This window comes from Lithobates pipiens, unplaced genomic scaffold (genome assembly GCF_037356315.1).
Source record: "Lithobates pipiens isolate NorthernLeopardFrog02 unplaced genomic scaffold, aLitPip1_a1.2 Scaffold_10, whole genome shotgun sequence".
Classification (NCBI taxonomy): Eukaryota; Metazoa; Chordata; class Amphibia; order Anura; family Ranidae; genus Lithobates; species Lithobates pipiens.
In genome coordinates, this window is record NW_027507686.1 from 58665273 (window position 1) to 58809451 (window position 144179).

At 44.2% G+C, this 144179-nt stretch overlaps 1 protein-coding gene across 3 annotated transcripts; it reads left to right on the forward strand.

Moving 5' to 3' along the window:
• Positions 1-12413: 12413 nt before the first annotated feature.
• Positions 12414-101334, forward strand: LOC143930892 (5-hydroxytryptamine receptor 3A-like). Of its 3 annotated transcripts, XM_077455585.1 has the most exons (10): positions 12415-12574; positions 31905-32041; positions 35261-35305; positions 39127-39233; positions 62125-62297; positions 69712-69872; positions 80596-80803; positions 83829-84032; positions 92625-92704; positions 100979-101143. In XM_077455585.1, the coding sequence occupies exons 1-10, from the start codon at positions 12526-12528 to the stop codon at positions 101009-101011; spliced, it is 1197 nt and encodes a 398-aa protein (XP_077311711.1). In that variant the 5' UTR covers positions 12415-12525; the 3' UTR covers positions 101012-101143. The 3 variants fall into 3 exon arrangements, with proteins under 3 accessions (XP_077311694.1, XP_077311711.1, XP_077311702.1); XM_077455568.1 differs by lacking the exon at positions 100979-101143 and having other exon boundaries at positions 12414-12574; positions 92625-92982; XM_077455576.1 differs by lacking the exon at positions 92625-92704 and having other exon boundaries at positions 12416-12574; positions 100979-101334.
• The last annotated feature ends 42845 nt before the right edge of the window (positions 101335-144179 follow it).

Consider the following 144179-nt stretch of genomic DNA (forward strand, 5'->3'; position numbering starts at 1 on the left):
AGCGGCCGTTTACAGCGTGATCGGCGTGTCCAATGGGAGATGATCTCATATGTAAACATATGAGATCATCTCTCAGCGCCGCTCTCCCTCCTCACACAGACAGCGTGTGAGAGGGGAGAGAAGAACGGCTGCAGCAGCCGTCAGTGTAAAAAAGAAAAAAAAAAAAAGTAAAAAAAAAGTTTAATAAAAAGTGCCATCCTCCCCCAGTGCCACCCCCCCCCCCCCAGTGCCATGCCCCCCCCCCCAGTGCCATCCTGCCCCAGTGCCATCCGCCCCAGTGCCATCCGCCCCCGTGCCATCCTGCCCCAGTGCCATCCGCCCCAGTGCCATCCGCCCCAGTGCCATCCACCCCAGTGCAATCCACCCCACCCCAGTGCCACCTGCCCGCAGTGCTATCTGTCCCCAGTGCCACCTGTTGTCAGTGCCATTTGTCCCCAGTGCCATCTGTCATCAGTGCCACGTATAAGTGGCATCTGTCATCAGTGCCACGTGTTATTAGTGCCACATAGTGCCATCTGTCATCAGTGCCACGTATTAGTGCCATCTGTCATCAGTGCCACGTATCAGTGCCATTTGTCATCAGTGCCACCTGTCAGTGTCACGTGCCATCTGTTGTCAGTGTCACGTGTCATCAATGCCACTTATCAGTGCCATCTGTCATCAGTGTCACGTGTCATTGGTGCCACGTATTAGTGCCATCTGTCACCGGTGGCACGTATTAGTGCCACGTATTAGTGCCACATGTCATCAGTGCCACGTATTAGTGCCACGTGTCATCAGTGCCACATATTAGTGCCACGTGTCATCAGTGCCACGTATTAGTGCCACGTGTCATCAGTGCCACGTATTAGTGCCACGTGTCATCAGTGCCACATATTAGTGTCATCTGTCATCAGTGCCACGTGTCATCAGTGCCACGTATAAGTGTCATCATTGCCACGTATCAGTGCCATCTGTCATCAGTGTCACGTGTCATTGTCCTGGTATTTCAAAAGTGTAATAAGTAGTCAACAAGTTAGATGTGTAATTTATGCTTCTAGAACACGTGATGGCGCTCCCTGCATGTTGGGCCTCTCTATGTGGCCAGGCTGCGAAAAAGTCCCACACATGTGGTATTGTAATACTCAGGAGGAGTAGCAGAATTTTTTGGGGGGTGTCATTTGTGGTATACACATGCCACGTGAGAGAAATAACCTATTACAATGACAATTTTGTGGAGAAAAATAAAGAAAATGAAAAATCTTCATTTTGCAAAGAATTGTGGGAAAAAAATGACAACATCAAAAAGCTCACCATGCCTCTTACTAAATACCTTGGAATGTCTACTTTCCAAAAAGGGGTCATTTGGGGGGTATTTGTACTTTCCTGACTTGTTTGGGTCACAAGAAGCGAGATAGGCCACCAGTACATCAGATGTGATCAATTTTGTGCGATTCGCACCACAGCTTGTAGACTCTCTAACTTTCACAAAGACCAAATAATATCCACTAATTTGGGTTATTTTTACCAAAGATATGTAGCAGTATAAATTGTGGCCAAAATTTATGAAGAAAAATTAATAATTTGCATAATTCTGTCACAGAAACAAAGAAATATGCGTTTTTTTTCAAAATTTTCGGTCTTTTTTCATTTATAGCGCAAAAAATAAAAACCCCAGAGGTGATCAAATACCACCAAAAGAAAGCTCTATTTGTGGGAAAAAAAGGACACAAAATTCATTTGGGTACAGTGTTGCATGACTGAGTAATTGTCATTCAAAGTGTGAGAGCACCGAAAGCTGAAAATTGGTCTGGGCAGGAAGGGTGTTTAAGTGCCCAGTAAGCAAGTGGTTAACAGTTGGTTTAAACATTGACATTTTCAATATTTTATCCAGATATATAATCTGTCCTGTGATTCTGGGGCTGTATACTCTGTCCTGTGATCTGAGCTGTATACTCGTGACACTATGGGTGGAAGGAAGTGGAATACAGGGGACGGATTAGGTGGATTACACAAGGGGCGTGGTTTATGAGAAGTGGGATGGGCCAAAAATTATGGGCGGGGTCATGATGGGCGGGGTCTGGCGCCCCCCCATCCAAAAACTTCACCAGCCGCCACTGACTTTGATGAAACATTACCACTCTCTTAACCATTTCAAATGTGTGCCCCTTGGAGTTCCTATGTAATGGATCCATGATTTGTTCTTGCCCTTTGTTCTTTGTTTATTCTTGCCCTTTTCGTCCTCCCCTCCCCTTTTTATTTCTCTGGTCTTATCTCTTTTCCTCCTCCTTTTTTTTATTATTCGTTGGCCCCTTTTAATCACAAACTCTCCTGTGCTAGAGTAGCCCATTTAAAAGACATACTGTTATTTGATAGGACGCCAGTCACACTCAATTATGTGCAAATCCAATGCCCAGTTTCCACATTTTGCCATCCCCTAAAACCCTAGTTCCTCTTTTCATATAATGACTGCTGTCCCTAGCATGTTATATTACAAGATATAATTCATAGGTTTGCCGGTTAAGAGGGATCCTCCTTCTTCTTTCCCTTTACCAGGTTACTTACAGTGGTGTGAAAAAGTGTTTGCCCCCCCCTCCTCATTTCCTGTTCCTTTGCATGTTTGTCACACTTAAGTGTTTCGGAACATCAAACCAATTTAAACAATAGTCAAGGACAACACAAGTAAACACAAAATGCAATTTGTAAATGAAGATGTTTATTATTAAAGGTGAAAAAAAATCCAAACCATCATGGCCCTGTGTGAAAAAGTGATTGCCCCCCGTGTTAAAACATACTATAACTGTGGTTGTCCACACCTGAGTTCAATTTCTCTAGCCACACCCAGGCCTGATTATTGCCACACCTGTTCACAATCAAGGCATCACTTAAATAGGAGCTGCTTGACACAGTAAGGTCCACCAGAAGATCCTTAAAAGCTACACATCATGCCGAGACCCAAAGAAATTCAGGAACAATTGAGAAAGAAAGTAATTGAGATCTATCAGTCTGGAAAGGGTTATAAAGCCATTTCCAAAGCTTTGGGAATCCAGCGAACCACAGTGAGAGCCATTATCCACAAATGGCGAAGACATGGAACAGTGGTGAACCTTCCCAGGAGTGGCCGGCCGCCCAAAATTACCCCAAGAGCGCCGCGACGACTCATCCAAGAGGTCACAAAAGACCCCACAACAACGTCCAAGGAACTGCAGGCCTCACTTGCCTAAGTTAAGGTCAGCGTTCATGCCTCCACCATCAGGAAAAGACTGGGCAAAAATGGCCTGCATGGCAGAGTTCCAAGGAGAAAACCACTGCTGAGCAAAAAGAACATCAAAGCTCGTCTCAATTTCTCCACAACACATCTTGATGATCCCCAAGACTTTTGGGACAACATTCTGTGGACCGATGAGACAAAAGTGGAACTCTTTGGAAGGTGTGTGTCCAAGTATATCTGGCGTAGAAGGAACACTGCATTTCATAAAAAGAACATTATACCAACAGTAAAATATGGTGGTGGTAGTGTGATGGTCTGGGGCTGTTTTGCTGCTTCAGGACCTGGAAGACTTGCCGTGATAAAAGGAACTATGAATTCTGCTGTCTACCAAGAGATCCTGAAGGAGAATGTCCGACCATCTGTTCGTGTAATCAAGCTGAAACGAACTTGGGTTCTGCAACAGGACAATGATCCTAAACACACCAGCAAGTCCACCACTGAATGGCTGAAGAAAAACAAAATGAAGACGTTGGAGTGGCCTAGCCAAAGTCCTGACCTGAATCCTATTGAGATGTTGTGGTATGACCTTAAAAAGGCAGTTCATGCTCGAAAACCCTCTAATGTAACTGAATTAGGACAATTCTGCAAAGATGAGTGGGCCAAAATTCCTCCAGGACGCTGTAAAAGCCTCATTGCACATTATCGCAAACGCTTGGTTGCAGTTGTTGCTGCTAAGGGTGGCCCAACCAGTTATTAGGTTTAGGGGGCAATCACTTTTTCACACAGGGCCATGATGGTTTGGATTTTTTTTCACCTTTAATAATAAACACCTTCATTTACAAATTGCATTTTGTGTTTACTTGTGTTATCCTTGACTATTGTTTAAATTGGTTTGATGTTCCGAAAAACACTTAAGTGTGACAAACATGCAAAGGAACAGGAAATTAGGAAGGGGGCAAACACTTTTTCACACCACTGTATATTTCCACGTATAGTGTAATGCTATACTACATTCATGAAATGTTTAATATCATCGCTTTTGTTGTTTTTCTTAACACGCTTTTTAGGACTGCAGTTAATTAGGTGCCTTATTGTACATTCTGTTTTATCTCCTTTTCCTTGGGGTTAATTTGCAAAAGTTGCTATTCTCTGTATGTTACCCTTTATTGTACTTATAAAAGTATTTGAATATTAAAAAAAGTTTTGCATATCCGTTAACATGTACTGCCTTGATTTCATTCCTGGAAAAAAAAAAAAATCTTATTTCCAAATCTAATATCTCTACTTGCAATCTACTTGCTGCATGCCTGCCAGAAGAGGGTTACACGTTTAACAACAAATGTGTTACATTTTCCTTTATTAAAGATGTGAAAAGTGAAACCGGTTTTGTAGGCGTCAAATGTGTGATGCAAATTGGTTATTTTTTTATTTTCAATTTAACACAAAAATATGAATTTTTGCAGAAAATATCCCCCAGAAAATTCAGATGTAATACGCTCACTTAGTCACTCAGATATTGCAACCGAACCATACAGGTTTAATTTCTAAGCTGCAAACCTGTAATCTTTTTCTATGTTCAGTCTCTGAAATGTGCAATTCTACATGCAAACTGCTTGCTCTCTACCTTAAAAATTGTGGCCTATCCAAAATAAGATATCAAAGGTGTGTTGCAAATTTGTACAATTTGTGTGACATATTTAGGAAAAATGCAAGTGTAGGTAGAAGCTTGTATCATCAAGTCTCATGAGGAGGATAAATTTGCTTTGTTGTGTATGCCTTGTAGACATTGATCTCCATGATCATAAGCAGGAAAAGATTTTAGGCTTCCAACTAGACAGTGGCTGTAGACCATAGGATGATAGTTAAGTTTATTTTTCATATTTATCATGCACAATGCATGAAGATTTAAGAGTTAAGTAAAGTAAAGTGAAACAATACTGGCTATGAATACCAATGGAGTAAAGGAAATTCCTCATATTCCCCATACTCGATAATCTAATCTGCCCGCACAAAGGAGAAATGAGTCATGAGCACCAAGAAGGGCTTGCAGCCTAAACAGGTACTAACACAGGATAACTTTCTATAGAAAAACAGAACAGACAAATTACAGTAAGTACTATCCAAGTAGTAGGAGGCTGCAAGCATCTCCCTGCTTTTCCCAGATGACATTACACAAATTGGGTAGATACAGATAGTGAGGGAACCAATCATTATATAACATTGAGACGTGGAACTGTCTATAGATATTCGGACATAGCAAATAGAGAAAAGCAGCAACCCTGGCTCCAGAAGAAGATGCAAATGAGAAACTTTCAACCAGAAATAACTGACATGCTAATTTATATCGCTGTAGGCTGTGATGGTAATACAAATAGAATGTCAGTGAAAAACAAGCAGGTTGGATTGTTAGAAACATACAATGGCATATAAATATGCATGGGTATCCAGCAACCTGAGGATTGTTAAAAAAAAAATCTTTTAGAAAGTTGCTTATGAATATCTTGAAAACAGTCCATTTAGCGCCCTTTCACTCAGGCATTCAACCTGGATCTGTCTGTCAGTTTCTAAGGCGAATCTAGACTGAAAGGGGTTGTAAAAACTTGTGTTTTTTCACCTTAATGCATTTGTGCCAGTAAATTTCAATCTGGTAGGTTGGTAACACTGGGTACAACCCCAACCCCAACAAGGCAGCCATCATGGAAGAGTAGAGAGCAGCCACCCTATTCCATCAGATTGTGGAGCCGTTATCTCCTGGCCAACTTCCCACAGCTCAGCTGCTGAGCCTTTTTTTAGTATATGTGCACTTTTTTTAAAAGGAAGAGAAGGGTCGAATGGAAGTATCGGGTAGTCGCTCACACCAACCCCATATATAGTTCCATTCAGCCCTATAATAGATTGGACTATACCGGTACTTGGTAATAGAAAAACATCAGTAGAATTTAAAATCGATATAATATTTAATCAAAATATAAAACAAGACAATAATGAAATATCACTTGAAGAAGTACAATGATATGCACATCACAGTTGAGGTATTCCTGACGGGTTCTCCATAGGGAACATTCAACCGTAGAGGATGCACAATAATTTTCCTCGACTAGTTTCGCGGGAAAAGGCCCGCTTCTTCAGGAGGATATCTATACAAAAGTATCACAATCATTAAATAATACACACATATAAAACTATAAGCAATACAATTATCATGATGTTATTGATTTTACATACACAAATTCCCCATATGCAAAAAAGGAGATCCGCTCACCCCACTTCAAGGAACAGGCTGCAGGCAAGGAAGTCCACAAAGTCCCCCCACGGTGAACATGGGGGATTGGTAAGCGCCGGCTCTAGATAAATAATGTTATAATCATTTATCAATTAGGTAGGAGTATATCTTGGATTAAGGAAGGGAAGAGGGGCGGGAGGGGAAAGGAAGGATTGTGTTTTTAAGTTAAGATTGTGTTTCCTAGATGATTCTCTGGTGTACGTGCCTGTCTTAGCTTTCTGGGGGACTAGATCCCCTGGTTATAACATGTATATCTTTGTATATTAAAAATGATGTATAATATGTTATATGTTTTTTGGATAAGTTTTTTGTTTCCCGTGTCATAATATTCCTATGTGTTGGGAGATGTGCTCTGACCCCTAGAATTGAGGGACAGTGCCTTATGGGTAGTATGGAGTGTCCTTGACTTTTTTCCCCTTGGTGGACATGTGTTTCCCCTGGTCTGGACGATTTATTCGCCCGACTTGCAAGGGTTAACCTTTGGATCAAGGATCCATTGGGGTTATTCCCTTGCGCACTAGCGCAGTAACAGTCTAGTACTGCACCTGCGCAGTGTGGGGCAACAGACCACATGACGTTCGGACGCCACCGGGACTTGACGTACGTCCGACGTGGTGATTGCTAGGTAACCCGTTCGGGCGCTCTATTAGACCGCCGAGCGGACGCACCTGCGCAGTAGCGACCGTTTAGTACGCCTGCGCGGTGCGGAGAGGCGCGCCACATGACGTCGGACGGCGCCGACTTCCGGTGGACGCCAGACGCCGTGTGTGTTGGGGAGTCTATTTAACGGTCGAATTGACCGCCGAATGGACAGGTGCGCACGGACTCCATCAGGGCTGCATTAGGATATTGTCCCCGCTGACAGGTAACCACTATATATGATGCTATTTACTCATTTACGAATTTGTGTAAACTCTTTTTTTGACGCATCGGCTTGGTAATGCCTGCGGTCTTTCTACCTTCTTTATATTTAAATGTTTTACATCCCCTTTTGCAGTATTGATGGCCCTTAAGCTATCTAACAGTGGACCTGGTATCTGATACTCAGCGAATGGTACAATATCCTTGCAAGCCTGCTTAACCATTTTGGTGTCTTGTTCTTACACGATCCCCTGATTGGCTCTTTGGTAAGCCGATTCGCTTTTATTTTAACCCCCTTTGGAATTAAGGATTCTTACTTGGGTGAAGGGTTCCTTTCTAATTTTCTCTTTATATTACTTAATCCACATGGACACATTTGACTACTCACGTTTGAATTTTTTACACTTATATCTATATGAGATATTATGGTTTAAATCACTCTTTGATCTTATACCTCTGGAACTATATGTAGCCACTTCAATCTATTCCACCCTCACTTTTTCTCCCCCCCCCCTCTTTCCCCTTTTTTCCCCCTCTCTTCCCCCTTTCCTCTCCCCTCTCCCCCCCCTTTCCCCCCCTCCCCCCCTTCCCCCCTTTCCCCCCCCTTCCCCCCCCCCTTTTTCCCTCTTATTTCCCCCCCCCCTTTCTCTTCCTCTTTCCCTTCCCCCCCCCCCCTCTCCCCCCCCCTCTCCCCAAAATCACGGTTTCACCCATTAAAACACAATCCTTCCTTTCCCCTCCCGCCCCTCTTCCCTTCCTTAATCCAAGATATACTCCTACCTAATTGATAAATGATTATAACATTATTTATCTAGAGCCGGCGCTTACCAATCCCCCATGTTCACCGTGGGGGGACTTTGTGGACTTCCTTGCCTGCAGCCTGTTCCTTGAAGTGGGGTGAGCGGATCTCCTTTTTTGCATATGGGGAATTTGTGTATGTAAAATCAATAACATCATGATAATTGTATTGCTTATAGTTTTATATGTGTGTATTATTTAATGATTGTGATACTTTTGTATAGATATCCTCCTGAAGAAGCGGGCCTTTTCCCGCGAAACTAGTCGAGGAAAATTATTGTGCATCCTCTACGGTTGAATGTTCCCTATGGAGAACCCGTCAGGAATACCTCAACTGTGATGTGCATATCATTGTACTTCTTCAAGTGATATTTCATTATTGTCTTGTTTTATATTTTGATTAAATATTATATTGATTTTAAATTCTACTGATGTTTTTCTATTACCAAGTACCGGTATAGTCCAATCTATTATAGGGCTGAATGGAACTATATATGGGGTTGGTGTGAGCGACTACCCGATACTTCCATTCGACCCTTCTCTTCCTTTTAAAAAAACTACAAATTCTGGATGATGGTACGTTATACAATATTTATAATGATTTAGACCAGAGGCGATACTCATAATATGTGAGTATATGTGCACTGTTGCTATTTGCAAACTTTGTCTCAAGCACATCAAGCATGGCAAAAACACCAACCGTTTGGGTACCACATGCCTGACAAGGCATTTAACCTCCCACCACTCAGCCCATTGGCAAGAGCGCCTAAAAGCCACCAAAAAGGGGCACAAATCTGTCCCTCCTCCTTACTCACCTCAGTCTGTCCCTGCTATACCTCATGATCTCTCAGCAGCCTCCACTGACAGGGATGATGGTATAGCACAGGGTGTGCCAGGTCCTTGCATTAATCTCCCAGCAGCACACCACCAGCTGTATACTATGGCCAGCAAATTTCTCTGCCCCATCTGCTGCAGCGGAACAAAAAATACAGTCCCTGTCAAACAGGTTCAGAAAAATAGTTCTGTGGGTGTTAATTGTGCCCATGAAATCTACACCAAAAACATTCTTCCAAATGGGATCAATACCCACAACTCTAGGCAGCCTAGAAGTCCTGCAGAGATTCCGCATCACACTTTATTGGCGACATCGGCATCAGGGGCATCAGGGGCTTCATAGCTGCTGGTAATCCAGGACTGATTAATCTTGATAAAAGTCAGATGGTCTTTGGAGTCTGTGGACAAACACGTTCTATGATCAGTAACAAAACCTCCAGCAGCACTGAATGCCCGTTTGGAAAGCACGCTGGATGGCATCTCTGTTTTTGTCCCTAGATAATCCACCATGTGATGCAGACACTGCCGTAGGGATGTGGAATCTGACAGCCCTGGGTGGCGAGGACTAAAAAAAATTGAGAAATGCATCACTTAGGCGGCTGCCTTCTCCACTGCTCCTCTCTTGACCAACAGAAGCCTCTAAGCTATGTTTTCCACGACACTGTAACCTTACTAGTCAGTAAAAGCGTTCAATAAACTCCTCTAGAGATTTAATCTTCTGTACTCTCTGTGGGGACAAGATGAGTTCTGAGATTTTCCCCTTATAACAGTGGTCAAGGAGGGTTGCCAACCAATAGTAATCCTTTCCTTTTACGCCACATATTCTTGGCGTCAGTACTAGGATCCCTTTAAGACCCAGCAAAACTCACCTGACACAGCATTTGCCTGGGAAACAACAGTGATTGGCCAGCTCACTTTTAAATCACCTGTATCAGCCCACAATCAGTGCTTGTGATAGAGTTGTTACCTTTGTGTGCCACTATGGCTAGTTTTGACCCTGCTTGCTTGCTTCTGATTCAGTACAGTTTTGACTCTGATCTGTCTGTATATGACCCCGCTTGCCTAGACTATGTTTTGCCTGATTCTACTGTAGCACCAGACTCAGTATTATTACTTGGCTGCCCAGCCAATCCCTACCTTCATCTGCAGCAGTGAACTACAAGCTCCAGCCAACATTTACCTTCATCTGCAGCGCTGAACTACAAGGTCCAGCCAACATCTACCTTCATCTGTAGCGGTGAACTACAATGTCCAGCCAAGATCTACCTTCATCTGCAACGGTGAACTACAAGTCCCAGCTGACCTGCTCTGCTTAGACCTTGCTCATGGTATGTGCTCTTGTTCCTTGAACTCTTTGCATAATCACCACTCCTGAACTGTTACCTATTATCTGCTCCTAGCCTGACATTTGGGTCTTTTGGCAGGCTTTGAATAATGAGAGAGTCCATGCACCACAAATTTGCAGAGGCATGAGAAGCAGACACCTTGGGTTCACTGAGGATTACAGTATCTAGAACTGTCTCCTCCCAGCCACATACTATTCCCAAGGGTTCTGGGGATAGAAAACCATCTCTTACTGTTTGACGTATGTCTTCCTCTGCTTCAATGCCTCCAAAACTGCCAGATTCCTCCTCCTCTCTCTCCTCTTGTGTGTTCTGTGGCATAGGGACAATGGTGTCTGCATAAAGTGGGCCTTGAGAGGAAAGGAAGTCATCCTCTTCCTCCCGCTGCTCTGCCTCAAGTGCCCTGTCCATAATGCCACGCACAGTCTACTCCAGCAAGAACACAACAGGGATTGTGTCACTGATGCATGCATTGTCATGGCTCACCATCCCTATGGCCTCCTCAGATAGTGACAGTACTAATAGTAATACGAGCAGATGGAATTCATGCTGAATTACAGCCAACTGAGCACTGGCTGTGTATGATCGCCTAAAATGGCTACAGACTCTTCTGGCTGGCTTTAGTAGATCTTCCAACCCTGGGTACATCAGAAGATCACCTCCTCTCTCCCCTCCTTCTTCCCCTCCTGCCAGGCCAGTAAGAGAGCGCAGCACACCATTCGTGCATGAGCAATAGAGACCCGGCTGTGAAGCGTCAAGGCATCAGCTTGGGAGCCGACATCGCTGGATTCCAGGACCATTGTGTCCTAATATTAAAAGTCAGCAGCTACAGTATGTAGCTGCCAACTTTAAAAAAAATTTTTGGGGGGGGGGGGGGGGGGGTGGAACTCCACTTTAAGCCACAGTGCTTAATTAAGAAGATGGATGAGTAGCATTCTCACTTGGGATCCAGGTGCAAGGGTGACAAAATTGATCTAATTTCCCTGTTTCAGTACATGGTTTTAATTACCCCATTAAATGGTGGGTGTGGTCAAATTTTACTAAGGCCGCGTACACACGGGCGGACTGTTCGCCCAACTTTGTCCGTCAAACAGTTTCGGCAAACAGTCCGCTCAAAATTAGCATGGACGGACATGGCCACACACGACGAACGAACAGTTTGCTGAAACCGTGCGCGATGACGTGAACGGCACGTACGACGGGACGAAAAATACGACGTCCTATACACTGCATTATAACTTTCGGCGTGTTAAGCCTTTCTGAGCATGCGCGGAACTTAGTTTGTCGAACAAGCCTACACACGGGCGGACTGTTCGCTCAAACAAGGTTTCAGCGGACAGTTTTACGGAATTTCCGAAAAACCTTGTTCGTCAAACTGTCCGCTGAAACTGTCCGCTGAAAGCCCACACACGAGCGGACTGTCCGCCCAAACACTGTTCAGCGGACAAAGTTGGGCGAACAGTCCGCCCGTGTGTACGCGGCCTAACATGGGAAGGGTCTGAAAGGGGTATTAAATACAAGGAGTGCATTACATACTGAGTGCAGTATGGGGGGGGGGGTTACAAACAGAGTTTGAGGGTGCACTACGTACATACTGAAGAGTTTAGGGGTGTACTACACACAGAGTGCAGAGTATAGCCTTTTTCCACAGCTACTTACCTCTTACCCCATCCACATTTCACTTTCACCTGTTTTTAGCTGTGACCTCTGCATTCAACCCCCCCCCCCCCCCCCCCACACTCCACTGTTACCATCTTCCCCCATCAGATGAGGCTCCCAAATCTGTAATCTAATATACAACACTTTGATAAAAAAAAACAAAAAAACAGCCAACATAATTTTTCAAAATATATCAATATACATGCTAGAAATATCTCAAATTCACCCCCAAATTTATAAGGGTTATTAAGATAACAGAGCCAGCGCACGCAAATAGTAAGTAGCAGCCTTTGTGCTGTATGGACTACTTGAGAAACAGGACATACTGGAAATAAGAGATCAATATCTCACTTCTATGACATTTTCTATTCTCATATCCTATTAAGTAACAATGCACAAAATTCAGGTTGCTCTGGGTATTTTTCTGTTAGAAATATTTAGTTCATATGAGATTGAGCAGGTGTCTACAAAACAGGTTCAGTTCCATTCCCACAATCTAATATCTGCCAGACAACTCTTCAAACGCGTCATAGAGAATTGAATTCTTGCTCAGGACCATGTCTCCCTACGGCTGGTGGTTGTATCTCACTGTTCTGCTTTTTTTCGGTAAGTCAAATCTTATATGACTTATAATTCAATTGATTCTTAATAACTAACCATACAAAGTCCATTCAAAGGAATCTCATAGAAATGTACAAATTGCAGTAGACCAAAGCAACAAATCTGCAACTATTTTCAAGTTCTGACTGTTTTAAACTGTTTAATGCTAATTTGTAATCCTTTACACATCATAGCTGCTTTAGATGTTCTAAATCTGAATGAAACTAAAACACATATTTGCATTTCATGAAAATATTGAAGTCGGGGCTATAAAATGAGATAAAGTGCAGAATCCTACATTAACCACTTCAGCTTCAGAAGGTTTAGCTCCCCATACTTTTAGTGACAATTGCTTGGTACCCAAATAAAATGTATGTCCTTTTTTCCCACTAATAGATCTTCCTTTTGTGCTATAAACAAAAAACAAAAAAATGTTTGAAAAACAAACAAATAATATTTTTTAACTTTGCTATAATTAATATCCAAAAAAGGAAAAATGTTTTCTGCTACATATTTTTGGTAAAAAAAGTTCCAATAAGCGTATATTGATTGTTTTGTGCAAAAGTTATAGCATCTACAAGTTATGGGATATATCTATGGAATTTTTATTTATTTTTTACTTTTTACTTGTAATGGCGTCAATCGGCGACTTTTAGCGGGACTGCGATGTTGCGGCTAACAAATCGGACACCTGACACTTTTGACACTTTTTCGGGACCAGTGATACTGTAAGCCCTTGTACACACGGTTGGACATTCTGATGGAAAATGTCTGATCGGACCGTGTTATCAGATAATCCGACCATGTGTGAGCTACATCGGACTGTTTCCGTCGGAATATCCGACTGACAAAGTTTTAGAGCTGGGCTATAAAATTTTCCGACAACATGATCCGATCGGACTTTGTCTGATCATTTGTAGAGAATTCCGATCGGACAAAGTGCCACGCATGCTCAGGTCAAATTCCTATTGGCTACTAGCCTGAACGTAGTCCTGTCGTAATGAAATAACGTCATCATGTTACGAATGACCGGATTTTCTGACAACTTTGTCTGACCGTGTGTATGCAACACCAGTTTCGGACAAAATCCGTCAGACAAAATCTGTGTGTACAAGGGCAAAGATGTGGAATTCCCTTCCACAGGCGGTGGTCTCAGCGGGGAGCATCGATAGTTTCAAAAACTATTAAATAAGCACCACGACATACAATGTAATACTGACATATAAGCACACAGATAGGTTGGACTTGATGGGCTTGTGTCTTTTTTCAATCTCGCCTACTATGTAACTATGTAATATAGTGATCATTCCTTAAAATATGCAATGTCACTGTACTAAGTAAAGGAAAGGGGTTAACATCTAGGGTGATCAAAGGGTTAAAGTGGTTGTAAACCCTTACAACCAACTTTGACCTACAGGTAAGCCTAAATTAAGGCTTACCTGTAGGTCCAAGAAATATCTCCTAAACCTACACGATTTAGGAGATATTTACCGAAAGACAGGCACAGCGCGCCGCTGTCAACGGCGATATGCCGCGAGTGGCGGCTCCCGTGAGCATGCGTGGGAGTGACGTCATCGCGGCTTCGCCAAATGACAGCGACGGAGCAGCGAGACCCACCAAAAAGATGTATGCTCCGGACTACAGGGGACAGCGGTGACTTCGCTGGCTCCTGTGTCAGGTAAGGGACACATAATGGACTACTATGCGATGCATAATAGTCCATTATGCTTTACCTTTGCAGGGAATCAAAGAGGAAGTAAAACCCTGATGGGTTTACTTCTTCTTTAAATGTATGGCCAACATGTGTTACTATGTGTGCTATTTATACTAAGCAATGTCCTGTTTTTTACTTCCTGCTTTGACCTATGTGAAAGGACATACATGACTAAATTCTTTTACTGACTGTGGTAGTTCGGAATCTCCAATCCTGGGACCGGGTTTTGGGACCAGCCAGCAGTCTGGCTGGATGATTGCACAGGTGGGTCTTGGGCTTAAAACAAAGCCAACACCATGGTTCTGGGCTCCACCCTCCCGAGGAGTCCAGGCGTGTAAGGGAGAAGAAGTGTGCATGTCTGCACAGGTCGGTCTGTCAGAGTAGACAGAGGGTCCAAGCTTGTGGGCTGAAAGAGACGCTGTTAAAGAGTGCTGAGGTACTGGGTGTACGGGAACTCTGTTAAAGAGCCAAGAGGGCTGCAGCAGAAGTCTGAGCAGCAGTGCTGCTAAAGAGAGCCAGGTGGCTTGGTATTTTTGGTTCTACATACATTACTGCTGTGGAAAGCTGAAACCCCTGTGTGGGCAACTATTTTGTTATCTGACTTTACTTTCTTTAATAAAAGTGGGCCTACGAGCCCTTAAACGACATCTGGTGTGGATCCAGCTCACTGGTAAGCTCTACCTTTAAGCTAAAATAACCCCCAAATATTACAAGTGGTGTTCGAATGCGGGCAGAAGACGGTGGAATCCGGGTCCTTGCCCTACAGTAAGTTCAAGTCAGGAACTGTTGGCTGTGTGTGGAAGTGCAGCCAGGCAAAAGGCATTGCGTGTTGCAGGTGGTGTACCTGTGAATGAAAAGTCAATTTTTTTTTTTTTTTTTTTCCTTGCTATGAACTGTGTTTGTGTGCATGAGACAGCACAATCAGTGTGTGCAATGTGCAGGTGAGGAAAGCTTGCATGAAGAGAAAAGCAACTTGCTTTAAAAGAGACACTTTCATTTTCCTGGACTGTTTAAAGTTGTTCTGGAGTCTCTAAGTATGGGGCGGTCAAAGCTCTTAAAAGAAGCCAGGTTTGCTGAAATGAGAGACAGAGCTCTGTGGTTGGAGGGGTTGTTACCGCCTGAACGAGCCCCATACATACCTGATCAGAGTTTATCAAGGAGAAAAGGGGCTGGGGTTGTCCCTAGCAACCCTGGTGCAATGAGTGCACAGGTGACTGCTGTTATGGAGAGTCCACCAGCATTTGAATCTGCAGTGGATTGGTGCAAACGGCATTTAGCAGCACTGAACCAAGCTACAGAGGAAAGGAAGCCAACCCTCAGTGCAAGGGGAAAGCCGCTGGATGTCCATAACTGGAAGAGGGCTGTTGTTGCCCCTGGCAAAGCTGATGCAGTTAAAACAGCTAATGTGAAAGATGTGAATGTGTCACAGCATGAGACGGGATCCAGCAGAGAGAAGCCCATGCGATATGCAAGGAGAGAGGCTGATCAAAGGCTTAGGATGAGAGTGGTTGCCCATAGCAACGCAAAGGAAGCCAATCGGGCTGTCTCTGTACCATGGGCTATGTCTAATAAGGATCGTGGAAAGCAGCTTAAGGAGGAGCCAATTTTTCATGTTGGAGAGAGCCAGCAAAGTTCTGCTGGGAGAGTGCGGTCTCCCATGGCAACCGGAGTGAAATTTATGCCTGAAAGGAGCTGCAGTAGAGGTTTGGTTCAGCATCCCCATAAAGAGGCCTGTGCATTCCGGCCAACTGGGAATCACCAAGAGAGAATCGCTTTGGGAAAAAATCGTCCAGTACCATGCCTGGAATGTGGCCAGCTGAGGCATGGCAGGTTTTCTTGCCCTAGGTTGTGGAATACGGCTGGAGATAATGTTACTGAGAAAAAAGTTTTGTCTGTAGGCCCAGATTCCGGTGAAAATATGTTTGCAGTCACCCCTAGCAACAAGAAGTTTCCTGTTGTGCCTGCAGGGGGTGCTAAACGGTGGGAGATGCCTGCTGTAGTTTCATCCCATGGCCACCAGGAGGAGTTGGCCAGTAAAAATGCAGCAGAGGACTGGTGCATAAGACGACGTACTCAAATGAAGATGGTGACCCCAACTACTGCAGTGGGTAAGACTGTCTTTAATGAAATGATGGCTGGAACTGCTGATTTCATGTATAAAAGGACTGGTTACGAGACTGTCCATGACGATGTGAGAGTGACCCCAGTTAGTGGGGCCACTGAATGTGCACTTGAGAATGACTTTTCCCTATATAGTGGAAATGCAAGGGTTAAAATCCAAATAGAACCTGTGTTGATGTCTAAAAGTGTTGTGTCTAATGACTATCAGGCTCAAGTTGACCATGGGCTAGGACAGCCTACAAATGCGAAAAATGCTATAAGTGTTACTGTTAATGAAAAGTTTAATGCTGTTGGGAAAACTTTTGCTCTGAAAGAACCTGGGGTTAGCAAAAATGGGCCGTTGCCTGTAGCAACTGGTGGTAAGACAGCACAGTTGTCCACAGGAATCTCCAGGGAACTTCATATGTTGGAGTCAGAGGTTGCCCTGGACAACTGCGATGTCACTCTGGTGGGACAGAATGGAACTGTACCGTGTAATAGTAATGTGTTGGTGCAAACTGCTAGTACTAAAAATGTGGAGGTAAATGGTGGATTAACACAACCTGTGAAAAATGCAAATGTGTGTGAGGCTTATGAAATGCAAGCAGAGAAAGGTGGTGAATATGGGGTATTGCAACCTGTGCTACCACAGTCTGACATGATTTACAATGACTGGTGTAATGAGTCTGCAACTAAGCCAGTCTGTTCTTATGTGTCTCCTTGGGCAGAAGGATCGGTGCTGAGGAGTACCGCAGAAGGGAGCGCACATACAACAGATTGGGATAGTTGGAGCAAAAATCTTATCTCCCTGATAGATAAGGCTTTTATGCACAAAGATAAGGTGGACACGGTTTCTGCTGTGCCAGTAGGAGGGACTGCAGAACAGCTTGTACCTGAGGGCGCGGTGGCTGCTGCAGGGGTTAACCCTGGTGAGCAGGATGAACCAAATAAGGGCACAGCAGAGACATTGTCCGTGACCCACAAAACTGAGGTTGACATGGAGTGTCAACGTGACGTCACTGGTAATGTTCTGGAGCAGTTCACTGATGCTGAGCCTGAGAAGTTGGGTATGAGTCCAGCAATTGGCAGCGCTCTGATGGAGCACCAGGCTGTGTTTACCTCCAGCTGCGAGAAGGTTCCGTTAACCATTGCAACTTTTCAAGTCTCAGCAAGTGAGTCTCTCTGCATCCCCAGTGTCATGAAAATCCCCAGGAAGGACTTAGGTCTGGAGTCAAGGGCCTGGTTTATAACTGAAGCATTAAAAGAGATGCTTGAACTTTGGGATGTACAGCCAATCTATACTAGTGTGTCTCCTCCACAGTCTGATGGGCTGGTACTGCGCAGTACCACTAGGTGGAGCACTGTATGGCAGGCTGTACAGAGCAAAGTAAAACGGGACAGGAATGGTTTATTCCTAAATTTGCTAATTTTGTTAAAAGTTGCTGCTATGTATGCTGCTGGACTACGTGCAGAAGAAATATTTGAGACAGACTTTGGAGAAGTTGTAAATAAGCCTAAAATGTCTGTGGATTCACCTCCTAACAGCCAGATGGGAAGCATTTCTGCTGCTATGGTTCAGGGTGGTGCTGGTCAGTTATCGATTAAGGGCGCGTTTACTGCACCGGTAGAAAAACCACATGAGATGGAAGGGCCAAGTGTGAACCTGAAAGCAGCAGAGATCCTGACCAGTGCTCAAACAAAGGTGGTTAAAGAGACTGGGGTCCCCAGTCCAGTGGTTGGTTTAGGTGACAAACCTATTAAGGTCCCCAGGACAGGGGAATGGGCAAGGAGCGTGGTAAAAATTGTATGTGGATCAGACGAGAGCTTGCCTGTTCCGGTGGATAAAAATACAGATGGCATCAGAACGGGTCAAGTGGTAGGACAGCTGCCTGCAGAGTGGGTGAACCCAGGGGAGGTGGCATCCTGTGAGGTTCCTGTGGGTGATGGCGGCCCTCCAGTATGTGTGCCCTCTGTGGACTCTACCGTTGGAAAAAAAGGCATTGGTGACATGTGCAACATTGAGAGGTCTAATGTTGGTTTGAATATGTCTGTCAATGATGAACCAAATAATGTGTTAATGGTACATGATAATGTGGTGTCCAAAGGTACAGGTAAACCTGGTAATCAATTAGTGACTGCTGAGTCAGGTACCAGAAATAAGAGGTGGGTTTCCGTTCTAAACACTATAGAAATAGGCCCCCTACAGTCTCAGAACAGTACTGCTGAGAAAGTTTTGGGGAAACCTGGGAACCTGAAGCGTGGAGGCAGAAGGGTTGGTAGGAAGACCAACGGGTACCCATTAAGATTTCAGGAGAGGAAGTGCTTATGGAAATTCACTCGGAAGAAAAGTTGGGAAGGTCGCATCAAAGCTCATAGCAGAGTGACAGTAAGGCTTAGAGGGAGACACCAAAGGAGGCATTGGGTGGAGTTCCCCGTTAGGAGAAGCGAGGTTGGACAGGAGGGTACTTCTGTAAATGGTATCTGGCACAGAGGTGCCAAAAGTAACTTGGGTGTTCCGCCCTCTGGGTCGAAACAAAGGGGGGGGATATGTGGTAGTTCGGAATCTCCAATCCTGGGACCGTGTTTTGGGACCAGCCAGCAGTCTGGCTGGATGATTGCACAGGTGGGTCTTGGGCTTAAAACAAAGCCAACACCATGGTTCTGGGCTCCACCCTCCCGAGGAGTCCAGGCGTGTAAGGGAGAAGAAGTGTGCATGTCTGCACAGGTCGGTCTGTCAGAGTAGACAGAGGGTCCAAGCTTGTGGGCTGAAAGAGACGCTGTTAAAGAGTGCTGAGGTACTGGGTGTACGGGAACTCTGTTAAAGAGCCAAGAGGGCTGCAGCAGAAGTCTGAGCAGCAGTGCTGCTAAAGAGAGCCAGGTGGCTTGGTATTTTTGGTTCTACATACATTACTGCTGTGGAAAGCTGAAACCCCTGTGTGGGCAACTATTTTGTTATCTGACTTTACTTTCTTTAATAAAAGTGGGCCTACGAGCCCTTAAACGACATCTGGTGTGGATCCAGCTCACTGGTAAGCTCTACCTTTAAGCTAAAATAACCCCCAAATATTACATGACTTATAATCACAAACATGGGGGGTTATTTACTAAAGGAAAATCCACGTTGCAGTGCAAGTGCACTTGAAAGTAAAGTCACTGTAGAACCAAGGGGGACATGCACGGAAAATAAAAAACAGCATTTTAGCTTGCATATGATTGGATGATAAAATCAGCAGAGCTTCCCCTGATTTCAGATTTACCCCTTAGATTTAGAGCGACTGCACTTCCAAGTGCACTTTCAAGTGCTCTTGCAGTGCAAAGTGGATTTGCCTTTCATAAATACCCCTGATTGTGTAGAGTGCAACAGTCAGCAGTATGAGTCATAGTTTGGACTTGATGGACTTGTGTCTTTTTTCAACCTCACCTACTATGTAACTATGGGGGTTATTTACCAAAGGAAAATCCACTTTGCACTGAAAGTGCACTTGGAAGTAAAGTCTCTGTAGATCTGAGTTCTCTAGTTCCTCTGTTCTCTAGTTCCTCTGTAATACTTTCCATACTGCAGCCGGAGGTGATGCAAGAATGGGGCTCCACTGCCAGCCTCCAATATGGCGCAGGGTACAGTACTGAGCATGCGTGGGAATGATGCCATTTCCGTTGCAATGTGGGTGAATTTAAAAACCCCTCTGTCTTTTAAAAAAAATGACAGACAGTTCCAGGAACAGCACGGCTTCCTCCTGCTTCTAAGGTCCGTGTTTCCTCATCTGCTCCTTGCTGCTCTGTGGTCCACAGTCTCTATCCTGGTAAGTTACCTTTTAAAAAAGTGTGTGTTTCTTTTACTTTTCTATCTTGATTTCTCCTTATTCTGCAATGCTTTAGGGGGTTCTCTATTTTCTGCTCCACTCATAGAGGCTGCTGTTCAAGATGACCATCACAAGTCCATAAAGTAAGGGGAGTTTGGTAAGCAGTGAAGAGGAGTAAAAGAGTGCATTTCCACTGTAGCGGTACCCTAGTAAGGGCTGCTGAGTTGGTTATAGCAATCCGCTAATTCCCATGCTGCCGACCTCCCATGCACCATGTAAAGACATTAAACAGTCAATGATTTAGTTTCCTTTCTCTTTATTGTTGGGAAATAACTTTGGTTGAAACAAGGGAGGTATGAGATGCCAATAGAAACTTCACTTTGAAAGGGTATCATCCATGGCCTTGGCCTATTAAATGGATTTCCCTGTAGAATTCTCACTGCAGACTATTGCTTCTTCTGTTACTTGGCATATCTGACTGAATATTTACTACTCACTGCTTCCAGTTAAGACGAGAAGAATTACTCTGAATAATTCCCCTCTAGACCTTCTCCTTTGGATCAAAGTCCTGTGTTCCCCGGTCACAGAAAGCCGATCTACTTCCGCCACTTCATTGCTACCTCTTCTACTTGATCCTCTCCAGCATGCGATTCTTGGGTTGCCCGGTCACAGAAACTTCATAGTTTATCATGGAGATGAACATCTTTCCCTAAGACTCCTTTCTAGAGGCTCCTCCATTCCTCCTCCACGCACAGTGCATCCCCGCATGGGGATGCCCGGTACAGCACCTCAGCACTCCATGCTGTCTTTCCTGTGCTCCACAACTCATCCGTGGAAGCATGTGACCCCAGCTTATATGGGAGGCTGGCCCCCTGCCAATACTAAGAGATAATTGGTCAGGACACCTCACATGAGCTGCCTGCCACTCAGGTCTCAAGTCCAGCCTCCCTTCCAGAACAATTCTTCTGCAAGCAGGGGTGGATCTCTGAGCCGGAGTACAGGTAGCCACACACCCCACTATACTGACACTCCCATTCCCAAATCAAAACAATCAGGCCAGAAAAGAAATACAGGCCTGGCTAAATTTACCTGCGACTAGGCCCTTCAACTTGGAAAAATACTAATCTAGCACCTACCTGTAAGTAGAGGGTGCTACACCACTAATACTGGCTTCTCTGCAACAGCCCTGCCAGATCTTCAAGATCTACACCCTTCAAGCACAGAGACCGTTCATCACGTCCTCAGCCGCTTCACATCTAACTCAAAAATCATAGGGTTCCTCTGACAACGAAGGGTTATAATTATCCACAGTCTTCAACTTCGCCGTAATAGACCCCTTCACAAAATCGGTACAAGAAGTGATCGAAATGTTAACCCTCTTATTTCAGCACCAGAAGTGGATGCATCCCTAATGCGCCTCGACAGACACTTGACATTACCTATTGAAGACGCAGTAACCTTTATGCCGCGTACACACGATCGGAATTCCGGCCAGAAAAAGACAGAGAGCTTTTCATCGGAAAAAGCGACCGTGTGTATGCTCCATCGGAATTTAGGTGTCCGAATTTCCACCAGCCAAAAATTGATAGCATGTTCTCAATTTCCCCGACGGAAAAACTTTCTATCGGTAATTTCCATTGTGTGTATGCAATTCCGACATGCCAAAAATCACGCATGCTCAGATTCAACTACAAGACAGAAGCTATTGGCTACTGGCTATTGAACTTCCTTTTTCTAGTCACGTCGTACGTGTTGTATGTCACCGCGTTATAAATGATCTGAATTTGATGTGACCGTGTGTAGGCAAGACAGCTTGAGCCGAATTCCGTCGGAATTCCGTCGGGAAAACCATCAGAGCTTTTTCCGAAGAGAATTCCGATCGTGTGCACTAGAGATTAGAGATGCACTTGATTGCAAGATTGACCTCGACCTTAAAAGATCTTACTCTGCAGCAGGTGGTGCCTGTAGACCAGCTATTGCACCTGCAGCAGTAGGAGAGCAATCGCTAGCTGGGCCTCAAACGCCCAGAAGTTACTCCTGGAAGGAACCGATCAGGAAAAGGTAGTGTCCGCCCTGCGGGAACTCATTCTAGCCAACTCATTCTAGCCAGAGATTTTGTGGCAGAAGCTTTGGTAGACATAATCAGGACATCAGCAAGAGCCATGCTGGCCTCCGTGACATCAAGCAGGGCTCTGTGGTTGAAGTCATGGGTGGCAGACCCAGCCTCTAAAACAAACTGATGTAATATATCTTATGACAGAACAAAGCTGTTTGGCGAAAAGCTAGACTCAGCCATCTCAAAAGTCACCGGTGGTAAATCAGGCCTAATTCCATCTGACAGAAGGCCAAAGCAATAGAAAAATCAGGTGCCATACACATGTAACCTACCGGAAAGTTATAGAGAAGCCAGGTCATACAGACCTGGAAAGGAGTTCAAACGCATTTGGAGTAATACCCAATCTTCCTTTCTGCGACTACAAAAAATAAAACCCGCTAACACCGAAGATCAACAAAAATCATTTTGAAGGCGCGACCGTCCAACCTGCCATGGTAGGGGCCAGACTCAGGCTTATTTTGCAGGTTTGGATGGATTACATAAGAGATCCATGGGCAATATCTACTATCTGCGTAGGCCACAAGTAGAGGTTCAAGGACAATTCTCCCAGGGACCATTTTCAGCCTACCAGACTTCCATCTTTTCTACAAAAGAGGGAGGTGTTGATCAAGTACGTATTCAAATTATTCCAAAAACGTGCAATCGTGCAAGTTCCCATCAATCAGAGAGGAAGAAGTTTCTATTCTCCTCTTTTCCTTGTAAAAAATAAAATGGGAGACCTACATCCAGTCTTGGATCTAAAAAGGCTAAGCAGGAGGATTTGTGTCGAGTCATTCAAAATGGAGAGCCTCCAATCCATCCTGATGGCAGTAAACACTGGAAATTGGATGCTGTCAATCGATTTGTCAGACGCCTACTTGCACGTCCCCATACATCCGACTTTTCAAAAATTCCTTTGCTTTGCGGTGAATCAACAACATTTCCAGTTCCAAAGCCTACAGTTCAGGATATTGACTTCACCCAGAACATTCACAAAAGTCCTTCTACCAGTCATAGTCTACTTGAGAGAGAAGATTGAGGGTTCAGCATTACCTCAACGATATCCTCTTATTGTCCAACAGCCAGCAATCTCTCCTCCTCCACCGAAAAATTCTGTTATCCATACTACATTAGTTCGGATGGCTAATAAATTGGAAGAAGAGCAACCTAGAACCAATCCAAAAGATGGTCTTTTTGAGATCAGAATTAAATACCAGAGCCAACAGTGTGGAACTTCCTCAGGAAAAGATAAAACCTTTAACTCACAAAATTAGAAAACTAATGGCAGCGGTTCACCTTCCAGCCAGGGCATGCATGAGTTTTCTGGGGTCCATGCCAGACACTATCCCTATGATTCATTGGGCACAGTGGCACATGAGAGAATTACAAAATTCATTCTTGAAGCAGTGGGATGGAGTCCCAATGTGTCAGAAGATATATATTCACAAGACAGTGAAACAATCGATATGGTGGTGGGACTCAGACCCACAACCTAAAACGTTATCGCCAAATAATTCCCCCAGAGCCGGACATAATTATGTCGGAAGCCTGTCTAGATGGATGGGGAGCCCACTACTGGGACCAAGTGGTTCAGGGTTGTTGGCACTTCAGACCGATAGGAGTGGTTTTGAATATTTTGGAACTAAGGGCGGCCTTCCAATCTCTCCTAGCATTCAGTCCACTTATCAATAGGGATGAGCCCGATGTTCGAGTCAAACATTGGGTGTTGCCTGTTCACTGAACAGCGAACATTATGCAGTGTAAATTTGAACACAGTTAACCACTTGACAACTGGGGACATAACCACTTCAGCCCCGGACCAATTTTCAGCCTAAGGACCAGAGGTCCGTCTACAAACTAGAGTACATTTTCTGGAATTTACACAGCTTTTAATTTATGACTGCCTATATCATTTCTTGAGGTGCTAAAATGGCAGGGCAGTACAAACCCCCCCCAAATGACCCCATTTTGGAAAGTAGACACCCCAAGGAAATTGCTGAGGGGCATGTTGAGCCCACTGAATTTTTTTTTTTGTCCCAAGTGATTGAATAATGACACAAAAAAAAAAAAAGTTTACAAAAAGTTGTCACTAAATGATATATTGCTCACACATACCATAGTTATATGTGGAATTGCACCCCAAAATATATTCTGCTGCTTCTCTTGAGTACGGGGATACCACACATGTGGGACTTTTTGGGAGTCTAGCCGCGTACGGGACCCCAAAATCCAATCACTGCCTTCAGGATTTCTAAGGGTGCAAATTTTTGATTTCACTCCTCACTACCTATCACAGTTTCGAAGGCCATAAAATGCCAAATTAACACAAACCCCCCCCAAATGAAACCATTTTGGAAAGTAGACACCCCAAGGAAATTGCTGAGGGGCATGTTGAGCCCATTGAATTTTTTTTTTTTTGTCCCAAGTGATTGAATAATGACACAAAAAAAAAAGTTTACAAAAAGTTGTCACTAAATGATATATTGCTCACACATGCCATAGTTATATGTGGAATTGCACCCCAAAATATATTCTGCTGCTTCTCCTGAGTACGGGGGTACCACATATGTGGGACTTTTTGGGAGTCTAGCAGCGTACGGCACCCCAAAAACCAATCACTGCCTTCAGGGTTTCTGAGGGTGCAAATTTTTGATTTCACTCCTCACTACCTATCACAGTTTCGAAGGCCATAAAATGCCAAAATAATATAAAACCCCCCCAAATGACCCCATTTTGGAAAGTAGACACCCCAAGCTATTTACTGAGAGGCATGAAATATTTTATATTTTGCCACAAGTTGCAGGAATATTAAAATTTTTTTTTTTGCACAAAGTTGTCACTAAATGATATATTGCTCACACGTGCTATGGGCATAAGTCAAATTACATCCCAAAATAAATTCTGCTTCTTCTCCCGAGTACGGGTATACCACATGTGGGGAATTTTTGGGAGCCTAGCCACATACGGGACCCCAAAAACCAAGCACTGCCTTCCGGATTTAAATATAAAACGCTACCAAAAAAAAACTGTTAGCGATCGCAGGGATCAGGCCTGACTCTGCGAACGCTGCAGTTATGAGTTTAGTGTTTTGTAAGTGAGTGATCGATCAATACTGCACTTGGGTGGGCTGGGTGGAGGGGCAAAACGCAGGTGCTAGCAGGTATCTGGGCTGATCCCGCTAACACTGCGTTTTTTGGAACCCTAAACTGCTGGGGACGCTAGTATAGATCTGATCAGATATTGATCTGTTCAGATTCTATACCACTACGGGAGGTGTATGCTTTGCGCGTGGGTGTTAGCAGTACTGGCACTCGCCTAGCGCTGCCTGGGGCGACTCAGACCCTGATCCTAAAACCTAATTGATATCACCCGCTGGGTGATCGGGGGGTTAAACCTTTATTGGGTAATAAATGGTGGGTACCCTGATGCTATAAAAAGCAAACTAACTAACCAGAGTCACCAGTGATACTTATACGGTGATCGCTGGTGAAAGGGTTAACTAGGGGCAATCAGGGGGTTAAAACCATTATTGGGTAGTATATGGGGGTACCTAGCGCTATAAAAACCTGGCAGTGAACCTAAAAAAATAACTAGCTACCTAGCGACACTAGCGACACTAATGCAGCGATCAGAAAAATGATCGCTTAGTGACACTGGCAAAAGGGGGAGAAAGGGTTAACTAGGGGCAATCAGGGGGTTAAAACCGTTATTGGGTAGTATATCGGGGTACCTAGCGCTATAAAAACCTGGAGGTGAACCTAAAAAAATAACTAGCTACTTAGCGGCACCAGTGACACTAACGCAGCGATCAGAAAAACGATCGCTTAGTGACACTGGCAAAAGGGGGTGAAAGGGTTAACTCTAAGGGCAATCAGGGGGTTAAATCTTTATTGGGGAGTGGTACTGGTAGGGGGCTACCCTGGACCTAACACTAACTGCCCTGACACTTTTTACTTTTACAACTGACACTGAATGCAGTGATCAGTAAATAAATGATCACTGCAATCAGTGACACTGTGACTGGGGGGGGGGGGGCGATCGAGGGGTGATGGGGGGGTTTGTGTGCCTGTGTGTTAGTTAGTGTCAGTGTAGTGTTTGGTGCACTTACTTTTAGTCTTCTCCTCGTAGTCCGGTCTAAAAGACCGCCCCGAGGAGAATGACATCACTTCCTCCCTGCCTGTGTATACAATACACAGTGGGAGGAAGCTTCTCATTCGCCAGGAGCGATCGAGAGGGGATGGCCAGAAACCAACAGCCATCCGCTCATCCCGGATCGCTCCTGAAGCAAAACAGACCGCCGCATCCAGCGGGAGGGGGTCCGATCGGACCCCCACCCGCGGGAAGGCAAGCACGTACATGTACGTGCTTGTGCCTGTACATGCCATTGTGATGATGTACAATGGCATGCGGCGGTCGTTAAGTGGTTAAACACCCCTCGTGACCAGACCAATTTTCAGCTTTCGGTGCTCTCACACTTTGAATGCCAATTACTCAGTCATGTAACACTGTACCCAAATGAATTTTTTGTCCTTTTTTTCCCCACAAATAGAGCTTTCTTTTGGTGGTATTTGATCACCTCTGGGTTTTTTTATTTTTGCACTATAAATGAAAAAAGACCGAAAATTTTGAAAAAAAACGAATTTTTCTTTGTTTCTGTGATAAAATTTTGCAAATTATTATTTTTTTTCATGAATTTTGGCCACAATTTATACTGCTAGATATCTTTGGTAAAAATAACCCAAATTAGTGGATATTATTTGGTTTTTGTGAAAGTTAGAGAGTCTACAAGCTGTGGTGCGAATCATACAAAATTGATCACATCTAATGTACTGGTGGCCTATCTCATTTCTTGTGACCCGAACAAGCAAGGAAAGTACATTTGGTGTTGTAATTTTTTTCACACAATTCATTGCAAAATTAAGATTTCTATTTTTTTTTCACAAAATTGTCATTGTAATGGGTTATTTCTCTCACATGGCATGTGTATACCACAAATAATGCCCCAAAATAAATTCTTCTACTCCTCCTGAGTATTACAATACCACATGTGTGGGACTTTTCCACAGCCTGGCCACATAGAGAGGCCCAACATGCAGGGAGCGCCGTCACGTGTTCTAGGAGCATAAATTACACATCTAACTTGTTGACTACCTATTACACTTTTGAAGGCCCTGGAGCACCAGGACAGTGACACTGACGTGGCACTGATGACAGATGGCACTAATATGTGGCGCTGATGACGCGTGGCACTAATACGTGGCACTGATGAAAGATGGCACTAATACGTGACACTGATGAAAGATGGCACTAATACGTGACACTGATGAAAGATGGCACTAATACGTGGCACTAATGACACGTGGCACTAATACGTGGCACTGATGACACGTGGCACTAATGCGTGGCACTGACAGATGGCACTAAGATGTGGCACTGACAGATGGCACTAATATGTGGCACTGATGACAGATGGCACTAATATGTGGCACTGACATGTTACACTGATGACAGATGGCACTGATACGTGGCATTGATGACACTGATAACAGATGGCACGTGACACTGACAGGTGGCACTGATGACAGATGGCACTAATATGTGGCACTGATGACACGTGACAGTGATATGGCACTGATGACAGATGACACGTGGCACTGATGACAGATGGCATTATACATGGCACTGATACGTGGCACTGGGGACAGATGGCACTGACAGGTGGCATTGGGGCAAATGGCACTGACAGGTGGCATGGGGCAATTGGAGCTGGGAACAGATGGCACTGCCAGGTGGCACACTGGGGACAGATGGCACTGCCAGGTGGCACACTGGGGACAGATGGCAATGACAGGTGGCACACTGGAGACAGATGGCACTGGCACACTGGGGACAGATGGCACTGCTAGGTGGCACACTGGGGACAGATGGCACTGCCAGGTGGCACACTGGGGACAGATGGCAATGACAAGTGGCACACTGGAGACAGATGGCACTGGCACACTGGGGACAGATGGCAATGACAGGTGGCACACTGGGGACAGATGGCACATTGGGGACAGATGACACATTGGGGACAGATGGCACACTGGGGACATTACTTATGGCTGCTGCAGCCGTTCATCTCTCCCTCCTCACACGCTGTCTGTGTGAGGAGGGAGAGCGGCGCTGACAGATGATCTCATATGTTTACATATGAGATCATCTCTCATTGGGCATACCGATCGCGCTGTAAACGGCCGCTGTGATTGGCTGTTTACAGCGATCTGTGACTGGCTGTGTCAGGGGGACACGGGCTGCACAGAACTTCCCCGATGCGCACTCCCGGGAGCGCGCATTGCGGAAGTAAACAGGAGGGTGTCCAGGGACGGCCTCCTGGCAATTGGCGTCCACTCTTCAGCCGTCTTTCGGCTATAGAGCGGACGCCTAGTGGTTAAAGTCTAAACCCAAAGTGCTAATTTTAAAGGCTCATATGCAAGTTTTTGCAAGGTGACATGTATCAATGCAAAAATAGTCTCCTATCAATATTCCACTGGTCGGTTTGCACTAGAAATAAAACAGGCATTTAATTTCTACATAGATGTGTGCACAGGGCATGCCGGGTGGGCCTGGGCACACCCTAATCACCCTGTACAGCACAGATTCCCCCTGCTACTGACACCATCCACTGCTTTACTGGCATTGTCCACTGCTCTACTGAAACAAACCTCTGCTCATTGACACGTCCACTGCTCTACTGACACCATCCACTGTCCTACTGACGCTGCCCACTTCTCTACTAACACTGTCCATGTTTTAATACATTTTAAAATTTTTGTTTACATTTATTGAGAAATGTATGTGTGCGCATACACACACACACACACACACACACACACACTTGTTTGAGTTTTGGGGTGCACACTCTAATGCAATAGGCTGCGCTCACCAATGAACTGCTATGCAGTTGATCCTCGTACATTTTTACAGGATATTGAATGGTCCATATGGCATACAAGAGCTAGTAAACATTATAATAGTTTAACCCTTTCATGACTAAGCTTATTTTTGGCATTTGGTGTTTACAAGTTAAAATCCATATTTTTTGCTAGAAAATTACTTGGAATCCCCAAACATTATATATATTTTTTTTAGCAGAGACTCTAGAGAATAAAACGGCAGTTGTTGCAATATTTTATGTCACACGGTATTTGCGCAGCGGTGTTTTAAACGCAACTTTTTGGGAAAAGGGACACTTTCATGAATTTAAAAAAGATAATGTTACAGTGAGTAAATAGATACCAAACTTGTCACACTTTATAATTGCACACACTCGTGGAATGAAGACAAACTACGGTACCTAAAAATCTCAATAGGCGACGCTTTAATTTTTTTTCCCGTTACCAGGTTAGAGTTACAGAGGAGGTCTAGTGCTAGAATTATTGCTCTCGCTCGGACGATCCTGTGTGTGATTTGAACACCGTTTACATATGCGTTTCCTCTGTTTCACGAGCTCACAGGGACGGCGGGCGCTTAAAAAAAATTTTTTTTATTTATTTTTTTTGTTATTTTAAAATGAATAAATTGTTTTAAAAAAAAAAAATGTGATCACTTTTATTGCTGTCACAAGGAATGTAAACATCCCTTGTGTCAGTAATAGGTGGTGACAGGTACTCTTTATGGAGGGATCGGGGGTCTAAAAGACTCCCGATCCCTCCTTTACACTTCAAAGTATTCAGATTGCCGTTTTTGCCGATTCTTAATAGTGTATATATTTTTAAATCCGGCGCCATTGGCAGCCGAGTAAACGGGAAGTGACGTTGTGACGTTGATCTGTGTTTACAATTAGGAGACTGGAATGAAGCTGCTTACGGCTTCATTCCAGTCCCTGCCCAGCCGCCGGAGGCATTGGATCATGCATCGGTGCTCCCGATTGAACGGGAGCACCGGTAAGAGCGACGGGAGGGGGGCGTCCCCTCCTGCTCCTACGGCATAACAGCCGAGCGGCTTTTAGCCGCATCGGTTGTTATGGCTGGAAAGCCAATCACCAGCTCTAAAAATCAGTACCGGGATGATGCCTGCAGGTGTGGGCATCATCCCGGTATAACCCCCGGAAGCCGAGTACGCCCATCTGCGTACGCTCGGCAGCAAGGGGTTTATAAACATTGTACAAACATGATATCAAATCAGTTACAAAAATCATGGCCTGTGGCATACCCAAATCCAATACAATCTCTGATATTACAGTCACGTGAACATTTTGCACAACCATTACTTTTGTACATTTTTACTGAAGAGGAAAATCAGCTTAAAGCGGAGCTATACTGAAAAGGGGAAGCATTGCTTTTCCTCCTCCCTCTCCTCTCCTACATTTGGATTGTCTTTGTTTGGTGTGGGGGGTGGTTACCTGATTTTGAGAAGTACCTGCTCCTGGTCAGATTCGAGCAGAAGTTTGTCCTTCCCTCCTTCCCCCACAGCCTCTTGGCACGTGTCACAGGTCCCAGGAGACTGCGGGACCATTCACAGGTCGCAGCACAGCTCCCTAAGACACAGTGGGCACCTGGCTGTAAAACTGTAAGCAGTCACAGTTGGCTGCCCACGGTTAGGATGCCGGCGCCTGGACTTGAAGACCGGTGTTCTGGCATATTGAATCCGTCCATCATATAACGTCCGCCCCGTACTGCGCATGCACATCGCTTGCGCAGTACGGAGCAGAAGAAGCTTCGGAAAATCTCCGAAGATTAACAGCGCCTGCGCCGTGCATCGAGGTAATAACCCCACCATCCAAGGGGACATAGGGCTGGGAAAATGAGAGGGCCCCTCGCGGGCTCACTTCGCTCACCACATTTCGGGCTCGGCTCTTTTATATTCCAACTCTATGTCCACTTGGATGGTGGGGATAGAACCTGGACTCACGGCGCAGGCGCCGTTCATCCTTGGCTATTTTTGGAATCTGTGTGTGCTGTGTACTGCGCATGCGCATTACACAGCGGACACTATCCGATGGGGGACTGTATGTGATAGGACATTGGCAAAAAGCCAGGTCAGATGAGGACATCGCTGGATCCTGGGACAGGTAGGTGTGTGTCTTTTAGAGGTCAGCAGAAGAAAATTTTCTTTAACAGGGTTATCTTCAACTAAAGCTGGGTACACATAGATGGAAATTTGGCTGGTTCATTGGGTTCGGACTGGCTTCTGTCGAACAATCCTTCCGGGAAACCAGCATTCGGTCAGTGCATGCAGCCAATGGCTGCAGCACTACTTAATGCACACTTACAGGGGAGATGTCCCCACTGTCAGAATACAATAGCACAGCAGGGAGGATTCCCCCATCCACATTGCTTGTGTGGATGAAAGAATCTGTACATTTTCTTTTTTTTTAGCCTACTGGTTGAATGAAAAAAAAACACACACAAGTGTACCCAGCATAAGTATTGGCTTATGCATACAAGACAATAAGTTAAGTAAATATTCTATTTTATCCATTGCTGTATATATGTTCTTTCTACCTCTGCACAAAAAAAGGTGTTAGCAGGAAACCAATACTCCCAACAGAATACAGAGCGACTCCAGATAAAATCTTTGTTTACTCAGTTTGTAGATACTATAAAGTCTCTTATGTATTATCTTTGTCTTCTTCTCCTATTTTAGATGTACTCCACTGTGAGAATTGTTCCTACAATGATATTAAACTGAACTATACAAACAAAAATGTGCGCCCGGTGAAAAACTGGACCGTGCCTACTATAGTAACTGTGGATTTTACTCTGGTGTCAGTCGTCAGTTTGGTAAGACATTTTTTATTTATTCGTGGCTTTTAGTTGCAAATCTAAAATATATAAAATAACTCCAGGGCAATGGAAATCGAGGCAACATCTCAACATTCTTAAATAAACCCGGATAAAGAAGCCAGGCAAAACTTCCGGTGACATCACATCTGTTTGTTGGAGCGCACATTGGTTATGCACAATGGCGCTTCCTATTTTATGAGTTCTCTTTGGTTTCTCATATGTAAGTGCATTTGGCCTTTAATTATTTTGTTAATAAAATGTTATTTCACAATGAGAGGCACTTCTCAATTCCTTTTATACAAATACCAAATGTATCTGGCCCAAATGTGAACGATTGAAGCTGTGCATAGGACCACAGTTGCTTGTGATCGGAACGTGGGATATACCCATATTTAGTGCTCAATGGCACATTTTGATTTTCTTGCTAGCACAAGAGTTCAATCTGTTCTGGTGAGTGCGCTGTGGCCTGGGGGTTCAGTTACCTGGAGGATGTGGAGGCACCAATGTGGATGACATCATATGGATGAATCACATATGTTGCACCAATGTTAATGCATTTTGTGTGGCACATTGTTACCATTTAGGACACAAAGGTCATTGGGTTGGACCTTCCCAGCACACTTCCATTACTTTTTGGGGGTTTTATTATTGCACCTGATTGTTATTATATACAGTACTGTATGTAATGTTTAAATATGCTGTTGTTTAATATTTATGTTATTTGTACAGAGCTGTGCCCCGTTTCTTTTTTTTTTTTTTCCTTATTTCATATTCAAGGCATTTAGGGCCTTGTGGCAGCAGTTGACACAAGCTATAGTAGAATCACAGTTGGTAACACGGGTGTTCTTACAGTAAAACCTTGGTTTGAGAGCATTTTGCAAGACAAACAAAATGTTGTAATACATTTTGACTTGATATACAAGCAATGTCTTGATATACAAGTAGCGCCACTTCACAACTGAGTATAAAAAAGAAGAGGCCTCTAAGCGTAGCAATATGGTTACATTTAATGAAGGTACAACATTTAGCAACATATTGCTACACTATAGGAGCATCTCCTTCTCTTTTATACTCTGTAGCTCCTGCTGGATTTTGCTTCTTATCCCCTCGTGGTAGCTTCCATTTGTGGATGGACATTTCATAGTTACACAACCTATCACATTGCTATAATTTTTTTATATGGACTAAAAACTGAAGGACCTATGAATAAATGGTTGTGAAACAAATCATTTGAGTTTCCATGATTTCTTATGGGGAAATTTGCTTTGATATAGTAGTAAGGTTGAATAAAGACACCAGTCCATCCAGTTCAATCTGAGTGAGTGTGGGTGCGCATCTACAATCATCCCTATTTAAGGTTCCCGTATAGCGCCGTCAATTTACACAGCGCTCCACACACACATCACATACTCACATCGGTCTCTACCCTCAAGGTGCCCACAATTCAAGTCCCCAACTCACATGCATATACTAGGGCCAATTTTAGACAGATGCCAATTAACCTACCAGCATGTCTTTGGAGTGTGGAAGGAAACTGGAGTACCCGGAGGAAACCCACGCAGGCACAGGGAGAACATGCAAACTCCAGGCAGATAGTGTTGTTGTTGGGATATACAAGTGCTTTGGATTACAAGAAGTGTAAAAAATATACTGCGCTATCTCTAAAGGTAACAAGCTGCAGCTCAAAATGTTATACAAAACCAACAAGATTAGGCAGAAAAAGGAGCTGCGCTAAAAAAGTGACAACACTCTAATCAAGCCTGGAATGGTAAAGTGCAAATAGTAATATTGAAAGTAATAAGTGAAATCACTTGTGGAATTTTTTTTTTTTAATATTTTTTAAAGTTACGTTTTTTAAAGTTGTTGCTTGTGTTTGTTACCTACTTGCCAACCATCCGCTGCAGTTGTACTGTGGCAGAATGGCACGGCTGGGCGAAACGATGTTATACAACGTCACTTCGCCTTGTGGCCACTAGGAGCGTGTGCGCCTGCTGCTTGCCCCTGGAGCCGATGCGAGTGCTGACACATGGAGAACACACAGTTTCCGATTCTCTGAGTGGAGAAGAGACAGATTGTCTGTTCATACAGAGTATGAACAGCAATCTGTCATCTCCCCTACACAGTCCCCTCCCCCTTCAGTTAGAATCGCCTCCCAGGGAACACAATTAATCCCCTTGATCGCCCCTTAGTGTTAACCCCTTCCCTGCCAGTGACATTTTTACAGTAATCAATGCATTTTTATAGCACTGATCGCTGCATAAATGCCAATTGTCCCAAAAATTTGTCAAAATTGTGTCCGCCATAATGTCGCAGTCCCAATAAAAATCGCAGATCACCGCCATAGTAAGAAAAAAAAGAATAATAATAATGCCATAAAACTATCCCCTATTTTGTAGATGCTATAACTTTTGTGCAAACTAATCAATATACGCTTATTGCAATTTTTTTTACCAAAAATATGTAGAATAATACATATCAGCCTAAACTGAGTTTGGGTGGTCAGGATTTACTTGTGTTTGTTGGCAGAGATAAGGAATCCTGTTTTATGCTGCCAGTAGGGCACAGGAAGGGCAGGCGGCATACTAGTCAACTATTTCTCATTGGATCCGCCAGTTAATCATTCATACCTATGGTTTGAAGGGTAAGGTCCTGTGGGCCTATCTGCCATTGGGTGTCAGTGGCTCAGGTTTGCAAGGTTGCTACATGGTTTTTGGTGTATGCATTCACAAGGTTTTACCAGCACTGTAGAGGATACTGCTTTTTGCTGCAGTGTCTCACAAATGGGGGAGTAGATCCTTTTTGGATTTATATATTGTGGTGTCTTTCACCCCTCAAAGTTTATTGCTTTTTTCTACATGCATACCTATAAAATCAATTTCTTGGAGTACATCACGGAACACAGAGGTCCCTCTCCTCTTTTTGGAATTTCATTGCTTGCTACAAAGCTGAAGTAGTTCCTTTGTAGGAGGGGTTATAAAGGGGAGGACTTCCTGTTTGATTGATTTGCCAGTGTCTATTCACCTATAGGTAGCATATAACCCACATAGTCATTATTATAGCCTGCTCCTGTGTCCTGTGCTGTACCAAGAAATGGATTTTTATGTAGAAAAGGATCGTTTTTTTAAGGGTACTGCTTATTTACAATGAACCTTGTTTGACATTTCCTTATAGAATAGTCAATGTTTACATTTTCTTTTCTTTTTTTTTTTTTTACAGGATATGAGCATGCAAACTATTACTACTGTTGGTTTATTTTCTATGGTAAGTAATGTTCCAAAGTAATTATAATGATAGGATGGTGGCATTATTACGTAGGATCTCTTTGTGGTTAGTGATGTGTGAGCGGTTCGGGCTGAGCATAAATGCAGCCCGAACATTGCCCATTCGGGTGTTCCCCGAACGCCCAAATTTCCTGTGCGCTCGGCGGGATGTTTGCCTGCTGAGTACACAGTCAATGGGTTAAGGAGCGGGGCAGGGAAACCAGCCTTATAATGAATGAGTCATCAGTTGTCAAGGGGTTTCCCTCTGACAGCTGAATGGGAAAAAAATGCCTAATTTGCTGGCAATAGAAGATGTAAAAACAAAAATGGTGTGAGGTGCCCCCAAAATCCATACTAGACTAGGTCTGGTATGGATTTTGAGGGGAATCCCCACACTCTCCAAAAAAATTGAATGGGGTCCCCCCAAGATCAATGCCAGACCCTTATCTGAGAAAGAGGAGATTATTAAGCACCCCCCTTTCTGAACTATACCAGGCATCATGTCCTCAACATGGGGGGGTGCTTTGTAGCAGGAGGGCTCTGCCCCTCCTGCCCCAAATTACCTTGTTCCCATATTGATGGGGACAAGGGCCTCTTACCCACAACCCTGGGCAGTGGTTGTGGGGGTCTGGGGCAGGGGGCTTATCAGAAGCTGGAAACCCCCTTTAACAAGGGGGCCCCCAGATCCCAGCCCCACATGTAAATGAGTATGGGGTTCATAGTACCCCTACCCATTCACCCAAAAAAACACATTGTAGAGTAAAAAAAGCAAGAGCTTGGGGTAAATTTTATAAAGGGGGCTTCCAGATTTCCATAAGGCCCCTGCCCACAGACCCTCACAACCACTCCCCAGGGATGTGGGGAAGAAGTTCTTGTCCCAATCAATATGGCAGGGCCCCCTCTGCCCCAAAGCACCCCCCATGCTCTAGGTACACCCTGTTCGGCCCATCACTATTTGTGGTTATTATTGCTTACTAGCAAGGGGTTTGTGTAAGAAAATCTCTGACAATCATAATGTTTAGTATGTGATGTCTTGGATTACATAGCTCTCTCTTACCACTAGACATGTGCAATTCGTTTCAGTCTGAATACAGATTCAGACAAATTTTTGGTTATTTGGAGATTCGGATGTATGAAATAGTAACAAATAGTAATGGATTTAGTTGAAAGACAGTAAATTTAGTTTATTTGTTTTCTAACAAATTCCAAATTTCAGAACAATTAGAATTAGGATAGGTCGAAAAACTATTGACCAATCTGAATCCTGTGTGAAGAAATAGATGGTTGTTAAGCAGCAGGCTGAGAAGCCCACTGCCCGTGTCCTTAACAACCATAAGTCATCATCTGTCAGCGGGCTTCCTCACTGACAAATGAATGTAAACAATGCAATTAAGCAATCAAAAAAATGTAAAAAAAACCAGGCCGTCCATACTAAGCCCTCTTTCTTGTGATTATTACTTTTTGACACTTTTTCCCGACACCCATTCACATAGGAGGGAGGCAGGATCTGGGAGCTCGCTTGTTAAAGGGGGCTTCCAGATTCCGATAAGCCCCCCACCCACAGACCCTAACAACCACAGCTCAGGGTTGTCGGGAAGAGACCCTTGTTCCCATCAACATGGGGACAAGGTGCTTTGGGGTGGGGGATGGATGAGAGCGTGCCCATGGGTCCTGCGGACTCGATGTATGCCAGTGGCTTGTGATCGTGGCACATAAAGGCAGAACGGTGAGATATGACAAAAAGCATTTACCTGTTCTGCCTAGCAACATGATAGGGATCAACTGCCCCAGTGATTGGGAGCAGTGATCTCTGTCATGTTCTAGTGAGTCCACCCCCCTACAGTTACAACATGCTTAGGGAACACAGTTAACTCCTTAACCGCCCCCTAGTGTTTAACCCCTTCCCTACCAGTGACATTTACACAGTAATCAGTGCATTTTTATAGCACCGATCGCTGTTTAAATGCCAATGGTCCCAAAATAGTGTTAAAAGTGTCCGATCTGTCCGCCACAATGTAGCAGTCATGATAAAAATTGCAGATCACCGCCATTACTAATAAAAAAAAAATTAATAAAAATGCCATAAATCCATCCCCTATTTTGTAGACGCGATAACCCATGTGATTGGGTATTGGGTAAATCGTACCCCTACTCTATCAAAAAGTAATAACCACAAGAAACTGTTTTTGACAAGTCCTTTATTAAAAGAAAAAAAAATTGTGTCCCTCCATGTAAATCCACCATCAATCACGACGCCAGCAGGACCCAAAAAAATTGAAAAAAATAAAAAGGCTCTCGCCTCCTGGGAAGACTCCTGCACACTGCCCGCTCTCACAGTTCTTTTATAGGCAAGGGGCGGGGCCACCAGGCTATGTTACCCAGTGGCACTGCCCCTTCTGACATCATGTGACAACAGAAGGGGCATTGTCAGAGAGTGACGTAGATGGGTCCCCCCCCCTTGCCTATAAAAGAACTGTCAATGCGCAGGGCGGGCAGTCGGCGGAAGGACTCCCAGGAGGCCAGAGCCTTTTCCTTTTTTTCTATTCTTGCCATGGAGTTCCCCTTAAAATCCATACCAGCCATGAAGGGCTTGACATGGGGGGGGGGGAGGCAGACAGTACGCTGTTTTTGTTCTCGCCTTAGTTTAGTATGTCATTAGGAATAATAGCACACCAACACACAGGGCCGTCGTTAATATTGATTGGACCCTGGGCAAAACTTTTCTTGGGGGCCCCCCCTTCCATACAGTTTCACTCTCCACCTGCTCGCAGACATACAATAAATAGCAGCTAGATTCAAAATCAGTTTACTAAATCAGATCAGGCAGTTATTGCAATTGATTTCCAGAGATTACAGTGTATCATTACCGCTCACTGACTGGTTGCTAGAGGTTACAGAACACATTGCAGCTCACTGGTTAGTTGCTAGAGGTTACAGTACATGCTTGTTGATTGGTTGCTAGAGATTGCTGTGGACATGACCTCAGGGGGGCATGATATACATATTAATGCCGCCGGCCGCTTCTATTTACATATGAATGCCGGTAATTCACATGTAAACACAGAGTCTGCAGGTGAGTCATCTGTACACAACAATAGGGCAGAGCTGGGCAGCATTAGTAGCAGCAATTCACACTGAGATATTGGGACACAGCAAAGGACTAAAACCTCAAGGGGCAAGGAAATTTAAACCAGGATAGTTGGCAAGTATGAAGCAGCTGCTTTAAGCCCCACAACAATGACAGGTCCCAGGGCAGGTGCCCCTTTTGCCCTGCCTTAAAAATGGTCCTGCCAACGCATCTGCTAAACAGCAGTGTGTTTTTGCTGTGGGTGCGGAAAGACATGCAATTTACATACATTCCCACACCCACACAGATATGAAAATAGCCTTACACAGAATTGCCAATTCTTCTAAACATTTTCAATATATACTGACAATATGACTGCAGTTAGCCCACCCCTTTAAAGAAAGGGGACTGGGTGCCCATTTTTTCGATCTGTTGGCTCTGGTAACTTGGCTGGCCATGGGCATAGGATATGTGCTGCATTATAGGTTGATTCATATTTCTAGATGAAAACCTGAGATCCTTTTTGGCCAAAAGTTTTCGATATACAAACTTCACAAATCCTGGAGATTCACTGTGAACCCATGCTAGAGCACCGAACCAGAACTCCATTCCTAAACTGAACTAGAAATTGTGTCTATTGTGCAATGTCAATGTAAAATATCATGAAGGATTACAATTAGATAAAGCATACTTTGCAGGTTCTATATTTGCAAATTTATATTTCTGAGTGCATTATTCTCAACTTCTTTCCACAGAAGTGGAAAAATGAATTCATTTCATGGGACCCATATTTGAATTGCGGGATCAAGGAAATGTACATAAAATGTGATTTATGGCAGCCAGACCTCTATATCTATGAAATGTAAGTTTAACAATGTAACCGTATTTTACTAGTTTCTGATGAGAATAAACATTTGTTTTTTTCTTATTAAGATGCACTAACAAATGAGGAATTGTAGAGTAACAGGGGCAGAGGAAAACAGTTTGAAGTAATGAAGCTACAGCTATTTCAGATCTTGAAGGATAACTAAAGTAAAAAAAAAAAAAATTTTATAACTTGCCACTGTGCAGTTGGTTTTGCACAGAGTGGCCCTGAACCTCCTCTTCTGGGTTCCCTCAGGGGCGCTCTTGGCTCCTCCTCTTCTAGAGTGCCCCGTTGGAGAGCCTCTTTCCCCTCAGGGAACTCGTGAGGGCGCACTCCCATGTCCTGCTGCTGCATCCATTGACACAGACCGCGGGACTCGGCCATGCCCCTTGCTTAACTGGATCCGATTGACAGCAGCAGGAGCCAATGGCTGCACTGCTATAAATCTATCCAATTAGGACACGAGACACCAGCTGGAGCTGGTGTGCTCGTCCCAGTCGTTGGAAAGACTGGGTTCAAGTAAGTAAAAGGGGGGCTCTGGGGGGCAGCTGCATCACAGGAGGTTTTGACCTTAATGCATAGAATGCATTAAGGTGAAAAATCTTGAGGGTTTACAGCCCCTTGAGTTTTGAAACAATGTAGCTGTAAGGTTACAATTTAATATTCATTCTGAGGTAGTTAAAGGAAATCTGTTTTGAAAAAATATAGAGAATTAGCTTTTTCATATCTTTCCTGTAATGTTAGTTGCCTGGCTGTTATGCTGATACAGAAACATCAATAATTTTAGAGTCCTTGACTTTGAAAAAGCATACCGATCAGGAGCTCTGAATTCCCTCTGACATTAAGTGAGGATTTTTGTTCCAAGCCACTGTAGAGCTAGCCATATGAGAGCCACTAGAATTTTCCTTTTTCCCAGTAATTGTCCTGCAGCCAAACACACGGCCACAGTCACTCTTATGCCGTGTACACACGATCGGACTTTCCGGCAGACTTGGTTCAGTGGACCGGAATCCGTCGGACAATTCGATCGTATGTGGGCTCCAGCTGACTTTTTTTCCCCCAAAAGTCAGACGGACCTAGAAATAAAACATGTTTCAAATCTATCCGACGGACTAAAAATCAGGAAAAACCATTTGTCTGTGTGCTAGTCCGATGGACCGAATACAACGCAAGGGCAGCTATTGGCTACTGGCTATTGAACTTCCTTGTTTAATCCCATTTACGTCATCACATTCAAAACAAACGGACTTTCGAACGGACTTAGTCCGGTCATGTGTCACCAAGTCAGTTCGTTCAGAAAGTCCGTCGGACCTCCACCGAAAGTCAGACGGAAGACTGTCGGACCTAGTCCGTCGAAAAATCCGGTCGTGTGTACGCGGCATTAGGCTCAATAAGCAGTCCAGGGGTGTTTGGTGTAACTGGATAGGCTTAGAGAATTGAGTGGGATACTCCAAAAAAAAAAAAAACTATGTACAAAGTGGGGAAAACAAACCTCCTTCTGCAGAACAATAAGCAACGTCCTTGTAAAAGCAGTTTGTAGACTTGGCTTTGTAGTAGTAGTAACGAGGAATGGCCGAAGAGTTCGCCCGGCGGTCGTTTCGCAGCGAATTTCGGCTGTTCGCGGTCCGCACGTTCGGCGGACTATTGGCGCCGTTTGCCTGGCGGACTTCCGTGTTTTTACTGTGTAAAAGAACTTTGACCTGATGACACATCCATCATGGGGTACAGGACAGCCAATTGAGACATTACAGCACATGGACACTTGGACGTTCCCCCTAACTTATAAATACACCCGATCCGGTGGCCATTTTACATTCATTCTTCTGTCACTATAGGGAGAGGTTGCTGTGTGGAGCAGGGAGAGATAAATCGCTAGCTATTTGGTACACAAAAGTTCTTTTCAGGACTGGTATAGGTGTTAGGTGTATATAGGTTTGCTGTGCTACTGATTGTTGCAGCAGCCTGAGTGTCTTTTGTCAGTTTAGAGAAAGGGACGGTGTGTGCTGCTGTAGGGACAGCCAGATTAGTCATCATCATTAGCTGTTACTATCAGGTCCACAAAAGTGCTATTCCAGTAACCAGTTAGGCCGCGTACACACGGGCGGACTGTTCGCTCAACTTTGTCCGCTGAACAGTGTTTCAGCGGACAGTCCGCTCGTGTGTGGGGCTTCAGCGGACAGTTTCAGCGGACAGTTTGACGAACAAAGTTTTTCGGAAATTCCGAAAAACTGTCCGCTGAAACTTGGTTTGAGCGGACAGTCCGCCCGTGTGTAGGCCACTTTCGAAATGAGCAAACTGTTCCCGCTCGGAGGAAAGTCTGCTCATTTGGAGCGCGTGTGCAGGTAGGCGGGGCCCGCGAGGGAGACGTCGCGGGCCCCGCCGCCTGGTATGGACTTAAAGGGGAACCCCAACGCCGAAAAAAATCGGCGTGGGGGTTCCCCCAAAGTCCACAACAGACCCTTGTCCGAGCACGCTACCAGGCCGGCCAGGAAAGGGGGGCGAGCGAGCGCGCCCCCCCTCCCTAGCCGTACCAGGCCGCGTGCCCTCAACATGGGGGGTGCCTTGGGGAAGGGGGGGCCGCGCGACACCGCCCCATTGTCACTATATAAGTGGCCGCACAGCGCGGCTCTGGCAATCCGGCCGGAGAGAGCGACGTGTCAACATCTCCTGGAGAAGAAGAAGAAGAACAAGAAGAAGAACGGAAGGCGACCGGAAGGCGACAGCGGCGACAGAAGACCGGGCCACCGCCTGTAAAAGAGCTATAAGAAGGCGCGGTGGCCCGGCAGAAGAACCGAAGAGGGGGACAAGACCCCCGAAGTCGGGAGAAGAGGCCAGCGGCGGCGAGGAAGAAAGCCGGACTCCTCTGCTAGTAAAAGAGCTACAAGAAGATAGCGGAGGAGTCCGGCGAGAAGACCCCCGAAGACGGAAGACCCCCGGAGCTGTGCAATAAAATATTTTATCTCGTGTGTTGTGTTTTTTTTTTTGGGTAATTTTATTTTACAGGTGAATGGGTAGGGGTACATTGTACCCCATACTCATTCACATAGGGTGGGGGGCCGGTATCCGGGGGCCCCCTTATTAAAGGGGGCTCCCGGATTCCGATAAGCCCCCCGCCCGCAGACCCCGACAACCAACGGCCAGGGTTGTCGGGAAGAGGCCCTTGTCCTCATCAACATGGGGACAAGGTGCTTTGGGGTGGGGGGGGCCGCGCGGCCCCCCCTTCCCCAAGGCACCCCCCATGTTGAGGGCACGCGGCCTGGTACGGCTAGGGAGGGGGGGCGCGCTCGCTCGCCCCCCTTTCCTGGCCGGCCGGGTAGCATGCTCGGACAAGGGTCTGTTGTGGACTTTGGGGGAACCCCCACGCCGATTTTTTTCGGCGTTGGGTTCCCCTTTAAGTCCATACCAGGCGGCGGGGCCCGCGACGTCTCCCTCGCGGGCCCCGCCTACCTGCACATGCGCTCCAAATGAGCGGACTGTTGCCTCGAGTGTGGGCGAGTCCGTTCATTTCAAAAGTTGCGCGGACTTAGTACGACGAACAAAGTTTGCCGTATTTGTCCGCTCAAAAAGTGCCGTGTGTGGGCGTGTTCGTTCATTCAAAAGTTTGAGCGGACTGTTTGACGAACTTAGTTTCGGCAGACAGTCCCCGCGTGTGTACGCCGCCTTATTGTTCCAGCAGCCTCTGTTTTGCCAGTTTATATAGGGACAGGCAGGAAGCAGTGTGCCAGGCAGTGAGGGTCAGTTTAAACAGTAGCTGTTACTATTAGTTCCACAAAGGTTCTTTTCAGGACTGGTATCAGAGGTATGGTAATAGGCTTGTACACGTATAATATTCTTTCTTCCAAATATAAAAAGAATATTATACTTGACTGCTGCCCTTCTGCTGCAGTCTGCTAATCATTCACAACTCACTTGTTCCACAAAGCTCTTTATCAGGACTGGTAACTTGGTCTGTCTAGGGTGCTATAGTACATAGGGTTGAGTGAGGTACAGTCTGCTATTCTATACGGACTGGTATCGGTCCACAATACATAGGGTTGAGGTGCACTACTGCTGACCGCTGCCCTATACTGCAGCAGTCCTTCATCGGTATAGGGACTGACGTACAGTCTGCTAATCACTCACACACAACCTACTTGGTCCACAAAAGTCCTTATAAGGACTGGTAACTTGGTCTGTCTAGGGTGCTACAGTACATAGGGTTGAGTGAGGTACAGTCTGCTATTCTATAAGGACTGGTATCGGTCCACAATACATAGGGTTGAGGTGCACTACTGCTGACCGCTGCCCTATACTGCAGCAGTCCTTAATCGGTATAGGGACTGACGTACAGTCTGCTAATCACTCACACACAACCTACTTGGTCCACAAAAGTCCTTATAAGGACTGGTAACTTGGTCTGTCTAGAGTGCTACAGTACATAGGGTTGAGTGAGGTACAGTCTGCTATTCTATAAGGACTGGTATCGGTCCACAATACATAGGGTTGAGGTGCACTACTGCTGACCGCTGCCCTATACTGCAGCAGTCCTTCATCGGTATAGGGACTGACGTACAGTCTGCTAATCACTCACACACAACCTACTTGGTCCACAAAAGTCCTTATAAGGACTGGTAACTTGGTCTGTCTAGAGTGCTACAGTACATAGGGTTGAGTGAGGTACAGTCTGCTATTCTATAAGGACTGGTATCGGTCCACAATACATAGGGTTGAGGTGCACTACTGCTGACCGCTGCCCTATACTGCAGCAGTCCTTCATTGGTATAGGGACTGAGAGCTTTGTCACAGGGTCATTTAAAAAATGACAGGCAGAGGAAGAGGCAGGCCCTTCCGCAGGGGTGGTAGGGGTAGGGCAGGGGCAACAGGCTTGAGCCAAAGTGGGAAGTTGCAGAAGGTGCGTTCAATTACTTTAAAGGACGCACCAGACTTGGTTGAATGGCTCGCTCAGCCTTACTCTTCTACACCCTCCTCATCCTCTCGATCTGCACCCTCTTCTTCACTCTCTGCTATGTGCACCCCCAAAGACACTACCACCAACACCACCACCACCACATACCTTCCGCTTGAGTCACAGGAATTATTTTCCGATCCATATCAAGAGGACATTTCTGATGCACAGCCACTCTTGGTATTGGATCAGGAAGAGGAGGTAGCAACAACCGCTACTCAGCAGTTTGACGACAGTACCCAGATCAGCCCAAGGAGGAGGTTGGTCCCCGGTGTTGCTGCCTACTCCGATATCTCTACTTATAGCGGTAGGGAAGGTGACGTTGATGATGACGTGTCTAGTGATGTCACGTGGGTGCCCACAAGAGAGGAAGAGGAGGGGAGTTCAGAGGGAGATATGGACCAGCAGATAGGGAGGAGAAGCAGGAATAACTTACATTGCACAGGAGGGACAAAGCAGACTGCAAATGTATCAGGAGCGAGTCATCGACCATGTACGGTCACATCTCGCGCTCCCAGGACACCGGCACATGGCTCCGCAGTGTGGGCTTTTTTTAACGTGTCCGCTGCTAACAATAGCGTTGCCATCTGCAATCTTTGCAGTCAACGCATTAGTCGCGGTAAGCCCAACACTCACCTAGGGACGACCGCCTTAAGAAGGCACATGGGCAGCCATCACCGAGCCGAGTGGGAGCAACGGAACACACAAAGCCACACTGCAGGCTCTCACCGTCCAGCCTCGTCTTCTACTTCTCCTCTCTCCTCACAATTGTCCTCCACTCCACCTTCCATCACACTAAGCTCACGTTTTTCTGCAAAAAGGCAGGCTTCCGTGGGCCTAATGTTCGAGCGTAAAAAAATGATGACGCCGGATAACCCTCTTGCCCAACGGTTGACGGCTGGCTTGTCAGAACTCATAGCCCGCCAACTACTGCCATATAAACTGGTGGACTCGGAGGCCTTTCGCAAATTTGTGGTCATTGGAACACCACAATGGAAGGTCCCAGGAAGGAAGTATTTCTCAGAGAAGGGCATCCCAGAGCTATATGGCCATGTTCAGCGGCAAGTGAATGTATCTCTGGCACACAGTGTCGGTGCCAAGATACATCTGACCACAGACACGTGGTCTAGCAAACACAGGCAGGGAAGGTATATCACTTTTACTGCCCACTGGGTGAACCTTCTGACGGCCGTCAAGCATGTAACCCATGGCAAAAACTATTAACCAACAATACTGCGCAAAACGAGCAGAAGAAAAAAAGGTTGATTGTAAACAAAGAAAAAATGTGATAAGCTATAGGCTGCTGACACGCTAAAATTAGGGATCTTTTAGCTAAGAAAACATGTCAAAGGTAAAGTGTAAGCGCTCAACTTATGTGTTTTTAGTAGTCATACATATTCCTGTGTCTCAAAGTACATGTAAAGTGATCCCAAAATAAAGGGAAAAATATTACAGTTTAGTAACAAAGAAAATGACTATAAAATGAATATATATATGTGAAAACCACAAAATAGAAACTATGTGGATAAAACTTATCCCAGTGAAAAAGAAGCCAAACAATGACTATAATTATATACAAACATTGCTGATAATAAATATTAAAAGTCCATAAACAGGCGTGTAGTCCATATGGGAATGTGCAAAGTATCAATCCAAACGTGTTGTGCTGACAACCAAGGTTCAGTGATGTTAAACAGGAGGAGATATTGTTTCACCCTGTGTCGGTCCCACCACCTTATAAGGTACAGGCTTACCGGAACTGGATGACCCTAGCAGACATACGTCTCAGGGGTCAATCAAAGCTTATGGTCCTAGCCAAGGATTGGATGTATCAATCGTGCCGTATACGATCACCACAAACGACTAGATGTAATCACAGTTCTTCATATGTATATGTAAATCCGACAACAACTCAGGCATGGAAGATGAAGAAACAAAGCCAACATGGCATAATAACGTTTTTAAAAAAGACCTTTAATAAAAAATGTTCTAAAACTCACATTTCCAGAGTAGATAATAAAGCATGTCAGAGAGACGAAGGTGGCAGTAGCGGAGTTCTCCCGACGCGTTTCGACCTACAGGTCATCATCTGGGGTGAGCTCCTGCTACCTTCATGCTGCCTTATATAGGTACTTGTACAATAAACCAATGCATTTACCCCAAGTGTCATAATCAAGCCCACTTCCGGTTTTCAAAATGGCGGACGGGCGTGCGTTCCACGCCTCTGTTATGCGTTCCACCCATATAACCAATCTGTTTAAGCCTAAAGGTCATAATTAGATATGGTAATCAGTCAACTTCCGGTTATGGCGGAAATGGCGGTGTGGCGTGCGTTCCACGCCTCAACAGGCATGCGTTCCACCCATTCACAGTGAATTGTGATAAAGAAAAGGAAGAAAGAGTACTTATTTAATAAAGTGATATGGCCACTAACAGGAAAGTAGGGCCATCCCCTTATTTATGCATCCGTTTATTCAGACTGGGATAGGAGGGCATGGGAGTATGTTAAACTTCCGGTTTTCGTGTTGGGATTTATAATGAGTTTAACATACTCCCATGCCCTCCTATCCCAGTCTGAATAAACGGATGCATATATAAAGGGATGGCCCTACTTTCCTGTTAGTGGCCATATCACTCTATTAAATAAGTACTCTTTCTTCCTTTTCTTTATCACAATTCACTGTGAATGGGTGGAACGCATGCCTGTTGAGGCGTGGAACGCACGCCACACCGCCATTTCCGCCATAACCGGAAGTTGACTGATTACCATATCTAATTATGACCTTTAGGCTTAAACAGATTGGTTATATGGGTGGAACGCATAACAACAGAGGCGTGGAACGCACGCCCGTCCGCCATTTTGAAAACCGGAAGTGGGCTTGATTATGACACTTGGGGTAAATGCATTGGTTTATTGTACAAGTACCTATATAAGGCAGCATGACAGTAGCAGGAGCTCACCCCAGATGATGACCTGTAGGTCGAAACGCGTCGGGAGAACTCCGCTACTGCCACCTTCGTCTCTCTGACATGCTTTATTATCTACTCTGGAAATGTGAGTTTTAGAACATTTTTTATTAAAGGTCTTTTTTAAAAACGTTATTATGCCATGTTGGCTTTGTTTCTTCATCTTCCATGCCTGAGTTGTTGTCGGATTTACATATACATATGAAGAACTGTGATTACATCTAGTCGTTTGTGGTGATCGTATACGGCACGATTGATACATCCAATCCTTGGCTAGGACCATAAGCTTTGATTGACCCCTGAGACGTATGTCTGCTAGGGTCATCCAGTTCCGGTAAGCCTGTACCTTATAAGGTGGTGGGACCGACACAGGGTGAAACAATATCTCCTCCTGTTTAACATCACTGAACCTTGGTTGTCAGCACAACACGTTTGGATTGATACTTTGCACATTCCCATATGGACTACACGCCTGTTTATGGACTTTTAATATTTATTATCAGCAATGTTTGTATATAATTATAGTCATTGTTTGGCTTCTTTTTCACTGGGATAAGTTTTATCCACATAGTTTCTATTTTGTGGTTTTCACATATATATATTCATTTTATAGTCATTTTCTTTGTTACTAAACTGTAATATTTTTCCCTTTATTTTGGGATCACTTTACATGTACTTTGAGACACAGGAATATGTATGACTACTAAAAACACATAAGTTGAGCGCTTACACTTTACCTTTGACATGTAACCCATGGCACCCATGTAGATTTGGTTTTACCGCCACGGATTGCATGCAGGCCTGACTCTTCTTCTCCTCCTCCTCCTACTCCATCCTCCTCCCTCTCCACCTCAGCTGACTTCTCCTTTTCCGCTGCTAGCGTCTCTTCCGCTGCACCGCCCAAGCTCCCCAGAACCTATTCCACATGCCAGGTGAGACGTTGCCATGCCGTGCTGCATCTGTTGTGCCTGGAAGCCAAGAGCCACACTGGCCCGCCACTCTTTTCAGCTTTGCGTTCACAGGCAGATCAGTGGCTAACACCGCTCAATTTGACAGTTGGCAAAGTGGTGTGTGACAACGGTGCCAATTTGCTTAGCGCATTGAAACAGGGCAAAATCACGCACATGCCATGCATGGCACGCGTCTTAAACTTGGTCATGCAGCGATTCGTTGTCAAATACCCTGGGGTCCAGGACATCTTGCGGCAGGCAAGGAAAATCTCGGCCCATTTCAGAAGACCTTACACGGCCATGGCTCGCCTTGCTGACATTCAGCGGCGACACAATCTGCCGGTCAGACGTCTTATTTGCTATTGCTCGACGCGATGGAACTCAACCTTCTATATGCTTGATAGGCTGCTCCAGCAGAAACGTGCAGTTAATGTCTACCTGTATGAACTCTGCGGCAGAACCGGTTCTGGGGAGCTGGGGATTTTTTCACCGCGTCAGTGGCTGCTCATGCGTGACGCATGCAGACTTCTGCGGCCATTTGAGGAGATCACCAAAGTGGTCAGTCGCAGCCATGGCGCCATCAGTGACATGGTACCTTATGCCTTCTTTATGGAGTGTGCATTGCGTTGTGTCATTGATCAAGCTGTGGAGGAGCAGGAGCGGGAAGATGAGGAAGTCGCAATGCTGGATGAATTCCCAGGGGGGGCTACTCTATCTGAGACAAGTGAACAACAGGAGTCTGAAGAGGAGTCAGAGGAGGATGGTGCCGGGGCGGATGAGGAGGAGCAAGAAAAGCATGCTTTAAACCTTTCTGGGATCCCTGTTGTGCGTGGATGGGGAGAGGAGAATGAAGAGGACGACATTATCCTGGATGATGAGCAGGAGCCAGGCCACCACACCGCTTCCAGTTTAGTGCAAATGGGGGCCTTCATGCTCCAGTGTTTTAATAGGGACCCCGTATAAAAAGCATAAGGGTCAAGGACCAGTACTGGGTGGCAACGTACTTAGACCCCCGGTACAAACACAAAATGGCGGAAATGTTACCGCCGTCGCAGAGGGCTGTCAGAATGCAGCACTTCCAGGCCTTGCTTCGAGAAATGCTGCATTCTGCTTTTGCGTGCGCTGGCAGAGGAGCAATTCCCACTCCCAGAGAAGGAGTTGCGGGTACCAATCCAACAGCGCCTGCAAGAAGAGGCCGGTTTGAAGATGTGTTGGTGACTTCGGATATGAGGTCATTCTTTCAGCCGACCCATCGACAGGTGTCATCCGGATCCAGCATCAGGGAACGCCTAGACCGTCAGGTGTCCGACTACATCGGGTTAATGGCCGATGTGGACGCTCTGAGGAGTGATGAACCCCTGGATTACTGGGTGGGCAGGCTTGACCTCTGGCCAGAGCTTGCCCAATTTGCAATGGAACTGTTGGCTTGCCCCTCATCCAGTGTCCTGTCCGAAAGGACGTTCAGCGAAGCAGGGGGGATCGTGACCAATAAGCGTACTCGCCTAGCTCACGACAGTGTTAACTACCTCACATTTCTAAAAATGAATGAGGCATGGATCTCGGAGGAATTCAACACATGTGACCAGTAGACCATGTATATGTCTATAAACAATTTTTTTTATCAAGCACACAGACCTTCTTTCTTCATTTGGCTCACTTCCTTGTCCAAAAAAAGCACACCGTACTATATGCCCGTACCCTCCTCTTTGAAGAGGTTGAGCGGTGTCATATTTCTACTGGGGTTGCTTATTATGAGGGGCTCCCACCATCCCTGTGCTGTGCTGACATCCTCCTGGGGCTGTACCTCTGCTGTGCATATTATGAGGGGCTCCCACCATCCCTGTGCTGTGCTGACTTCCTCCTGGGGCTGTACCTCTGCTGTGCATATTTTGAGGTGCTCCCACCATCCCTGTGCTATGCTCATTATGAGGGGCTCCCACCATCCCTGTGCTGTGCTAACTTCCTCCTGGGGCTGTACCTCTGCTGTGCATATTTTGAGGTGCTCCCACCATCCCTGTGCTATGCTCATTATGAGGGGCTCCCACCATCCCTGTGCTGTGCTAACTTCCTCCTGGGGCTGTACCTCTGCTGTGCATATTATGAGGGGCTCCCACCATCCCTGTGCTATGCTCATTATGAGGGGCTCCCGCCATCCCTGTGCTATGCTGACTTCCTCCTGGGGCTGCTTATTATGAGGGGCTCCCACCATCCCTGTGCTGTGCTGACTTCCTCCTGGGGCTGTACCTCTGCTGTGCATATTATGAGGGGCTCCCACCATCCCTGTTCTATGCTCATTATGAGGGGCTCCCACCATCCCTGTGCTATGCTCATTATGAGGGGCTCCCACCATCCCTGTGCTATGCTGACTTCCTCCTGGGGCTGCTTACGGTGCTGGTGTCAGTGCTGTATATCACGGTGCTGGTGTGAGTGCTTTATGTCACGCTGCTGATGTCAATGCTCTCTATCACGGTGCTGTTGTCAGATGACTCTATCGCGGTGCAGGTGTCATTGCTGTATGTCCCGCTGCTGATGTCAGTGCTCTGTATCACGGTGCTGCTGTCAGATGACTCTATCACGGTGCAGGTGTCATTGCTGTATGTCACGCTGCTGGTGATCATCTCCTGCATCCTCTTCTTTGCCTACCCTGACCTTCCCTCTCCTCCATTGCCTTCATGCGCTCCACAGTCCTGAATTGTCACAACAATTTCCCATATAAAAAAAGAATGCTTGTAGTTGTCGATCCCAGATTCACCTCATATATGTGTTATGTCATTGGCCATGTGGTGGGACTATGTTTGCACAGCTAATAATTATTTGTGGCTGCAAATTTGACCTATAGGTTTGCGAAGTTCGCCTCCCATTGAAGTCAATGGGGCCCGCCGCAAACGTTTCGGTTCGCGAACTATCGGCCGCGTTCGCGGTCCGCGTTCGCAAAACGTCCCGTCCATCACTAGTAGTAACTAAAGGCAAGGAAGTCTCTTTGTTTTGAGCCATAAGAGAAGAGTCTCTTCACAAAGAATTAGACTGAGCTCTTCAGGACACCAGTTGATGTCCCCTTTACACACGCACACACAGCTGACTTTCTCGCACCAGAGGGGTGGCAGCTAGACATGTGCAGAACGGAAATGTTTTTCATTTCGGATAGATTAGTTGTGTTACTAATTTTGTTTCGTTATGGAATTCATTCAGCTTGGTTCTTGAATTTGTTTAGTTTCGTTAAAATTGATTTTATTTATACATTTCAACTTTTCAGAATGATTAGAATTCAGATTGGTCAAAAAACATCGACTGACCCAAATTCTGTGTGAAAAAAAAGCTGGTTGTTAAGCAGTGGGCCAAGAAGCCAGCTGCCCGTGTCCTTAACAACTATGAGTCATCATTTGTCAGTAGACTTCCCCACTGACAGTAGAATGTAAAGAAAACAATAGAAAGATTTTTAAAAAGCGGTGTAGGGTCTTCCCCAAAATCCATACCAGACCCTTATCCGAGCATGTAGCCCGGCAGGTCAGGAAAGGCAGGGGGTAGCGCCCCCTCCTGAACCATACCAGGCCACATGTTCTCAACATGGGGGGTGGGTGCTCAAAGCACCTTGTTCCCATGTTGATAGGGACAAGGGCCCCTTTCCGACAACCCTGGGCTGTTGTTGTTGGGGTCTGCGGGCAGGGGGCTTATCGGAATCTGGAAGCCCCTTTAACAAGGGGGCCCCCAGATCCTGCCCCCCCTATGTGAGTGGGTATCGGGTACATCGTACTCCTACCCATTCACCAAAAAATGTCAAAGCAATAACCACAAGAAACTGTTTTTGACAAGTCCTTTATTAAGAAAAAAAAATGGTGTCCCTTGATGTAAATTCATCATCAATAACGATGTTCGCCAGACTCGGAAAAAAAAATGCTCTCGCCTCCTGGGAGGCCTCCTGCCAATTGCCCATTCTGCTCTTTGAAAGTTCTTATGAAGGCAAGGGGCAGGGCCACTCGGCTACATCACTCAATGGCACGGCCCCCTTCTGACATCAAGTGTATTTGTATTCGGACCAAAACAAATTGAACATGTTTATTGGCAGCACCTTACAGTCTCTAACATCTCTCACAGCAGCCTGTACTCACAAAATGTCCTTGGAAAGTTGGTTGCCTCCTTCCAACATCCATGCGACAATTTTCTTCCTGTGATACCAGACTAGATCTTCACACAACAGCTTCAGTCAGCTTCACTCAACCTCAGCAGAGGCCTCAGCATCTCACAAGCACACGCCAAGATAACCTAAGGGGGCAAGCAGCCTCCCGTAGGCTGGGTTCCTCTCCTAGAGGAAAAGACTTGGAAGCTATGTGTCTCAAATTATTTATACAGACTTCCAGCAGCCACCTGGGTAACTCTCCCAGGGATTGGCCAGGGCTGTATAAATATTCAAATAATGCTGCGCTAGTGATAATAAATGTATTCAACCATTAGTGTATCAATTCTCCTGTGCAAATATGTGTGCCAACATAATAACATGTGAATAAACAATAATATTATACATTCATGTGTATTTCTTCTTGTAATAGTATAAATTCCATGCTTGAGTGCAGTCAAATATTTAATTAATGAAAATCTCAGAAAAAAAGTTGTAACTTGTTGAATTTTCACAAATTTTTGAAAATCTGTGCTTTGTATCTATTCACCTCAGTGCAACCCTATAAGAAATGCGCTCACCTCACAAAGTGTGATCTCACAATTACATTTGGTCAAATAAAGCTTTTTAGTCACCCCGGACTAACAGATCATGCTTTCCTCCTCATTGCTCCATTGATGTGCCTCCATAATGACTCAATATATATGAGAGAAAAAGAGCTCCAAATAGTGCTTATATCTTTTTAAACAATATTACATTTCTAAAAAAATGTGCATACAACTCACATTTAAAAGGTGCTCTAGTGCACCAACTGTATACAGCATATATCACATTAAACCATGATGCTGCAGCTTCTTCGTGCCTCTCCGTGAGAGATGCAAAAGCATCTTGCTAAACCAATCTGCTCCTCCCCTACGCGTTACATCAAGGGGTCTCGTGACTCATCAGGGGGTTGGATACATTTATTATCACAGGCACAGCATTATTTGTTTTGAGTTTATTTGCCGCATTTATATTGGGAGTGTGTTACTTGCTGCTTGCATATATTACTCAGATTGTTTTTTAGTTGCTTGCAAGACTACATATTACAGGCAGTCCCGAGTTACGAACACAATAAGGACTGTAGGTTTGTTCGTAAGTGGAATTTGTTCGTAAGTCAGAACACTGCATTTGTAAGTGTAACTTCCGCCTGTGCATGGATGTGGGATGTCCCGGGCGCTTGTTATGTTATCTGGGGCTCGCAGATCATGTACTACTGCAGTGCGGGATGTGTCCGGAGGTATCTAGGACCAGCGTGGAGCACAAGTGGCCGGCATTTGAGGCCGTTCGTAAGTAGGAATCGTTCATAACTCGGGTGTTGGTAACTCAGGGACTGCCTGTATATGTATAAATATTATGCCCATTTGCTTTGCTCCACATCTATGTGAGGTCAGATTAGTCATAGCTCCCAACTGTCCCTGATTTGGAGTAATGTCCCTCTGTCCTTCATTCCACCTCATTTGTCCCTCATTTTGGTCTAATCTATATAGTTGTATATAAAATGCACTTTTTATCTTTCAAAAAGTGTTTACTAGTGCTAAACCTTTCATCCAATTTCTATATTGTTGCATTTGTACATTTTAAAAGCCTATATAAAGGAATAGTATTGGTAAAAAGAAGTCCTTGTGGATTTAGTTAACCTCTTTTTTTGGGCTAATTCTCTTTTAAGGGGTTGTGGCAGGGTGCGTGTCTTATGCCTACATACATTTGTTAGTAGGTGTCCCTCATTCCCATCTCAAATTGTTGGGAAGTATGAGGTTAATTACTAGCATTATTATAAATTCAACAATAACAGTCTTTTATATTTTAATAGCTAGCTACAGGATCAAATGTTTGTCACTAGACCCTTTACCATCTAAAGAAATATCTCTCTGCAAGAAAAATCTATTTCCTGACAGACTCTATGGCAGCCTACGTATGGGTTAATCCCGCCTCTCCTACCTCATAGGACCCCACTCCCATAAATCTTTGCTTCTAGTCAGAGACCACGTTCCTTTTTTGTCCTCCTCCTAGGACCAAGGTGTTTTACTTTATGAAGTTTGGATCCAGGCCGGCTGGTTTGTGCACGAATTTCAGGATGGCGGTTTTTTTTCTGGAAGCCCAAGTTCCCAGCTATTAGCAGGGTGGGCACGGGCGATTTTATTGCGATGCCATGAAGAGCTTACTAACCAGCCATTGGCTGGCAAGCGGCAATTTGGCGTCCTTGCTATTAGCAGGAAGCCCCCCCATTTATGATGTCCCGGGTGCACTAATGAGTACTTCAAGCTCCCAGTACCAGGTCGGATCATTTGTTGTGCGGTGACTGGTAATGTATACACATTTTATCTCTATGGCAGCAGTTTTTGTGTGTTTTGTACCGTTTTCTGTCTGGTGGTCTTCCTGGTCATGGCGCTGGGACGCTCCTGCGTTCCAACTCGCTGCTTCCTGCTTCGATCTGCGCAGCTGCTGAGTCTCGATTGAGATCGAGGCTTGGTTTGCACAGGCGCGGTCGGGGCAAGATGGCGGGGGCCGCGCATGCGCGCGGGCGTTGTACGGCGGGGTCAGTCTCAGCGCAAGTATGCTGTTGGCGCGATGACGTCATCACTCGGTGGCAGATTGAAATAGCTGTCAGAGACAGCTATTTGATTGGGATGCTTTTGAGCTCAGGCTGTTGATCCCGGTGTCTGCTTCTCTGTTTTCTCAAGGTAGGTCTCCTTTTTCCTATGGTCAGTTGTGTCTACCCTGTATGTACTCTGCAAGCACTGTGTTTTGTTTTACTACTTAGCTGTTTGAGTCTGCCGCTATGGAAGTATCGCCGCCCCCTTGTGGCCAACCCTTATGCCGCAGGTAGGAATTAATCTTTTTCCTTTCATTCTGCCTGTATTGCTTGGGTTAGGATCAGGATGACTGTTTTTGCATGTTCTCTTTCCAGCCCTTCTAGGTCTGAACCTCAGTTGTCAGCGCATAAAGATTCGGACCAGTCTAGGTCACAACATCGCCATTCCACGTCAAGTTCTAGACATATTAGGTCACCGTCCAGACACCGTAAAGAAAGGTCTGAGTCTGGTCGCCATTCCCACCGCCATGCCAGAGAAAAGAGCCTGCTGGGGATTTAATGCTCAGGTCCCAGAGGGTAAATCCCTCTGCGAGCTATGTTACGAAAGAGCCATGAAGGAAAGAGGAGCTGGGGACCAGCAAGTGGAAGCTCTGGTCAGGAGAGTAGTTCAGGAGTCACTGAATAAAGCAGATTCTGATCAACCGTTTATCCCTCCCTCTGGTACGGCTCTAGCCACTGAAATTTCGGATACAGAGGTTCCTGGTCCCTCTCCTCATAGTCCCTCATTTACCGGTTCTTCTGACAGTGAGACTAAAGGTTTGAAACCTGGTGCCGGTTTTGATTTTTCCTTAGTTCCGCAGTTGGTCAGAGCGGTTAAGGAGACATTGAGATGGGAAGATCCTGTAGAAGCTCCCTCTAAACAGAGGAAATACTTTAAACATCTCAAGAAGGAGCGCCCAAACTTCCCCTTCTTGGGTGAACTTGGCGAAATTATCATGGACGAATGGAGTAAAGTTGAGAGGAAAAACTCCTTGATTTCAAAAATGTACCCATTCAAGAGTAATGAGGTGAAACATCTGGAGTCGGCCTTTCTCATTGATGCAGCCTTGATGAGGCTAGGGAGACATGTTACACTCCCTCTGGAAGATACTGTGTCCTTCAGGGATGGCCTAGAAAGAAAGATTGATACGGACTTGAAACGTATTTATATAACAGCAGGTATGGCTTGTAAACCAGCCTTAGCCCTGGCAGCGTTGTCAGAAGCTATGGAGGCCTGGACGGATGAGGTTGGTGCAGCCCTGGACAGTATGTCTGAAGATTTGGTCAGGAGATCACCAATACATGAGCTGAGACTTGCTTCGGTTTTCCTGGGGGAGGCGTCCCTTGATATTATTTGCCTAGTAGCACGTGTGATGCTTTCCTCCGTTATGGCCAAGCGTGCCTTGAGGCTTCGTCCCTGGGTTGCTGATCCTGCCTCCAAACAGGCGTGGTGCAGAATTCTCTTTGAGGGATCTTCCCTTTTTGGGAACAAATTGGATTCAGCCATTGCACGTGCTACAGGTGGTAAGTCGGGGTTCTTACCCCAGGATCGCCGTCTCCTGGGCCAGAGAAGATCTCAACATAGGCTGGTTCCAGAACGCGCTAGCGATGCCCGTCGCTACAGACCTGGTCGCAAATTTAGAAAAAACTGGAGGAGAAATAAGCCCTCTGGCCAGAAGTCCTCAAAGTCAGCTACATCTGGGGGACGGGAGCCTTCCAAGTCTTTTTGATATAGAGCCTGTCCAGGCGGAGCGGGTTGGGGCCCGGTTACTCCTTTTCCAGCATGTCTGGGCAGCCTCAGTCAAAGACTATTGGACAATCAAAACAGTGTCAGCGGGCCATTCCTGGGTCTTCAGCAGCCCGCCCATACACCGGTTTGTTCCGACAGTTCTGCCACACTCAGAAGAAAAGAGACAAATTCTCCTGTCTTATACATAATCCCTGTTGGCCCAAGGGGCCGCCATTCGGGTTCCAACCGAGGAAAGGTTCAAAGGGATTTACTCTCCCCTTTTCATGGTCCTCAAAAAGAACGGTTCCTGGAGGCCGGTCAACAATTTGACACACCTGAACACATTTATAAAGAAAGAAAGGTTCAAGATGGAGACATTGCTAACAATACGCCAGACGATCCAACCAGGCGACTGGCTTATTTCCATAGACCTGAAAGATGCTTACTTTCATGTTCCTATCGCAAGGGAGTTTCAGAAGTATCTCCGTTTTGCAGTGGGTCAAACACACCTTCAGTTTACATGTCTCCCATTCGGGCTTACAACATCGCCTCAAGTGTTTTCCAAGCTCTTACTGGCTATCGTGGCTCTAATCCGAGTCAAAGGGATTTGATTGCACCATTACTTGGACGATCTGCTCTTACTCTCTCAAAACAAAGACCATCTCTTGTCACATCGAGATCAGGTCATTTCTACCCTGACGGAATTCGGGTGGCTATTGAACAGGGAGAAAAGTCATCTAATCCCAACTCAGTCCTTAACGTTTCTTGGAGCCCGATTCAACACAGTAAAGAGTACAATCTCCTTACCTCTAGAGAAGATTCCGGTGATTCGCGACAGAATCTATCTCGCATTGTCATCTCCCCTTCTCAGGGCCTCACAGTGTCTGATGATAATAGGTACCATGGTGGCCACAGCTCCAATGGTGAAATGGGCGCAATGGAAAATGCGACCCTTTCAGAAGGGCTTTCTCCAACAGTGGGATCCGGGCTCCCGAGACCATCTAGTTCGGATAACCCCGTCAATGAGGGAGAGTCTCCCCTGGTGGTTACAGCAGAAGAACCTTCTGAATTGCCATTCAATAGCCCCAGTCTCCTGGGTAACAGTGACAATGGACGCCAGCAGCAGAGGTTGGGGTGCTCTCTGTCTGTCGGAAGTAGCCCAAGGCATGTGGGATTTCCCATCCCAGAAAGTAGTCTCAAATGTGTTGGAACTCCGGGCCGCCTTCCGTGCTTTACAGGCCTTTCTCCACCTGACATCAGGATCCTCAGTCCTAAGGATGGACAATACGACGGCTGTTTCTTACATCAAAAGACAAGGGGGCACCCACAGTCTTTCCTTGCTGAGGGAAGTAAGGCCAATCATGTCTTGGGCCCAGTCGAATCTGTTGAATCTAACGGTGGTCTATCTTCCGGGAATTCAAAATGTCCAGGCGGATTTTCTATCAAGGTTTTCCCTGGACAACAATGAATGGTCTCTCCACATCGAGGTGTTCAACTGGATTCTGTCTCTGGGAATTCTACCGGAGGTGGACCTGTTTGCCTCCCCGTGCAATTTCAAGCTGGAGAAGTATTACATGAGGTGTCGTTGTCCCCAGGCCTTCGGAGTGGATGCATTGACGGACCAGTGGAGGTTCCACAAGGCTTATGCTTTTCCCCCGGTTCCGGTCATTCTCCGCTTTCTGTCCAGGCTCAGGTGGGAAGAAGTCGAAGTAGTAGTGGTTGTTCCGTACTGGCCCAACAGGCCATGGTTCCCTCTCTTGTTACAGTTAAGCTACCAGGATCCGGTTCCTCTCCCTCTCAGACCGGACCTCTTGTCACAGTGAACAACCTATCACTCTTGCCCATCTCAGCTCCATCTGATGGCCTGGTTTTTTAAAGGGAAAGGCTGGAAGCATTAGGCTGTCCTGACACAGCCATTTCTACTCTACTAAATGCCAGAAGACCAGGTACCAACAAAGTTTATCAGAGGATTTTAGTCAAAATTTGCAGACTATGTGTCTACATTCAACGGCTCATGTAGAGACCCGAAGATAAGGGATGTTATTGGTTTTCTACAAACAGGTCTAGACTTGTCCCTATCTGTAAGTTCTTTGCGGGATCAGGTCTCTGCGATCTCTGCATTTTCAGGAGTCTCATGGGCCAAGCATCCTCTCACTAGGCAGTTCTTCAAAGGGGCAAGAAGATTCAGACCTCAGAGAAAGCCGAGGTTTCCAAAATGGGATCTTCCGTTTGTTTTGGACTTTATCTCAGAAATGCATATGGAACAAGCATCTATTAAGGATCTCTCTCTTAAAACTGCTTTTCTAGTGGCCATAACATCGGCCAAAAGGGTCTCTGAGATTAGTTCTCTAGGCTGCAAGGAGCCATTTCTCACCTTTTTCCCAGATCGGGCAGTCTTGATTCCGATGTTAGGATCAAATCTGAAAGTAACAACTGTTTTTCACGAAAATCAGGAAATTGTCCTTCCAATTTTCCAGGCAGATGAAGACTCCAATATTCATCCTCTAGATGTTGGGGAAGTCTTAAAGCAATACCTAGAAGCCACAGCTTCTTTCCGGAATTCTGACCACTTATTCATCTACTTTTATGGGAAGAATAGAGGTTTACGTGCTTCTTCAAGAACTATAGCATCTTGGATTGTCCAAGCCATCCAAAGGGCGTATAAGGCTAAGGGTCTGGCTCCCCCAGAAGCGGTTACTGCTCATTCTACCAGGAGCGTTTCTACATCGTGGGCAGCTTCCCGCCATGTTTCCCCGGAAGTGATCTGTAAAGCGGCCTCATGGTCGTCGATTAATACTTTTATGACACACTATTGTGTAGAACCGGCTTCCTTGTCTTCAGTTAATTTTGGTTTGAATGTCTTATCTGTTGACAGTGCCAATTAAACCTTCTTTTCTTTAACCAGCAATTGCCCACCCGGGTGTGTATGGCTAGTCATTTCCCATACGTAGGCTGCCATGGAGTCTGTCAGGAAAACGGAAAATTTATATCAAATATTTACCGTAATTTTCCTTTCCTGACGGACTCCATGGCAGCAGGAGTTCCCTCCCATTTGCTGGAGTAGGCTAAGTTACGGAACGTGGTCTCTGACTAGAAGCAAAGATTTATGGGAGTGGGGTCCTATGAGGTAGGAGAGGCGGGATTAACCCATACGTAGGCTGCCATGGAGTCCATCAGGAAAGGAAAATTACGGTAAGTATTTGATATAAATTTTCAGTTTTTGATGATTTCTGGAGCAGAATGGATTCAGTTATACAGCAGGCATAGTAAAAGTAAAGAAGATCAGTGTCACAGATTGTGAGAAGAGCTGGTAGATCAAAGCAAATATGCCTTGCAAGAGAGTATAAAACACTCAAAGTCAATGCACTCAGTTTGGATTGAAGCTAAGCTACCCCCAATAAGCTGGATATTGGGAGTAAGTCCCCTCAAACTTGGAGAGCACATACAAAGCCCATTAAGTTAATATGCAAGATCTCAGGGTGGCAAGGCAAGAGTGCTTAACAGTAATGCTGCGTACACACGATCGCACATTCCGACAACAAAATCCATGGGATTTTTTCTGTTGGCTCAAACTTGTCTTGCATACACACGGTCACACAATGTTGTCAGAAATTCCGAACATCAAGAACGCTGTGACGTACAACGAGCAGAGAAAATTGAAGTTCAATAGCCAGTGCGGCTCTTCTGCTTGATTCCGAGCATGCGTGGAACTTTGTGCGTCGGAATTTTGTACACACGATCGGAATTTCCCACAACGGATTTTGTTGTCGGAAAATTTAAGATCCAGTTCTCAAATTTTGTTGGAAATTCAGAGGGAAAATGTCCGATGGAGCCTACACACAAAATGTAAAGACCTGCTCTCAAACATTTGTTGGCGGATATTCCGACAGCAAATGTTCGATGGAGCATACACACGGTCGGACTTTCTGACAACAAGCTCCCATCAAACATTTGCCATCGGAAAATCCGACCATGTGTACGCGGCATTAGTCACAATAATGTTCAAAAAGGTTATAATTTGTCTAGTTGTCTACAACATTCTTTGCTATGTGACAAAACGGGACCCAAAAGCTAAAATGACTAAATATGACATTTTTAGCAAATTGTTAATGCCAAACCAATATTTTCTATGGGTTATTTTAAACCAGACTAAAAACAATTATTCCTTCAGCTACTGCAGTAACAGGGTTCTAGTACACATTTTAAAGGGTAACTCCGCTTCTATGGGAGAAAATCTAGTAAATAAAAAAAATATAGCATATACAATTGCTGCACAAGCCACATTGTAATTTTAAAGTGGTTGTAAACCCTTACAAACCACTTTGACCTACAGGTAAGCCTAGATTAAGGCTTACTTGTAGGTCCAAGAAATATCTCCCAAACCTTTACGGTTTAGGAGATATTTGCCCGAAGACGGCGGCGCGCAGGCGCACTGAGCGTGGCATCCTCGATGACGAAGATGCCGCGCGTCTCGGCTCCCGTGCGCATGCGCGGGAGTGACGTCATCGCGGCTTCGCCGACAACGGTGACAGTGGCGGAGCTGCGAGACCCCACCGAGAAGATGGATGCGCCGGACTACAGGGGACAGCGGTGACTTCGCTGGCTCCTGTGTCAGGTAAGTGACACATAATGGGCTACTATGCGATGCATAGTAGTCCATTATGCTTTGCCTTTGCAGGGAATGAAAGAGGAAGTAAACTCATCAGGGTTTACTTCCTCTTTAAAGAGATTGTAAAAAAAAAAGAACCCTGTAGGACAAAAGCATAATGAGCCACTTTGCATCGCATAATAGCTCATTATGAAATACCTACTTTAGAACGAAGCTGTTGCAGCGGCGACCGCACACCGATGAGATGGCTGGCATTTTCACCGGAGTTTCTTCTGGGTTCGCGGGCTCCGGCACTGTGATTGGCTGTAGCCGCGATTATATCACGCCTGCGCATGCGCGTGATAGCTGCTGTTCACGGCACGGGTCTCAGCACCTGTGGCCGTTACTTCATAGCACATGCGCCAATGATGTCACTGGCTGTATTTAATGTAAATATCTCCTAAACGGTACACATTTAGGAGATATTTTCACTACCTATGGGTAAGCCTTATTATAGTTTTACCTATAGGTAAATGTCTGCAGAGGAAATGTACTTCCTCTTTAATGTTATTAAAAGTTGCCTCTACTGTTCAAAAAGCAGCAAATGTAATTTTCTATAAAACTCAATATTATATGGCAATCTGGAAGTGTTCTTTACACAACAACTCTGCAACACAAATCTCCTTTTTGGATGAGATACTCCCTAAGGGTAAATTACTTCTAAAAGGATTAGGACACTGCAAATTTTCTCAGCAAAACCCTGAATTGCATTAGCTGATTATAATGAATTAGTGACTCCCATTCAGAATCACTTTGCAAACCACATGATCTAAAAAAGAGCTATTCCTTCCAAGCGAAAACAGGTGGGAACGTGCAACAAAGTGTGTTAAAACCCTTGCAATGTTACTCTTTAAGCAACACATTGTGATTTAAGTTAGAGATGTATGATTCTAAGGCTTTACAATATAACATGTATTTATACAGGATTGACTATGATGATAAATCTCAAAAAAATCCATTCTACATTATCACTCATGATGGAAATATAACCGATTCTAGAAGCTTACTGACTGTTGCTGCTTGTAAATTAGATATTTTCAATTTTCCCTTCGACACACAAGTCTGTAAAATTTCATTTGGCTCTTATATTTATAACGGTATGTATGTGTTTAAAATTATTCTTTATCTATTAAAAGCTTATCTCCACCTACATCACCTTCCCTTGAGTGAGGGTTGACTCCTACCTTGTCTACTGCCATACATCTCACATTGACTTCAAACTTGTAAAGTATGCTAATGTTATTTATTCACTCTTCTGGATTACTTGTATTGAATAACTAGTGTAATGTAATAAAATTGCTGAAATCTTATGTATCTCCCTATATCTCACTATGTTCACCTGTGGCACCTTTAATGTTGGAGAGTTGCTTAACCAGAGTCACTGGAGTTGTTTTACTAAAGGCAAATAGACTGTTTACTTTGCAAAGGAAGTTGCACTTTGCAAGGACATTTTCAAATTTTTACAAGGAAAAAAAGCTTACTAAATGCGGTGAAGCTCTACTGATTTTTTTTTTATCATCCAATCATGTGCAAGTAAAATTGCATTTTTTTTTTTTTTTTTTTTTTTTTTAATTGTTCCATGACTAGGTATTCTTTGCAAACTGAAACGTCATCATATTTTATAAGGTTTGGGGGAAAATTTCTTTGCAAAGTGAACAGCCCATTTGCCTTTGGTAAATCAACCCCACTGTGTTCCACAGTATGGACTCACCTTCACAAGGAATGGAATCAGTTTTGGATCCAGCTATTCCCACCTACATATTAGGAACTACATAACTGTATCTAAGAAGATTTTTCTCACTTGGAGAGATTTCCTTACTACCTGTATTCCTCATTAACCTCCCTGGCGGTATGATTATTTCTGATTTTGCTGAAAGCGGTACAATTATTTTGCATGGAAATTTTGGCGTTTTATATTGTAGGCCTGCAATTCTTAGGAATAACTCTATTAAATCTGTTCAAACAAGAGTCTAGCAGACATCCCGGGTATGATAAAGTTTCTAAGATAATAAATAGCTATAAATAATGATAACAAATAATAAGAAAAATTATTCAATAATGTAATCAAACCAAAAACACTGACATTTGCTCATTTGCAGAATTGTCGCTGTCATTAGATTAGACATTGGTGTTTGATGACGGATCTCCCCACAAATCGCTATCGCTCAATTCTGCAATTGATTCTAATTCGCTGTTTTGACATAAAGGGACACTTTTTGGTTGCTATGGACAATCACCAAATTCCAGGCAGAAAAAAAACAGTATTTATAATATATTTATAATATAAAAGTGCATGCAGGGCACTGGACAGACCACTAAGGACAAAGGGGATGTGTTTTGTTTTTTTATACAGTCTGAAAGATTACAGTACTGTATGCGCATTGTGTGTTTTTACTTTTTTGAATTTGGTGCCCATCTCCGATCCCGTGCGTTATAACGTTGCAGGGAATGGAGCTCGGCGGCACTCGGGCACTGTGTGAATCGAGCAGAGGACAGCTCGCACACACAGCGTGGAGGACATCGCTGGATCCAGGGGACAAGGTAAGTAAGTCTCCCTGTATCCTGCAATGCGATCCCGAGTCTGGCTCGGGGTTACCGCTCGTGGTACTGAAATTCCACCCCGAGCCAGACTCAGGAATACCGCCAGGGAGGTTAAAACATGGATTAAAGCACTTGTCGAAACTTGAATTTTGACACTTTCACATTTAACCGCTTTCAGACCAGACCATTTTGCAGGCCAATGACCAGACCACTTTTTGTGATTCGGCACTGCTCGCTTTAACTGACAATTAACTGACAAATTGACGTCCTTTTTTTCCCACAAATAGAGCTTTCTTTTGGTGGTATTTGATCAGCCCTGCGGTTTTTATTTTTTGCTCTATAAACAAAAAAAGAGCGACAATTTTGAAAAAAATATTATTTTTTACTTTTTGCTATGATAAATATCCCCCAAAAATATATAAAAAACATTTTTTTTCTCAGTTTAGGCCGAAACGTATTCTTCTACATATTTTTGGTAAAAAAAATGACAATAAGCGATTATTGATTGGTTTGCGCAAAATTTATAGCGTTTACAAAATAGGGGATAGTTTTATGGCATTTTTATTAATAATTTTTTTTTCTAGTAATGGCGGTGATCAGCGATTTTAATTGTGACTGCAACATTATGGCAGACACATCAGACATTTTTAAAACCTTTTTGGGACCATTGTCATTTATACAGCAATCAGTGCTCTATAAATGCAGTGATTCCTGTGTAAATGACACTGCCAGTGAAGGGGTTAACCAGGTGGTGGCAATGTGGGGGTTAAGTGTTCCTAGGGGTGTGTTACTAACTGTGGGGGGGCTGGGCTGTGTGCTAGTGAACACTGATCTCTGCTCCAATCACAGGAAGCAGAGATCAGTGTCACTTGTTGCTAGGCAGAACGGAGAGATGCTGTTTACAATGGCATCTCCCTGTTCTCCTTCCCCGTGAGACGATCGCGGGTATCCCCGCAGTGATCGAGTCTGCGGGACCCACGACCAGACTCATGGGGGTCCCGATCGGCAAGCTGTGGCGCGCAGGTGATGGCAGGGCGGCAAATTCAACTGGACGTACCTGTATGCCAGTTTGCCTGCTCGTGCCATTCTGCCGGCGTACATCGTCGTGCGTCGGTCAGGAACTGGTTAATCAAAAACATTGACAAGAGTGTTAACTATTAGTTTTTATATTAAAAGAACAAGTGTGCTTACCCCTAAAATAAGATAAGGTCAATAATAAATGTCACAAGAACAATATGATAAATAATATACAATCCTTGCCCCAAAATAATATATATAAAAAAATCTGTGCAACACAATCATAAAGAAACAAAGTGCAAAGGATTAGGTACAAGTACAAGTGTACTTTTTTTGGAAAAAATATACTTTTTTAAATTAAAAAATAAGACAACAGTAAAGTTAGCCCACTTTTTTTTTCATATTGTGAAAGATAATGTTACGCAGAGTAAATTGATACCCAACAGGTCACGCTTCAAAATTGCGCCCACTTGTTGAATAGCGAGAAACTTTTACCCTTAAAAATCTCCATAGGCGACATTTAAAAAATTCTACAGGTTGCATGTTTTGAGTTAGAGGAGGATTAGGGCTAGAATTATTGCTCTTGCTTACCAATCGCAGCGATGCCTCACATGTGTGGTTTGAACACTGTTTTCATATGCGGAAACTAGTCATGTATGCGTTCGCTTCTGCGCACGAGATCGTTGGGACGGGGAGCTTTTAAAAAAAAAAAATTCTTATTTATTTTACCTTTTATTTTTACACTGTTTAAAAAACAATTGTCACTGCAGTGGGTGGTCTGTAAATGGTTAAACAGCGTATTTTGCATCCACTCCAAACACAGCCACAAGTCACAGTAGTGGGCGTGCGCAATGACGTCACTCAATCAATCTCCACCTGACAAGTTTCCCCTGAAAGGGCATTATCAAAGAAAGGAGCCTCTTTATTTTGCTGCTGCTATTGTAAGTGCAATACTTCATTATAGAAACAGTTTTAATCTACACCAATTTTTTTTCAAACCCTGCAAGGTAAAGGCATAGGGGGTTATTTGCGAAAGGCAAATCCACTTTGCACTGCAAGCTAAAATGTTGTTTTTGCATGTCCCCCTCGGATCTACAGCGACTTTACTTCCAAGTGCACTTTCATTAGTACGAACATGCGAACACCGTTAAAGTCTATAGGACACGATCATGAAAGACTTATATGCAATTTAGTGCCATAAAGTGTCTGGGGACCCAGGTACTACTCTAGGGGATATGTATCAATGCAAAAAAAAGTTTAAAATGTTTTTTTTTCAGGAGCAGTGATTTTAATAATGCTTAAAGTGAAACAATAAAAATAAAATATTTCTTTAAATATCATGCCTGGGGGGTCCCCTTTGTCTGCTGCAAAAGTGGCGTATCTTTCTCATGTGTTTTACTGTGCTACAGAATAATTATATTTCTAACAGAAAAAATGTCATTTAAAATTGTTTGTGACTGTAATGTATTGTCAGTAATAGATGAAAAACTATTGAAAAAAACTGCGTGTGCCACCCCAATCCATACCACACCCCTCAGGTCTGATATGGATTTTAAGGGGAACCCCGTACCAAAATGTAAAAAAAAAAAATGGCGTGGGGATCCCCTCCAAAATCCATACCAGACCCTTATCCGAGCAAGCAGCCACGGCAGGCCAGGAACCATACCAGGCTGCTTGCCCTCAAGATGGGGAGGGTGCTTTGGGGTTCCCTCCAAAGCACCTTGTCCCCATGTTGATGGGGACAAGGGCCCTATTCCCCACAACCCTTGCCCAGTAGTTGTGGAGGTCTGTGGGCGGAGGGCTTATTGGAATCTGGAAGTCCCCTTTAACAAGGGGGCCCCCAGATCTAAGCCCCTCCATGTGAATGGGTATGGGGTATATTGTATCCCTATCCAATCACTGAAAAAAGTGTAAAAAAGTAAAAACGACAGACACTTTTTGACAATTCCTTTATTAAAAAAAAAAGTGTCCCACAATGTCTATCCATCTTCAATCATGGCGCCAACAGACCACAACAATTGAAAAAAAAAGCTCAGATGGGAGGCGTCTCTTGGCTGTGACAGCTGTTATATAGGCAAGGGCGGGGCCACCTGGTTACATAAACGGTTGACCCTGCCCTTTCCTATATAACAGCCATATACACACTACACACATACACGTGCTGTGATTGGCCAAAGCATGTAGGCCAGGTGCATGCTTTTGCCAATCATCAGGCAGCAATGCACTGGTGTTCACTCGGGTGTTCGCCCATTCGCTGAACAGCAAATATTATGGGGCGTTCGCATTAAATTCGAGCGGCGCAGAACGCCCCATAATATTTGCTGTTCGGCGAATGGGCAAACACTCATTGTTTGAGTCGCAACTACATTCAACTCGAACATTGAGCTCATCTCCTACAGGTAATCCTTATTATAGGCTTACCTGTAGGTAGGTACAAGTGCCAAAAAAGGCTTTACTTCCACTTTAAAAGTTGTTTGATTTTACTTCATGTGTCCATAAAGACATGGATGAGTGAGTTTGGGGTGGAGGAACTTGACTGGCCTGCACAGAGTCCTGACCTCAACCCAATAGAATACCTTTCGGTCCAACATCAGTGCCTCATAAATGCGCTTCTGAAAGAATGATCAAACATTCCCATATACACACTCCTAAACCTTGTGGACAGCCATTCCAGAAGAGTTAAAGCTGTTATAGCTGCAATTGGTGGGCCAACTCAATATTGAACCTTACAGATGAATGCCCTGTACACACGATCAGACTTTCTGATGAAAAAGGTGCGATCGGATCGTGTTGTCAGAAAATTCAATGGATCTAAAATTTTCCGACAACAAAATCAGATTTTTTAAATTCCGATCGTGTGTAGACAATTCCGATGGACAAAGTGCCACGCATGCTCAGAATAAATTGCGAGACGGAAGCTATTGGCTACTGGCCTCTTTATAGTCCCGCCGCATGTGTTGTATGTCACATCGTTCTGAACGATGGGATTTTCTGACAACTTTGTGCGACCGTGTGTATGCTAGACAAGTTTGGACCAAAATCCGTCTGAAAAAAATCTGATGGATTTTGTTGTCGGAATGTCCGACCATGTGTACAGGGCATAAGACTGGGATGCCATTAAAGTTCATGTGAGTGTAAAGACAGGCTTTCCAATCTCAGTTACAATTGGGGATTTAGTTGCATATATACAGTATATTATCATTTACATACATTTTTTTTAATACGTTATTTATACCTAATTCTTTGCACTTTGTTTCTTTATGATTGTGTTGCACAGATTTTTTAATTCATTTATTTTAACCACTTCCCGACCAGCGCACGCCGATGTACGTTGGCAGAATGGCGCGGGCAGGCATATTGGCGTACAGATACGTCCAATCTTAAATGCCGCCCTGCCATTGCGAGCGCACCGCCAGCGGCGCACTCGCGTGCCGGTCGGGACCCCCGTGAGTCTGGTCGCGGGTCCCGCGGACTCGATCGCCGCGGGCATACCCGCAATCGTCTCACGTGGCGGCTGAACTGGGAGCATCTCCCCATTCTGCCTAGCAACAAGTGACGCTGATCTCTGCTCCATGTGATTGGAGCAGAGATCAGTGTTCACTAAAAGAAAGCCCAGCCCCCAACAGTTAGTAACACACCCCTAGGAACACTTAACCCCTAAACTGCCACCCCCTGGTTAACCCCTTTACTGCCAGTGTTATTTACACAGGAATCACTGCATTTGTATAGCAGTGATTGCTGTATAAATGACAATGGTCCAAAAAACGTGTCAAAAATGTCCGATGTGTCCGCCATGATGTCGCAGTCACAATAAAAATTGCTGATCGCCGCCATTACTAGTAAAAAAAAAATTATTAATAAAAATGCCATAAAACTATCACCTATTTTGTAAACGCTATAACTTTTGCGCAAACTAATCAATAATCGCTTATTGCTAATTTTTTTACCAAAAATATGTAGAAGAATACGTATCGGCCTAAACTGAGGGAAAAAAATGTTTTTTTATATATTTTTGGGGGATATTTATTATAACAAAAAGTAAAAAATAATGCGTTTTTTTCAAAATTGTAGCTCTATTTTTGTTTATAGCACAAAAAATAAAAACCGCCGGGGTGATCAAATACCACCAAAAGAAAGCTCTATTTGTGGGAAAAAAAGGATGTCAATTTTGGGAGCCACAACGCATGACTGCGCAATTGTCAGTTAAAGCAACGCAGTGCCGAATCGCAAAAAGTGGTCTGGTCTTTGGCCAGCAAAATGGTCCGGGGCTGAAGTGGTTAATTTGGGGAGAGGGTTACATATTATTCATCATATTGTTCTTGTAACATTTATTATTGACCTATTTATATATATGAATGTATCATTTTATTTTAGGGGTAAGCACACTTGTTTTTTCGATATTTAATTTCAAGCAGGGTATGCAGGCTTATACTCCAGGTGCTGCTATCGAATTAGATCTTAGTGCAAGTTATATATTTTTATTTTTAACTATTACTTATTATGCCTTTATATAACAAAAAAGTATTACTAAAGATAAATGTAAGCAACCCATACAAGCCAGAAAGATTCCAGTACATTCTAGTCAGATTATTGAAGAATAAAGCCTTGTCCACGTCTGAGAGATCTATTGTACAATGCCCAGCTCGTGGTAATGCACAAAAGGATCATCATTGTTTTCTACGATGCCCGTTCACACCAGTGCGATGTGCTGCCATGTGTTGGGAAAGATAACACAGGTACTGTTTTGGTCCCCTTTGTCATGAAACATGCATGAAAAACCATGCATCACAAAATCAAAACAAAACACCGGATATTGCAGATACCAGTGTTAACCTAATCTAAACTATGGTTCTGCACTCATTGCATGTCATAATTTGCATTTTCTTTGCATTTACAAATCAATACACCTTGCTATGTCCCTCATGAAATAAACAATTTAATTTTATTTTTCAGTTGATAACATACAAATGAAGCCTTTACGTGACTCCAGAGAGGTCTTTACCCATACAAAGGACTTCTTTATGGCAAAAGGAGATTGGATTCTCACTGACATCAATGTAACCCAGCAAATTTATGATTTCAGTGGTGCCAAATACAGCAAGGTGTTTTATACGGTATGGAAAGGGACAGCTAGGAAAATCTATCGCTTGGTATTCACTAGAAGAGTATGTCGATAAGATACAATAATCAGTTCAGAAATTGGAATTGCCTTAGCGTGTTCATTACTAAAAGACCACCATAGAAATGATGGAAGCTTATAAATCACCCAGCATATTTAACCACTTGCCCATTGGGCACTTAAACCCCCTTCCTAAGAAGGTAAATTTTCAGCTTTCAGTGCTCTCACACTTTTGCCCTGTACACACGATCGGACTTTCCGCCAACAAAACCGTGCATTTTTATTCGAAGGATGTTGGCTCAAACTTGTCTTGCATACACACGGTCATACAAATGTTGGGAAGTTCAATAGCCAGTGCGGCTCCTTTTTCTTGATTCCGAGCATGCGTGAACTTTTGTGCGACAACAAAGTTATGTTGACTGAAGATTTGAGAACCTGCTCTCAAACATTTGTTGGTGGATATTCCGACAGCAAATGTTCGATGGAGCATACACACGGTCGGACTTTCCAACAACAAGCTCACATCGAACATTTCCCGTTGAAAAATCCGACTGTGTGTACGCCGCATTAGAATGACGATTACTCAGTCATGCAACACTACACTTATGAAATTTTTGTCCTTTTTTCACACAAATAGAGCTTTCTTTTAATCCTATTTAATCACCGCATTTATTTTTTATTTTTTGCGCTATAAATAAAAAAGACCAAACATTTTGTAAAAAAAAAAAAAAAACGAAAGCATTTTTCTTCGTTTTTGTTATACAATTTTGAAAAATAAGTAATTTTTCTTTGTAAATTTTGACCAAAATTTATACTGCTATATATCTTTGGTAAAAAATAACCCAAATATTATTTGGTCTTTGTGAAAGCTATAGAGTCTACAAGCTTCGGTGCCAATCACTGAAAACTGATCACAGCCTCAGTAATGTATTTTTGTTTTCTGCTGCCCTAGGCCTGACTAAACTCATGTACGCCTCTAATTTAAATATGACCCACCCCTTCCTGTCAATGCCACACCCCTTGCTGTTTAAGACCTGCCCTGAAATTTTCGAGTGGGGACACTAGATCTGAGGGCCTGGGGGTGGGGTTGGGGGGGCAATGGATTCCCTTAATTTACATAGATTTCCTCTCACTTCCTGTTTGGCTATGGGACAGAAAGTGAAGTGAGATTTCTGCCATGGGACAGGGATGGTAAAAAATAAACTGGCAGGGGCTATAACCCTCCCTTACTCTATCCAAAAAAAAAAGTGTTGCCTATAGTTCTACTTTAAGCACAAATTTCTGATCATTTTATGTGGAGGACTAAGAAGAGAAAACCATGCCAATGGTGCAGTAGAAAATATAGCACAGTGAGGAAGGTTTGTGGCCCAGGATGATAGGATAGTCAAAATGAGAAGCGGCACCCCCCCACACACAGTTGCGGAATGCTGGCCACCCGCATACTGCCCAGTCTGTCCCATAAGACTGCCACTACACTGTTAGCCGGTGGGGACCCTTTGCCTTCTGGCCCCCTGCAAAGTGCTGCCCTAGGCCTGGGCCTGATCGGCCTAGGCCAGGATACAGCATTGCACTGCTCATTTCTTGAGACCCTGACAAGCCAGGAAATTACAAATACCCTTTTTGGAAAGTAGGCATTCCAAGGTATTTTTGAAGTTGTAATTTTTCCCACAATTCTTTGCAAAATTAAGATTTTTTTTCTCCCAAAATTGTCATATTAGCAGGTTATTTTTCTCACATGGCATATGCATACTTACAATTACACCCCAAAATACATTATGCTACTAATCCTGAGTATGGCGATACCACATGTGTGAGACTTTTACACAGCCTAGCCACATACAGAGGCCCAACATGCAGGGAGCATCATCAGGTGTTCAAGGAGCAGAAATTACACACATAATTTCCTGTCAACATATCATATTTTTGAAGGCTCTGGAGCACCAGCACCATGGAAATGCCCACAAAATTACCCAATTTTGGAAAGCAAACACCCCAACGTATATTCTATGAGGCAGTGTGAGTCTTTTGAACATGTCATTTTTTTCCACAATGTGAAAAGAAAATGAAAACACATTTTTCTATGCATTTTTTACAGCACTGACGGGCGCTGATAAGGATACACTGATAGAGGGGCACTGGTAGGGCATTGTTGGGCACTGACATGGCACTGATGCAGCATTACTGGGAACAGATGTGGCACTGATGGAGCACTGTAGAGCACTGATGGGGAACAGATGTGGCACTGCTGGGTACTGATGTACACTGATGGGGTACTGTAGAGTACTGCTATGGCACAGAAGTGAACATCTGAGGCACAGATTGGGCACTTCTGGTGCACAGATCTGCACTTGGAATAGGAAAGAAAAAACTCACACAGCCTCATGTTGTAGCTTCTCCCTCCTCTGCTTGGTGCGAGCAGCGGCAAGAACCGGACAAGATGCTGGTTTGTTGACAGTGATAGCTCCATCATTGGATGGATCTATCACGTGGTAAAGGGCCGATGGGATTGGCCCTTTACCACAAATCATGATGCGCAGGGTTCCGAGAAACCGACAAGCACGGACACTCCTGTGTGTGCCCCAGAGGGCTCTTGGCTCTTGGGAGAGTGATTCTGGAAGGATATCATAGTACGCCCTCCCAGAGTTATCCGTCTGTGCTGTAGCCGTCATTCAGCTATGGCCTGTTAAGTAGTTAAATTGTTTCTAAAGGCAGAATTTGTTTTACTTTAATGTATTCTATGCATTTAGGAAAAAAAAAAACAACCTTCTGCATGCAGTCCCTTCTCCCCCAGCCTCCTATATACTTACCTGAGCCCAATCTCTTTCCAGCGATATGCACGAGAACAGAGGCTCTGTCTGCTCTCTTGTTCATTGGCTACTGCTACTGTTAATCACAGCCAGTGATGAGAGAGTGGGGGGCAGGGCTGAGTCCCACTGTCTTTGTCAATAGACTGGCAAGCAGCTTGCTATGGGGGCACTCGGTGGGGGTGGGGGGAGCCAGGAGCACCCACAGGGGACCTGATGTGAGGAGGATCAGGGCAGCTGTATGCAAAACAATTGCACAGAGCAGGTAGGTATGACATGTTTGTTATTTTAAAGAAAAAAAAAGTTAGAATAGCATTAAGCAAACCTGTCACAACAAATATACTACAATTGTGTTATCACAATTAAAACTGGGCTTCCACTGTACTTGGTCATATCTTTGTTTTTTGGTTAATGGTTCTTTTCATTTCAGGAACCTTCATAACCCAGGGCACACATAATTTACACAACCTGATCCACATTGGTAGCCCAGTGAACCACAATCCTGATTGCTACAAATTAAAAGCCTGGTAGTCCTGAAGTAGACCTGAGCAAATTGCAGTCCCAGGGCCACATCTGGCAGTGGCACTTTGGCTGTACCTGACTGACTGACTCACAATGCTTCCACTGTTAGCATGCTCCTCTAAGCCTGTCAGCTTCCTCACTAAGAAAGCTGATTCAGAGATCAGAGAGGCATTCTAACAGATGTCCATGTGGAGATTCAAGAACTGGAAAAAGAGTGCCTGAGGGGCTCATTGATACAGCATGGAGGCTTGTTTTCTTGTTTCTGGTGGGAGAGTGATCCCTAGGAGACATTCCAATGCTTCCCCCCCCACTCTGCTACCCAGTCAAGTTCCTCCTGTGTAACACCCCTTTCATACCAGGGCATTTTGCAGGCGCTATAGCGTTAGAAATAGCGCCTGCAATCCGCCCTAAAGAAGCTGCGTCATTGTGTGTAGTGTGAAAGCCTGAGAGCTTTCACACTACAGCGGTGCGCTGGCAGGACGTCAGAAAAAAGTCCTGCCAGCAGCTTCTTTGGAGCGGTGAAGGAGCGGTGTGTTTACCGCTCCTCCACCGCTGCTCCCCATTGAAATCAATGGGGCAGTGCTGTAATACCGCTGGCAAAACGCCGCTATTGCGGCATATTGCCGGCGGTTTTAACCCTTTTGCGGCCGTTATCGGGGGTAAAAGTGCCCCGCTAGCGGCCGAAATCCACCACAAATCCGGCGGTAAAACGCAGCTAAAAATAGCAGCGTTTTACCGCCCACGCGATCGGCGGTGTGGTGTGAAAGGGGACTTAGTGCCTGAATACTGCAAACTCCAGGACCCATACACCTGTTCTTTACTTAAGGACATGACCAGCTGAAGATCTGAACAGATCTGAGGCTATCTCCGTACAGTCACTGCGCTTTTCATAGGGCATTTGACAATCTGTGAGGAACTGTTATACTGACTCCTCACTGCCTAATTTGATCCTAAAATGCTGCATTACTGTGGCGCAACCACATGCATTGCACGCTATTGCAGAGCAGCCCTATTCAACACAACACAGTGCAGCTTGCCAAACTCTGCACCCAGAGTTAAAAATGCTGTGGCCATGAAGCAAAAAGTAAAGCATTGCACTGCATTGCAAACAACTCAATGTGGCTGTTATTTTACAGTTCAGGTGGGCAGTTGGGAAGGGTGGGGGGTTACCAACTCCTGACTGCCTGTCTGAAAGACCCATTTCATGAGCAGTTGTACCTATTGTTCCTAATACCAAGTGTTTGCTTTCTATATGTTTACGTACTTATGCACCTTCCCAGGTCCAAAATTGGTGCTGAGCAGAATGAAAGTGGTTGTAAAGGCAGAAGGTTTTTTTATGTTAATGCATTCTATGCATTAAGATAAAAAGCCTTCTGTGTGCAGCGGCCTCTCCTAATACTTACCTGAGGTCCCTCTCTGTCCTGCGATGTCCATGAGTGTCTCAGTCCTCAGAGATTCTCCCGGCTGAGACAGAGCAGCAGCACCATTGGCTGCCACTGCTGTCAATCAAAGTCAGATAGCCTATCAGGGGAGAGAGGGGCAGGACTGGGTCAGGCTCCATGTCTGAATGGACAGAGGGAACTGCGACTTGGCTCTTGTGCCCCCATAGCAAGCTGCTTGCTGTGGGGGCACTGAAGAGGAGGGAGAAGCCAGGATCACAAAAGAGGGACCCAAGAAGAGGATAATCCTGGCTACTCTGTGCAAATCCACTGCAACAGAGTAGGTAAGTATAACATGTTTGGCATTTTTATAGGAAAAAAACGAGACTTTGTGGCCACTTGGAAAAAAATAATTGTCCAACTCTGGGTAGGGTTGTCATTGTGATAGAGATGCATTGACCAAACCTAGAAATGGGGAGCACATTCCAGGACTTAGGGTCTTGTTTTATTATATGCATTAAGAGGGGGAATCATTTTGTTTATTATACAGTGCCTTGCGAAAGTATTCGGCCCCCTTGAACTTTTCAACCTTTTGCCACATTTCAGGCTTCAAACATAAAGATATAAAATTTAAATTTTTTGTGAAGAATCACCAACAAGTGGGACACAATTGTGAAGTGGAACGAAATCTATTGGATAATTTAAACTTTTTTAGCAAATAAAAAACTGAAAAGTGGTGCGTGCAAAATTATTCGGCCCCTTTACTTTCAGTGCAGCAAACTCACTCCAGAAGTTCAGCGAGGATCTCTGAATGATCCAATGTTGTCCTAAATGACTGATGGTGATAAATAGAATCCACCTGTGTGTAATCAAGTCTCTGTATAAAAGCACCTGCTCTGTGATAGTCTCAGGGTTCTGTTGAAAGCGCAGAGAGCATCATGAAGACCAAGGAACACACCAGGCAGGTCCGTAATACTGTTGTGGAGAAGTTTAAAGCCAGATTTGGATACAAAAAGATTTCCCAAGCTTTAAACATCCCAATGAGCACTGTGCAAGTGATCATTTTGAAATGGAAGGAGTATCAGACCACTGCAAATCTACCAAGACCTGGCCGTCCCTCTAAACTTTCAGCTCAGACAAGGAGAAGACTGATCAGGGATGCAGCCAAGAGGCCCATGATCACTCTGGATGAACTGCAGAGAACTACAGCTGAGGTGGGAGAGTCTGTCCATAGGACAACAATCAGTCGTACACTGCACAGATCTGGCCTTTATGCAAGAGTGGCAAGAAGAAAGCCATTTCTCAAAGATAACCATAAAAAGTCTTGTCTAAAGTTTGCCACAAGCCACCTGGGAGACACACCAAACATGTGGAAGAAGGTGCTCTGGTCAGATGAAACCAAAATCAAACTTTTTGCCCACAATGCAAAACGATATGTTTGGCGTAAAAGCAACACAGCTCATCACCCTCAACACACCATCCCCACTGTCAAACATGATGGTGGCAGCATCATTGTTTGGGCCTGCTTTTCTTCAGCAGAGACAGGGAAGATGGTTAAAATTTAGGGGAAGATGGATGCAGCCAAATACAGGACCATTCTGGATGAAAGCCTGTTGGAGTCTACAATAGACCTGAAACTGGGACGGAGATTTATCTTCCAACAAGACAATCCAAACATACAGCAAAATCTACAAAGGAATGGTTCACAAATAAACGTATCCAGGTGTTGGAATGGCCAAGTCAAAGTCCAGACCTGAATCCAATCGAGAATCTGTGGAAAGAGCTGAAAACTGCTGTTCACAAACGCTCTCCATCCAACCTCACTGAGCTCGAGCTGTTTTGCAAGGAAGAATGGGCAAGAATTTCAGTCTCTCGATGTGCAAAACTGATAGAGACATACCCCAAGCGACTTGCAGCTGTAATCGCAGCAAAAGGTGGCTCTACAAAGTATTAACGCAAGGGGGCCGAATAATTTTGCACGCTCCACTTTTCATTTTTTTATTAGTTAAAAAAGTTTCAAAAATCCAATAGATTTCGTTCCACTTCACAATTGTGTCCCACTTGTTGGTGATTCTTCACAAAAAATAAAAATTTTATATCTTTATGTTTGAAGCCTGAAATGTGGCAAAAGGTTGAAAAGTCCAAGGGGGCCGAATACTTTCGCAAGGCACTGTAGTTTACCGAGGTTGGGTGTAATATTGTCTCTCAAATATTTTATCTGATTCCTAACCCACCTAAAGGTATAGTGTGTGATTTAGATAGGGTAGTTCAGTGTTGGGTAGGGTATGGAGAAGTTTTCTGCTGATTTAGAAAGATTGATGTAGGATGGGCTGAATAAAGTGCCAGTCCAACTAATCAAATGCCTTCTTGGCATCCATTGAGAGGAAGATTAAGGGGTTGGCCTGGAAATGAGTAGCATGTATCATGTTTATGACCCTGGTGGTTTGTCTCTTACCTCATGTGAAAGGCAAAACCTCACCTAGGTGCTATGGATATAAGTGTTTGTATGTCCAATAGTAGTCTATTCGGTATGATTTTAGAGAACAATTTCAAGTCCACATTAAGTAGTGTGATAGGGGGGTAACTGCCACACTGGGATAGGGCTTTATCTTCTTTCAAAATTATGGTTATGTGAGCCCTGAGGAAGTCTATGGGTATTGGAATGTTATTTAGAATTTAACTGTAAGCATTTAGAAAAGTGCGTAGAAAGAGTAGCAGGGAACATTTGGTAATATGGCCATCAGGGCCTTGGGCTTTGCTCAACTTTAGTTTGTTTGATAGACCGGTTGAGTTCTTCCTGCAAGATGGGTGCTCAGATGCTCTCAGACATCTTTCCTTAGAAAGGGCAGACCTAAAGTTCTAAAATAATCTATTATAGCCTCCCATCTATTTTGTGGCTGAGAGGTGTCAGAGTTGAAAAAGAGGTCATAAAGTTTTTGGTAGAAACCTTGGAATTCAGAAGCAACAGCTTGGGAGGTAGAGTGACTTTTTTCCCTTGTGTGACATAATGCAGGGGATGAATATGTTTGATCATGGACCCCTAGGTGCCCTGGTCAACAGTTTGCCTGACTATTAGGGAATGCATATAGAGTTACTCTAGTAGCTAGTAGACATTGTTTGATTTTTAAGAATAGGAGGATGTTGAGTTCATCTCGGACCTTTAAAAACTCATTGTATTGACTGGGCTAGGCATTTCTTATTGGAAATGAGAGGAAAAGAGGAAAGGGTTTACTTCCTCTTTAAACATTATGTTATATTTCTTTGAGGTTTTCTCTAGTTGTTAAAAAAAAAATTTGCAGCTCACTTACCAGCCAGCCTGCAACAAACCGAATTGACCCTGTCTTACAGTGCACTTTAAAAACAAGGGGTTTAATTTGCACACATTTGCAAATATACAAACGTAAGTTGCAATGGCCACATCACAGCTCCCCGGTGTACTGCAGTCCTAACTCTATAACTGACCTTTGCAGCATGAAGCACATGGAAGAGCAATGCATGTGAAAAAACAAACAAAAATTCCCAGCAAGCCTGCAGCAAACCGAATTGACCCTGTCCAACAGTTCACTTTAAAAACAAGGGGCTTAGTTTGCACACAATTGAAAATATATATGTAAGCTGCAGTGGCCACATCACAGCACTTCTGTGTACTGCAGTCCTAACTCTATAGTTTTGAGAGTCTCCCAAGTTGCAGCACATATCTAATAATGGATAGATTAAGGGTAGGTATGCGCAAGAAAGCTGTACAAGCTATTGGCAGGCAGTTACTTGGGAGCAGGAAGAATCAATGAACTATGAAGATGCTCATCAGTGCCCTTGCAGTTCATTGAGAACTACAAGCCATCAGCCATAATGGCTGATGGTAATTGTAGTGCCTTCATTCACAGGGAACTGTGAATAAATGATGCAGCTGTGTGCGTGGAGCCCTGCATGGCCATGTTCTTTTCAAAAAGTGACAGCAGGTGTGGGGATATATGATCCATTGACCGCTGTCAGAGAGGGGGAGAAAACCCCCAGAATTGGCAGTAGGAGCAAAAATTACAGTATAAAAAATAAATAATAAAATAAAAAAGATTAAAACGTGCCGGTCCCATTATGCCCAGTGCAGAAAAATTGGGCCTTGGGTGTAAGTGGTGCTCTAAACCAAAAGTTTTGTTGGAAGCTAGCATCAAGATTCAGGAATAGGATAGGCAGCATAATTCGTCAAGGGATCCCAGATCCCTAGCAAATTCAATCAGTTACATCAGCATCAGGGGCTAGATGCAGCACTGATTCATTTTGCTAAATGTCAGCCTATCAATGGAGTCTGTGGACAGGCGCACTCTTTGATTCGCCATAGACACGTGCAATTTGTTTAGTTCCGAATTAGTTTTTTAAACGAATTTCGACAAATTCGTTAATTCAGAAATTTTCGAATTAATAAAAACCTGTTTAACAAATTTTTCTGAACATTCATAAATTTTAATATTCGTAAATTCGTAAATTCCCACATTCGCACATTCGTAAATTCATACATTCGTAAAAAATCTTAAATTCCTACATTCGTAAATTCGTAAATTTGGAGATTTAGAAATTCAAAAATTCGCAAATCTGAAATAATAATTAACTAATAATAACTTGGACAAGAAGCAAGGAGCTGGTGGAAAGCAAACTAGTATGAGCCTGGGTTGCAGAGGAGGAGGACGGCTTTTTTATCCACTCCACCAACTCTTCTGTATGTTATGGTTCAATAACACGGCCAGCAGCAGAAAAGGACATTTCAGTAGCACCACAACACTGTGTTATTCACACTAAACTGCACTCTACACTGCGCTGTATTATATACACTGCACTATACTGTGTTATTCACACCGCAGTACACTGTATTATTTACTCTGCACTGCACTACATACTGTGAACTGCACTATATACTATGCACTTTACTATATACTATGCACTGCACTATATACACTCTGCACTGCACTATATACACTCTGCACTGCACTGTAGTATACTATGTACTGCACGATATACTCTGGACTGCACTGTAGTATATACACTCAGCACTGCACTGTAGTATATACTATGCACTCCACTATTCATTAATAATCCATTGCATCGTGATTGGCCAAAACATGCAGTTCAGGGGCATGCTTTGGCCAATCAGCAGATGTCAATGCACTGCAATGTCGCAGTGCATTATGGGGCGCTCTGCGGCAGGTGAACTTGCCAGGAGCGCCCCTTATGTTTGTTTGTCCAACATCTAGCCCATCCCTAATTATAAACATTACAGGTATTATTCATGACTTTTTCTGGAATGCTGAGACTTTTGCAAAACAATTTTTTATGCATAGGCCCCTTACTGTAACAGAAATTGATGGATTGTATATTTATAGACATCTGGGCATTACTTATGGACATTTATTATTATTTTTTTAAAGGAGTGTTTGTATTCAAATTTGTATTCTTAACTCAAAGTCCCTTCTATTGATTTCAGCCTCCTCCAAATCTCAAAATTCCTGCTGTGATGCAACTTACTGGTACAGGGTGACTACATTTGTTCTCCATGCTTTCACTTTATGTAGGAACATATTCATCTCTTGCTCTCTCCCAAAATGGACCAGGCACCATGGAGTATGGGATGTGTAGTGTATATAGAGTAGTGCACATGACCACAACTAACATGCACTGCTCATTCCATCTAACCAGAAGTAAGGAGGAAAAGTAGAGGTTCGGGGCCCATGGAGGACATTACAAGGAGACATAAAACATTAAGTAGTGGATATATATGGATTTTTTATTTTTTTGGGAGAATAAGGCTATGGAAACATACACATATAGGGCCAAGTTGGACAGAAGTCAATTAACCTATCAGTATGTCTTTGGAGTATGGAGGAAGAAACAAGAGTTTCGCACATTTTATGCACAGGTTCTGTTAGCTGAGATTACAAAATAAATAGCAATGCACACTTTTTAAGGGTTGTTTTAAAATGTATGCTTTGTCTGCATTCTAAAAGCTTTTTGTTTTGCCTTCCAGTTCACAATAGAAAGGGTTTCTGCAGTTTATGTCCTGACCTTCATTATGCCAGTTTATTTCATGGTGGCTCTGGACATGGTCAGTATGTTTATTCAAATGGACAAAGCAGATCGGCTTGGTTTTAAAATATCTCTTGTGCTGGGATTCTCTATGCTGCTGTTGATTCTAAATAATATACTACCACTCTCGGAAACTCCTCCATTGCTAGGTATGTCTTTAGATTTTTAAACAGCATATACATTTTGAAATAATGTAGTCTTCCAATCAAAAAATACAGTTTTCAGCGCAATCTGTAATGGGTTTGGTTAAATTTTATATCCTGGGTGTGCTATGTATGCTCATAACAAGTGCATTGAAGTACAAAGGACGTATGTGGCATGCCCTGTCTCTCTCTACCTGCCGATGCACCCCACTACTGTTGCTGGCAATTTCCATTCAAAATTACTGCCTGGATTTAATGCTGATATATATTGTTCTTCTAAACACTGTTAGGAAGATAATTTTGGAAATATAATGTCATTAAAAATAAAAACTCAACCAAACACAACCAAATCAAAAGTGCATCAAATTAAGCATATAGTCTTCAAAAAGTTTCCGCAGTTTTTTTTATAAGTTTCGCAGACATCTTCACCACAGTGTGACAACTCTTATACTAAACTGCAAGGTCAGCTGGCTTGTCAGACTAGTCACATGACACTCTCAGACACGACCAATTACTACTTCTCCTGCCCTCACCCTCACCATTTACAAAGAAAATATAAAAGCGCAGGAACGTTTTGAAGACTCCTCGTACATATAAAAATTCATATATAAACCATACCACATGTATAAATCATATGTGAAAAGTATATTTTATATTACTCCAATGTTCAATAAAACCAGTTAAAAAATAAATAAAGTGAATAGTCTGTAATTGAACACTCCTCTTCTTCTGTGACTATCAGTAGTATGTAAAGTCCACTATTACTTTCAACACAGGAATTCCCAAATAGTGTGTAGAATTATAATTGGTAAATCACCACCAACCAGTGTATCCAGTCCACCACCTTCCAGCCAAAACGTTTACCCCAGCATATTGACCCATTAAAAGTAAGGTCAATTTGCGCCTTACCCTTTAAATAGGGCTATTACTCCTCGTCACCTCAATATAAGCTCTTATCCTATGTATGATAAACATTCCTCCATACGCAGCTCATAATGCTTCGAAGAACTCACTACATTGCACCATTACACCATCTGTTGTTGAGATATTTCTAAATATAACAAATGCAAAAAAGTGTATAAGATACTTTTCTTTTTCAAAGGTTTTCATTCATGCAACCTTTATTTACTACTGTGATTGATCTGATCAATCGCAGTGATCACATGGTACAGGATCAATTTCATAGATTGCTTTGAAAATGAAATAATTTTTGGCAAAACAATATATTGCCAAAAGAAAGCCTTGTTTGTTCTGAATTATTACATATATATAACTTTTCTTGCCTGAAAGTTTACTTAAAGACTCCTGTATGACAAATTATACAGAGCAATTTCCTATATAATGCACAAGCCTCATAAAGCAAACAAAAAAATCATCCTTTACCTTCCCTGCGTGAGCCAACTAAGTTGCAGTTGCACTGCAGCTCACAGTGGGAGGGTTCAGCACTAGAGGCAGCTCTGCCAATTCAGAAAACAGTGGGCAGAACTAGGTGTGGCCAGGTACCGATTGACAGACTATGGGCTTGTGAATAAGCAGTGACAATGTTGACAGCCACACTTCCTGCAACATTTTGTTATCTCACTGTATTGCAAATAGGCCCAGCCTACATGAGAGCTGCTAAAAAAGTTTAAGAAAAAAAAACAAAAATAAAAAACACATTGTTTGTCTTCTGACACTTCCTGGAGATGCTGATGACATCACTGTGTCTCACTGCTGCCTCCTGGGCAGTGGGCACTCAGAATCCCACAATGGACCATGTATCCCCGGAGGCAGTGGTAAGGCACAGTGACATTACTTGCACATCCCAGCCAGTGTTGCCAATCTACCGCAGCATTTTATACTGACGGACCATTACTGACAAAAAAAATGACAGATAAGAACAGCAGTGTGCAATCTGAGTGTAGTATATTAACTGATTTATTGTGATGAAAAGACAAATCACAACTCACACTGTAACAGTTAAAATCAGGTTCATCACATAGTAAGGCTTCCAATGGACAGTCTCACAACAGCAGGGAGCTTCAGACCAAGATAGGAGTGTTAGGGGGGATACACCTGCAGGACCAACAGAACCCCCGAGGGGAACCAAACTAAGTGCAGCATTAATAGTACTGAGAAATACTTGTAAATTAACAACTCACATGAGAAAAAGAAATGGCACAAAATGCAGCCTGGAAAGTCCGAACGTCAGGCTTGATGACAGCTTGGATGAGAAAGTGGAAACCAACAAGATGGCAGAGAGATTCTTGTGGGATGCAGAGTAGACCAGAAGTGATGTCATCTGGATGTCAGGGGGCGAAGCTATGCTTTTGAAGGCCATCCAAGCGTTTTTCTCAAGCTAACCAGGTTAGCCATTGCTGTTTGTCTTTTCACCACAATAAATCGGTTAATATACTACACTCAGATTGCGCACTGCTGTTCTTCTTATCTGTTTGCCTAAAGATACTTCAGTCTTTTTAGAGGTGCTGCATCTGGTGCATCGAGAGCAGCGGAAAGTTATCCTGAACACTCCAATTGGACTCTATGAACTTATGCTGTTTTGCTTAGACTTTCATGTACACACAACACTTATTGCACCATATACCCCCATTACTACTAAAAAAATGACAGAACTCTTATTAAATACTAAGATAATGGATATTTAAACACAATACGGAAACACTAACAATATCAAGTAATTTGCCTGGTTTATACTAATAAAAACAACACAGCATGACAAATTTTCAGCCCCTGATATTTACATACAGTTGTAAAAAAAAAGCAAAGGTTTTTACAAACCGTCCATAAATTTACTTAGGGTTGGCAAACAACAACATTGATATTTACATCTTTATTTTTAAAGGTTTTCTTTTTGCAGCTAATTGTGTTTGTGGTGGTGGGGTGCTGCCAGGAAGCACACCTTCCATTATCATGGAAAGTCTGCTTTAACAAATGTTAAGGCTTTAGTGAGTCGTATGAATCCACAAATTATTATTCTTTTGAGTACTTTTTTGTTTGCTTTATTTTTTAAAAATGGAATGCTTTCTCCTAGGTATATTCTGCTGTGTTTGTATGGCCACAATGCTTGTCAGTATAGCTGGATCCATTGGAACCTCCTACATTCTAAACATGTATGAAGCACAAGGAAATGTTCCACATTGGGTAAAAAGCATAATACTAAACCGTTTTTCATATCTTCTGTGTTTCAAAAGAACACCTCACAGAAATGTGGCCAGCATTGAACCTCATGAAAACAGTGAGTATTAGTTGGATTTATAAAAAAAAAAAAAAATGTAAGGACACTTTTTTATCAAGTGGAAAGGCCAATGGGAAGAATGATGTTTATGGTCTATATCCCTATTGGGGATATTATATCACTTACTGTACATCCACCTGTTTTCCAGATAAAGTCCCCCAATGTTTATACTTGCTTTTAACGGAATTTACTTATACTTGTGTTTATGTGTGTTTAGATGCATTCTGAGGCCGCGTACACACGCGGGGACTGTTCGCCCAACTTTGTCCGCTGAACAGTGTTTCGGCAAACAGTCCGCTCGTGTGTGGGCTTTCAGCGGACAGTTTCAGCGAACAGTCCGCTGAACAAGGTTTTTCGGAAATTCCGAAAAACTGTCCGCTGAAACTTTGTTTCAGCGAACAGTCCCCTCGTGTGTAGGCTTGTTCGTCAAACTAAGTTCCGCGCATGCTCAGAAAGGATTTACACGCCGAAAGTTATAATGCAGTGTATAGGACGTCGTATTTTTCGTCCCGTCGTACGTGCCGTTCACGTCATCGCGCACGGTTTCAGCAAATTGTTCGTTCGTCGTGTGTGGCCATGTCCGTCCATGCTAATTTTGAGCGGACTGTTTGCCGAAACTGTTTGACGGACAAAGTTGGGCGAACAGTCCCCGCGTGTGTACGCGGCCTGAGCAGTGGCGGCTGGTGCTCAATATTTTTTGGGGGTCGATAAACAAACCTGGCCCCCTCACTCGCACTATGCCCCCTACATGGGACAGACGGTAAGGCAGCGATAAATGGCCTTGGTGGTTCTGACCGCCTTCCCCATGTATACTGCAGCAAGGTGGCTCGGCTGTGCAAATCAACGTACCCGTACGTTGGTCTGTGCATGCAGTACTGCGGGTGGGCGCATGCCCGGCGGGTCCGGCAAACTCTATGTTCACGATCTACCCGTGATCAGGAGAAAAAGAGCCAGAATGGGTATTTGTCAATGTAAACAAACAGATCCCTGTTCTGGCAGGGGAAGAGAGAGAGATCAGCTGTTTGTAGTGATCAGGAACAGCGATCTCGCTCTTCTCCCAGGTAGCCCATCCCCCATACAATTAGAAACACTACTCAGGGAGCGCAGTTAACTCCTTGATTGCCCCCTAGTGTTAACCCTTCCCTGCCAGTGCCATTTATACAGTGGTCATAGCATTTTTTAGCACTGATCACTGTATCAATGTCTCTGATCCCCATGTGGGGTCAGATTTGTCTGCCGCAATGTCGCAGTCCCACTAAAAATCGCAGATCGCCACCATTACCAGTAAAAGCAATAAAAAAAATCTCAAAATCTTTCCCCTATTTTGTAGATGCTATAACTTGCGCAAACCAATTAATATACCCTTATTGCGATTTTCTCTTTTTTACCAAAAATATGTAGCAGAGTACATATTGGCCTAAGCTGATGAATAAATGTATTTTTTTATATATTTTTTTGGATATGCATTATAGCAAAAAGTAAAAAAATATTTGTTTATTTTTCAAAATCTTTGCTCTTTTTTTGTTAATAGCGCAAAAAAAAACCTCAGAGGTGATCAAATACAACCAAAAAAAAGCGAAAAAAAAGGACATCAATTTTGTTTGGGTACAACGTCGCACGACCGTGCAATTTTCAGTTACAGCGTTGCAGTGCCGTATGGCAAAAAATGACCTGGTCAGGAAGGGGATAAATCCTTCTGGACTGAAGTGGTTAAAGAGTCTGTTGCTGCCCCTCTCTCCCTCCACCAGCTGCTCCTCGCTCCAGCTTGCCAAGGGAAGAGCAGGGGCTGTATCTTCTCCTCCCAGCCGAGCAGGCGTTGCTTCTTCTCCCGGCTTGGGTTGTCTACTTATCAAAATGGGGTCATTTGGGGGGGGTTTGTGCTATCTTGCCATTTTATGGCCTTCGGAACTGTGATAGGTAGTGAGGAGTGAAATAAAAAATGTACGCCCTTATGCCCTGTACACATGACCGGACTTTCCAGCAGACTAGGTCCGACGGACGTCCCGCCGGAGTTCCGACGGAGCTCCGGCGGACTTCCAAATGAACAGACTTGCCCACACATGGGCTAAAGTCTGTTTATTTTTAACATGATGAGTTACGACTGGACTACAAAAGGAAGTCAATCTCGCCTCTTTTATCAGCGAGATTGGCACCTTGCGAGCCCTGTCGCCGAAAAAACTGCGTATACCCTTATCTGAGCACGCAGCCTGGCCTGTCAGGAAAGGGGGTGGGGATGAGCAAGCGCCCTGCGGCCCCCCACCCCACAGCACTTTGTCCCCATGTTGATGAGGACAAGGGCCTCTTCCTGACAACGCTGGCCATTGATTTCGGGGTCTGCAGGTGGGGGGCTTATCGGAATGCGGGAGCCCCTTTAATAAAAGGGCCCCCAGATCCCGGCCCCCTTCCCTATGTAAAAAAGTTTGGGGTACATCGTACCCCTACCTATTCACCTGGGGGACAGAAAGTCAATGAAAAAATACACTAGACAGGTTTTTAAAGTAGTTTATTAGGCAGCTCCAGGGGTCTTCTTCTGACTTCGAGGGTCTCTTCTGACTTCTCTGTGCTTTCCGGTTCTTCTCCCACTCTCTGGCCTCTTCTCCCGCTCTCTGGCTCTTCTCCGCGCTCTCCGGGTTCTTCTGCCGGGCTCCTCCGCTATCTTCTGCCAGTTCTTTTACCAGCATTAGTCTGGTCTTCTCCGTCGTCGTCGTCATCATCTTCTTCTTCTTCCTTCTTCTGTTCTTCCGATGATGACACAATGCTCTTTCCCGCTGCAATGCAGCGGACATGGTGCGCAAAAACTTATATAGGCATAAGGGGCCGGGTCACTGTTGTAATGTCACCTGGTGACCCCGCCCCTTATGACATCACATTTCCAGCATGCCCCACCGTGTCCACTGCATTACATCAGGAGAGAGCATTGGAGCCCGGCAGAAGAACCGGAGAGTGGGAGAAGAGGCCAGAGAAGAGGCCAGAGAGTGGGAGAAGAACCAAAAAGCGCAGAGAAGAGGGAAGAGACCACCAAAGTCAGAAGAAGACCCCCGGTGCTGCCTAATAAACTACTTTAAAAACCTGTGTAGTGTGTTTTTTTTTATTGACACTTTTTCCCCCAGGTGAATAGGTAGGGGTACGATGTACCCCATACTTATTCACATAGGGTGGGGGGGGCGGGATCTGGGGGCCTCCTTATTAAAGGGAGCTCCCAGATTCCGATAAGCCCCCCACCCACAGACCCCGACAACCAACGGCCAGGGTTGTCGGGAAGAGGCCCTTGTCCTCATCAACATGGGAACAAGGTGCTTTGGGGTGGGGGGGCTGCAGGGTGCCCCCCTTCCCCAAAGCATCCACCCCCCATGTTGAGGGCATGTGGCCTGGTATGGTTTAGGGGGGGCGCTTGTCCCCACCCCCTTTCCTGACCAGCTGGGCTGCGTGCTCGGATAAAGGTCTGGTATGGATCTTGGGGGGACCCCCACGCAGTTTTTTCAGCATAAGGGGATCCCTTTAAAATCCATACCAGACCTAAGGGCCTGGTATGCCACTGGAGGGGCATTCCCTCTCACGATCGCTGCGATAGGAAAATGTGTTTTTCCTATTGCAGTCAGCATGAGATGTACAGTACCCTGTCGCCAAGATCCAGCGCGATAGGTTTGCTCCCTAGGAACTGGGTCCGGTGGAGTTCCGGCGGGAAAATTTAAAGCATGTTCTATTTCTATAGTCCGCCGGATTTTTGGCACGCAAAGGTCCGATGGAGCCCAAACACAATCTAATTGTCCGACGGACTTGTTCCATCGGACCTTTGCTGTCAGAAAGTCTGGTCGTGTGTACGCGGCATTAGAAAGCCTGAAGGCGGTGATTGGATTTCAGGTTCCTGTACAAGGCTAGGCTCCCAAAAAGTCTCACACATGTGGTATCCCCATACTTAGGAGAAGCAGCAGAATGTATTTTGGGGTGTAATTCCACATATGCCCATGGCATGTTTTGAGCAATATATCATTTATTGACAACTTGTGCAAAAAAAAAAGTTTGTCATTTTCCCGCAACTTATGGCAAAATATAAAATATTCCATGGACTCAACATGCCTCCCTGCAAATAGCTTGGGGTGTCTACTTTCCAAAATGGGGTCATGGGGGGGGGGTTGTGCTATCTGGGCATTTTATGGCCTTCGAAACTGTGATAGGTAGTGAGGAATGAAATCAAAAATTTACACCCTTAGAAATCCTCAAGGCGGGGCTTGGATTTCGGGGTCTTGTACGTGGCTAGTCTCACAAAAAGTCTCACACATGTGGTATCCCCATACTCAGGAGAAGCGACATGAATGTATTTTGGGGTGTAATTACACATATAACCATGGCATGTGTGAGCAATAAATTATTTTGTGACAACTTTGTGTAATTTATATTTTTTTTTTGTAATTTTTCAATCCCTTGTGACAAAAAATATAATATTCAATGGGCTCAACAAGCCTCTCAGCAATTTCCTTGGGGTGTCTACTTTCCAAAATGGGGTCATTTGGGGGGGTTTGTACTGCCCTGCCATTTTAACACCTAAAAGCTGTGTAAATTCCAGAAAACATACCATAGTTTGTAGATGCTATAACTTTTGCACAAACCAATAAATATACGCTTATTGAATTTTTTTTTTTATGTGGCTGAATAGATTTTGCCCTAAATGTATCACTAAAATTGAGTTTATTGGATTTTTCGTATAACAAAAAGTAGAAAATATAATTTTTTCCAAAACAATTCTGTTTATATTGCAAAAAATAAAATCGTAGAGGCAATCAAATACCATCAAAAGAAAGATCTATTTGTGGGAAAAAAAGGACGCAAATTTCGTTTGACTACAACATTGCATGACCGCGCAATTATCAGTTAGAGCAGCGCAGTGCAAAATTGTAAAAAGTACTCTGGTCATTGAGCAGCCTAATCTTCCGGGGCCGGTTAATCTTCAAATCCTGTGGAACCTCAGCATCCTAGGCCCAGACTATACATAAGTAGGGATGGGCAAACACTTTGGGCTGAGCATAAGTTCGGGCTGAACTACACTCAAATTTTCTTTGCGCTTGGCGACTGTTCACGCAGGGAGCGTACGGTCAATAGGTTATTAAGGTACGGGGCCCGGGAAGTTGCCTGGTGAGTCCTTAACAACAGATTAGTCATCAACTGTCGGCAGGCTTCCCCACTGACAGCTGAAAGAAAATTTTTTTTTCCAAATTAACCGGCAATAGAAAATTTTTCAAAAACCAGGGTGGGGGTCCCTCCCAATCCACACCAAGCCCTTTTGGGTCTGCCATGGATTTTAAGGGGAATCCCATGCCAGAATTTAAAAAAAAACAGCGTTCCCCCCCCCCCCCCCAAATCCATACCAGACCCTTATCTGAGCATGCAGCCTGGCAGGCCAGGAAAGGTCATGAACCATACCAGCCCAGATGCCACAAAGCACGAGGGGGTGCTTTGGGGAGGGGCTCTGGTCCTGACAATCCTGGGTGGTGGTTGTGGGGGTCTGCGAGCAGGAGGATTATCAGGATCTGGAAGATCTGGAAGATCCTGCCCCCTATGTGAATGAGTATGGGATACATTGTACTCCTACTCATTCACCCAAAAAAATTCAAAATAAATAAAGACAGTTTTTGACAATTCTTTTATTAAAAAAAAAAATGTACCCCAATGCAGATCCATCACCAATCACGACGTCCACCGATGGACCCAAACCCCCCCCCCCCCAAAGACATGCTCTGCCCCTGACGAAGGCTAACTGCCGAATGCTGGGTCGTGATGTCACAAGGGGGGCGGTGTCACCAGGTGGCCCCACCCCTTACCTTTTTAAGAACTGTCACACGGCAGAGAAGGCATTTGGTGGTTAGCCTTCGTGGCAGGAGGAGCAGATACTTTTTTTACGGGTCCAGTATTACAACAGGTGTTGGATCTGGATCTACATTGGGGGAAATTGTTTTTTTAATAAATGATTTTTCCAAAACTGCTTCCTGTCTTTATTTTTTTTACACTTTTTGGGGTACAATGTACCCCTACTCATTCACATAGGGGGGCTGCGGGATCTGGGGGCCCCCTTGTTAAAGGGAGCTTCCAGATTCCAATAAGCCCCCTGTCATAGACCCCCAAAACCACCCCTTAGGGTTATCAGTAACAGTCGCCAAGATGCTTTGGGGTGGGGGACAAGATGCTTTGGGGTGGGGTTTTTCTTTAGGGAGGACCCCACACAATTTTTTTTTTTAAATTGGCATGGGATTCCCCTTAAAAATCATACCAGACTCAAAGAGCCTCGTATACATGGGTTGACCCCAAGCTGTTTTTTCTTTTTATTGCCGACAATTGCTTGCAGGCATGAGTCAATTTAAATGTATTTTTTCTCTCTTTATAAATGTCTTTTTTACTGCAACAGGTTCTATACACAATACAAATGCACCACTTTAAAGGCAGACTAAGGGGACCCCAAGCACTATATATAAAGGAATTTTTCATGTTTATTGTTTCATATTAATCATCATTAAAATAACTGCTCATTTAAAAACAGTATTTAAACAAAAATATATGTTTGCATTGATACCTGTCCCCCAGGGCAGTAACCAGGCCTCATACCCTTTTTATGGCCAAGAACTTGCATATAAGCCTTCAAAATGGGAAATTTAGATTTTTCATTTTCGGGGGCCCTAATGCCCTGCACACACGGTCGGACATTCCGACAACAAAATCCGTCGGATTTTCTCCGACGGATTTTGGCCCAAACTTGTCTTGCATACACACAGGCGCACAAAGTTGTGGGAAAATCCGATCGTTCTGAATGCGGTGACGCAGAACACGTACAACCGGACTATAAACGGGCCAGTAGCCAATAGCTTTCATCTCATAATTTATTCTGAGCATGCGTGGCACTTTGTCCGTCGGAATTGTCTACGCATGATCGGAATTTAAACAATCAGATTTTGTTGTCGGAAAATTTTAGATCCTGCTCTCAAACTTTGTGTGTCAGAAATTCAGACGGAAAAAGTCAGATGGAGCCCACACACGATCGGATTTTCCGACAACATGATCCGATTGCACATTTTCAATCGGAAAGTCCGACCGTGTGTACAGGGCATTAGACTTTAATAGAGTTTGCGGCTCAGGCCCATACTTTTTCTCTGTTCGGGAGTTCTGGCACGAACCAAACAGAGGGGTGTTCGGCCCAACACTATACATGAGCGTTAACATATGGTCAAGTCGATCATGTAGATATTCTTATTTTCTACTCAGTTAACAGAGTGGATTACCCATCGTCCTGTCAATTTAGGTATACCCTGCCACACCACTGCTCCAAAGACCCTCTGCCCTTACACATTGCAGGAGCTGGGTTAAAGATGCTGGAGTCATGAAGGGTTGGCAAGGATTATGGGAAGCTCTTCATTTCACCTAAATTACTGAAGCAATTGAAATTATTCAAGCGATACCAATATATGAAAGAATATTAATTTCTAAAAAAAAATTGTATGTCATTAGTAATATTCAAAAAAATCATAATTAATTTTAATATGCATGCAACTTCTTTTAATTCTGTGCTCCAAACAGAAAAGAGCCTGAATAGAACAGTGTGGCAACTTAGGGAGATCAGCACCGTGTTTTCTTAGAGTCTTTGCTATGAAGACCTCTACTAGGGATGTCATATTGCTCAATGATGGACAATGCTCACAATGCTGCCTCTACTTGCCACTCATTTACACCTGGATAACTTCCCAGCTTTTATAGTATCTTGTGCCTGCAGTTCAAAGCAAGTCAGCAGAATAGCAGCACTATTATATTACATTCTGAAAGGATAATAAAGATTTTTTACTGCCTCCATGTGCATTTCATGACAGTTGCCAGACAGCTATTGTATTGTGGAATCTTCATTGAACCCAGGTACTTGTCACTTTATGATAAGTGAATTGGTTGGAAAATAAGATAAATAGGCATGTTAACAAATTGTAATCTTCTGCATTCTCCTGAGAAAAGAATGTAAAATTGTCCTATTTGTTAGAAATGATATAATTAATAAATCCCAGTTGCCTTGACAACTGTATTGTCATATATGCAGGTACATAAATGCCCTGTAAACACGGTCGGACTTTCCGACGGAAAATGTGCGATCGGATCGTGTTGTCGGAAAATCCGATCATGTGTGGGCTCCATCTGACTTTTTCCATTGGAATTTCCGACACACAAAGTTTGAGAGCAGGATCTAAAATTTTAAGACAACAAAATCCGATCATTTAAATTCCGATCGTGTGTAGACAATTCCGATGGACAAAGTGCCACGCATGCTCAGAATAAATTACATGACGAAAGCTATTGGCTACTGGCCCGTTTATAGTCCCCGTTGTATGTGTTCTACGTCACCACGTTCAGAACAATTGGATTTTCCGACAACTTTGTGTGACCGTGTGTATGCAAGACAAGTTTGGGCCAAAATCCGTCAGAAAAAATCAGACGGATTTTGTCGTCGGAATGTCCGACCGTGTGTACAGGGCATAAGAGTTTGTAATTGGTGATTCACCTTATTAAAAAGTCATGATGAGCTGTCATGAGAAATAACTCATAATTTAATAATTTTCCTAATTCCAGGTGACTATCAGAAAAAGGTAAAAATATGCTTAGAGCTTGTGGAGAAGAAAGCGAATATGGAGCTGAACATATCTACAGAAGTAAAACTATTAAAAAGGCTACTGTTAGCCATTTTGAAGATCCACAAATCACTAATAGACACTAAAATGGAAAACATTGCCAAGTTACAGTGTACTTTGGCAGCTAACCTGGTGGACCGTCTAATATTAATAGTATACATGCTGATAATAACAGTTTTAACCATTTATGTAACTGTTGTCTGGTCTCAAAAATCTTAAATGCTTGCTAAAAAAAAAGTTTATAGCTTTTTTTCATGTCTGATAATTGGGACAATTTTAAATAACACTTCTCAATTGAACTCTGTCTGTTTTCTTTTACTCTTTAAAATACTGTAAAGCACTGAGTTTTGGATTAAAATTGAAATTTCAGTTTATTGCCTTCTAGCCAGAAAATATAGTTAAAAATCGAGCCCAGTGGAGTATCCCAAAAAACTATAGTTTATTTGCCATTGAAGCAACTCTGTCCGATTGGTAAGAGAGAGAGCCTGCTGCAGGTATAAAATACTGGCAGAAGAGGAACCTGCACATACCTGCAGCCTCCTAAACCTGGGTTTTTCTGACCGATACACTCCAAAACCTCCTCGTAGTGTTGGATCTTGGCAATAAGCTCCATCCCAGTCATATTTGACAAGTTACTATTTGTTCATCACTAAGAGCTAATATCAATAAGCAGAAGGTAGACCAGGAATGGCCAAGGTTCCACACTATCAGAAAGTTTTTGGAGGTTGTGGCTGGTATTTAAAGATACCTCTAAGTGACTTGCACTGTATACCTGCAGCAGTTTCCTTATTTTTGCTTCCAGAGTCCCTTTAAAAGATAGTGAATACAACTATACAAAATATTTCTTAGGGTGTTTTCTTTGCAGTTAGAGCCCAGAGCAAAGAAGCATATTTCATGGTTGAATCATCTATACCTTGCCAATATCAAAACACATGTTCAGAATTTTTCTAAAAAGCCCCAGCTCCACAGATATGCTAAACAGATCTTCCCTTCCACCCGCCATGCTATCTACAGCCTGGCAAAATTTAGTGTTAGCTGCTAATGCAAGTTCTTATATAGCATTGCATGGGATGTTGCTCTTGCAAGTCTATTTAAAAAATGGGACCAGAAAAAAAGATGGGATGGATCCAATATCACAATGTAATTTCTCTCCCATCAATGCCAAAAGCCACAAGCCTAATAAAGTAATGTTCTCATAGTGTAGTATATTTATTTAAATGGGAAATCATAAAAATGAAAAAAATGTACATTCACATGTAGAAGGTACCTGAGACACACCAACACAAACAGTCCTCAGTCAGTACCAGTGCATCACCGCTCACAACTCTAGACACGGCGTGCATTCCAAGGAGCCCAAAATTATGTTAAGGACAACCGGGAAATTATCACAGTGGCACAGCCTCAATGCACAACGTGCATCAGGAAGCTTCAATTTAGATTGGCACCCCCTTATCATGCTACGCTGTACCCACATGAAGTTCTTATCATTTTGTCTGCACAAATAGAGCTTTCTTTTGGTTGTATTCATTTATGACTCCGTTTTTTATTTTTTGCGATATAAGCGAAAAAATAGCGGAAATGTGGAAAAAAAACAATATTTTTTCTTTCTATTTTAAAAGAAATCCAATAAAATCGAATTTTGTCATACATTTAAGCCAAAATGTATTCTGATACATGTTTTTGGTAAAAAAAAAAAATCAGTTAAGTGTATAATAATTGGTTTGTGTGATCACGGACAGATGTACGCAAATGATTACGTACAAATGTGCGCAGGTGATCCTTTTGGGGTGTTACATCAGCCAGGTGGGTTGCAGGGGGCTTGCTGGAGGTGGTCATTTCGAAGATGAGGAGCGCCCCTTGTTGAGTGGAGGTGGTTGGAACTCTTGAGAGAGTAGGCCCGGGTGGAGCAGTAGCCTCCACAAAAGATGAGAATGCAATAGTAAAGTTCAGGGTGGAGAGGGAAAGACCACCTGTAGGTTATCTTCTTCTGTTGTAGGATTTGGAGTAGTGGTTTAAGTGATCTTTGTTTCTGTACCAAGTAGGGTGAGAGGTCAGCAAATACCTGGACTGTATGACCCTGTGTAGTGAGGGTGTCAGCCACTCTCGATCTTCTCATCACTTCCTCCTTTACAAAGTAAAAATGGGGTTTAACTATAATGTCCCTGGGAAGGCCATCTGAGCAGGGGGCTGTAAAGCTCTGTGAGCACTGTCAAGTTCCAGGCGGTGTTCAGAAATGTCTGGGATGAGCCATTTGATGAGGGCCTTGACTGCTGGCTTTACATCTTTCACGGATTCAGGGAGACCCCTTATCCTGAAGTTGTACCGTCTGGACCTATTCTCCAGGTCATCGATCTTATTGTGGATTCTAGTTGGTCCTGCATGTCTTGAATTCTGGACGAATTTTGATTGATTCTGGCTACAGATTGATCTGCCTTTTTTCAATGATTTCAGTCCTCATCTCCAATTGTTGCAGGTCTGCGTGGATGGATGAAGTGATTTGGGCAGGATTCAGTGCAAGACTCCTAGATAGCATCTGTGAGAAAGCTGTCATCATAGTTGGAAAGTCAGTGGGTATTGGAGCGGTGCTACAGGTGTCTCCCTCACAAGTGATTAGGCATGTTAAACGGTCATGCATAGGAGTCATCGGGAGCCCATCTACTGACCTCCCTAGCAGTGATTTAGTGCATGTGTGGTAGGGTGCCACCATTTGTGGGCTTAGCTGAGCGGGCCTGTGGCGGAGTTCAGCCGACGAGAGAGGTTTCTCCTGGCTGATGCCATGGCCATCGGAGTGTTCCCAGAATGCTCCCCTGCCATTTTGTCCCGGAGCCGTGGTCGGGCAGGCATACTGAAGGCTGTAGCGGGCTTTAATGGACTAGGGTGTCATGGAGCTCTAGAAGGTCACAGCCATCTTAGGAGCTGCTGCGCATGCCCTGCCAACATCACTATATTAAAGGAGTAATGCCTACCTTTATATTGTTCCTATGCAAGTGTATGTCCAGTTCAAAATATTTGGGCATTAGTGGGCATGCTTGGGTAGCCTGGCACTAGATTCTTAGGTTGTGGACAGTACAGGAGGCTGTAAATGTTGGCAAGAGCCTACAGGAAGAGGTTGAATGAATGAACAAAATACTTGTATAGCACACAATGCGAACTGAATCGCCTCTAGGTGCTGTGGCGAGCTTTGATCATCTGCTAAAAGAGGAAGGTCTTGAGTTTTTTCCTAAAAGCCAGGTGATTTTCTTCCAGGCGGATGTTGATTGGTAGAGCATTCCATAGCCGAGGCCCTTGGACAGCGAATCTCTGATCCCCCTTGGATTTATACCGGGCTTTGGGCACGAGGAGGAGGTTTTTGTTGGCTGATCGAAGACTGCGGTTTGGTGTGTAATGATTTATTTTCTCCATTAGGTATTGCGGAGCTTCTCTATGCACGCATTTGTGGGTGAGGCAAAGGGTCTTGAACGTGATCCGATTTTTTTCGGTTAGCCAATGTAAGCTCCTCAGCGAAGGAGAGATGGATTCCCAGGGTTTTTTTTCCTGTTATCAGCCTTGCCGCCGTGTTTTGGATCAGTTGTAATCACGCAAGTTGATATTGTGGTAATCCTATGTAAAGCGAATTTGCGTAGTCCAGTCATGAATTAATGATTGTTCCAACTACCACTGCTTTGTCATTCTTTGGGATAAAAGGGATGAGTCTGCGAAGCATGCGCAGCAGATGGTGAGATCCACTGACTACAGATCCTATTTGCGCATCCATTGACATTTGTGCATCTAAAATAACCCCGAGACTCTTCGCTTTGGTCTTTGGGGAGATAGTCTGCCCAAAGACGATTGGTGGAGACCAGGAGGTTTTGGTTGCGGGCTTATGATTTGGGTGTAAGATAAGAAGCTCTGTCTTTGATTCGTTCAGCTGGTGGGAGTTAGTGGTCATCCAGTCCTCTATTGATTTGAGGCAGTTTTCAAGTTGTTGTTGGTGATCTTTTTTTCCATTGATCCGGAAATAAAGTTGCTTGTCGTCAGCGTAAGAGTGGAAGCAGAGATCTGAGCATCTGATGATTTGAAGGAGTGTGCGAATGTAAATGTTGAAGAGAACGGGTGACAAAGGAGAGCCTTGAGGGACTCCGCAGGTGACTGCCCGAGTTTCGGAGAGGAATTTTCCTAGTTTCACTGTCTGTGACCGATTTCCTATGAAGGACGTGAACCATTGGAGATCTATGTCTTGGAATCTGGCTACTTCTGTGAGGCGGACGAGTAGAGTATTGTGATCTACTGTATCAAACGCTGCACTTAGGTCTAGCAGTACGAGGAGACACGGCTCTCCATCATCTGCTGCTTCGAGGGCGTCATCCCAAATCTTGAGGAGAGCTGTTTCTGTTCCATGACCCGGGCGGAAGCCTGATTGCAGTGGGTCCAGGAGTTTGTGAGTATCCAGGTGAAGTTGTAGCTGATGTACTACAGGGTCCAGGTTTGGTTTCTTGAGTAGAGGTTTGACGATGCCTTGTTTGAGGATGCTGGGAACAATCCCTTCGTGGAATGATCAGTTTATGAGGTGGGTTATGGTTGGAGCCACAATGTCGGAGCATTCTTTCAGTAGTTTTGTGGGGATGATGTCAATAGGTGAGGTACTGTCACGCAGTTTATTAATGATGTTTTTTGCGGTGTCTACGGTAATTGGGGATAGTGAAAATTTTGGCGGTTGTGGTATGTTGGTGCAGACATCCTCTTTATGTATTTGCTGGCTGAGGTCGGATGTTTTCTTCTGACAAATTGTTTCCCTGATGGTTTTGACTTTATCGATGAAAAAATCAGACAGTTTGTCACATTAATCCTGGGATTCACTTTCTGGGGGTTCTAGGCACATCAGATTCATTGATTGATTAACCAGTTTAAACAGTTCCCATGGTTGGTTTGCGGCCATTGAGATTGTATATGAGAAGTGGTCCTTTTTGGCTTTGAAGATTGCTTTCCGATAATTCTCTGTGAGACCTTTGTAGTTAAAGTGGTTTTCCTTGGTGGTATTTCTTCTCCATGTTCTTTCCGCTCTTCTGCGTTCTTGCTTTAGTACGGCGAGGGAGCTATTGAACCATCCAGAGTTTTTCTTCCTGATGAGAGCCCTGCGTTTTGGTGCTACCGAGTCTGCTGATTGCAGCAATGCCCTGTTCAGGGAGTTGAGTGTTTCCTCCGTAGAGTGGTTTAAGGTTATTGTAGTTATCTTGTTGGACAGAGTGGATTTGAAGGATTCTGAGTACAGTTTTTTATGTGATCTGGTCCAGTGCGTTGTTGTTACAGGATTCCGTTTTTCGTTGGTGATGTTGGTAGCGATTTTGAATTTGATGGCATGGTGATCCGTCCATGGCAATGTTATGTTGTCGAGTATGTTGACGATAGCTGGAGAATGCACTATATGGAAGGGACTAGGAAAAGGGCCTAGGGTATTTTTCAAATTTCAGTGCTCTGTCCATCCAGGATGAAGTCTACAATTATACTCTTTCACATACATAAAAAAAAAGATAAAACATCTAATTTTGTCAAAAATGTAAGCCAAAATGTATTCTGCTACATGTTTTTGGCAAAAAAAAGGTATAATTAAGTGTATAATAATTAGTTTGTGTGATCACGAACATATGTACGCAAATGATCATGTACAGATGTGTGCAGGTGATCACGGACATACGTGTGCAGATAATCATTGGGACATGTGATTTTACTGTTACATATGTGGGGGACAGGTGTTTTTACTATGTGGGGACATGTGTTTTGGGAACATGTGTTTTGTAGGACATGTGTGTTTACTTTGTGTTTTTTACATTGTGGGGACATTAGACTGGTGATCAGTGAATAAAAAGCTGTAAAAAACAGCCCATACTCACTGATCACCAGCCGGCTGCAACGATCCACTCTCCTCTCCTCACCGACAACTTCTGTGCGAGGAGAGGAGAGCCAATTGCCTAGCAACTGGCTCTGTATTTACATCGCTGTGATTGGACAAAGCTGTCATGTGGTCAGGAGGGCCAAACACAGAGCCCTCCTGCCAATCGGAAATGCCCCGCGTCCGGGATCGTATCGTCTGGGATTCCGCATTGGGATTGTGCTGCTGCTCGGTCCCGCGTGCGCGCAATCCCCCTCCTTCTGAAGGACGTTCCTGAACGTCCTCTCAGAAGAAGAGAGCGCCCACCCGGCCGTTTATATACAGTGGCCGGGTGGGAAGTAGTTAAAATGTATGTATAGGCAGTTTTTTTCTGATTGGATAGAAAAGAGAAGAGTTAGATCCTTTCTCAAAAGTCTATTGATGTCTGCAGCCCTGCTGGGGAGTTTTAGCCTATTTGTCATGGTAATCATTGTCGCAAAGACAGAAAATGAGAGGAATTCCAAAAATTGGTAAAATGACACTAAACGATATCTTTATTCTCCAAAAATAATCCATCCACATCCAATACCTAATAGTCCTGTAATCTATTTTTAATGAAATTGTTTCTTATTGTGTTTTTCTGCTGCCTTGTAATGTACTCTGTTATTTCTTGAACCTATCCTTTTATTCCCACTCCTGTTTGCTTGAAATGAGCAGTGCACAATAGCTGTGATCTCAAGCACTACTCCATGCATACCACAAGTCCTAAAGTATCTAGTACCCAGGCAATAGTCTATCTCAGAAGCAAGCAAGAGAAGGGGGCTATGTTCCATCGTACATTTGGACCATGGAGAATGAGCATAGCCACCCTCTAATAGGAAGTCTGATTACAGCAGCAAAAACAAAAAATAAAAAATGTGTATATACAGTAGCTCACAAAAGTGACACCCCTCACATATTTCTAAATATTTTATTATAGCTTTTCATGTGACAACACTGAAGAATTGGCACTTTGCTACAATGTAAAGTAGTGAGTTTATAGTTTGTATAACGGCATCAATTTTGAGTTATTTTGAGGGGACAGCAAATGTACACTGTTATACAAGCTGTACACTCACTACTTTACATTGTAGCAACGTGTAATTTCAGTGTTGTCACATGAAAAGATATAATAAAATATTCACAAAAATGTGAGGGGTGTACTCACTTTTGTGAGATACTGTACATTCACAATCGCATTTTAGTTTTTTAAATTATATAAATGATATAGTATATATATTCATTTATTGATACCAAACTTGCTGAACTTTCGATATTATTAGTATTATTATTATTATTATTATTATTAAATTAATTAATTATTATTATTATTTTTGTGAAAAAAATAAATAAAAAAAGTTTGTCATTTTCCATTTTCCCGCAACTTATGGCAAAATATTAAATATTCCATGGACTCAACATGCCTCTCTGCAAATAGCTTGGGGTGTCTACTTTCCAAAATGAGGTCATTTGGGGGGGAGGGGGGGGTTTGTGCTATCTGGGCATTTTATGGCCTTCAAAACCGTGATAGGTAGTGAGGAGTGAAATAAAAAATGTACGCCCTTAGAAATCCTCAAGGCGGGGCTGTACGTGGCTAGTCTCCCAAAAAGTCTCACACATGTGGTATCCCCATACTCAGGAGAAGAGGCAGAATGTATTTTGGGGTGTAATTACACATATAACCATGGCATGTGTGGGCAATATATTATTTGGTGACAACTTTGTGTCATTTTTTTTTGTCATTTTTCAATCACTTGTAACAAAAAATATAATATTCAATTGGCTCAAGAAGCCTCTCAGCAATTTCCTTGGGGTGTCTACTTTCCAAAATGGGGTCATTTGGGGGGGGGGGGTTGTACTGCCCTGCCATTTTAACACCTAAAAGCTGCGTAAATGTACCATAGTTTGTAGATGCTATAACGGCGGAAAATGTGTGATCGGATCGTGTTGTCGGAAAATCCGATCATGTGTGGGCTCCATCTGACTTTTTCCATTGGAATTTCCAACACACAAAGTTTGAGAGCAGGATCTAAAATTTTCAGACAACAAAATCCGATCATTTAAATTCCGATCGTGTGTAGACAATTCCGATGGACAAAGTGCCACGCATGCTCAGAATAAATTACAAGACGAAAGCTATTGGCTATTGGCCCATTTATAGTCCTGTTGTATGTTTTCTACGTCACCACGTTCAGAACAATTGGATTTTCCGACAACTTTGTGTGACCGTGTGTATGCAAGACAAGTTTGGGCCAAAATCCGTCAGAAAAAATCAGACGGATTTTGTCGTCGGAATGTCCGACCGTGTGTACAGGGCATAAGAGTTTGTAATTGGTGATTCGCCTTATTAAAAAGTCATGATGAGCTGTCATGAGAAATAACTCATAATTTAATAATTTTCCTAATTCCAGGTGACTATCAGAAAAAGGGAAAAATATGCTTAGAGCTTGTGGAGAAGAAAGCGAATATGGAGTTGAACATATCTACAGAAGTAAAACTATTAAAAAGGCTACTGTTAGCCATTTTGAAGATCCACAAATCACTGATAGACACTAAAATGGAAAACATTGCCAAGTTACAGTGTACTTTAGCAGCTAACCTGGTGGACCGTCTAATATTAATAGTATACATGCTGATAATAACAGTTTTAACCATTTATGTAACTGTTGTCTGGTCTCAAAAATCTTAAATGCTTGCTAAAAAAAGTCTATAGCTTTTTTTCATGTCTGATAATTGGGACAATTTTAAATAACACTTCTCAATTGAACTCTGTCTGTTTTCTTTTACTCTTTAAAATACTGTAAAGCACTGAGTTTTGGATTAAAATTGAAATTTCAGTTTATTGCCTTCTAGCCAGAAAATATAGTTAAAAATCGAGCCCAGTGGAGTATCCCAAAAAACTATAGTGTATTTGCCATTGAAGCAACTCTGTCCGGTTGGTAAGAGAGAGAGCCTGCTGCAGGTATAAAATACTGGCAGAAGAGGAACCTGCACATACCTGCAGCCTCCTAAACCTGGGTTTTTCTGACCGATACACTCCAACACCTCCTCGTAGTGTTGGATCTTGGCAATACGCTCCATCCCATTCATATTTGACAAGTTACTATTTGTTCATCACTAAGAGCTAATATCAATAAGCAGAAGGTAGACCGGGAATGGCCAAGGTTCCCACTATCAGAAAGTGCCAAAGCTTTGCTTGTTTGAATGACATGAGGTTCAGCCATGACAGAAAGGTTTTGGAGGTTGTGGCTGGTATTTACAGATACCTCTGAGTCACTTGCACTGTATACTTGCAGCAGTTTCCTTATTTTCATTTCCAGAGTCCCTTTAAAAGATAGTGAATACGACTATGCAAAATATTTCTTAGGGTGTTTTCTTTGCAGTTAGAGCCCATAGCAAAGAAGCATATTTCATGGTTGAATCATCTCTACCTCGCCAATATCAAAACACATGTTCAGAATTTTTCTAAAAAGCCCCAGCTCCCCAGATATCCTAAAAAGATATTCCCTTCCACCCGCCATGCTATCTACAGCCTGGCAAAATTTAGTGTTAGCTGCTTATGCCAGTTCTTATATAGCATTGCATGGGATGTTGCTCTTGCAGTAAGTCTATTTAAAAAAATAAAATAAAAAAAGATATATATATATATATATATATATATATATATATATATATATATATACATACACACATGATAAGGGGGTGCCAGTCTAAATTGAAGCTTCCTGATGCACATTGTGCATTGAGGCTGTGCCACTGTCATAATTTCTCGGTTGTCCTTAACATCATTTTTGGCTCCTTGGAATGCACGCCATGAAAACATTACTTTATTGGGCTTGTGGCTTTTGGCATTGATGGGAGAGAAATTACATTGTGACATTGGATCCATCCCATCTTTATTTCTGGTCCCATCTGTAAAACTTGACAGGCCTTTAACCACATCAAAACTAGGCACTTTCGCCCCCTTCCTTCCCAGACCAATTTTCACCTTTCAGCACTCTCGCACTTTCAATGACAATTGCGCAGTCATGCTACGCTGTACAAAAAATGAAATTTTTATCATTTGGTTTGCACAAATAGAGCTTTCTTTTGGTTGTATTTAATTATGACTCAGTTGTTAATTTTTTGCGATATAAGCAAAAAAAGAGCGGAAATGTGGAAAAAAAACAATATTTTTTTCTTTCTATTTTAAAAGAAATCCAATAAAATCGAATTTTGTCATACATTTAAGCCAAAATGTATTCCGATACATGTTTTTGGTAAAAAAAAAATCCATTAAGTGTATAATAATTGGTTCGTGTGATCACGGACAGATATACGCAAATGATCACGTACAGATGTGTGCAGGTGATCCTTTTGGAGTGTTACATCAGCCAGGTGGGTTGCAGGGGGCTTGCTGGAGGTGGTCATTTCGAAGACGAGGTGGTTGGAACTCTTGATAGAGTAGGCCCAGGTGGAGCAGTAGGCCCTCAGCCTCCACAAAAGATGAGAATCCATATCCTTCAGTGCAATATGTAAAGTTCAGGGTGGAGAGGGAAAGACCACCTGTAGGTTATCTTCTTCTGTTGTAGGATTTGGAGTAGTGGTTTAAGTGATCTTTGTTTCTGTACCAAGTAGGGTGAGAGGTCAGCAAATACCTGGACTGTATGACCCTGTGTAGTGAGGGTGTCAGCCACTCTCGATCTTCTCATCACTTCCTCCTTTACAGAGAATAAAAGGTGGTTTAACTATAATGTCCCTGGGAAGGCCATCTGTGTGGGGGGTCGTAAAGCTCTGTGAGCGCTGTCAAGTTCCAGGCGGTGTTCAGAAATGTCTGGGATGAGCCATTTGATGAGGGCCTTGACTGCTGGCTTTACATCTTTCACGGATTCAGGGAGACCCCTTATCCTGAAGTTGTACCGTCTGGACCTATTCTCCAGGTCATCGATCTTATTGTGGATTCTAGTTGGTCCTGCATGTCTTGAATTCTGGACGAATTTTGATTGATTCTGGCTACAGATTGATCTGCCTTTTTTCAATGATTTCAGTCCTCATCTCCAATTGTTGCAGGTCTGCGTGGATGGATGAAGTGATTTGGGCAGGATTCAGTGCAAGACTCCTAGATAGCATCTGTGAGAAAGCTGTCATCATAGTTGGAAAGTCAGTGGGTATTGGAGCGGTGCTACAGGTGTCTCCCTCACAAGTGATTAGGCATGTTAAACGGTCATGCATAGGAGTCATCGGGAGCCCATCTACTGACCTCCCTAGCAGTGATTTAGTGCATGTGTGGGAGGGTGCCACCATTTGTGGGCTTAGCTGAGCGGGCCTGCGGCGGAGTTCAGCTGACGAGAGAGGTTTCTCCTGGCTGATGCCATGGCCATCGGAGTGTTCCCAGAATGCTCCCCTGCCATTTTGTCCCGGAGCTGTGGTCGGGCAGGCATACTCAAGGCTGTAGTGGGCTTTAATGAACCAGGGTGTCATGGAGCTCTAGAAGGTCACAGCCATCTTAAGAGCTGCTGCGCATGCTCCTCCAACATCACTATATTGAAGGAGTAATGCCTACCTTTATATTGTTCCTATGCAGTAAGTGTATGTCCAGTTCAAAACATTTGGACATTAGTAGGCATGCTTGGGCTGCCTGACACTAGATTCTTAGGTTGTAGGCAGTACAGGAGGCAATGTTGGCAAGAGCCTTCAGGAAGAGGTTGATGATAGCTGGAGAATGCACTATATGGAGGGGATTAGGGGATTTAGTATTTTTCAAATTTCAGTGTTCGCCTCTGTCCATCCAGGATGAAGTCTACAATTATACTCTTTCACATACCTAAAAAAAAAAAAAACATCTAATTTTGGCAAAAATTTAAGCCAAAATGTATTCTGCTACATGTTTTTGGCAAAAAAAAAGTATAATTACGTGTAAGTGTATAATTATTGGTTTGTGTGATCATGAACATATGTACGCAAATGATCATGTACAGATGTGTGCATGTGATTACAGACATATGTGTGCAGATAATCATTGGGACATGTGATTTTACTGTTACATATGTGGGGGACAGGAGTTTTTACTATGTGGGGACATGTGTTTTGGGGACATGTATTTTTAAGGACATGTGTTTTGGGGACATGTGTGTTTACTTTGTGTTTTTTACATTGTGGGGACACTAGACTGGGGATCAGTGAATAAAAAGCTGTAAAAAACCGCATACTCACTGATCACCAGCCGGCTGCAACGATCCGCTCTCCTCTCCTCACCACCAACTTCTGTGTGAGGAGAGGAGAGCCGATTGCCTAGCAACTGGCTCTGTATTTACATCACATGATGGCTGTGATTGGACAAAGCTGTCATGTGGTCAGGAGGGCCAAACACAGAGCCCTCCTGCCAATCGGAGATGCGCCGTGTCCGGGTGACACGAGCGCATTGGGATCGTGCTGCTGCTCGGGCCCGCGTGCGTGCAATCCCCCTCCTTCTGAAGGACGTTCCTGAACGTCCTCTCAGAAGAAGAGAGCGCCCACCCGGCCCTTTATATACAGTGGCCGGGTGGGAAGTAGTTAAAATGTATATATAGGCAGTTTTTTTCTGATTGGATAGAAAAGAGAAGAGTTAGACCCTTTCTCAAAAGTCTATTGATGTCTGCAGCCCTGCTGGGGAGTTTTAACCTATTTGTCATGGTAATCATTGTCGCAAATAGAGGAATTACAAAAATTGGTAAAATGATATGAAACGATATCTTTATTATCCAAAAATAATCCATCCACGTCCAATACCTAATAGTCCTGTAATCTATTTTTCATGAAATTGTTTCTTACTGTGTTTTTCTGCTGCCTTGTAATGTACTCTGTGATTTCTTGAACCTAGCCTTTTTTTTCCCACTCCTGTTTGCTTGAAACGAGCAGTGCACATTAGTTATGATCACAAGCACTACTCCATGCATACTACAAGTCCCAAAGTATCTAGTACCCAGGCAATAGTCTATCTCAGAAGCAAGCAAGAGAAGGTGGCTATGTTCCATCATACATTGGGACCATGGAGAATGGGCATAGCCACCCTCTAATAGGAAGTCTGATTACAGCAGCAAAAATAAAAAATGTGCATGTACAGTATCTCACAAAAGTGACACCCCTTACATAATTCTAAATATTTTATTATAGCTTTTCATGTGCCAATACTCAAGAATTGGCACTTTGCTACAATGTAAAGTAGTGAGTTTACAGCTTGTATAACAGCATAAATTTGCTGTCCCCTTAAAATAAAACATCAATGAGTGTGTGTTGAGTTATTTTGAGGGGACAGCAAATGTACACTGTTATACAAGCTGTACACTCACTACTTTACATTGTAGCAAAATGTAATTTCAGTGTTGTCACAAGAAAAGATATAATAAAATATTTACAAAAATGTGAGGGGTGTACTCACTTTTGTGAGATACTGTACAATCACAATCGCATTTTCGTTTTTTAAATTATATAAATGATATAGTATATATATTAATTTATTGATACCAAACTTGCTGAACTTTCGATATTATTATTATTATGATGTTATCATTTTTATTTCCCATCAGTATACTTTTTGCCACCATTTTCCCATAAAATATGACATGGACATGTTATTATTAGTGCTTTATGTGCTTTTTATTGTAAAATATGTGCTTTCCATTGAGTTTATGTTTTACCTTTTCTTTATACAGTATGCTGATTATTTTAGTACATCTGGTCCATCATACAGTAGCATTGCACATTCCATTCTGTCACTCTGTCTCTTACCCCCTCCCATTCCAACTGGCTCAGCTTAAATTCTGGTCTCTCTCCATTCTGGCTGCTGGACAGGGGCAGGGGCCCCAAAATGCGCTGCGACCCACCCACACCCAATATCACTTTATCACTTTTTGAATTTGATGGCTGGCTATCCCTGCTTGCAGCCATCGATATTGCCGGCCTGCTTGCTGTTTTTGGCTTGTCCGACCAATAAAGTTTGAGAGCTGGATATAAAATTTTTCGACAACATGATCCGATTGGACTTTGTCCGATCGTTTGTAGAGAATTCCAATCAGACAAAGTGCCACGCATGCTCAGATGAAATTACGAGACCAAAGCTATTGGCTACTAGCCTGAACGTAGTCCCGTCGTAATGAACAAACGTCATCACGTCCCGAACGATCGGATTTTCCGACAACTTTGTCCGACCTTGTGTATGCAACACCAGTTTCGGACTAAATCCGTCTGAATAAATCCGACGGATTTTGTGGTCGGAATGTCCGACCGTGTGTACAAGGGCTTATATTGGGAAAGGTTAAAAACCCTGTATGAGGTTATTTCTTGATGCCTCTGACCCACTGAGTAGATTTTACTTCCCTTTCTCACTTGGAGACCCAACAGGTTAGAACAGTATACAAAAGAGAACAGGGAGGCTGGACTTTAAATGAAGTACGCGGAGGGTCAAGCGTTGTGTGGCATTATAAATAACATATCTATAATATATATAAAAGGTGTAGGACATTTGTCTCATAATTCATATTTGATAGAAAATTGATATACTACACATATAATTAAATACTTGCATGGAGTAGGATAATAAATGAAAAACATGGTTTCATACAGCAATACATAATACATAAATAATTCCAAAAATAATAGACCAACTAGAAATGCACAATATATCATTACAGAGATATCTTGCACGTGTACATGCTTGCTCCTGATGAGTGACATCAAGTCACGAAACACATTGAGATAACAGATTTCATGTTCAAATTGCATACTTCATCCTACAACGTCATTGTGGATTCTGTTAATGCATTATGCACTTGACTTATTTCTAATCATGTGCTATCCAATTTTGGGCTTTTCTATATGTATCATGTGCCATTCATTTTTTTGGATTATTTATACATAATTAGTTACATAGTTAGTAAATTTGAATAAAGACACCAGTCCATCCAGTTCAACCTGAGTGAGTGTCTACAAGTGTCCCTATCCCTGTACATTGCACACTCACATCGGTCCCTACCCTCAAGGAGCCCACAATCCAAGGTCCCCATTGTTATACTAGGGCCAATTTTGGACAGAAGCCAATAAACCTACCTGCATGTCTTTGGAGTGTGGGAGGAAACCGGATTACCGGAGGAAACCCACGCAAGCACATAGACCAACCAAATAATAGACCAAATAGAAATGCACAATATATCATTACAGAGATATCTTGCACGTGTACATGCTTGCTCCTGATGAGTGACATCAAATCACGAAACATGTTGATAACAGATGTCATGTTCAAATCGCATACTTCATCCTACCACGTCATTGTGGATTCTGTTCATGCATTATGCATTTGACTTATTTCTAATCATGTGCTATCCAATTTTGGGCTTTTCTATATGTATCATGTGCCATTCATTTTATGGATTATTTATACATACATTTATACATAGTAAAGTTTAATAAAGACACCAGTCCATCCAGTTCAACCTGAGTGAGTGTCTACAATTGTCCCTATCCCTGTACATTGCACATTCACATCAGTCCCTACCCTCAAGGAGTCCACGATCCAAGGTCCCCATTGTTATACTAGGGCCAATTTTGGACGGAAGCCAATTAACCTACCTGCATGTCTTTGGAGCGTGGGAGGAAACCGGATTACCGGAGGAAACCAACACAAGCACAGGGAGAACATGCAGACTCCAGGCAGGTAGTGTCATAGTTGGGATTCGAACCAGCAACCCTTTTTACTGCTAAGCAAGAGTACTACCCACTACACCACTGTGCCACCCTTTATGTATTATGTATTGCTGTATGAAATAAAGTTTTTCATTTATTATCCTACTCCATGCAGGTATTTAATGATATGTGTAGTATATCGATTTTCTATTGAATATGAATTATGAGACAAATGTCTTACTCCTTTATATATATTATAGATAAATCAATTATAATGCCACACAACACTTAATTTAAAGTCCCGTCTCCCTGTTCTCTTTTGTATGAAATAGGGACGGAGGCTGATAACAATATCATCTCCTCATATAAAGTCCCACAGACCCCTCTATTTTAGAAAGGTTAGAACAGCGTTTTTCAACTCCAGTCCTCAAGGTGCCCCAACAGGTCAAGTTTTCAGGCTTTCCATTATTTTGCACAGGTGATTTGATCAGTTTCACTGCCTTAGTAATTACCACAGCTCTTTCATCTGAGGAAAATGCTGAAAACATGACCTGTTGGGGCGCCTTGAGGACTGGAGTTGAGAAACGCTGGGTTAGAAAAGAAGAAATCTTTTGAAAGTAAATGAAATGTTCACCTTAGAAAGTTGGAACAGGAAGAGGTGTACCAGGGTGAAAGATTCTTCCTCACTAGAGCTGTGGGAATGGTGTGGGGTGAGCAAAAGTTTGGCCCGAACATCGCCTATTTGCCCATTCAGCCTGATTGAGCAAAGCTTTAGGCTACAGTGAATAGCTGGTTGTTAATCAGCGGGGCTAAGAAGCCGGCCGCCACATCTTTAACAACCAATGAGTCATCAGCTGTCAATGGATTTTCTGCTGGCAGCTGAATAAAAAAAGTAAAAAAAAAATATTGCTGGCAAAAATAAAAAACAAATAGCGTGGGGTCCCCCCCCCAAATACATACCAGACCCTTATCCAAGCATGCATCCTGGCAGGCCAGAAAAGGGGGGATGAGCGGGCACCCCCCAAAGCACCTTGTCCCCATGTTGACTCGGCCCCCTGCCTTCCTCTCCATTTATATAATCAATGGTATATCAGCAATTCCCCACGTTCTTAATCAGGGGGAGTAGCCATAGCCATACATAAACTTTGCCCCTTTATAATAAAGGCCAGCTGATTGACCCCAATGGTAGGTTTGTGTTCTTTAAAGGCACTTTTCTGGGTTTACGTTTGAAGCCGTGTACACTCCGAACACTTACCAGCTCAATTTCCTAGATTAGATTCTAGACTCCCTCTCCACTTTTAGGGAAGGCCAGTTAATTCTGGGTGGTGATTTGAATGTGAGTCCAGACTCTCCACTAGATACATCTATGGTTCACTCTATACACTCATATGCGTTCCTTAAGCATTTCAGAAAGTCCCTGCACCATCATCTGGTAGACTGCTGGAGAGTGCTCCATCTCACTGATAAAGACTTCAGCTATCATTTGACTACTTACAATGTGTACACCCAGATAGATATGCTGCTAATGGATCAGCTGGTGAGGTGGGACCGGCTTACATTTGGGAAGGACACAAAGAGGTGGTCAGAGGAAAGTTTATTTCCCAAGGAGCCTACTTAAAAAAAGGCACCTGAGAGAGAGCTGCAAACGCTGCTCATAAAACTTAGGTCCGTAGAACTTAAACACAAAAGGCTTCTGTCCTCAAACTTGGCTGCTAGTCTCCAAGCTCTTCGGTTGGAGTTTGCTGCCATGCTGGATACTCGCATTCGAACCTGACTACGACACATTTCTCACAAATTTTATGAGTTCGGTAACAAATGTGTCAGACTGCTTGCCGGGGCTCTCAGACGACTCGAGTCTCAGGTCATGTGCACAAACTTCACATGGCGACAGGCAGACAAATTATACATGCCTCTAAAATTTACTAGCTATCTGACACACAACCTGATACCACAATATCTCAAAAGACTGAACGTATTCTGCAATACCTAGAAGAAGCCAAATGACCCCAGCTCACTGCACAAGTTAGCAAACAGTTAGAGGACCCCATTAAGCTGACAGAGCTGTTGGCAGTCATAAAAGATCTCCCGAAGGGGAAAAGTCCAGGCCCGAAGGCTTCACAAAAGCCTATTACACCTCATTCCACACCCCATTGTCCACCCGATGTGTATTACTTTAATGTTCTAGCCTCAGGAGCACAAATACCCAAGGAGGGGCCCCTCGCACATATTACAGTTATTTCCAACGAGGGGAAAGATCACACCATCTCTGGCATCTACTGACCAATTTCGCTACTGAATACTGATATTATAATTTTAGCAAAAATTTTGGCTAACCGCCTTAAACTGGTCCTAACAACAATAATCCACCTAGTCCAAACATGCTTCATAGCAGGGAGAGAAGCACATGATAACTCTAACCGCACATTTCAGTTGATACATTGGGCCCAATCGCAAACTGCACAATCTCCCTGCCCTCTCCTTTCTAATGATGCCGAAAAGGCGCTTGACAGGGAGGACTGGTTATACCTCCGGACAGTGCTGACGAGTTTAAGCCTTGGTCCCAGCATGCTCTTCTGGATAGCATCACTATACAACCAATGTCACTTCCAAACTATGAGATTCCTTGGAAAAATTCTTGGCTGGATGCAACCTAGCCCATGCACCCTGGACTATCTGGGTCCGCCTCCCCCACTAAAACCCATGGGATACCTTAAATCATTCTGGGCAAATGGCCCCTCTGACCTTCCCTCTCACCCCCTAGGGGGCTTCCCCTAGATTACCCCAGGGGAACATTTATCTTTCTTCCATCAGTGGGCATCGGATGGAGAGACGTGTTGTGGTAGGTTTGTCCAAGATCCCAGGGCTTCTACCCCTGGAGACTCTAATGCCGCGTACACACGACTGGTTTTCCCGTCGGAATAAACTCTGAAGGTTTTTCCGACGGAGTTCCGCTGAAACTGTCGTGCGTACAATGCGATCACACCAAAGTCCGATCGTTAAGAACGTGGTGATGTACAGCACGTACGACAGGACTAGAAAAAAGAAGTTCAATATCTTCTGTCTCGTACTTGCTTCAGAGCATGCGTCATTTTTGGTCCGTTGGAACAGCTACAGACTGATACAGACGTTCGGTTTTCCCCATAGGAATTGGTTCCGTCGGAAATATTTAAAACATGTTCTATTTCTAGGTCTGTCAGAATTTTCAGAAAAAAAAAAAGTCAGATGAGGCATACACACAATCGGAATATACGATGAAAAGCTTCCGTCTGACTTTTTCTGTCAGACATTCCGCTTGTGTATAAGCGGCATTAGAGATCAATATGGCCACTTCCCTCTGGATGATTGGAGGTATATGCAGCTTCATCCCTACCACAAACAGTCTGATCCCCTTCCACTGCAATCCTTTTGAAAAGCTCTGTATGTCCACTACAATGATCCATCATTCCATCTCTGTCCTATATGGACTATTGCAAACATTAGAACCCAGTGAGAAGCCAGCATATGTGAAGGAGTGGGAGAGAGACCTGCAGCATACAGTGGGGCAAAAAAGTATTTAGTCAGCCACCAATTGTGCAAGTTCTCCCACTTAAAAAGATGAGAGAGGCCTGTAATTGTCATCATAGGTATACCTCAACTCACATTGTCTGATTTGGAAAGAATTTATTTGCAAATTATGGTGGAAAATAAGTATTTTGTCAATTTCAAAAGTTCATCTCAATACTTTGTTATATATCCTTTGTTGGCAATGACAGAGGTCAAACGTTTTCTGTAAGTCTTCACAAGGTTGTCACACACTGTTGCTGGTATGTTGGCCCATTCCTCCATGCAGATCTCCTCTAGAGCAGTGATGTTTTGGGGCTGTCGCTGGGCAACACGAACGTTCAACTCCCTCCAAAGGTTTTCTATGGGGTTGAGAGCTGGAGACTGGCTAGGCCACTCCGGACCTTGAAATGCTTCTTACGAAGCCACTCCTTCTTTGCCCGGGTGGTGTGTTTGGGATCATTGTCATACTGAAAGACCCAACCTCGTTTCATCTTCAATGCCCTTGCTGATGGGAGGAGATTTGCACTCAAAATCTCACAATACATGGTCCCATTGATTCTTTCATGTACATGGATCAGTCGCCCAGTTCCCCTTGCAGAGAAACAGCCCAAAGCATGATGTTGCCACCCCCATACTTCACAGTAGGTATGGTGTTCTTTGGTTGCAACTCAGTTTTCTCTCTCCTCCAAACAGGACAAGTTGTGCTTCTACCAAACAGTTCTACTTTGGTTTCATCTGACCATATGACATTCTCCCAATCCTCTTCTGAATCATCCAAATGCTCTCTAGCAAACCTCAGATGGGCCTGGAAATGTACTGGCTTAAGCAGGGGGACACATCTGGCACTGAAGGATCTGAGTCCCTGGTGGCGTAGTGTGTTAGTGATGGTAGCCTTTGTTACGTTGGTCCCAGCTCTCTGCAGGTCATTCACTAGGTCCCCCTGTGTGATTCTGAGATTTTTGCTCACCGTTCTTGTGATCGTTTTGACCTCACGGGGTGAGATTTTGTGTGGAGCCCCAGATCGAGGGAAATTATCAGTGGTCTTCCATTTTCTAATTATTGCTCCCACAGTTGATTTCTTCACACCAAGCTGCTTGCCTATTGCAGATTCAGTCTTCCCAGCCTGGTGCAGGTCTACAATTTTGTTTCTGGTGTCCTTCAACAGCATAGTGGAGTTTGGAGTGTGACTGTTTGAGGTTGTGGACAGGTGTCTTTTATACTGATAAGTTCAAACAGGTGCCATTAATACAGGTAATGAGTGGAGGACAGGGGAGCCTCTTAAAGAAGAAGATACAGGTCTGTGAGAGCCAGAAATCTTGCTTGTTTGTAGGTGACCAAATACTTATTTTCCACCATAATTTGCAAATAAATTCTTTCAAAAATCAGACAGACAATGTGATTGTCTGGATTTGTTTCCACATTTTGTCTCTCATAGTTGAGGTTTACCTAATATGACAATTACAGGCCTCTCTAATCTTTTTACGTGGGAGAACTTGCACAATTGGTGGCTGACTAAATACTTTTTTGCCCCACTGTACATTTACAGGGCCACAACTCGATCAGCTGTACGCCTTACCCATTTACAGTTCCATAGACACGAAGATGCAGGAAAATAGTTTTAAAATACTAACTCGATGGTATAGAGCAGTGGTCTTCGACCCTGTCCTCAGGGCCCACTAACAGGCCAGGTTTTATGTATTACTTTGGGAAGATGCAGACTAGAATACTGCAATCACTCAGCAGCAATTGTGTCACATACCTAGTGGAAGAGCCTGACCTGCAGGGAGAGACCTCTCTTATGGCTCCGACTTGAGGGCCCTGGTAGAGTATACAGGAAGCACAAGAGTCAGGAGTGACACGAGTGCCTGGCAGGATCAACAGCAGCGGATTGATCCGGAACCCAGGAAGCACTGTGTAGCGGAACCTCCGACAGGATCAGGAGACAGGCTGGGACCAAGAAGGAGCTGGATCAGCAGGCGGGTGCAGCAGGCTGGAACAGAGCAGCAGGTAGGCAGCAGGAACCAGGACTCTGGAGCAGGAACTCAGGCTGAAGCTGGACTGCAGGCAGGAGCTGGACCAATAAATGGAAGCTGGACAGCAGACAGGCACCAGGAACCAGGATGCTGAGAGCAGGGTAGTCAGACAAGCCGGGTCGGTGATCAGGCGGTCAGCAGAGGTACTAAAGGAACAAGCAGGAGGGTAGTCAGACAAGCCGGGTCGGTAATCAGGCGGACAGCAGATTTACCAGAGGGTCAAGCAGAAGGGTAGTCAGGCAGGCCGAGATCAGGTGCAGGCAGATAGCAGGGATGGTAGGTAGACAAGCCGGGTAAGATATCACAGAAGACAGGTTCTCAGAGTCAGGACATGTACGCTGTAGATCAGACAGCAAGATCTCAATGTGACGGACAGAACTAAACAGCCTGTCTGGCGCCAACAGGCGCACACTCGTGCGCGCACTGGCACACAGGTGCATGCACCCGCGGCGGAAGGCCCAGACTGTCGGTCGCTGGCAGGATCTTCCTGACAAAATGATATCACCTGTGATGTATTTCAGTTATCTTGCAAACCTGGCCTGTTAATGGGCCCTGAGGACAGGGTTGATGACCACTGGTATAGAGTTCTATCCAAACTCAAAAGGATTTTTCCTGCTTCTTCGGATGCCTGCTGGTGGGAATGCAGGCAACGGGGGACCTTCCTCCATATCTGGTGGGAGTGCCCAAAGCTACAGCCCTTTTGGCAAGATACCAGGGCCCCTGCCCAGAGTTGATTAGAGCCTGTATCTGGACAGATGACTCAGCCCAAGAAAGGGTGACCGAAACCAGGAGCTTATCCTTCTGGATAACTGGGGATGAAACAACGCCATTTAAGGTCTGTCCGTGACAGGAGCCCAAGGTTTGGGTGTTCCCTGGACAGGTAGGACAAGACTTAAAAAAGTGACCTGCCTAGCCACAATAAAGGTACAATCTCTCCCTCCTCCTAAAGGTTCTCTCATCTGCAGAGAGATGCGTGAAACCCAAGTGCATGGGTTCACCTTCACTGACCGAATCGGTACCAGGAGGCATGGGAGGTGAGGGAGGCACAGGTAGGACTGCAAAGCTTGAAGACAAAACGTACAGGAGGCTTCCGCAAGCACTCCTTAAAAGAGAGTCTTTCTCTGAGTCTGAAGTCAATGAGGATGGCAAAAGTGATCAACTTCTCCAGGTCAGTGGGTATATCTCAGGCTCTCAGGCTGCTATATCTTCCTTGATGGTATCCAAGACACCATGAGAAAGAGCAGCCATGAGGGTCTCATTCTTCCACGCAACCTCTGCTGCCAGAGTATGGAATTCAATGGCGTAGTCGGCAACAGTTCTCGTACTCTGTTCGATGGACATGAGGCACTTGGCAGCAGAAGCGAAGCATGCAGGAATGTCAAATACCCTTTTAAACAAAGCTCAAACTTAACTCAAGACAACAGGTTTTTGCATCTCCCTTAGAGGGTTTGCCCAGGCCAAGGCTCTCTCAGAAAGCAAAGATATCATGAAACCTACTTTGCTTCTTCCCGTGGAAAATCACCTGGGGCAGCATCTCAAAGGATATCTCAACCTGGTTGAGAAACCCTCTGCATTGGACTGGATCGCTCCCAAATTGCTGGGGAAGTCGAGCGGAACCAGACATACCTCTTATAGAGGTAATACTCAAGGTGTGTGCCTGCACACAGACTGGAACATCAGTAGGGACAGCCTGCAGCATAGGTTGTACTGGGCAGCTACAGTGGGAAATTCTAGGTTAGCCCTGCAGTGATCCAGTTCATCCAATCTGAAAAAATATTACCAACAAGTGGACTGACTACATCTCCTGAATTCATGGCAATCGCCTACTGTCAGAAACCATGAAATCAGACCGAGACAAAAATTCAGTTAAATCATACTTGTTTAATAATAAAAGTAAACATAGTCAAAACATAGCCAAAGTTCAGTAACTGGAATGGATGGTCAGCCAACCCAGAAGTCAGGGAACAATGTAGTGGAACAGCAAGCAGGATCTGGAGCCAGAAGGGATGTCAGCAAAGCCAGTCTTTAAACAGGAACGCTCTGTGATGTTGACCAAGGAGCAGGTAGAGATCCTTTGAGCTGGACGGCTTAAGTAGACAGGACTGACAATCAGGATATCATCAACAGCTGAGTAACTGTGGAGAGATAGGAGCTGGCAATTAGCCGACAGGTGAGCAGCCAGCTTTGAGAAGGAAGGGCTGGGCCCAGCCCTGACGTTAGCGACTTACATTCCTCAGTTTGTTTCCCATTCTGGACAAAAGGTGACACTACTCAAACAAATCGCACAGGACATTCTATGGCTTCCTGTCTGAGCATTTTTCAACCACTAATGGGACAAGGCCCTGTCACTAGAAACTTTCCTATGCAAGATACGTTCACACCCTGATATTACAGGCATCGACATTGGCTGGAGTCAACAGAAAGTATCTGTGTATGCCGTTGACATGCTGTTTTCTCTTACCAATACCCTTGTTTCGCTCCCGAACCTCCTCCGTGAATTCGAGCTATATGGTGTGACGGGAGGGCCCGTGGAACCCAGAATCCATTGGAGAGGATGGGAAACCCTTGTTTCAGCTCTCCATGCACCTCCTATGTCTAAGTCCCCCTGTGTCCATTAGGGGCACATGGTAAATGAGAAAAATGATGGACAGCTGTTTAATGGACAATGAGAAGGTGGTTACTTAAATATACAGTAACAGTAATATTTATCCACAATACCTGCCAGGATATATATATAAAGAGCTGATCACAGGCCTCTAGACCTGGGTAGGAGCCGGACAGTCTACTCCCACTATAGTGTGTTGCTTACTAGGCTGAGGAGGGGGGAGATTACAGTTTGTATTGTTAATTGTAATTAGCTTCTGCTATTGTGAGAAGGTTTGCTGTGTTTATATTTATGATGATGTTGATTGTCTTTTGAGCTAAAAGATGGCAAGTCTGTCCTGAAAGGTCATGTCTCTGAGACACCTAGGCTGTCTAAATGATTATTTAATTAGCTCATGTTAATTAGGTTTCTGGTTACAGTTTGTATTGTCATTCTGGTGTATATATTTGTGTGAGATCTCAAAATAAACAGCCCATGTTAAAGATTTGTAACTGTGTTATTCTTGTCTGGATCTTGGTTACAACATTCAGCTGAAAAATCTTATATCTGAAGGTCCAGATTGGAGGAAGCAGTGTGCTGACGGAAGCATTAATGCAGAGTGAGACAGGGATCTGTTACATATGGTACATTATCTAATCTGAAAATCAATTTCACTAAGTCCGAAGCATTGGGAGTTGGTGTGTTACAATCTCTTCTTTCACATTTGAAATCGAGTTTTAAACTGAAATGGACCGACTCTGCACTGAAATATTTAGGCACATTCATCCATCCCAAAATTCTTGCAAATTTTCGATCTTAACCACTTGAGATCCGTGCTATAGCCGAATGACGGCTACAGCGCGGATCTCCTTTTCCGGGACTACGTCTATTGACGTAGTCCCGTGCACGAGCGGCCTGCGCGCCCCCTGAGGGGTGCGAGCGGCGCGCTCTGTGATCGGCGAGTCTACGAGACTCGCCTGATCACCGATCCGTGCAAGGGGTCGATCCCGACCCCTTATCACGTGATCAGCTGTCAGCCAATGACAGCAGATCATGTGATATAACGGAGCCGGTAATCGGCTATTATTCCTCCTCGCGCTGACAGCGCGAGGAGAAAAAAAAAAGCCGATCACCGGCAGCCGTGATCGGGACATCAGTCACCCAGTGCCACCCAGCAGTGCCCACAGTGCCACCCAGCAGTGCCCACAATCTGCCTTAACAAATGTGCTGCACCCCAGTGCCACATATCCGTGCCCATCAGTGTCATCTACCAGTGCCCAGCAGTGCCGCCCATCAGTGCCCAGCAGTGCCACCTATCAGAGCCACCTATCAGTGCCACCTATCAGTGCCCATCAGTCCCATCTATCAGTGGTACCTATCAGTGCCCATCCATGCCACCCATCCGTGCCACCCATCTGTGCCAACCATCCGTGCCATCTTATCTGTGCCCATCTTTGCCCATCAGTGCCGCCTTATCTGTGCCCATCGGTGCCGCCTTATCTGTGCCTATTAGTGCCGCCTTAACTATGCCTATCAGTGCCCACCAGTGCAGCCTATCAGTGCCCACCAATGCAGCCTATCAATGCCCACCAATGCAGCCCACCAGTGCAGCCTATCAGTGCCGCCTCATCAGCGCACTTCAATGAAGGAGAAAAATTACCTGTTTGCAAAATTTTATAACAAACTATTAAACATGATTTTTTTTTTTGCATCTTTTTTTGTTTGTTTAGCAAAAAATAAAACTCCGAGCTGTAATTAAATACCACCAAAAGAAAGCTCTATTTGTGGGAAAAAATGATAAAAATTTCATTTGGGTACAGTGTTGTATGCCCGCGCAATTGTCATTCAAAGTGCATCAGCGCTGAAAGCTGAAAATTGGTCTGGGACTGAGGGGGGTTTAAGTGCCCAGTAAGCAAGTGGTTAATTTCCTTCCACTTTTAAAGAGAATCCGTGCTCTACTAGACAAATGGCATACTGGCCTTCACTCATGGTTTGTTCGATGCAACATAATTAAAATGAGCATTCTGCCTAAATTCTTATACCTGTTTCAGGCCTTGCCAATAGTTATACCACTTTGTTACTTTAAACAGGTACAATCATTCCTAATCGACTTCATCTGGGCTCACAAACACCTAGACTCCACAGGTGACTATTGTCACTTCCCAAGTAACACGGGGGACTAGCCCTACCCAACATATGCAGATACTATCAAGCAACAAGTAGGCTTGTTGGCTGGTGTTGACACCAGGACACCAAATTTTGGACACAATTGGAAAAAGCTCAAAGTGCATTACCCCTTCGTAGGGCACCCTGGTGCTATAAATAGTTGCCAGACTCTTTGAAACATCACCCTCTCATTGGCTCCATGACGTGAATTTGTTCGCAACTTTTTATTCAAGCTTACCTGTCTTCTTTAACTTGTTGCTGACCGCCGGCCATCAAATGACGCCCAGGCGGCGCACCTCTTGTGGCGGGAGGGCGTCACATGACGTCCTTCCGTTTAAACAGGGAATGCACACGATCACCCACCGCCAGCCGTCACCCATCAACCATCATCTGTCACCCATCAGTGACCGCCAGACATCACCCGTCACTCACCAGCCACCTCCAGCCGTCACCCATCAGCCATCGCCTGTCACCCATCAGTGACCACCAGCCATCGCCTGTCACCCATCAGTGACCGCCAGCCATCGCCTGTCACCCATCAGTGACCGCCAGCCATTGCCCATCACCCATCAGTGACCGCCAGGCATTGCCCGTCATCCATCAGCGACCGCCAGCCATCACCCGTCACCCATCAGCCATCACCTGTCACCCATCAGTGACCACCAGCCATCACCCATCAGTGACCGCCAGCCATCACCCATCAGTGACCGCCAGCCATCACCCATCAGCCATCACCTGTCACCCATCAGTGACCGCCAGCCATCACTCGTCACCTGTCACCCATCAGTGACCGCCAGCCATCAACCGCCACCCATCATGACTGCCAGCCATTAATGACCATCACCCATCAGTGACCGCCAGCCATCAGTGACCATAACCCTATTAGTGACTGCCAGCCATCAGTGACCATCACCCGTCACAGTCCGTGGCCTGTCACACCGTCATCACCTGCCACCCATCGCACAGCCCATCAGTGAAAGTCACCTGTCATACAGCCATCAGCTTTATGGCCAAAAGAGTATACACCAGTGAGGAGGTGTTCCAGATCCTCTCCATGACCGATGAGAGCAACGGGGAATTCTCATAAGATTCCAATTCTGATTCTGATTCTGAATCAAATTTGGCATTTAACCCGAATAGTGAATCGGAAAATGATTCGGAGGAAGAATGGGTCCCTCCTAAAAGGGCAAGGCCCTCTGGAAACCAGGATTATATTCCCAGGCCCAGTGCCAGAGCTCCTGCCAGCCAGTTCAAACTAAAATAACCTCACATCACCCAAATAACAACAAAGGGAGAAAAAAAACAAAAATTGTTGACGCGTTTCACGCTAAGCCTAGCGCTTACCCATAGCTGATAACAAATGCCTAGTACCAGCTTTGCCGCCGGCGAAGGGCCCCACCAACAATTGCCCAGACCCAGTAGCAGTGCTGCCACATCACGCCCTAGTGCCAGCACAGGAAATTCCAATCCAACTACTGGAGTGTCACATTCCCAAGAGCCAGGGCCTCTACATTTATGCCAGATGGTCTTGCCAACCCAACATGGCTGCCTTCCAACTCGGCATCACCAATTATTCCCCCTTTCACAGCACAGCCAGGTGTGCAGACCAACACCCAAAATTTCTCAGAGATCGATTTCGTTCATCTGTTTTTGCCCAACACATTTCTGCAATTAGTTGCGGACCAGACAAATTTATATGCCCAGCAGTATATTGCCAAAAACCCCCACTCATCATATGCCCGTCCCTTTGAGTGGAGAGATCTCATTTTGCAGGAGTTAAAAAATTTTATGGGCCTCACCCTGAACATGGGGATTAAATGAAGGACATGCCTATTGGTCCACCCACCCCATCCATCACATGGTCATTTATTCTGCCGAAATGTCCAGGTCCCAACACAAGATGATAATGCGCTTTCTTCACTTTAGAGACAACACCCAGTGCCCTCCCCACAATCATCCAAATTATGACAAGTTATATAAACTTAGCCCACTGCTAAATTTCTTTTCTCAACAATTTGCAGAACTCTATGTCCCCGATCAAAATATATGTGTTGATGAGTCCCTGGTACCCTTTTCAGGCTGGCTAGGAATAAAGCAATATATACCTAGCAAAAGGGCCAGATATGGAATAAAATTATACAAGCTGTGTGAGAGAGCCACAGGATATCTGTATGCGTTCCGCATATATGAAGGAAGAGATTCCCAGCTCCAGCCCCCTAAGTGCCCGGCCTACATGGGCACAACTGGAAAGATTGTATGGGACCTGGCATACCCACTTCTAAACAAAGGATATCACATATACCTTGATAACTTTTACACCAGCCTGCCCCTTTTCAGACACTTATACCTTGCAAAAACCCTGGCCTGCCGAACCTCCAGAAAAAATAGAAAGGGCTTCCCACAATCACTGGCAAACAAAAAGCTGCGAAGGGGGGAAAGAGCATCACTGAGAGGCAACGAAGTGCTGGCCTTGAGGTGGAAGGATAAAAGGGACGTGCACATGATGTCCACCATCCATGAGGACACTACAATTGAGGTTCAAAGAAGATGAAGTCCCATTGAAAAGCCAACGTGTGTCCAAGATTATAATCTCTACATGAGGGGGGGGGGTGGATTTCAACGATCAAATGATTCAGCCCTATTTGTCAATAAGGAGGTCCCGATTCTGGTACAAGAAAGTAGCAATCTATCTAATCCATTTGGCCATTTATAATTCCTACGTAGTCTACACCAAATCCATGGAAAGCCCCGCCCCCTTCCTAAAATTCATCGAAGAAGTTGTCATGTCCCTCATCTATCACCAAAGACCCCCCCCCCAGAAGACTTTCGGTCTGAGGCTGTTTGCCGACTTCCAGAACGCCACTTCCCCTTCAGCATTCCACCATCTGAAGCATGCCGAAGACGGCAAAAAAAATGTCGCGTGTGCACCAAAAGAGGCTTTCGAAAAGATACCAGCTACCATTGTCCCCAGTGTCCCTCCCAACCTGGCCTTTGCATTGGTGAATGCTTCCAACTTTATCATACATCCCTAAAATATTAGCCCATAATTTTAACCATTTCCCCATTTTCATCATCTGTGCTGACCATTTTTCATGCTTCCCCAAATAATTATGCCACTGCCTTCCACGTGAACTGACCCTGGCCTGTTTTTTGACTATGCTTCTGCCCACTGTTTGGACTGCTTCTATGTGAACTGACCCTGGCCTGTTTTGTGACTATGCCTTTGCCTACCGTTTGGATTGCTTCCACGTGAACTGACCCTGGCCTGTTTTATCAACTACGCTTATGCCTACCGCTTGGACTGCTTGCACATCATCTGACCCTGGCCTGTTTTAGGGACTATGCTTTTGCCTACCCCTTGGACTTATCTGTTGCCCTCCTACTCTACTACACAGGGGTCTCACGTATGTGCATAGCAAAGATGACACCCCAAAATACATTCTGCTACTCCTCCTGAGTATGGCGATACCACATGTGTGAGACTTTTACACAGCCTGGCCACATACAAAGGCCCAACATTGAAGTAGCATCTTCAGGCGTCCTACGAGCATAAATGACACATCTCATTTCTCAACCACCTATTACAATTTTGAAGGCACTGGAGCACCAGGACAATGGAATTTCCCCCAAAATTACCCCATTTTGGAAAGCAGACACCCAACGTATAATCTATGAGGCATAATGAGTCTTTTGAATGGTTCATTTTTTTCCAGAAGTTTTTGGAAAATGTGGGAAAAAATTAAAACGCATTTTTTTTTTTTACACAAAGTTGTCTATTTATTTGAGTATGTTTACACATACTCAGTAACTTAAGAGTTTTTTTTAAACCGCTTTCCGTTTTACTGCACTTGCCCCATGATATGATGACCTCACCTCTCTTGATACACAGCACTACTTTAAAGCCATCTGCTATTGCGGTCCCGGTTCGCATCTAGGGGACCCTCGGACCCACCCATTCCCTATAACAGACGGTATTTTTCTCTCTTTTTTTTTTTATTGTTTGTATCCTGAGCTGCAATCGTTTATTTTGTTTAGTGTACTGGCAGTTTTTCGTATGGTCAAATCTGGTGCTCTAAATGTACATATTGTTCTTTCAATAATAAACGTGCATGACGAATCATCCCTGAAGAAGGAGTGCAATAAGACTCCGTAACGCGTAGGCTACATCGAATGCACATGCACCATTTATCGGTTTTATATATTTTTTAATGCATGTGTTGACTGCGATTCAGTTTGAAAACACTATGCCTTCAGAAAGATAATATGTATAAATATTTTTCAAAATACATGATTGTAGGAAGGAAATAATATTTATGCTTTGAATAATTGTTTTTTGATACATTGCTAAAATAAAATACATTATATAATTTTATTATAATTGATTGTATGTCTCACAGTTCAAGTCCCGCCCTTTTGAGGGGAAAATCTTGTATATTTTCTAACTTTGGGATGTTGGCTGTATACAGCGGAATACATTAAAAACCTCCACTTTTTAGATTTTTATCATTACCTGATGTCTGAAGGGTGTCCTTTAGACTTCTGGAGGGCTCTCTAACTCCACCACTACCTGCACTCTTTACCATCCCGAATAACTTTCGCCAACCACTCACTACCCTTGAATATTACTGTACCGGAGATGGCATATTAGCACATGTGCTTTTCCTCATCTATAAATTACTGATCACGCCCCCCGACTATTTACAACTAAGTTGCCTAGCCCAATGGGAGCAAGACCTCAACCGTACTTTCTCTGTAACCCAACAAAAAAATATTCTCCATTTCATCTATAAGTCCACCATATGTACGAAGACACAAGAAACTAACTTTAAAATTGCACAAGATGGTATCGTACCCCATCACAACTACATAGATTCTTTCCTACAACTACTGATCGCTGCTAGAGATGCCAGGAGGGACGGGGGATGCTTCTGCATACTTTTTTGGTCTTGTTCCAAACTCGAACAATTCCAGAAGGAGGTTTGAAAAATTATCCAAAAATTCCCATATTGTCCGATCCCAGATGATCCAGCCTTTTTTCTTTTCCACGTCTCCAATATTCCACCAAAAACTTACAAGAAATCTGCTATCCGCCATCTCCTTGACACTGCTAAGATGTGTATTCCTCTCCACTGGAAAAGTCCACAGCCCCGACAGTTGGTCTTTGGCTCAAAAAAGTTGAGGAAATAAACAAAATGGAAGACCTCATTCTCTCGTCCAGCTACCAACATGAGCGATTTTTCAGAACTTGGACTCTTTGGAACATGTTTGTCTTCTCTGCAGAGGGACAGGCACTCCTTGAGTACAATACAGCCGATTAAACTCTTCCCTGATTCTCCCTCTCCCTCTCTGTCCTCCCTCTTTTCTTCTCTATATTGCTACTCTGGGAAGTAAAACCAATCTATACAGTGCCGATTGTCTGTTAGGCTTCATAATACACTGGTCTCTCAACATCCCTGAGGTGACGAGACAAATGCTTTATTTTAATTCTACTCAGAGCATACATATATTGTTTTAGGTTATACATTTGGTTTTGGTGTGTTGACTCTTAATCTTGCATACGATTATTCTGTTCCATGCTATTTACCTTTTCTTACCATTGTTTCTCTGATGCTGTGGAATAGGTGTCAGGAAATAAGATATATAATAAAATTATCATATATAAAAAAGAAATAAGGACCAAAAACAGATTCCGAAAATCTTTGCGTGATCCGTTCTAAAGTAAAGAAACTATAAGGAATTATCAAGACAAATGCATGTCGGTGGCCATGAATGTATATTTGTAAAAGATGTCAAGTAATTAAAACAATTGTAAAATAGTAGAAACATTGACTATTAAGAGATTATGAGATTATGAGATATTGTGGCCCTCAAGCTAATTTTTGCCCCCCGGGGTTCAAACTATTGAGGGTAAAAATTCAGAAGGCTTACGTTCTAAATTCCACACACGGAGCCCTTCCATGGAGCAACCATGTTTAAGATTAAAGTGTCATGCACACTGTGGTCAATAAATAGTAAAGTGATTTCGCGAAATGAGAAATAAATCACTTGAAAAGAAACAATCGATAATGAATCTTCTAAAATAATGCAATAATGACTAGTAAGTGAAGTAATAAAGTGCAGTAATCCTCTATTGAATAAAGTGTCTCAGTGCAAACAAATGTCAATCAAAATTTACCAACTGTGTAAGAAAAAATAAAAGATAAATAAAAAGATGAATTATATTGGATGGACAGTGTAAAAAATAAAGTGTCCTACAATGAAAAGAAAAAAAGAGAAAGAAAGAGAAAAAAAAGTATATTTAAAAAACAATCAGTGAACGAGATATGGGAAATGTAAAAAAACAAATAATATAGTCCAAGAAACTAGTGTGGATAAAGTGAGGTCATCCTCCAAATACACAAAAATGATAATTGTCACAAAGTAAATAAATATCAATGGTAGTCCAGATGACAGATAATCATCCAAATAGGTGACTAAGTAAAGTAATGTGATTGATTGATGGTAAAGTTCATATAGTGTTCATTAAGCTGTTCAATAAACTATCTTCCTGAATTGAGGTCTCACAGGACTCTCACCTTCAGACTCTGTAACAACTCGCATCAACAATCAGTTGGTATGCACCAGATACTTCTGTTAGGGTCCTATTGGATTGGCATGTACTGCAGATTAGGTCATAAATATTTTTCTCCCCTCTCTGTTCTTCCACACATATATCCTGGATCGCTCCGGTATAAGCCAGGGAAGGAAAAGAGAAAAGAAGCCTCCACTAGTGCAGTATGTTATAAACAAGGTGCAAAGTATTTATTAAATGTCTAGAAGGTGGTCTCTTACATTGTAACAAATTAAAAGCAAGCAAAATGAAAACTGTATAAGTTGGCGTTCTCACGTTTCCTCCTGGTGCACGTCTGTCTATGGCCACTCCCTACGCGTTACGACACATCACGTGTCTTCATCTGGGGAACAGATAAGTCAATACAGGTACGTGGGTTTGTGCAGCTGAGCCACCTTGCTGCAGTATATATGCGGAAGGCGGTCAGCAAGTGGTCAACAAAAGTCAATACAAGTCACAATAAAATCGCAAAAAAGTAGTGCAGGAACCTTTTTCAAAGTTCCTGCGACTTGAGTCGCAATGATTTAAATGGTTTCATTGCTGACAATGAGGTGCAACTTGTCATGCAATTTTGAACTGTTAAATCACATGACAAATCGCAATGTTGTGAACCCGGGGCTTAAGCGTATTTCCACTTTTGCAGTCAAATTTGAGAAAACTATGCCATATTTTTTAATGTGTTCCTATTAACGGGGCATGCCTATATAAAAAAAAAAGTGCTTTTTAATATTTACTACCTTTTGGATATTTCTTAGGAAGGGAAGTCATGGCTGGCTGCAAAGCTCCTTGAACAATATCACAGTGAGTTTTACCTCATTAACCACTTGACCTCCGGGAGATTCCCAGCCCCCCCCCCCCCCCCTAGCAGGCCATTTTTTGTGATACGGCACTGTGTTACTTGAACCACTTAAGGATCGGAAGGATTTACCCCGTTAATGACCAGGCCACTTTTTTAAATACGGCACTGCGTCGCTTTAACTGACAATTGAGCGGCTATCCACCGATGTACCCAATTTAAATTGACATCCTATTTTTTCCACAAATAGAGCTTTCATTTGGTGGTATTTGATCACCTCTGCGTTTTAAATTTTTTAGGCTATAAACAAAAAAGAGCGACGATTTTTAAAAAAAAAACAATAGTTTGTGCTTTTTGTTTTAATAAATACCCCCAAAAAATATATATATAAAAAAAATTCTTCCTCAGTTTGGGCCAATATGTATTTTTCTACATATTTTTAGTAAAAAAAAATGCAATAAGCGTATATTGATTGGTTTCCCCAAAAATTATAGTGTCTACTAAATAGGGGATAGATTTATGGCATTTTTATTATTATTATTTTTTTTACTAGTAATGGCGGCGATCTGCAATTGTGGCGGACAGATCGGACACTTTTGACATTTTTTGGGACCGGTGACATTTATACAGCGATCAGTGCTAAAAAAAAGATTACTGATTACTGTATAAATATCACTGGCAGGGAAGGGGTTAACACCAGGGGCAATTAAAGGGTTAAATATGTTCCCTGGGAGGTGTTTCTAACTGTATGGGGGCTGGGCTGACAGGAGATTGAGAGAGATTGCTGTTCCTGATCACTAGGAACGGGGATCCATTGTGATAACATAAGCAGATCCCCGTTCTGCCTTTGTGTGAAGTGATCGTGGGTGGCAGGCAGACATCACACCCCCCAAACGCACATGGGCTCTGGGGCCACGCGTGTGCCTGCTATATCTATTACACAAAGCGATGTACAATGATGGCAATCTGCATAATAGATCCCACCTGCAGCAGTACAACTGCGGCGGCTAGTCCTCGAGTGGTTAACTGACAATTGGGCGGTCATGCGACACTGTACCCAAATGCAATTTGTGTTTTTTTTTCCTCATAAATAGAGATTTCTTTTGGTGGTATTTGATCACCACTGCAGTTCTTATATTTTGCTCTATAAAAAAAAGATCGACAATCTAAAACAAAACAAAAATAAAAGAATTTTTTACTTTTTACTATAAAACATATCCAATATATATATTTTTTTATTTACATTTGGTCATACATTTAGGTCTAAATGTATTCTGCTACATATTTTTGGTAAATAAAATCCCAATAAGCGTATATTGATTGGTTTGTGCAAAGGGTACAGCATCTATAAACTTTGGGATATTTTTATTTATTTTTAATTTATTTATTTATTTAATTTTTTTTGCCTGCACAGGGTTAGTTATGGCAAACATAGCTGCCTAGCCCCTTCAGAAAAAAAAAAAATCTTGCTGAGTGTGGGGAAAAAAACAAACTCCCTCCACCCTTTTTCCTGTTAAGATACAATCACATTGTAAATCATGTGTAAATGTCAGACAAGATTGTGCACTGTAAGCATTGTTTGGTGTGTCTGACATTTACAAGTATGTCCACTTGAAGACGGAGACTTTTCTGGCACTTTTTGTTTTACAAGTTTAAATCAGTATTTTTTGCTAGAAAATTACTTAGAACCCCCAAACATTATGTAAAAAAATATATATAACGTTTGGGGGGTAAGAGAATAAAATGGGTATTGTTGCAATTTTTGTCACACTGTATTTGAGCAGCAGTTTTTTAAACACAATTATTTTGGGAAAAAATACACAATAATGAATTTTAATTCAAAAAACCCACAATACATAAGACAATTTTTTGGTAAAATATAAAAGACGATGTTATGCTTGAGTAAATAGATACCTAACATGTCACGCTTTAAAATTGCGCACGCTCGAGAAACTGCAATACTTAAAAATCTCCATAGGCGTTGCTTTAAAAATGATTACAGGTTACCTGTTTAGAATTAATGAAGAAGTCTAGCACGATAATTATTGCCCTCCCTCTAACGATCACGATGATACCTCACATATGTGATATAAACACAGTGTACAACATACTAATGTGCTTGTTTGTGTGTGCGAGTACGGAGGGATGGGGGCGCTTTTTTTTTTCTTTTTTTACACTGTCCTTCTAATTTGTTTTGTTATCACATGTAAACATTCCTTCTACTAGAAATAAGGGATGACAGGTCCTTTTTATGGAGAGATCTAGGGTCTATAAGACCCCAAATCTCTCCTCGACCATTAAAAGCAAAAGATCAAAAAAAAAATGTTTTTTGATCTTTTGCTTTAAAAATTTTTTTTTACTTCCGCCCTAGACTGGAAGGGACACCATGATGTCCCTCTGGTCCTCAAGATCATAGAGGCGATCAGAGACAATCTGGTCTCTGGTCCCCTCTATGGCCAGCCACGTAAACTGTCAGATAGTTACTTGGGCGCGCAGGTAAAAATGGTAAGCCAGAGAAACGCCAACGAGCTGCGAGGGTGTGGGGGCGACCCCTCCTGCTTCTTCTGGAAGCGGTCCTGTGGCTAATTAGCTATTGGGACCACTTTCATGAGAAAGCCAATCGCCGGCTGAAAATAAAATACTAGGTTATGGCTATCTTCAGCCATAACCCCAATAAGCCACTTGCCAGCCGAAACGTACAGTATATATTCATATTGCGGTCATAAAGTGGATATCTAAATGTGATAATTGTCTTTCTGAATGCCAACCCTTGTTTCATCTTCATCATCCTGGTAGATGGCAGCAGATTTTTATCAAGAATGTCTTGATACATTTTTCCATTCATCCTTCCTTCAATGATATGAAGTTTGCCAGTACCGTATGCCAAAAAAACAGCCCCACACCATGATATTCCCACCTCCACACTTCACTGTTGGTATGGGGTTCTTGGGCTGATGTGCAGTGCCATTTGACCTTCAAACATGGTGTGTGTTATGGCATCCAAAGAGTTAAATTTTGGTCTCATCTGAACAGACTATTTTCTCCCAGTATTTCACAGGCTTGTCTAAATGTTGTCCAGCAAACTTTAAACAAGCGTCAACATGCTTTTTCTTCAGCAATGGAGTCTTGTGTGGTGAGCGTGCATATGGGCCATGGTGTTTGAGTACATTACTTATTTATTTCTTTGAAACAATTGTACTTGCTAATTCTGGGTCTTTCCAAAACTCTCCGCAAGTGGTCCTTGACTCTTGGATAACTCTTCTGATAATTCACTTCACTCATCTGTCAGAAATCATGTGAGGAGCACCTGGTCATGACTAGTTTATGGTGAAATTATGTTCTTTCCACTTTTGGAATATGACCCCAACAGTGCTGACTGGAAGATTCAGATGTTTAGAAATATTTTGGTAACCAATGCCATCAGTATGTTTTGCAACAATAAGGTTGCAAAGGTCTTGAAAGCTCTTTGCTTTTACCCATCATGAGATGTTTCTTTGGTGACACCTTGGTAATGAGACACCTTTTTATACGCCATCAGTTGAGACTGAACCAGCCAATATTAATTTGCACTGACAAGGGGCAGGATTACTTTTTAATTACTGATAGATTTCAGCTGGTGTCTTGGCTTTCCATTTCTTTGTTCATGTGTTCAATACTTTTTCCTGTGTCTTTCCATTTTATTTCACAAAACGTAATTTCTGAACTTATTTGTTTTGGTTTACTTGAATGTATGGATTGATGGGTGGCTACTGTCATGTGGTAAAAATTCCATGTCAATAGCACCTTTAGAAATATATTTACCTAGAAAAATGGTGACGTGTTCAATATTTATTTTACCCGCTGTACATCAAGTGTTACAGTCTAACATATCAGACTTCACGTGACAACACTAAAAAATTATTTTTGGTTTTTATTTTTAATAGAAACTTCCTTGTTAGAAATGTTTTTTCGGCTCTCATTGTAACATACCATAACCTAGATGACATTTCCTTGATGCAAAAAAACATAAAATGCATGCCTCACAATACCAAGCTTATCAGTCTAACTTTTCTGACTAATAGTCATCACAGTCTTAAAATACTTCTGAATATTCTTAAGGCAGCGCCAGCATGCACTGGGACGCCAGTTATTTCTCTACGCAGCTTTCATCTTCAGCTCCAAGTTGGAGCCATGAGAGGTCCTGACTGCCTCCACATTACAACACATGCATTTCTCAAGACGTCCAATTTGCATTTAACGCTACGGTTTCCACATGCTGTGCCAAAACGTACTAATAAAGCCCATAGTCATAATATAAATACAAATATTAGACTGCAAGGTTACCTTTTCAAAGTGTATGTAAAGGTATTTTTTTTTTTTTTTGCATTGGATAGAGAAAAGGGTTCAAGGCCTGGACCCTTTATCAAGTTTTTATTGATGTCTGTATCACTGCTTGGAAGATTAAAACTTATGCATGTTCCGATAATCATTACCACAAAGACAGAAAGTGACTGGAAATTGTCACCAGTGCAAAATGTGAGAAAGAATCTTTCATTTGGGACACTCGATCACCATATCCCTAACATGAGGATTTCATTCACTTTCATATAATGTTGCATCTCCAAAACAGGAAATGAAGCAAAATCTCTCCTATGGGACACAGCAGGAAACTAACCTTATATGAGGTTTAATGTCGTCCCTACGCAATAAAGAATAAAAAGAATTTGGACTTTACATCCACTTCACAGGAATATTTTTAGAGCTCAGACAAAAGTAAGTGTAGCGCCATGCCCAGAGGAGTCATTGAATATAGGGGTTGATTTACAAAGCATTTGCGCCATGAGTTGTGGCACACGCCGATGCGTAATGGCCATTTTCGTATTCACAAAGCATTTGCGCCTGTAACACAGCGCAATTCCCCATCTACTATCATGTTGCCGGCGCACGGGCAACCATGATCTGTGCACCGCTATAGACCTAGCGCACGGCATATTCAACTCAGAATTTAAAGAAGCTGGAAGCGCCAATATTATGGGGGTGATGTGAAGAAATATATATATGACTGTCCAAGTAACAATTATCCCCAAGATAGAATGGAAAAGTAACTTTCTCTGAGTAAGCTTGCTACACCTGCAAATACACTTGGAACTGCGCTAGGTCAATTTATGCACTGCGCATGCGCAAGCAACATTTGCGCCCGTTCAAGTGCTCTGGTTCACTGCACCGGCAAAATCTTAGTAAATGTCAAGCCACGTAGATTAATTTGCATAAGTTGAACAGGCGCACCTCTCAAGGATTTTTTAAGGCTATTTGCACACAGGTCATGTTAGCATTAAGAAAAAAAATGAGAAAAAAAATGAGAAAAAAAAATGAGAAAAAAAAATGAGAAAAAAAAAATGAGAAAAAAAATGAGAAAAAAAAATGCGTGGGGGGTCCTCTGAAATTCCATACCAGGCCTTTCAGGTCTGGTATGGATATTGAGGGGAACCCCCGCGCCCAAAAAAAATTAGTGTGGGGGTCCCCCTTAAAATCCATACTAGGCCCTTCAGGTCTGGCATGGATTTTAAGGGGACCCCTGCACAAAAAAAATGGCGTGGGGGTCCCGCTCAAAATTCATACCAGACCCTTATCCGAGCATGCAACCTGGCAAGCCGCAGGAAAAGAGGGGGCGACAGAGCGCCCCCCTCCTGAACCGTACCAGGCCACATGCCCTCAACATTGGGAGGATGCTTTGAAATCCCCCCCCAATGCACCCTGTCCCCATGTTGATGAGGACAAGGGTCTCATCCCCACAACCCTGGCCGGTGGTTGTGGGGGTCTGTGGGTGGGGACTTATCAGAATCTGGAGGCCCCCTTTAACAATGGGACCCCCAGATCCCAGCCCCCCCGTGTGAAATGGTAAGGGGATACCTACCATTTCACCAAAAAAGTGACAAAAGTGTTAAAAATGACAAGAGACAGTTTTTGACAATTCCTTTATTAAAGTCTTCTTTCATCTTCTTTCTTCTGGTCTTCTTCCTTTCTTTCGGTATCTTCCTCCACCTTCTTCTTCCTCCATCTTCTTCTTCCTCCGATCCTCTTCTTCTTGCTCCGGTGTTCTTGTCCGGCATCTTCCTCCAGGGCGTCTCTTCGTTGTTCTCGGGCCGCTCCGCGCAATGGGAGGCTCCCGCTATGTGACGCTTCTCTTTTTCTGACAGGTCTTATATAACGGAGGGCAGGGCCACCCGGTGACCCCGCCCCCTCTGATGCACGGAACTGCCCTCCGTTACATAAGACCTGTCAGAAGAAGAGAAGCGTCACACAGCGGGAGCGGCCCGAGAACGAAGAAGAGACTCAGTGGAGGAAGATGCCGGACGAGAATTGGAGGAAGAAGAAGATGGAGGAAGAAACCGAAGGATGAAGAAAGGAAGAAGACCAGAAGAAAGAAGATGAAAGAAGACTTTAATAAAGGAATTGTCAAAAACTGTCTCTTGTCATTTTTAACACTTTTGTCACTTTTTTTGTGAAATGGTAGGGATCCTTACCATTTCACACAGGGGGGGAAGCTGGGATCTGGGGGTCCCATTGTTAAAGGAGGCTTCCAGATTCCGATAAGCCCCCCACCCGCAGACCCCCACAACCACCGGCCAGGGTTGTGGGGATGAGACCCTTGTCCTCATCAACATGGGGACAAGGTGCTTTGGGGGGGACCCCAGAGCATCCTCTCAATGTTGAGGGCATGTGGCCTGGTACGGTTCAGGAGGGGGGGCGCTCTCTCATCCCCCCTCTTTTCCTGTGGCCTGCCAGGTTGCGTGTTTGGATAAGGGTTTGGTATGGATTTTGAGGGGGACCCCCACGCATTTTTGTTTTTGGGCGTGGGATTCCCCTTAAAATCCATGCCAGACTTTTTTTTTGCGTGGGGTTCCCCTTAATATCCATACCAGACCTGAAGGGCCTGGTATGCTCTTGGAGGGGAACCCATGGCGTTTTTTTTTTAATTAAAGTCGTGTTGTAAGTCGCCCTCAAGTCACACTCAAGTCACACTCAAGTCGTGTCCAAGTTGCCTCCCAAAGTCACGCTGGATGTCATGTTGCCCCTGTGTGAATAGACTGTTAATGATACGGCGTGCGCTATTATCAATTGTCCCGGCATATGATGTGTTGCGCTTATGCGTGCACAGGTTCATACGCTCACTTGATAATTTATCTGGCGCACAAATGGAGGTATGAACCGACGCAGCGCATTCATCTTAGTAAATCAGCCCGTTATGTCCCTGTGTACTGGGACCTGGTTCACTCAGGACTAGGGATGAGCTTGGTGTTCGAGTCAAACGCATGTTCGACTTGAACACCGGCTATTCGCCCGTTCGGAGAAGCCAGAACTCTGTGGGCCGTTCGCACCAAATACGCGTGGCGCTTACGGCCCACAATGTACTGCGCCATGGCAGTGCATTGCTGGCTCATGATTGGCCAAGCATGCACTGTGACCCTGCATGTTTGGCCAATCACAGCGCCGGCAGCGAGGAGAGCCATGATTGGCCACAGGTAATTATAGCTCAGGCTGTGTAGTACACGCCCCACACTATATAAGGCCGCCGGCGCGGCAGCCTTGTGTAGTGTTCCAGCATCTGCAGGAGTTCGTGGATGATGTGTGTGTGCCTTCACCACACAATACATCTGTATCTACCCTTCATTGCTGTTCTGAGTGTTCTCTAATTGAGCCATCTGCCGTCTGCAGGAGTTAGTGGGCAACTGGGTGTTGTCTGTGTGCCAGCACCGCAGAATACACCTGTATCTACCCATTGTTGCTTTTCTCTAATTGAGCCATCTGCCATCTGCAGTAGTTAGTGGGCAACTGGGTGTTGTCTGTGTGCCAGCACCGCAGAATACACCTGTATCTACCCATTGTTGCTGTTCTCTAATTGAGCCATCTGCCATCTGCAGGAGTTAGTGGGTGACTGGGTGTTGTCTGTGTGCCTGCACCGCAGAATACACCAGTATCTACCCTTCATTGCTGTTCTCTAATTGAGCCATCTGCCATCTGCAGGAGTTAGTTTGTGTTGTGTGCCTCCAGCGCAGTATACACCTGTAGCTACCTATATTGCTCTTCTCTAATTGAGCCATCTGTAGGCGTTAGTTGGTGTTGTGTGCCTCCAGCACAGCACAGTATACACCTATATCTACCCTTTATTGCTGGTGTTCTATAATAAAGGCATCTGCAGGAGTCAGTGGGTGTTTTGTGCCTCCAGCACAATATACACTACCCAATTGCTGGTTTTCCCATGTCCCTGCAGGCCATTACCATGTCTGGAAGGTCAACAAGGAGAGGCAGACAGGCACGAGCCAATAAAGATCTGTGTCTAGAGACAACAGTGCTGGTCGTGGAAGCGGTGCATCGTCATCAGCACGTGGCCATGGGACACGCTTGTCCTTATTTTCAGCAGCTGGACATGTTGAGCCGCATCATGCCGAAGACTTGGTAGAGTGGAAGCCCTCTTCATCCTCCTCATCCTCTCTCACCCAGGCTCAGGGTACTAGCAAAGCTGCTGCCAATGCATCCTCTTCCCTCGTCTCAATGTCATCATCAGTGACTCCTTCCCTAGACCCACCACGTCCTCCTGAGGAGTCTCCCGAACTGTTTGAGCACAGTGTTGGGTACATGCTCCAGGAGCATGCCCAGTGTTTGTAGGCTCTGATGATGATACTGAGCTAGAGGAAGGCAGTAGCGTAAGTGCAGAGAGAGGGGATGTTCAAGAAGGACAGCAATCTAGCAGTCATGTTCCACAAGCTGCAGCATACTGCCAGGTTTGCTCCAGTGATGAAGAGGTAGGGGATGATGAGGGCACTGACTCCACGTGGGTGCCTGATAGGAGAGGAGGGGGAGGCACATCTTCAACGAGGCAGGATGCCCTCCAGGGGCCAGCTTAGGGGCAGCACACCGACTGAATCACACCGCAGAGCTCCGCCAGTTCTTTGGTGTGGGCCTTTTTTGAGACGAGTGCATCAGATCGCACCGCTGCTATTTGCAACATATGTCTCAAGCGTATCTCACGTGGCCAAAACATCAGCCGCTTGGGCACCACATGCTTGACCAGACATATGTTGACCTGCCATGCAGCTCGTTGGCAAGCTTACCTCAAAGACCCACACCAAAGTACAAAGCAAAGCTCTCCTTGCTCCTCATCAGCTGGGATCTCCAACCCCACTAGACCTTCAGTCCTCTCTGAAACCTGTGCTGAGAGGAATGAAGATGTAGAATTAGGTGTGTCACAGCCAAGTGCTTGCGGGCACTCTGCTAGCAGTACACCCACGTCCGATTGTAGCAGGCAAATTTCCCTGCCCCAGCTGCTGGACCGTAGAAAGAAGTTCACTCACAGCAATCCACATGCCCAGCGGTTGAATGCTAGCTTGGCTAAATTGCTAGCACTTCAGCTGCTGCCTTTTCAGTTGGTAGACTCGGCCCCCTTCTGTGAGTTTGTGCAATGTGCGGTTCCTCGGTGGCAGGTCCCCAAATGCCACTTTTTCTCATGGAAGGCGATTCCGGCTCTCTACTGGCATGTGGAAGGCAATGTCCTTGCCTTGCTGGACAGGGCGGTCAGCGGTAAGGTGCATATTACCACTGACTCATGGTCCAGCAGGCATGGACAGGGACGTTACCTGTCTTTCACGGCCCATTGGGTCACTCTTCTGGCAGCTGGGAAGGATGCAGGACAAGGTAGTGTTGGAGGTTGTTCTGCCAACGCGCCTCCAAAATGCTACTACTGGTTGTGACACACCTCTCTCCTCCACCCCCTCCTCTTCTTCTTCCTCCATGGCCTCTTCCAGTGCTCTGTCCTCGGAACCAGCGGTGCTCCATAGGCGTTCAAGGGGCTACACAAGTACGCAGGCAAAATGATGCCATGCCGTGCTTGCGCTGGTTTGTTTGGGGGACAGGAGCCACACTGGGGCAAATATTTTGTCAGCTCTGAAGGGCCAGGCCGAGAGGTGGTTGACGCCACGCCAGCTTAAGCCAGGATTGGTGGTTTGCGACAATGGCACCAACCTCCTCTCCGCCCTCCGACAGGGACAACTGACCCAGGTGCCCCGTGTGGCTCACGTCCTTAACCTGGTGGTGCAGCGGTTCTTGGGCAGGTACCCAGGCTTACAGGATGTCCTGAAGCAGGCCAGGAAAGTCTGTGTGCATTTCGGATGATCATTTAATGCCTGTGCTCGGCTGGCTGAGCTCCAAAAGGAGTTGAACCTGCCCAAGAAACACCTTATATGTGACATGCCCACCAGGTGGAACTCAACGTTGGCCATGCTGCAGTGGCTGCACACGCAGCAGAGGGCCATCAATGAGTACCTGTGGGACTACTGCACCAGGACAGGGTCAGGGGAGCTCGGTTTTTTATTACCATGCCAGTGGGGCATGATCAGGGATGCATGCACTGTCCTGTCACCATTTGAGGAGGCCACAAGGATGGTGAGCAGTTACAGTGCATGCATCAGTGACACTGTACCTCTTGTCTACCTGTTGGAGCATACGCTGAGTGGAATAATGGACAGGGCACTTGAGGCAGAACAGAGGCAGGAAGAGGAGGACTTCTTTGCCTCTCAAGGCCCCCTTTATCCAGACAGTGTTCCTGCTGTCCCACCCATCACACAGGAAGAGGACGAGGAGGAGGAGGATGATGATTGTGTCAGCATGGAGGTGGAGCCTGGCACTCAGCATCAGCAGCAGCAGTCTTGTAGGGATGATTTACAGTCCCAAGAAACCCATGGACTTGTATGTGGCTGGGAGGAGGTAGCTGCGGATCATGTTGTCCTTAGTGACTCAGAGGACTCCGGACCGAATGCCTCAGCTAACCTACGCTGCATGGCCTCCCTGACCCTGCAAAGCCTGTGGAAGGATCCTCGTATTCTTCGGATCAAGGAGAGGGACCATTACTGGCTGGCCACTCTCCTTGATCCACGGTACAAGGGTAAGGTTGCCGACCTTATCTTTCCGTCGCAGAGGGAGCAGAGGATGAGACATCTCCGGGAGGCCTTGCAGAAAGGTCTGTGCAATGCATTCCCAGAGACTGGGAGGTTACAAACTCCTGGTCCTGGACAACGTGTTGCTGAGGCATCAGTCAGAAGGAGCGGTGGAGAAGGTGACCGTCTGACTGATGCGTTCAGACAATTTTTTAGTCCGCAGCCCCAAGGTATGATCATTTCCAGCAACCATCGCCAGCGTCTGATTTACATGGTGCAGGAATACCTAGGGGCAAGGTCAGACTTGGACACCTTTCCCAATGAAAATCCTCTGGCTTACTGGGTCTTGAGGATGGATCACTGGCCAGAGCGTGCACAGTATGCAACTGAGCTACTGGCCTGTCCTGCATCCAGCGTTCTTTCGGAACGCACCTTCAGTGCTGCTGGTGGCTTTGTAACCAATCACAGGGTGCACCTGTCCCCCGAATTGTTTGATCGACTGACCTTCATAAATCAGTCTTGGAATCAGTCTTGGAACACCACCAGCTACCAAGCACCTGAAGCTGATGTAACCGAATACATTTTTTTTTAAAATATCACATGCCTTCAAGACTGCCTATGCTGAGTGACTGTCCTGTTATGTTGACTGTCTATCCTCTTCCTCCTCCGTTGATATCTTGGAAGAACATTTTTGGTTCTGGGTGATGCCACCAGCTCAATTTTTCAGCCCCTGTTTAACAAGGGCGTGTAATTACAATGTTTGATGCAATGCTTTGCAGCAGGGCTCATTTCTGCACTATAAATAGAGTATATGGGAGAGGTTGCAGTGTCGTGGCACCAGAACCAGTGCCTAAGGCCCAATATTTCAGCCCCTGTTTAACAGGGGCATGTAATTACAATTTTTGATGCAATGCTTTGCAGCAGAGCTAATTCCTGTACTACAAATAGAGTATATGGGAGAGGTTGCAGTGTATAGGCCCAATTTTTCAGCCCCTGTTTAACAAGGGCATGTAATACAATTTTTGATGCAATGCTTTGAAGCATGGCTCATTCCTGCACTCCAACTAGAGTATCTGGGAGAGTTTGCAGTGTTGTGGCACCAGCAAGCAGTGCCTAAGGCCCAATTTTTCAGCCCCTGTTTAACAGGGGCATGTATTTACAATTCTTGATATAATATTTCACAGCAGGGCCCGTTCCTGCACCCATCGAGAGTAACTGTGTAGGACTTACAGTGTTGTGGCACCAGCACCACTAAGCCACATCCACCAAAGGCCCAATTTTTCTACCACTGTTCAACAATGGCATGTAATTACAATTCTTGATATAATCGTTCACAGCAGGGAGCTCCAGCGCCCACCAAGAGTCACTTTGAGGGCTTACAGTGTTGTGGCAACACCAACACCTTGTTCCGCCATTTCTGCCGAGCATATAGGGCAGGCCCCTACTTTCAAACATCCAACTTACAAACGTCTCCTACTTGCAAACGGAAGGAGACAACAGGAAGTGAGATGAAAAAAGACTTACGGAAAAACAAATTATACAGGGGTGAAAACCCTTCCCTATGTTTTCCAAAAAGCTTAAAAATAGATTTTTTGACTGGAGCTACACTTTAAAAATGTACCAGTTCAAAATTACAATTACAATTAAAGGACTCTCTCCAGCCCTTTGTGAACAAACTAACTCCTGCTACAGCCAAATAGTTCAGATCTTAACTTGTTAGATCAGCGCACCTGCTGCCATTTTTATAGCGGATGACATTTGGGATCAAATGTCACATGCATTGTAAATTTTGTTTTTGACCTCAGAACAATAAAGGTTCTGAGGGTTAATTATTGTAGGTAGGCCTAACACCAGTCTGGCCAGGCTATGTTTGGAAGTTCTGCCTGGTCATGTGAAAGGTGAGGTGCACATGACAGGCTAGAACCAAGTCTGGTTGGATGTTTTGGTATCGGCCCTCTCGGAGCCAATCAGCGGGAGTGCCGGGGCCCGCTGAGGAGTCTGGAAGGGGGTACTTAAACAGATGTGGGTCACGTGTTCGGGGTTCCAGAGTTGTTCCAGAGAGCCGTGTGGTCTGTTCTGGTTCCAGGACCGGGGTAGCCCCGTGAGGGGTCCCGGTCACGGGGTGTTTGATATCCCGCAACATGTTCCTGTCAGTGGCCCCTGAGAGACCTGTCTGGTCCGGGGTAGGAAACGTCCGTTCCCGAGTCTTGGAACTGGCTGGTCCGAGGCGCTGTAACTGAGGGAGGATTCAAAGTGTCCATTCAGTCAAGGCCGCCCTGCAACAGGTTATGGCCACTAGGGATGGCCGAACGGTTCGCCCGGCAGTCGGTTTGCGGCGAATTTTGGCTGTTCGCGGTCCGCCCGATCGGCAGACTATTGACGCTGTTCGCCCAGCGGACTTCCGTGTTTTTACTGTGTAAAAGAACTTTGACCTATGATGACACATCCATCATGCGGTACAGGACAGCCAATTGAGACATTACAGCACATGGACACTTGGACATTCCCCCTAACTTATAAATAGACCCGATCCGGTGGCCATTTTACATTATTTCTTCTGTCACTATTAGGGAGAAGTTGCTGTGTGGAGCAGGGAGAGACTGCAGTGACCCAAATCGCTAGCTATTAGGCCCACAAAAGTTCTTTTAAGGACTGGTATCATGGTATAGGTGTTAGGTGTAGTTCAGGATATAGGTTTGAGGCACTGCTGTGCTAGTGATTGTTGCAGCAGCCTGTCTTTTGTCAGTGTAGAGAGAGGGACAGGACGCTGTGTGCAGCAGGGACAGTCAGTTTAATCATTAGCTGTTACTATTAGGTCCACAAAAGTCCTTTTCAGGACTGGTATGGTAAAGTAGTACAGGATATAGTTTTGAGTGCTATTCAAGTTATTGTTCCAGCAGCCTGTGTTTTGTCAGTTTAAATAGGGACAGGCAGGAATCTGTGTGTGGCAGTGAGGGACAGTCAGTTTAATCAGTAGCTGTTACTATTAGGTCCACAAAGGTTCTTTTCAGGACTGGTATGGTAATAGGCTTGTACACGTATAATATTCTTTCTTCCAAATATAGAAAGAATATTATACTTGACTGCTGCCCTTCTGCTGCAGTAGTCCTTTATGAGTATAGGGACTGAGGTACAGTCTGCTAATCATTCACAACCTACTAGTTCCACAAAGGTCCTTATAAGGACTGGTAAGGTATAGGGTACTACAGTACATAGGGTTGAGTGAGGTACAGTCTGCTATTCCTTAAGGACTGGTATAGGTCCACAATATATAGGGTTGAGGTGCACTACTGCTGACTGCTGCCCTATACTGCAGCAGTCCTTTATCAGTATAGGGACTTAGGTACAGTCTGCTAATCATTCACAACCTACTAGTTCCACAAAGGTCCTTATAAGGACTGGTAAGGTATAGGGTACTACAGTACATAGGGTTGAGTGAGGTACAGTCTGCTATTCCTTAAGGACTGGTATAGGTCCACAATATATAGGGTTGAGGTGCACTACTGCTGACTGCTGCCCTATACTGCAGCAGTCCTTTATCAGTATAGGGACTCAGGTACAGTCTGCTAATCATACACAACCTACTAGTTCCACAAAGGTCCTTATAAGGACTGGTAAGGTATAGGGTACTACAGTACATAGGGTTGAGTGAGGAACAGTCTGCTATTCCTTAAGGACTGGTATAGGTCCACAATATATAGGGTTAAGGTGCACTACTGCTGACTGCTGCCCTATACTGCAGCAGTCCTTTATCAGTATAGGGACTCAGGTACAGTCTGCTAATCATACACAACCTACTAGTTCCACAAAGGTCCTTATAAGGACTGGTAAGGTATAGGGTACTACAGTACATAGGGTTGAGTGAGGTACAGTCTGCTATTCCTTAAGGACTGGTATAGGTCCACAATTTATAGGGTTGAGGTGCACTACTGCTGACTGCTGCCCTATACTGCAGCAGTCCTTTATCAGTACAGGGACTGAGGTACAGTCTGCTAATCATTCACAACCTACTAGTTCCACAAAGGTCCTTATAAGGACTGGTAAGGTATAGGGTACTACAGTACATAGGGTTGAGTGAGGTACAGTCTGCTATTCCTTAAGGACTGGTATAGGTCCACAATTTATAGGGTTGAGGTGCACTACTGCTGACTGCTGCCCTATTCTGCAGCAGTCCTTTATCAGTATAGGGACTGAGAGTTTTGTCACAGGGTCATTTAAAAAATGACAGGCAGAGGAAGAGGCAGGCCCTTCCGCAGGGGTGGTAGGGGTAGGGCAGGAGCAACAGGCTTGAGCCAAAGTGGGAAGTTGCAGAAGGTGTGTTCAATTACTTTAAAGGACGCACCAGACTTGGTTGAGTGGCTCACTCAGCCTTACTCTTCTGCACCCTCCTCATCCTCTCGATCTGCACCCTCTTCTTCACTTTCTGCTATGTGCATCCCCAAAGACACTACCACCAACAACACCACCACCACCACCACCACATACCTTCCGCTTGAGTCACAGGAATTATTTTCCGATCCATATCAAGACATTTCTGATGCGCAGCCACTCTTGGCATTGGATCAGGAAGAGGAGGTAGCAAGAACCGCCACTCAGCAGTCTGACGACAGTACCCAGATCAGCCCAAGGAGGAGGTTGGTCCCCGGTGTTGCTGCCTACTCCGAGATCTCTACTTATAGCGGTGGGGAAGGTGACGTCGATGATGACGTGTCTAGTGATGTCACGTGGGTGCCCACAAGAGAGGAAGAGGAGGGGAGTTCAGAGGGAGATACGGACCAGCAGATAGGGAGGAGAAGCAGGAATAACTTACATTGCACAGGAGGGACAAAGCAGACTGCTAATGTATCTGGAGCGAGTCATCGACCATGTACGGTCACATATGGCGCTCCCAGGACGCCGGCACATGGCTCCGCAGTGTGGGCTTTTTTTAACGTGTCCGCTGCTGACAATAGTGTTGCCATCTGCAATCTTTGCAGTCAACGCATTAGTCGCGGTAAGCCCAACACTCACCTAGGGACAACCGCCTTAAGAAGGCACATGAGCTGCCATCACCGAGCCCAGTGGGAGCAACGGAACACACAGGCTCTCACCGTCCAGCCTCGTCTTCTACTTCTCCTTCTCCTCTCTCCTCACAATTGTAGTCCACTCCACCTTCCATCACGCCAAGCTCACGTTTTTCTGCAAAAAGGCAGGCTTCCGGGGGGCTAATGTTCGAGCGAAAAAAAATGATGACGCCGGATAACCCTCTTGCCCAACAGTTGATGGCTGGCTTGTCAGAACTGATAGCCCGCCAACTACTGCCATATAAACTGGTGGACTTGGAGGCCTTTCTAAAATTTGTGGCCATTGGAACACCACAATGGAAGGTCCCAGGAAGGAAGTATTTCTCACAGAAGGGCATCCCAGAGCTATATGACCATGTTCAGCGGAAAGTGAATGTATCTCTGGCACACAGTGTCGGTGCCAAGATACCTCTGACCACAGACACGTGGTCTAGCAAACACAGGCAGGGAAGGTATATACCTTTTACTGCCCACTGGGTGAACCTTCTGACGGCCGTCAAGCATGTAACCCGTGGCACCCGTGTAGATTTGGTTTTACCGCCACAGATTGCATGCAGGCCTGGCTCTTCTTCTCCTCCTCCTCCTACTCCATCCTCCTTCCTCTCCTCCTCGGCTGACTCCTCCTTTTCCGCTGCTAGCGTCTCTTCCACTGCGCCGCCCAAGCTCCCCAGAACCTATTCGACATGCCAGGTGAGACGTTGCCATGCCGTGCTGCGTCTGTTGTGCCTGGAAGCCAAGAGCCACACTGGCCCGGCACTCCTTTCAGCTTTGCGTTCACAGGCAGATCAGTGGCTAACACTGCTCAATTTGACAGTTGGTAAAGTGGTGTGTGACAAGGGTGCCAATCTGCTTAGCGCATTGAAACAGGGCAAAATTACGCACGTGCCATGCATGGCAAACTTCTTAAACTTGGTCGTGCAGCGATTCCTTGTCAAATACCCTGGGGTCCAGGACATCTTGCGGCAGGCAAGGAAAATCTCGGCCCATTTCAGAAGATCTTACACGGCCATGGCTCGCCTTGCTGACATTCAGCGGCGACACAATCTGCCGGTCAGACGTCTTATTTGCGATTGCCCGACGCGATGGAACTCAACCTGCTATATGCTTGATAGGCTGCTCCAGCAGAAACGTGCAGTTAACGTCTACCTGTATGAACTCTGCGGCAGAACAGGATCTGGGGAGCTGGGGGTTTTTTCACCGCGCCAGTGGCTGCTCATGTGCGACGCATGCAGACTTCTGCGGCCATTTGAGGAGATCACTAAACTGGTCAGTCGCAGCCATGGCGCCATCAGTGACATGGTACCTTATGCCTTCTTTATGGAGCGTGCATTGCGTCGTGTCATTGATCAAGCTGTGGAGGAGCAGGAGCGGGAAGATGAGGAAGTCGCAATGCTGGATGAATTCCCAGGGGGGCTTCTCTATCTGAGACAAGTCAACAACAGGAGTCTGAAGAGGAGTCAGAGGAGGATGGTGCCGGGGCGGATGAGGAGGAGCAAGAAGAGCATGCTTTAAACCTTTCTGGGATCCCTGTTGTTGTGCGTGGATGGGGAGAGGAGAATGAAGAGGACGACATTATCCTGGATGATGAGCAGGAGCCAGGCCACCACACCGCTTCCAGTTTAGTGCAAATGGGGGCCTTCATGCTCCAGTGTTTTAATAGGGACTCCCGTATAAAAAGCATAAGGGTCAAGGACCAGTACTGGGTGGCAACGTACTTAGACCCCCGGTACAAACACAAAATGGCGCATTCTGCTTTTGCGTACGCTGGCAGAGGAGCAATTCCCACTCCCAGCGAAAGAGTTGCGGGTACCAATCCAACAGCGCCTGCAAGAAGAGGCCGGTTTGAAGATGTGTTGGTGACTTCGGATATGAGGTCATTCTTTCAGCCGACCCATCGACAGGTGTCATCCGGATCCAGCATCAGGGAACACCTAGACCGTCAGGTGTCCGACTACATCGGGTTAACGGCCGATGTGGACGCTCTGAGGAGTGATGAACCCCTGGACTACTGGGTGGGCAGGCTTGACCTCTGGCCAGAGCTTGCCCAATTTGCAATCGAACTGTTGGCTTGCCCCTCGTCCAGTGTCCTGTCCAAGAGGACGTTCAGCGCAGCAGGGGGGATCGTGACCGATAAGCGTACTCGCCTAGCTCACGACAGTGTTAACTACCTCACATTTCTAAAAATGAATGAGGCATGGATCTCAGAGGAATTCAACACATGTGACCAGTAGACCATGTATATGTCTATAAAAGATTTTTTTAATCGAGCAC

Bases quoted from the DNA above. Each gene is read 5' to 3' on its own strand.
- LOC143930892 (XM_077455568.1), top strand. From the start codon at position 12,526: ATGTCTCCCTACGGCTGGTGGTTGTATCTCACTGTTCTGCTTTTTTTC. The intron at 35,306-39,126 runs GTAAGTAATGTT...TTCTTTCCACAG, and splicing joins CTGTTGGTTTATTTTCTATG to AAGTGGAAAAATGAATTCAT. The intron at 84,033-92,624 runs GTGAGTATTAGT...TCCTAATTCCAG, and splicing joins CATTGAACCTCATGAAAACA to GTGACTATCAGAAAAAGGTA.